General features: G+C 41.5%; 1 protein-coding gene across 1 annotated transcript; it reads right to left on the bottom strand.

Moving 5' to 3' along the window:
* Positions 1–1,517: 1,517 nt before the first annotated feature.
* On the bottom strand, positions 1,518–68,696 carry LOC124711609 (solute carrier family 15 member 4-like). Its single transcript, XM_047241773.1, has 8 exons — positions 67,775–68,696; positions 67,357–67,658; positions 66,701–66,878; positions 42,162–42,233; positions 37,905–38,031; positions 14,007–14,088; positions 13,800–13,918; positions 1,518–4,478 (listed from the first exon to the last, which is right to left on the bottom strand). The coding sequence occupies exons 1-8, from the start codon at positions 68,252–68,254 to the stop codon at positions 4,183–4,185; spliced, it is 1,656 nt and encodes a 551-aa protein (XP_047097729.1). The 5' UTR covers positions 68,255–68,696; the 3' UTR covers positions 1,518–4,182.
* Positions 68,697–113,661: the final 44,965 nt, after the last annotated feature.

Here is a 113,661-nt window from a genome sequence, read left to right as displayed (position 1 = left end):
TTTCTGTGTGTTGGAGTTCAACAAAAACAAGTGTGCTACAGCTTTTCAATGAATGTTTAGAACCAAGTATGGTATGAAGCCACCAACAAGAAAGGCCATTTACCATTGACACAACAAATTCGTTATGACTGGTTGCTTGTGCCCAGCAGAGAGAAGCAGATGTCCCAGTGTGACTGGGTTGCTTGAGTCCAGCAAAGAGAAGCAGATGTCCAAGTGTGAGTGAAGTGAATGTTGAGCACGTACAAGAGACATTTGTGGCCTCCCCTATCACCACATCTCACTCTGTGTGACTTTTTTCTATGAGGACACATTAAAGATCTGGTGTATGTACCGCCTCTACCAAGTGATGTAGCAGAGCTCTGGGAGAGAATACAGGAAGTGACTGCCACAGTCAATGACGTCATGCTGGGACGGGTATGGCATGAATTCAGTTACCATATTGACATCTGGTGGGTCACTCATGGTTCATATATCGAATGTTTGTAAAAAAAACTTACAGAGTTTCTCTTCCAAATGCAATATGTATGACATCTGTACAATGTTTAGTTCTTGTGCAATAAATAATTGAAAGTGTTCCTGGACTTAACGTACACCCTGTATATAAATTGTCACAGATATTGGCCAGTATCTGCGAGCTGTACTGTTACAATGATGTTATAAACTTCTTGGCTTAATATTTTGTAAGTAACATTTTCAATTCTGAAGAATATACAAATAAGTGTTAATTTCAGAATGACTAAACTACTTTATATGAACACAAATACCTTTGATCGTACTCTGGTCCTAACACCCGAATCGTCCACGATAATTTGGGTAGGGAGCTTAGAAATTAACTAACGGGACACCATAAATGGAAAACTATGAGCACAGACTACCACTTATCTAAAGGACAAAATACTATGTGGTGATATGTACACATAAATTATGAGGCAGAATTGATGACCATCACTTATATTCAGGTGGCAAGATACTGCACACTGCCAACACATACACATAAAAATACAAGTAATGACACAAAACTATAGTTTTGAAAGCTAGGTGTGTTTAACTTCCCCTTTTATTTGTCTCTAGCAACACTACTCATTCATCTCCTGAAATTTAAGTACTGGTCAACAATATAAGAAAATTTTGGATTGCTACCCACTGTAAAGGTGACACATACCAGTCCGAGCTGTCAGGGATGGTGGTCATGTACGCTTACTTGTATGAGAGTGAGTGAGTGTGTGAGTGAGAGAGTGTGTTTCCTTTTCTGAAAAACGCGTTGACCAAAAGCTAAATATGTAACAATCTTTTCGTTGTGTGTTTCTGCAAATGAATGTGTCATCTTTAGGCTGACTATCAATCTATATACTTCCCTATATTGTTGACATTCCAACCAGGAGTTTCCATTATTTAAGTACTGGGTATTACTTGTGTCTCATTATTTAAATATTCAATCATAATGTTAAAAAGACAGGCATAACATTCAATGAAATTACACAAATTTTAACAAGCAAGGAGCTTTCTCAAAATTTATTTGATGCCACTGTCAATACAGGCAGAAAAACAATATCTGTTTTATGTAACTTACATGATAATGAAAATAAAGTAAAAAAAGTTACAAAGGTGCATTTCAATACAGAACAGTGGAGGTTTCTCATTATAAAACATACAATATTCAGTAAGTTCAATCACAAAAAGAACTCATTTCATTGTACAGTATAGAAGCCTTATTTTATCATGGCACAATAACGACTAGTTTTATCACAGTCATGAGCTACTCTACACTAGCTCTATTTTAACAGAAGCTCAAGATGAGTTGCATGAAAGTTCAGTCCATAACCTTCAAGAAAATTTAAGCATAAATTGATGTATGGATTAACAATTAGGTCTCTCAGGTTAAAATTCCATATCACCAACAATAAAAGAAAGATTCAAAGGAAATAATAAAGCCTGTGAAAACATTTTGTAATTCCTATAAAGACACATACTTTAAATATCAATACCAACTGTGAAACAAAATAACAATGGCTAAGATTTGTCTCTTAACACATAGCAAAAGTAACAGTAGTCACGAGAAACATTTTCCTCCGTTTAAAGGGGATAAATGAGCCTCACAATGTATAATATCCGCTCAGTCAGATCAAGGGTCAACATGCAGTAACAAACAAGGATTGGCAGCACAACAGGAGTAATTGATTGAGTATTACGGTTTCAGCATTTGTTCTTTATTTACCTAATAAATGCTCAACTACCACTTTTTATAGGAAAAATAAACTTTCCCTGGTTTGTTAACACTTCATTTTCTTTTACTACTATTTTTTTGCAATAACCGAATGCACTAAAACAGGATATTATTTCCCCATACACCCATCTGAATAGCAAACAGCCAAAGTCACAGGATATAAGAAATGAGCAGTCAACATATAAGAGATAGCATTAGAAGACAGAAAGTCTTATGAATAATGCATTTCACAAGTTATTACAACAGCAAAAGTTCGTAAAAATGTGAGAACCTAAACTTTATTCAACAGCAGTGCACCACATACACCAAGATAAATTAGATAATTATTTGATTTTAGGGCAAATCAGTTAATAAGAATAACTTAGTTTTAGATTGCACAACCAGGAGCTGTTAAGTAAGACTTAGAACTTAATCTACACATGTTAGAAATAAGTGTGCTTCATTCGCTGAAAGCTGTTATCATCTCTCCTATTGTTTGCAGTATGTTACATAATTAAATTTCAGTGTTTCATCATATTTAGCCAAATAAATTTAAAAGCAATATTACTCTGCAATAAGATCAAATTGCCAATCAAATACTTGTTACATCTGCAAGACTTCACTCGGGATACTGAATAATTACTACTCACAAAATAGGCTAAGCAGCTTTACGTAACTTATCTATCTGTAGAACACATTATGAACTTTTAAATTTATGCAACCTACTGCTTTGTGGGGATTTCTTCTCATTACCTACTCTTTTCTAAGAATCTCTACGATTCACATCTTAAATGGCACCTGGTTTACTTACTGACCTTTCAACTCAGTCAAAAATCACCCAAATCTTTTCCACACAGTTAATTGGATAAATTTCAATTTTCGAATGTTATCATGCATATATCTGTGATTTATATACGTTGACTTTTGAGAGTTTGATGTTTGAAGAGGAATGTAGTACACACAATGTCACTTATGGTTTGACAATTTGAATTACATTCTGTCTGCCCATTACTGGATACTTTTCTGCATGTATTAAAAAATGTGGTGTGGAATTTCAAGACTTAAATTTACTGTTGGCTCAAGCAACTGGGATGTCAACAATCAAAACTGTTTCTAATGCATTACAAAAATCTTTGACGAGCACCAAATAAGACCAGGTGTATGTCAAAGTAAAATATTGGTCCTAAAACACTGACACGCATATATCAGTCTTAATTATTCACAAATATACAAGAATGTCTATAAAATTAAACAAATTATTACAGAAAATGTGGTAAGATATTTCTATAGCAGCAGCAGAAGCCTACATCATAGAAGGGGAGCAAAATCTTGCTTCTAAATTCTTTTTAAAATCAAGTTTCAAAGAGAGATAACATACATAATTAAGGGACAAGGAATGTGCATTACAACAAAACATTCATTATTGGAGAAATAAAACTGTCCAGCATAAAGAATAATTTTCTTAGGTACATTTCAATACAAACACTTCATTTTTATCTTTAACAATTTATACATTGCAATAAATTAACCATCAAAGAGCCCATAAAAACATGAAATTTTGATTAATAAACAAAAGTTTATGGTAAAATTATTGCATAGCCCTTCTCAAGGAAAGTTTGTCATTCTCTGTCAGACTGAGAGATCATTCTGAGACCGGACAAAAGCTTTTTATTATTTTTGTGGCTTAAGTATTGTAAAATATGGTTTTTAGACTTTATGTGACTATGTTGCAGATAACAGCTTATTGCTATTAACAGTCTTTATGCCCATGTATTCCTTGAGATTTGTGCAAGATTATCTGATTTTTTAGCAATTAAATGCTCCAATAAAAGCTTCATATTCTGACGAATGGCTTCAAAGCAGCATGAATGTGGTCCACAGCAGGATTGTTCAACTTTTTATTACTCCATAGGAGTACATTAGAAATGCAGCAAGTGTACTGTACTCTATACTCTGAACAAGTCTTCCGTTCACGACACTTAAGGTGGTGGACTGTAAATTGAGCTTCCGCTGGCAGATTCAGAACTGTGTCTGGACCTAACTATAAGCCACACCACATATGCAGTTAATGCCACACCCTGGATACCAGCCAACAGGAAGAAGTAATAATCGAGGTGGCCTTGGAAATGTTGTGCATCCTGGCGGATCCAGACTGGAGAGAGAGCTGAGATGAGAGCTGTTCCCAGGAGAGAATTCACTCCTTCCGTTGCAGAGAACAAGCCCATGGCAACACCTTGCAGTGGCCGTGGAGCTGCTGAATAGGCGAACTCGAGACCTATTGAATCATTATAATATCAGCTACTTTTATTTTATGATAAAATGGAGAAACTTGCAAAGCATTAACTACATATTATGGGGCTATGAGGCAGGTGAAATGAACATATTTTATTTGAAACAAAGGGCAATTCAAAATGAGTATAGTGATTACAAACAGCTATAACTATTTAATGCATAGTGGTACATCAACGAGTTGCAGAGAATGTAAAAGAAAATTCACACTTTTGACCACTGTGCAATTGCTAAGTGCTGTGATTCTGAAGTTGAAGCAGAAGCATGTATAGCGTAAGTGAAAAAGTGTGAATTCCTTCATATTAAGGTTTTTTTTTTTGGGGGGGGGGGGGCGGGGAAGAGGGGTCATCAGCCTTCTGACTGGTTTGATGCGGCCCCCGAATTCCTCTCCTGTGCCAACCTCTTCATCTCAGAGTACCACTTGCAACCTACATCTTCAATTGAAAGATAGGAGATGAGGTACCGGCAGAACTGTAGCTGTGAGGACAGGTCCTGAGTCATGGTTGGGTAGCTCAGATGGTAGAGCACTTGCCTGTGTAAGACAAAGGTCCTGAGTTCGAGTCTCGGTCCTGTCCACAGTTTTAATCTGCCAAGAAGTTTCATATCAGTGCACACTCTGCTGAAGAGTGAAAATCTCATTCTACGTCCTCAATTATTTGTTGGATGTAGTCCAATCCCTGTCATCCTCTATAGTGTCTGCTCTCCACAGCTCCCTCTAGTATCATGGAAGTCATTCCCTGATGCCTTAACAGATGTCCTATCATCCTGTCCCTCTCCTTTTCACCGTTTTCCACATACTCCTTTCCTCCATGATTCTGCACAGAACCTCCTCATTCCTTACCTGATCAGCCCACCTAATTTTCAAATTTCATCTGTAGCACCATATCTCAAATGCTTTGATTCTCCTCTGTTTCAGTTTTCCTACAGTCAACTACCATACAATGCTGTGCTCCAAACGTATATTCTCAGATATTTATTCCGCAAAGTAAGGCCTATGTTTGATACCAGAAGACTCCTCTTGCCCTTTTTGCCTGTGCTAGTCTGCTTTTGATGTCCACCTTGCTTCACCCGTCATTGGTTATTTTGCTGCCTAGATAGTAGAATTTCTCAACTTCGTCTACTTCATAACCACCAATCCTGATGTTAAGTTTCTTGCTGTTACCATGTCTGCTGCTTCTCATTACTTCCATTTTTCTTCAATTTACTCTCAATCCATATTCTGTACTCATTAGATTGTTCATTCCATTCAGCAGATCATGTAATTCTTCTTCACTTTCTCTCAGGGCAGCAATGTCATCAGCAAATCACATCACTGATATCCTTTCACCCTGAATTTTAATCCCACTCCTTAACCTTTATTTTATTTCCATTACTGCTTCTTCAATGTTCATATTGAACAGTTGGGGCAAAAGACTACATACCCGTCTTACACACTTTTTAATCTCAGCTCTTAGTTCTTGGTCGTCCACTCTTATTATCCATCTTGGCTCTTGTAGATGTTGTATATTAACCACCTCTCCCTGTAGCTTAGACCTATTTTTCTCAAAATTTCGAACATCTTGCACCATTTTACCTTGTCAAACGCTTTTTTCAGGTCGACAAATCCTATGAACATGTCTTGAGTTTTCTTTAGTCTTGCTTCCATTATCAACTGCAATGTCAGAATTGCTTCTCTGTTGCCTTTACCTTTCCTAAACCCAAACTGATTGTTATCTAACACATCCTCAATTTTGTTTTCCATTCTACTGTATATTATTCTTGTCAGCAACTTGGATGCACGAGCTGTTAAGCTGATTGTGCAATAATTATCACACTTCTCAGCTCCTGCAGACTTCGGAACTGTGTGGATGATATTTTTCCTAAAGTCAGATGGTATGCCACCAGGCTCATATGCTCTACACACCAATGTGGATAGTCATTTTGTTGGCACTTCCCTCAATGATATTAGAAATTATAATGGAATGTTGTCTATCCCTTCTGCCTTATTTGATCTTAAGTCCTCCACAGCTCTCTTAAATTCTGATTCTAATACTGGATCCCCTATCTCTTTTAAATTGACTTCCGTTTCTTCTTCTATCACAGGAGACACATTTTTCCCTTCATAGGGACCTTCAATGTACTCTTTCCACCTATCCACTCTCTCCTCTGCATTTAATAGAGGAATTCCCATTGCACCCTAGCTTTTAATTTCACCAAAAGTTGTTTTGACCTATCTATATGCTGAGTCAGTCCTTCTGACAATCATTTCTTTTTTGATTTCTTCACATTTTTCATGCAGTCATTTTGACTTGGTTTCCCTGCACTTCCAATATATTTCATTCCTTAGCAACTTGCACTTCTGTATTCCTGAATTTCCCCTGAACATTTTTGTGCTTCCTCCCTTCATCTATCAACTGAAGTATTACTTCTGTTACCTTTCTTCTACCTATGTTTTTCTTTCCAACTTCTGTGATTGCCCTATTTAGAGATGTCCATTTCTCTTCAACTGTACTGCCTACTGAGCTATTCCCTATTGCTGTTTCTATAGCCTAAGAAAACTTCATGTGTATCTCATCATTCCTTAGTACTTCTGTATGCCACTTCTTTGCATATTGATTCTTCCTGACTAATCTCTTAAACTTCAGCCTTCTCTTCATCACTACTACATTGTGAGTTGAGCCAATATCTGCTCCTGGGTATGCCTTACAATCCAGTACCTGATTTCAAAATCTGTCTGATCTTGATGCAATCTAACTGAAATCTTCCCATGTATCACCTCCTCTTGTGATTCTTGAACAGCGTCTTTGCTATTACTAGCTGAAATTTATTACAGAACTCTCTCATTCTCTGTCCCAAGTCCATATTTTCCTGTAACCATTTCTTCCACTCCTCCTCCTACAACTGCATTCCAGTTCCCAATTGCTCTTAGAATTTCATATACACTCGCATACACACACATATCCATCCGCACATACACAGACACAAGCAGACATCAAAAGGGGGGAGGGGGGGGAGGGGGGGGGAGGGGAGGGAAGCAGCAATGTATGGTTCAGAAATATGGAGCATGACTAAGCGAGAAAGGGAAAAACTATTAATATTTGAAAGAAGAGTAATGAGGAAAATATGGGATCCAGTTTCAGATAACGGAGAATGGAGGAGGAGGAAAAACGAGGAAATCTACCTTCCGATGCAACAACCACCTATCCTACAGAAGATAAAGAGCAAAAGAATCCAATGGGTGGGCCATGTAGCCTGTATGCCAGATGGAAGACAGGCGAAGATGGCACTAGCGGGGAAACCAAACGCCCCACTGGACGACCAAGGCAGTGCTGGATGGACGACATAGCGAAGGACCTAGCAGCCCTGGGAATTGAAGACACCTGGAGGAACCTGGCCCAAAACAGGAAGGAATGGAGGCAGTTTGTGGAAGCAGCACCTGGTCTGCAGAACCTGTGATTGCTGAATATCTATCTGTCAACAATAGAATTTAAGTTACAAAACAATTACTGATTTCACTCTATAACAAAAGATACTAACTAGGAATAGTCGAAATAAATTAGAAAACCAATTGCATACATAAAACTAAGCACGAAATTAGATCTGGTGGTATATTCTTTAAAAATGTGGGTCACCCTTTCTCTTTTATGAAAATGCAGATTATACTCATGTATGTTAATGGTAATTAGTCACACATGAAAAAAAGAATCTTAAGGAGGCAGATGGCAGAACAAGAGGGGAAGTAAAAATATCCCAGTTAGCTTTGTCACAACACATTATGTGTCTTTAATCCAGAGGTTTCCATTGCCTTCTGCATCCACATGCCATTGACCATTAATGATTCTTCTGCCTTTAGGGCAGTTCCCCCCTCCCCCTCAACAAGAGAGGACAGTGCCCTGAACCTCAGTTTCTCCTCCACTGTTGGCAAAATGAGGGTGACTTCTTATGCCAGAAGTTTTCGGCTGCCAATGCTGATTATTAATCAAAATTTGAGTGTTGATGAGTTTCAAACCTGTGACTGAGAACGTTTTTATTACTAATCAAGACGTTACCCTTAGACTAAGGATGCAATGCATACTGCTTGTTTAAATCTAACAGCTATTGTTCTGTATCACAGAGCAAAGATGATTTCATCAGTGATACAGTCACTGTCTTCCAAATGCTAACATTATTCCCAAATGTGTCTTGCCACACAACATTGAAAGGATTTGCCTTTTGTTTGGACACAGTCCAGGGAAACCTTTGCATGAATGCAGTACCTCTATCTATCAATAAAACGTGATATGCCCACACTGTGTAAGGAATTTTTTAAATTGACATTTTCCCAACCATTGTGTCAGTCATACTGGATATGGTGAAGCTGTGTTCAGATTTTGGTCCTCTAGATCTCCAGATCTGACATCCACGGATTTCTTTTTATGGGGTTGTGTTAAAGAACCTTTGTATGAGCTTCCTTTACCAAAAACAATTCTAGAACTCGAAGAACGCATCTGTAATTCGTTTGCATTCCTAACTTGACATACACTTCAGAATCTATGGTGTAAAATGGACTATCACTTAGTTGTCCATGATTGACAGGAGTCTTATAAAATATCTATAAAGCACATAAAAAGTATATATTTCTTTTACATTACTGGTAATTCTTACTGATACATTTGTAATGGCTATATTCATTTTGAACTGCCCTATGCATTGCAATGCAATATACTATTTGAATGTAAGTGGAGAACCTTTTATCTATAAATGTAATTGCACCAAAGGTAGAGTAACTTGCGAAATCCTGCATGTTGTTTACCAGCTGACATGTCCTCATTGCACAGCAACCTACACAGGAATGACCACCACTAAACTGGCTCACTGCATAAATGGACACAGCAGGAGTAGCTTCAATGGGGCTCTCAGTACTCAGTTGCTGAGAATAATCTACAGCACCTATTCTGAAACTAACTGAACATAATACTTCTGTAACAATTTGACACAGTTATGCTAGTGTTTGCTGTCTCAGACAGGAAATGGAGAAAGAATAACAAGAGCTTGATATCTATGTCGTCACAAAGTCCATAAATTATGCCATTCCACTGAAGAGATCCTATATATCCCAATTTCTGCCACTGACAACTACTACTGTCAGAGACATCTACTCTCCAAAAGGTCCATGTTCTCAAACATTTGTCTCACTGAAGGTGCATTTAAATAAACATAACATTCTTGAAAATCCCACAGTTGAATGCTGGTGTTTGTTCTGGCATGCACTCACTTGCAAGTTGAGAACAGGGATCTCTTTCAGGGTAACTCTCATGGCAGCCTACATGTTCCTAACTCTCATTATAAACATCATTTGAAGCTGGATTTTACATCTTGTGTGGTAGAGGGAATGTAAGGCCGACATTCTACAACCCTTAATTAATCAAATAGTGTTCACTGACCACCATCAACACATCAAACTTCACGCACAATGGATTTCACAATATATTCTCTTGATCCATTTATAATTTATAATGAACTCGCACTTTAGACCCCTCCCCCCCCCCCCCCCTCCCCCAGCCCTTCTCTCTCTCTCTCTCTCTCTCTCTCTCTCTCTCTCTCTCTCTCTCTCTCTCGACAGTTACACATTGTAACAGTACAGTTTTGATAGACAGACTGTGCTAGCACCTTGAAACAGCATAAATCCTGCGTGAGGATGGCTTAACCTTCGCAATAAAGTAGGGGTACTATGCTAATGACATATCAGACTTCTATGACAAAATGGGAATATGTCATATGAGAACAATCTGCCCATGTTCATCTTCAATTAATTGAAAAAACAATGGCCAGCAACATGTCTAGACTGCTGGAAAACTCACTTTTTCTGGAAAAAGGAATGAAGCTCTGTAATATTTCAAAACTTCATACACACTAAACTCACACTTTGGCTGAACCATAGACAAATTTATCTAAAATGTAACTGCTGATTTATGTCTTTGTCTCATCTGTGAAAAAACATAGCTCACATTTGGTCATAATTTGTCTTCATTACCATAAAAACAGCAAATTGCCGATCTCTCTGATTTCAAGCAATGGACTAAGCGAAGATGAACATTCTGTGTTTCATGGAGGCATTAGTCAATCAATAAGCCCATAAACAAGAACCTCGGACTGTAAATCTGCTTTCAAGCTTGAATTCTTTCACAAATGTGGAGGCATGCCCCCAAAAAACACACACACTTTTTCATATGGCACTATATCAGTTACAACCTCAATAATATAACACCAGAGACAGTTGATTTCCTCTTTACTGGTTCAAGGTATTCCAGTTAACTGTTTTCAGTATTACCAACTACCTTAAAATTAAAAAGCAAAGCATTTATCATCTTGTACATTAATTTTACTGTATTACAAGATGTGTAAATTGACTAAATAATATGGTCTTTTCTTGCAGATTCCCTCTAATCAACTTTCTGCTGTGAGTGCAGATCAAGCTATTTGTTATGTCAACAGATGATGTTATTCCATTTTTGAAAAGCACTGTATTTTTAATACATCAGTTAAAAATACAAGGTTATTGTGACTCCTGGAGTCCTCAGATTGTAACATCCACAATATTACAACAGACTAAACAAGTGTGAGCATACACTTTTTTGGCTACTGTCATCCTCAGTAGAACTTTCCAGGGTATGTGACTGTGTTGTCATGTTTCAGCCACTGTTGCAAGTAGCCTTCATAGAGGTAGTACATCTGCTACTGGGCCAATGCCATATTAAGATGTCCCTACACGAACCTCTGATAGTCTGGTTCCAGCTGCGGTGCACTGTTCAACTGAACAATGGCGAACAATCAAATTTTGATTGACGAGTGGAAGTCCAACCGAATGCTTGTCTGTGATGAACTTATGGAATTGTGTAGAAATTATGTTACTTTCTTGGACAATGTTGTAACGGGGGACAAGTCATGGGTTTTCAAATGTAACACTGAGATGAAGAGACAGAGCTCTGAGTGCCACACCTCCCACTCTTCACTTCCAAAGATGGCATGCATGAGCAGATCCACATTAAAGACAATGCTCACTATCTTTTCATGGTAATGATATCATTCACTACGAGTTTATACCTACCAACAGACTGTCGATGCTGTCTTATGTCCACATCAGATCACTCTCGGCCAGTTCCTGGAAACTCTATCAATGCTTTCACACCCAGCCACACAGCCTTCTAGATACAGGATTATCAGTGCAAAAACTATATGGCAATGCTGCCCCACACTGTCCACAGTCCTGACCTCACTCTGGCAGACTTTTTTTCTTTCATTTCCTCAAATTGCAACATCCTTGACAGGACGTCAGTTTGAGACTATCGACAATGTAAAAGCTGCTGTTATGCGTGTCCTAAATGCCATTTTAACCCAAGCTTCCAGGATGCCTATAATGCTTGGAAATCTCACTGGAAAAATTTATTGATGCATTGTAGCCTTCTGACCAGTAAATTACTTTTTATGGACTTAGTGACATTACTTTCCAGACAAACCTTTACTTGAAGAAAATGGTAGTTTTGAACTTTTATCCCTATTATTCTTGTTATAACAAGTTTTTTGTTATAATTTTGAATAATTATGAAAACTCTTGTGCATGCATATTTTTCACCAGAAGTATCCTAATAATGTTTGGAGGACATAGTTTATACTGTGTGTCTCATGTGTACATATTTTCTATGTAATTCTGAGAAAAACTGGAGTAAGCTAGAAGGAAAGATGGATAATATATATGAACTAAGAGGGAACAACAAGAATGCAAGACCAAGAACATAGTGCTCTGATTAAAAAGGGTGTATGACAGATAAAAAGTCTTTCACCCCTATAGTTCAATTTATACATCAAAGAAATAAAAGCAAGATTTGAGATTAGCATTAAAATTCGGGGTGAAAGGATATAATGATGATAATATTCACTGACATTGCTATTGTCAGTGAAAGCAAAGAAGTAATAAAGGACACATTGTATGGAATAAACAGTCTAATGAGTAAAGAATATGGATTGAAACTAAACCAGAAAAAGACAAATGTAATGAGAAGTAGCAGAAATGACAATACCAAGAAACATAACATCAGACTTGGTGATCACAAAGTAGGTGAAGACTTTTGCTGTCTTGTAAGCAAAATAACCCATGATGGAGCAAGCAAGGATGACATACAATGCAGACTAACACAGGCAAAGAAGGCACTCCTGGCAAAGGGAAGCCTACTTGTATCAAATATTGGCCTTAATCTGAAGAAGAAATTTCTGAGTATGTATGTGTGGAGCATCACAGGCTATGGAAAAACTTGCAAAGAAGGGAATCTAAGCATCTGGGATGTGGTGCTATGGAAGCGTGTTGAATATTAGGTGGACTGATAAGATTAGGAAGGTGTAGAATATGGAGACGAAAGTGACAAACGGAAAACACTGACAAGAATAAGGGACAAAGACATCAGGAAATAATTTCCCTGGTACTAGAGGAGCTTCAGAGGGTAAAAACTGCAGGGGAAGACAGAGATTGAAATACAACTAACAAATAATTGAGGATGAAGGGTGAAAGTGTTACTCTGAGATGAAGAAGTTGGCATTCCCGGCACTCTCCCTGTATTATTTATATAAATCACAGAAAACCCAAATCAGTATTATGAGAAGGAAAGTTGCTACTCACCATATAGTGTAGATGCTGAGTCACAGATAGGCACAACAAAGAGACTCAAAGTTACAGCTTTAGGCCGTTAAGGTCTTCGTCAACAATAGACAATCTGTCTACTGTTGACAAAGGCCTAATGGCCAAAAGCTACAATTGTGAGAGTCTTTTGTTGTGTCTATCTATGACTCAGCATCTCCATTATATGGTGAGTGGCAATTCTCCTACTCATAATATTGTTACATTCCATCCTGGATTTTCCATTGTTTGAAAACTCAAATCAGCATGGCCGAATGTAGATTTGAGCAGTTATCTTGAATATACAAGTCCAGTGTCTTATCCCTATGCCATCTTGCTCATTAATTAGACAAACAGAAGCACATTTTAGTAGAAACAACACAAGAAAATAAAACATGAATATCCCAATTAGTATTTTTAAAACAAGTTACAAATAATGTAAGAGTAAAAAGTATACTCAAATGAAAGAGTTCATTTGTAACATACACAGAAAACTGCCAACCAATCTAAAGATTAATGATGAAAAATACAAACACAGACCCAAAACGTTTTTAAATATTCCCGAAAATTTATCTGCTAACTATTTTAACTGCAATTTTCTCCACACCAGTTTTTTGTGTCTTCTAAATGCCTCTTATATTAAAAAGCAAATATAAATATGTAAGTGAAAGGTACTCATACCTGCAACACCTGCAAAGACTTCAGCACTGCCAACTAGGCAGTACTGTGGGATCTGCCACAACAAAGATATGTCACTTGCGTTGTACGTAGTGTTGTGTATAACTTGTTGAATGGCATGCCTGCAAATAAGGAAATTTGTGTATTTTTTCAGACATTTTGCATGAATGACATATCAAATATAGCAACATATTTTTTGAATGTATTTACCCCTGTTGCCAGCGTTTTAGCGAAAAATATTCCAGGACACCTGCTGCTACGGCTGCAGAAAAACTGAACCCCATTCCTAGACCTGGTTAAATAACACAGAGAGAGATTTCATTTCTTAATTATATGCTATGTAAAAATTTTAATGTCGTTCAAACTCAAAGACGAACATTACATTAGTATTTCTTTAAGCAATGACAGCCCAGTAACTGTTAAAACAGACCACAGTAATACAAGCAACAGAAAAATCATATAGAAATAAAGTATTTCAGGTTTCCAGTGACAATAGCTTGTTTTTAATAATAAAAGATGGTAATGAAAAGTCCTGGTGGAATGTAAATAATTTAAGGTATGAAGGTAACAAATGAACATAGTTGAGGTGCTGAGTAATTGAAAGGCACATAAGAATGATGACTTACATCACCATATAGGTTGTGTGCGTTGGGGGAGAGGAGGAGGGTGAGGGGGAAGGGGACAGGAAGCCTTCACTCTTTAAATTATTTAATGATAAAACACTTATTTGTCACACAATATATCATATTATATAAACACCTATCTGTGAGAGGTAGTCAGAAAGTACTGCCTCTTATTTCACATCATGTAAAATATTGTAGTAATATAACAAATTTGACTTTCATGTGTCTATTCCAACGTCATCAAAAGCATTTGATTGTGTAGTTTATAGTATTCTCCTAGAAAAGCTAATATTACAATTTCAAGGCTCTTGCTGGTAAATGTTTTTCATCCTGCTTAACTAAAAGATGCAGAGTGCCACATTAAGAAATCAGACAATGTAAATAATAAAAAAGAATCCTTAAAGTGGGGAATAATCACAAGTTGTACTGCAGGGATTGATACTGGGGCAGCTATTGTTGTTGTCATCAACTATCACTGAATGTAAATAAAACACAATATGTGCCATTGATTATAACAAAGGATGTGACAACACTGCAAAAAATACTTCACGAGGGAAAGCGTCATTAGATCCAACAGAAATTCCAAGTTCTTAAATGTTGATAAGACCCCAAAGCAGAAAACATGTTACAATCATCTTATGATTCTAAGCTCTGCTATTTTCCTTTATGGACAATAGTAGATCTCAGCTGATTTACTTTTTCCTTGTATAGGGACTAATGTCTTGTGGCATCACGTTTTGGGCTACTCTTAATTGGCAAAAAAAATGTTCATTTACACAGAAGTATGTAATCAGAACAATATGTGGTGTCCAATCAAGAACCTCTTGCATGCTCTTTAAACTGTTGGACACATGTCACAACTGTGTTAAGTACATTTACCCAATTATGCAATTTTGTGTATACCTCAGTTCAAAAACAACAATAACATTGAAGAATATAATACTAAAAGGAGAAATATCTTACACTGTCCGGCACTCAGCTTTATTGTGCACAGAAATGAGTGATGAAGATACAAGATTTGCATGGAACATGCAAATAACCTACTTTCCTTGGAAAGATGAATGTATTCCATCAACAGCTGGCAGCACTGTAATGTTTGTGAAAATGGCTTACATTGACATGAATACCAAACAACAGACAGTGATAATGTCTGAATGGTGAAGGTAAAACCTCAATGCCTGTTCACAAAACGTTGAAGAGTTTTATAGGATGCTACAAGATGTATCAGCTTAGTAAGAAGGTGAGTTTATCATTGTATGGAAAACACAGGATGAATGTCACAGCCAACAAAAGCTGAGTATACAATGGGGCACCAAACACCCGATCATATGCCATTGTCAACTGTGTGATACATAAAGACATTGATATTTTGTAACACCAGGCATAAACTGAGTAAGCTTTATGTCTGTGTGTAATGCAACACTCCAATGCTTTGGTTGGCAATATAAGGGCGCTGCTGAAGTAATACAACTTTGGGACAGTATGGTCCATTCAGTCTTCTTCTGTTTAGCCTACTAAAAGAAACTAGTTCTGGCACACATATATATGATGCAGCATTAATACCTTGTTTTTAAGCAGGATAAAAACCGATGAAAAGGGTGAAATTATACTGAAAGGTGAACAGTTTGTCTGAAGATCATAATTTTGTTCTGTGTAATTTTTTTCCTATATTAAAATAGAAATACAAAGCCATTAGTTTCTAAGCAATCCTCAGCCTCTTATTACTAACCTTTCAGGTAAGTTAGTTATAATTTCTATGGTATTCTTATCACTTTCACCATAACTCTCATCTGCTCGGGACAATATGTCTAAAAGGCAATATCCATAATTTACCCCTGAAGGCTCTTATTGCCACACAAAAATATTCTCTCTCGGTGAGTCTCTGAATGTACTCCTAATTTCATATAAGATCAAAAGTAAACGAAATGAGAAAGATACATTGGCCTTCAGAAACGGAGTTCTGTGAATCCAGTAAAAGGGGGAAATATGTCAACAGAACCAGGATAGTGAGAGATTGAGTAGAAAGTTACCTAAAACGGGAAAGTTACCTAAAACCTCTGGTCAAGGGAAACACATATTTCTTCACTGAAAACAGCAAGAGCCATATAATCTCTTTTTCCCTGCTCCAGAGTGCACACAGGGCTGTAGGTGATACCTGAATTTGCTTGTGTTGTGCATAAAAATTCATAGCTGCCATTGTGCTTAATGCGCTCTATCCAGAAATATCTAGACTAAAGAAGGAAAGACGTCAACATTTTGTTATCATCTTGTTACTGGATTCTGACTATCTTTAGTTCAAAACCATATGTTGAATCTGCTGTCTTCTGTTGAATCTCATGTTACTTTCAGTGGCTACCTTAGTTCTTTTGGTCCACAGCTCATGCGCTGCTACAATTCTGAGATGATGAAATTCGATGTTTACAGTATCCTGGAGTAAGTAATCAATGATTCTACTCCAGAAGGAGAAATGGACTATTCCAACATTGAACCAGATTTGCATACAGTTGAATTCTATGATAAAGAAAAGGAGTAATGTAGTGAAATGTTTGCAATAAAGTATCAACTGAAGGAGCATTTGTAAAATTATTTGGGTACTGAAACATGTCATAATGCAGTGCAGTCTTTTGAGTCACAGTGACTGCCTAAGACACCAAGACAACAGATGTAAATCTGGAGGATGTGTGGCTGATTACATTCCTCCCCAGCACCCATTCCACAGAATTTCTAGTATACACCCATTCCACAGAATTTCTAGGATGAAAGCACCACATGATCCAACTTCCAACTGCAAAAGATTGTGCATGCAAGAATTCAACAATGGAAAATCCAGGATGGAATGTAAAATATAATGAAAAGAAAAGTTGCTACTCACCATACAGCAGAGATGCCGAGTCGCAGATAGGCTCAACAAAAAGAATCTCACAATTATAGCTTTAGGCCATTAAGGTCTTTGTCAACAACAGATGACAGACACACATACACACACGCACTCACACACGACTGCAGTGTCAGGCAACTGAAACCACACTGCGAGCAATAGCACCAGGGCATGATGGAAGTCGCGACTGGGTGGGGATAAGGAGGAGGCTGGGGTGAGGAGAGGGAAGGATAGTATAGTGGGGATGGCAGACAGTGAAGTGCTGCAGGTTAGACAGAGGGCAGGGGAGAGGTTGGGGAGGGGGTGGAGGGGGGAGTAGTGGAAAAGGAGAGAAATAAAAAGACTGGGTGTGATGGTGGAATGATGGCTTTATAGTGCTGGAATGGGAACAGGGAAGGGGATGGATGGGTGAGGACAGTGATTAATGAAGTTTGTGGCCAGGAGGGTTATGGGAACGTAAGTTGTATTGCAGGGAAAGTTCCCACCTGCACAATTCAGAAAAGTTGGTGTTGTGCGAAGTATCAATATAGGACAGGCTGTGAAATAGTCATTGAAATGAAGGATATCATGTTTGGCAGCTTGTTCAGCAACAGGGTGGTCCACTTGTTTCTTGGCCACAGTTTGTCGGTGGCCATCCATGTAGACAGACAGCTTGTTGGTTGTCATGCCTACATAGAATGCAGAACAGTGGTTGTATTTTCGCTTGTACATCACATGACTGGTTTCACAGGTAGCCCTGCATTTGATGGGGTAGGTGATGTTAGTGACTGGATTGGAGTAGGTGGTGGTGGGAGGATTTATGGGACAGGTCTTGCATTTAGGTTTATTACTGGGGTATGAGCCATGACGCAAGGGATTGGGAGCAGGGGTTGTGTAAGGATGGACGAGTATAATGTGTAGGTTCGGTGGATGGCGCAATACCACTGTGGGAGGTGTGGGTAGGACGGTGGGCAGGACATTTCTCATTTCAAGGCATGACGAGAGGTAATCAAAACCCTGGCGAAGAATATAATTCAGTTTCTCCACTCCAGAAGAGTACTGAGTTACGAGGGGAATGCTCCTCTGTGGCTGGAAGGTGGGACTTTGGAGGTGGTGGGAGACTGGAGCAATAAGGTACGGGAGATTTTATTTTTGTACAAGGTTGGGAGGATAATTATATCTAATTATTTAATTATCCTCCTAACCTTGTACAAAAACAAATCTCCAATGCCTTATCTTTCCAGTCTCTCACAACCTCCCAAAGTCCCACCATCCAGCCACAGAGGATCATTCCCTTGTAACTCAGTACCCCCAGGACTGGAGAAACTGAATTACATTCGCTGCCAGGATTTCGACTACCTCTCGCCATGTCCTGAAATGAGAAATGTCTTGCCCACTACTCTTCCCACCCCTCCCACAGTGGTATTCCCCCATCCACTGAACCCACAAAATATACTCCTCCATCCTTACACAAACCCTGCTCCCAATCCCTTACCTCATGTCTCATACCCCTGTAACAGACCTAAATGCAAGACCTGTCCCATACATCCTCCCACCACCACCTACTCCAGTCCAGTCACTAACATCACCTAACCCATCAAAGGCAGGGCTATCTGTGCAACCAGTCATGTGATCTACAAGCTAAGCTGCAACCACTGTGCTGCATTCTATGTAGGCATGACAACCAACAAGCTGTCTATCTACATGAGTGGCCACCGACAAACTGTGGCCAAGAAACAGGTGGACCAACCAGCTGCTGAACACGCTGCCAAACATGATATCCTTCATTTCAATGACTGTTTCACAGCCTGTCCCATATGGTTCCTTCCCATCAACACCAGATTTTCTGAACTGCATAGGTGGGAACTTTCCTTGCAATACATCCTACATACCCGTTAGCCTGCTGGCCTCAACTTCCATTAGTCACTGTCCTCTCCCATCCAGCCCCTCCCCTGTTCGCATTCCAGCACTACACAGCCATCATTCTACCATCTCATCCAGTTTTTTTACTTCTCTCCATTTCCACTACTCCCCTCCCCCCCCCCCCCCCCTCCCTGACCAACATCTAAACTACGGAACTTCACTGTACACCACCCCCACCATACCATCCCTCCCCCACCCTGCCCCAGCCTTACCCCCACCCAGTTGCCACTCCCATCATGCACTGGTGCTGCTGTTCGCAGTGTGGTTTGAATTGCCTGGGACTGCAGTCATGTGTGTGAGTTGTGTATGAGTGTCTGTTTTCTATTGCTGATGAAGGCCTTAATGTCCAAAAGCTTTAATTGTGAGAGTCTTTTTGTTGTGCCTATCTGTGACTCAGTATCTCTACTATATGGAGAGTAGCAATTTTCCTTTTCATAATACTGTGTGCAAGAATTATAATATATTTCCTTTTACGAATTAACTACTTAGACAATACCAATTTCGATTTCAAAATGGTTTATTCACAGAATATGCTGTTTTAAATTCTGTATAATATGATTTGTGAACTGAAAATGACAAATATCATCAGATTGCATTTTCTGTGACTTGACAAAAGTATGTGATTGTGCACTTCACAGTACTCTCCTAAAGAAGCTCAAATATTATGGCACCAGAGGTCTTGCTGGTAAATGTTTTTCATTCTATCCCACTACAAGGTTGCACTACAGCTATACCACAGGCATTGGTTTTGTGTCTGCTCTTGTTTTTGTTATATATAAATGATCTATCATCATCATCATCATCAATGTAAAGATGCAGAAATTGTTATCTTTGGTAAAGATGCAAGTAGTATATTCAAGGCTATTCTCAATGTTATTTTAATGTTCTGCCACTAATCGTCATTTGCCTTCTTGCTTCCCTACACAGTGTTGTTAAGTCCAAATTACAAGCATTTAATTTTGTACACTCTTTTAAATGCTCTTTGTTCAATATCGAACTAATCTTGTGACATAGAAGACATTCAGGATATGGCAGGATGGAGATCTTATGCAGATGGGCAGTAGGACAGGGGAAGAGGTGTGGGAGAGGGAGTGGGAGTGGTACAGGGATAGAGGGAGAAGGAGATACTGAACAGAGTTATGTATGGAACACTGTATGCATCAAAAAATTAAGAAATTATGTAAATGGTACGCATGCTGATATATTTCTCATGAACAGATATCCTATACTTGTAAAAGTGACTTTTTTTATATCATGGGGTTACTCTTATGATTCACAGTCCATACAAATAACTGACTCTTACTGTTTATGCAAATGTACATAATAAGATCAACACTAACCAAGATAAATGATATGCTGGATCACTAATAATCACACAAAAGTGTCAAAATGCATTAAGAGCCCACAGTGACTGGAGGAAGTGGCTTATGGAAAAAAACTGAAGATATTTACTCATTTTTTGGTAGTAATAATTAATACGGGCCTTGCAAGGAAACCAAAATTCAGAGAGTATTGGCCAAAAGAAGTTGCATAAATATTCAGTCAGATCTTGATAATATTTCAAAGGGGTGCAAATATTGGCAACTTGCTTTAAATGTTCAGGAATGTACAACTGTGCACTTCACAAAAAGAAAAATGGTTCAACTACGACTATAGTACCAATGAGTCACATTCAGAATCAGCAAACTCATACAAATATCTGGGTGTAAGGCTCTGTAGGGATATGAAATGGAGTGATCATGTAGACTCTGCTGTGGGTAAAGCAGATGGTAGACTTCAGTTTAGGAAACTGCTTACAAATAACTCATGTGACCCATTCTCGAATATTGCTCAACTGTGGGGAACCCATACCAAATAGGACTAACAAAGAATATTGAAGATATACAGAGGAGAGCAGCACGAATGGCCACAGGTTTGTTTGACCCATGGCAGAGTGCCACAGAGATGCTGAAGAAACTGAACTGAAGCTCTTGAAGATAGATGTAAACTATCCTGAGAGTGTTTGTTGACAAAGTTTCAAGAACCACCTTTCAATGATGACTCTAGGAATATACCACAACTCCCTACATATCACCCACATAGGGATCAAGAGGACAAGATTACAGTAATTACACCACACATATAGGCAATCAAACAATCATTCTTCCAGCAATCCATCCATGAATGTGACGGGAAGAAATCCTAATAAATGGTACAGTGGGACATACCCATTGCCATGCATTTCACAGTGGCTTGCAGAGTATAGATGTAGATGAATCAATATTTCTTAATTCCTTTCCTGTAACCACTGCAAGCCATGATAGGTCCAAAGCAGTTTCACCGAACTTGCACCTCAACAACAATGAGATGTGTCTTCCTTGTAGCCAACCTAATCATGATTCATTTCCGACATTCGCCATTTTTAGTTCATTTTAATTCTGTGCTGAAAAGAAACACCTTGACTCTGTTCAAATCATGATGCTGCTCTTTGAATACCAATGTGTATCAAAACACAATACTCCACAGCAAATTGTGTGTAAAAATTGTTTGTACAAGACCCAGTAAACTATGTTGTGAATAATCTCTCATGAACAAGTAGACCACAGTTTTTGAACTACGGTTATACGAAAGCTGATTTTTTTTTTCTTTCATGGGCATATTGAGCTGTGTCATGGGCACAGTGTAAGTTTGCCTCTACTCTTGTTCAGTATCCGATTTCATACAGATCTGGCAACAAGATTTATGTCTGTAAAAATGTGTGTATTATATATTGTGTATGTTTGTTGTAACAATGTTTTAAAGACTTGGTTTGTTGGAGCCCAAAAGGAGATTAATGCATGAAGTAGCAGTGAGGCAGCCTTGGTCTTCACAGAAAGCAGAGATGTAACAACACTGCAGAGTAGCTGGCCACCACGCAAGCTCCCCGAAGGCTAAGAATGACAATGAAATCTTTCTCAAAAGTCAAGGTGGCATTACTTGTTTGTTCACAATGATGGTTCCAAATGACTTTTACTTGAGAAGAATAAGCAGTCCACATACAAGCTTCATAGGAGTCAGTTCAGCAAAAGACAACAGGTCATTGCCCATGGTGGGGTCAGACTTTCTGATAAGCAGACTTACAGGTTCGGTAAGTATAATTTTTTAAATACTACCATGAACTGGTGTGGCTGCAAGATTTTTTTCTGCTAAGACAGATATATGACCAACTTTGAGTAGATTCAGCTGATAATGTTTGCTCCTACGAATTGTTTAGTTCTGCCAAGGAAGATTTTTATTGATTAATAGTATTTTCTGTGCAGAAATAATAATGAATGGTTTACGTGGAAGGAACTGTAGTAGCCAAGTCTTCATTCTGTGGTAGTCATTGATGTAATTGATTGTACCACAAATTATCCTAATTTCATCCAAGTTGTTCTGATAGCTATCTGAAAGTGCTCACAGAGGTAATTAGATTGTTGCTCTTATTTTGTGGAGCGTTGGGTGCTTTTGTGGTGCCTTGAGTGAGGAATTGACTCGTGTGCGTATTATTGGATGTCTGGGCACTAGCAGATTATGACTGGAATTACTTGGCTTAGCATGTGTAACAGACTGCCAACCAGTTGCAATAAATGGTGGCTTTCAATTAACCTTTAGCACGGGTTCAACAGATTTAAATTTGTCTTTCTCAGGACAAGAAACCTGCATACACTGCAATAACACAACTTGCAATCAAAACACCATGGACCAATATTACGTGTAAAACAGAAACTACTATCTACAGCAAGTGCAAGCATGTCACAAACAACATGATATATACCAACATAGGACAAGTAGTACTCATACACTTCACATTAGGAATCAGTCAGTAAAGTTATTTCAACATGAATTGTGTCAGAAATAGTCTGTACATCCATATGTAAAAATTAAGGCCTCTAAAATCTAGAGCCTGTCACATCAGTAAAACCAACCTAATAAAATACTAGACCATTTTAAGAGCTACATGCTGACTCGTGGAGAGTGACACCAGGAAAACAAATCTTGTGGCGCACGCACTGATAAACATGTATACTTTGTGGCATAAACAACCAATAAGCATAAGCACATAGAAATTACTAACAGAAATACATCATGCAAATCAATGAGTATAGAATAAGATGTTTAAAAAGACAAATATATAAAATATGCTAGCATATATTAAGACCCTTATAGGACTATCTGTAATTATCATACAAAAATAGTGATGTCTGTGCATAAGTACGTCATTACAAGCATGACAGCAACGATATAAATATAAATTCCAGTATATCATCATGTGAAAAGTAATAGTGCCAGTGCACAAGCATGCTATTAAAATTAAAGACAGTAAAGAGCAAAAATTCATAGTCTCTGGATAGTGGTAAACATAACAAAAGTGGGTGGCATCAATATGTTAGTACAACATAAACTGACAAACGAAACTGTATGCACAAAAATTATATAATAGAAATTTGAGGAACTGAAGCACTCACAAAGGCTACCGGCAGTTGTATGAAGATTTTTTTGCGAACAGTATGGTTTTGAAACCACTGAAAAATTGGCTACAGTGAGCTGCAGCAGGTCTTTAGTAAAGTCTCATCTTTGCATTCAAAATGTTTATAGATCTCTAATTCTTCTCAAAGGTCCATCCTACACCCTTTGATTTTGCTGTGAAGAATAATCATGTCTTCCAAATTTTTCACAGTATGGTTGGCAATCAGTAGATGTTCAGCAAACGGAGTTGTGCATGTTAGCTCCTTTCTTTCCTAACAGATGCTCTTTGTATCTTGTCCTCACAGCTCTGCCTGTTTGACAAATGTAATAGCATAGGCAATTGTTGCACATTAATTTATAGACATCTGGAATGGAAAATGAGTCGCCAGTACTTTCCACTGTATGCAAAAGTTGTCTCTGCAAACTATTGTATGAAGAGAAAATTACATTACAATTATATTTATTAACTAGAAGACATTTAATTCTATACAAAATGTTTCCCAAAACGGGACTGCATACAAATTTGTTACTGTGGGAGGAAAGGTCATTCCACAACATCTAACATTCTTGAGGTTTTCTTTCTGAAGATCTACCATGCCCTGGTCCACGATGTTTTCGTTGTAAGTTATGTTATAGCATTGTATGCAGGTTTCTTGTTCTTATATGGAAGATGGGTTTAAATCTGTTGAAACCATGATAAAGGTTAATTGAAAACCGTCATTTATTGCAACTGGTTGGCTGTCCAGTACATCTACTGTTCTGTAGCCATTGCTGTAGTGCAGCTCTGTTCAAAATATTACTTGGCTTGTCATATTGACTTTGTCCACAAGCAGCTAAGTTGATCATCCCCTTGACCATTGTTTAAAGTGAAACCCAGTATGGAAGAACCATCAAACAAACAGCACATAGCAAAACTGTGAATATGTTGACTATTTAAGACAAGTGGGCAAATTTCATTTAAGGAACTATAGTGGATCGGGATTTGCCAACACATGAAGAGGCAGAGGTTTGCTGAATTGTCTAATTTTCAGGAACCAAAGGGACTGTGGCACGAAGGACTTTTTCCTTTGTTTTTTGTGTTTCATTGCTGTTCATGAGGAGAATTAATAGTTTCGTTGCTGTCACTTACACACAAGCTACATTCATCTGTACTGGAATACCTAACATTCTTAACAAAGAAAGCTAAATGCATTGCTGAAGAGTACACTAAAATAAAGAACTTGTGTTGACTGTTCATTGCAGTAGAAAGTAATACTTCTCTGGCTGAAATATTTTGATACTACATCCTAGGCAATGTAATTCTACTGAGAGAAAAATATGCTTACAAATTTCACATTCGCCTAGGAAAGCAAAAGTCACCATTATTGATGAGTTAATTTGACCAAAGGTGGAGAAAACCTACAAGGAAAGTAACTAATAGGAATTAGATAATGAAAAGAAAAGAATATTCATATGTTAGGCTGATCAAAAGTACAGTGGTCATATAATTGGCTATCAACATAGTTACAGCAAGGAAGAAAAGATAATTACACAATTACTAACTGAATAAAAAAAAACTAGTTAACAGAAAGGAATTGAAATCACCCTCAATTGGGAATTGAGTTTAGTATAGAAAGGTAACTTTTGTTTATGCAATTCCTTTCCATAGTTACTGAGTATATTCGCGGATAATCAGAGGTTGCATTATCACAGCGTTACATTATGACCAGCTAAGAAATTCACAGATATTTTGAATTAAGGAGAGAGTTTCATAATAAACAAATAAATTTTAATTACATCATATTGTAAAGAAACAGAAATTAATTTTTCTCATACCATAGTTAAGAGAAAAATAATCCGCATCAAATTAAATCGCCAATATTATGTAGCAGATGAGGATTACCTCAGATAAATGCTTGATGATATAATTTATGAGCCACAACTGAGTTTATCGCCACTGACAAAAAGCAATTTTCACATATTTTGTTAGGAAGAGTTTTTTCAAAGTTTTTTCTCACAAGTAAATTTTTGCCTATGAAGGTGTTGCCTCTTGATATTAGTCTGAGCTGAGCCTATTTGTTAACTGTTCATTAGTCTCATTCGTTTCGGGTAAGATGTGGTAACTAAGTTTCTGACATAAGTCTTAAGTCTGCATTGCATATTGTAAAGTACAGTATGTTTTCTTATTTTTTATTTATTTATTTCTGAAAGTATTTGTATGGAGTGTAGCCATGTATGGAAGTGAAACATGGACGATAAATAGTTTGGACAAGAAGAGAATAGAAGCTTTCGAAATGTGGTGCTACAGAAGAATGCTGAAGATTAGATGGGTAGATCACATAACTAATGAGGAGGTATTGAACAGATCTGGGAAGAAGAGAAATTTGTGGCACAACTTGACTAGAAGAAGGGATCGGTTGGTAGGGCATATTCTGAGGCATCAAGAGATCACCAATTTAGTAATGGAGGGCAGCGTGGAGGGCAAAAATCGTAGAGGGAGACCAAGAAATGAATACACTAAGCAGATTCAGAAGGATGTAGGCTGCAGTAGATACTAGGAGATGAAGAAGCTTGCACAGGATAGAGAAGCATGGAGAGCTGCATCAAACCAGTCTCAGGACTGAAGACTACAACAACAACATTTATTTTTGAGGGCCTTAGTTTCCCTTCCTTACAAGAAACAATATATATAGTCATTAAAAGAGTAGGATTGTGTATTCAACTTTCGTTAAGAAACTGTAAGGACTTTCAGCAATCCTGGAATCTAATTTGGAAAGTCAGGTATGGCAATTTATGAAATCTCCTATTATAATCACTGTATAAATTTCTGGTGTGCTGGATGGCAGATGTACCTGAGTAGTAGCGCAACAGGAAGCTAGTTAAACACAGTGTGGTGGCTTGTGCAGTGGCTCACTCTTTTGTAACTTTTAAATGTAATTAGAACTCTAGTCTACATGCCAGCACAGTACAATATACACCGATGAGCCTAGGCCTAAACATTATGATGAGTGCCACCTGTTGGCGCTATGGGCATGACACAGTATGCAAGGCATGCAGGTGGAGGAGCAACAAATGGGGAATCATTCAAGCAACAATACAGGCCAAAAACAGAGGAGCTCACCGACACAGGTGTCTTCAACAAAGGGAAGACTGTTATGACCTGGCAACAGGGACTGAGCATCTCAGAAAGGGCGAAGCTTACCGGCTGAATGCTACTGTTGTGAGCATCCATGGAAAGTTACTGATGGACAGTTAAACTGCGGGTAGGTAACAAGGTGTTGGCTATCCACACCTCATCACAGATTGTGTAGGTCAAAGGCTTGTCCCCTCTGTAAAGCCCAATCTCATAACTTGTCCAAAACATCATACAATAGGAACAATGACATTATAAAGTAAACTTATACTTTACAGAACTAAAACGAACTTAGTTAACAAAACTGAATCAAGACATTAAAGCATATTAAATAATGTTGTAATATATTGTGTGGTAATGAAAATGGTGTCCATGAAGGGTTTAATATGTTCAAATTCCAAAACAAGTCCAGGAAATAGCAGCCTGAATACCTTTGTTATTTTCTGCAAGCAAATTGTCTAAGGTACACAGTTCATCCAACTTTATGTAGATTAGCAAGTGGAGTGGATCCTGAAATTCACCATGTCCACAGCTTCATCAGTACTTATGTAGTGCCATTTCTCCGAATTTTCTTTTCACTGGAATGAGCCAGTTCTTAGATGATTCAGGACTTTCAGTCATACAAGGGAGTTCAAAACCCCCAGAAAATTCCTCCTTCAGGATGTTCCATGGCCCTATTGCGGACAAGTTCTGTGAGAGTTATACTTAATTTTTATTAGGTGATAAAGAAACTGCTTTGGTCAATTTTAAGAAGCTCTTTCTTTATTTCAGTCTCATTGGCTGAGGAATATGTCCAGATATTGTGCATCTGGGGTTTGTTTCTTGCATTTGTTTTCCAAGAGTACCATGATGGTGTAGGCACAAGTGTTTTGGAGCACATAGCTCAGCACACACTGTTGAACGTGGAGCTCTGCAGCATTCCTGTGTGTTTCCACGTTAACCAAACGACATCGTCAGTTACATTTGCAGTGGGACTGGGATCACTGAGATTGGACCATGGGTCCATGGAAATGTGTTGCCAATTAGATTAATCCCATTTCTTCTTAAACCAGGTCAATGGACTTGTCCGGATATGCTGTGAACCAGGCAAATAGCTGCTTGAAATCTGCACAGCGTGACGGATGTGGGCCAGTGGAGGACAATATTATGGTACGGCCAACATTCACCTGAGCTTATATGGGACCTGTGATACCAACCAAAAAGACCACAAAAGATATGGGCTAATGAAGATTATTACAGGCCAACTGTATCCCTTCACAGTTGATGTATTTGCTGATAGTGATGGCAGGATAACTGTTCCTGTTACAAGGCCAGAATTGTGCTACAGTGGTCTGAGAAGCATGATAATGAATTCAAATTGATGTCTTTGCAAACAGAACTCTCCTGATCTTAACCTGATGGAACACATCTGTGGCACTGTTGGGTTCCAGCTCTACATGCACAAATCACTGGTCTGTAATTTACAGGAATTGTGTGACCTGTGTGTTGATATCTCGTGCCACATACTTCTAGAAACCTACTAAGGACTTGTCGAATCTGCGCCGCACAGAATCACTGCTGTATTGTGATCCAAAGGTGAACCAACACTATTAAGTAATTATATATTTTGACTTTTAAGTAAGAGCTTGACGTGCAACTGGGGTTGGCAGGAGGTGAGTTGGTGGGGCTGGGATTTTCAGGCTTATTATTATAATTAAATTAGCTGATACTACCTGTATACACATACTAATATTCATGATAGTGCTTGATACAGGTTACTGTAATTTGTGACAGACCTGATCACATCTACATGAGTCATGTTTATATTAAAATGTGATGTTCACATCTAGTGAACTGGTCAAAACATTTATTTGCCTTCAATAAGGATTTATTTGTGTCTTTTGTGAGACATTTGCAGGCAGTGAGTTTTGTAATTATTAAAAGTATTTTTACTGGGTGACTGTAGTGTCCATCAAGAATGATTTGTAAATCTTAGAGAAGGTTTGTCATGACATTACCAAACTGAAAATTAAATATGTAGTTAAGGCAAGGTGGAATACCTCCACATGCTATACCTTCATTTCTTGCATAAGAACTATTTTCTATGTTACTTGCATAATACACATATGCTTATATAAATTATCAAACTTCTTATTCCAGCTGTATTTTTCTAAAATTTGTCATCAGGTACATAGTTAACAACCTGCTGATAACACTGCAATTAGTTGATATTGAAACATTTAAAAATACTAAAAAATTCCAATTCATTGTAATGATTTGCACCTCAAAGTATGACCCACTATAGTTGGAGTGACAAATGATGGTGGTCTAATTTAGGCTTGTTCTGTATACCCACGTCACACACTCTCCGACAGCCAGTGAGTGATCAGTAAAACTCCGAGTGGTCTGCTGTGAATGTTGTACCCAATAGAAGCATTAAATTGAATCACATAAATATGTTAGAAAAAAAAAAAAACAGCTACTCTGAATAAAGCCAATGGATCCAACTCCGCCTAAATTATTAAGCTGCTGCTATTATACAAATCTTCAGACAAAACATTTACGTAAATTTTCACATACCCCTCTCAGCTGTCTATATAGTGTCCAAGTAAGGATCAATCTGATAGAAATACAGGGGTTGGACAAAAATATGGAAACAACATCAGAAATGGATGCTTGAACATAAATGCAGATGCCAGCCAAGCCTGAAAGTTGTGCTGCTGTATTTGACCATGGGCACCTGAGCAACATCCTCAGTATGTTGCAAATGTCAGTCATGGTCAGAACAATGTCCTGTGTAGTTGTGACTGCATTATGTCGGAGCTAAGTGAATTTGAACATAGGTAAATTGATGGTGCTCGTATGATGGGTGCTTCTGTAACAAGGTAGCTGAAGTATTTGGTGCTTCACAAAACACTGTATTGAAGATTTATACGACATAAAGGGAAAGTGGAAAATCAACATCCACTCAGTCACAAAACGGATGAAAGTGTGTGTTAAGTGATCATGACAGACAGTTACTGAAGCGGATTGTGATGAAAAATAAAAGGCTGACAGCTTCAAAAGTCACTGCAGAACTGAATGCAGCAGTCATAGGTGGTGCGAAAGACATAAAACCTGAACTATGGCACAAGGGAAGGCAGTCATTTTGTCAGATGAGTCTTGTTGCATGCTGTTTCCAACTGCTGAGCAAGTTTACATCCCAAGAGTGAATCACGGTCAGAGGGGAGGGGGGGATACAGGGTGTGGGAGGTGGAGAGGGGGGCGACAGGTCTGGTGATGATTTGAGGAGCCATACTGTGGTATTCCTGCCAAGGGTTTTGCGACCATTTTGGCTGATCAGGTCCATCCCATGCTACAATGTTTGTTCCCCAATGGTGATACCAAGTTCTAAGACAACAGGCTCCTGTTCACACTGTCTGCATTGTCCAAGATAAGGTTTCGTGAGCACGAGGATGAATTTTCGCATCTCCCCTAGCCATCACATTCACCATATCTCAATACATTTTACCCTCTGTGGTCTACTTTGGAGAGAAGGGTGCATGATCGCTACCCATCTCCATAATCATTACCTGAACTTGCCACTTTTGATGGAATAATGGTATAAGAGTCCTTTGAAAATCATACAGGACCTGTATTTATCCTTTCTGAGGAGAAAAAAATGTTCAAATGTGTGTGAAATCTTATGGGACTCAACTGCTAAGGTCATCAGTCCCTAAGCTTACACACTACTTAACCTAAATTATCCTAAGGACAAACACACACACCCATGCCCGAGGGAGGACTCGAACCTCCGCCGGGACCAACCGCACAGGCCATGACTGCAGCGTCTTAGACCACTCGGCTTCTGAGGAGAGTGGAAGCTATTATGAATGCCAACAAGCATAATGATGTGTTGTGTTTTTGGTGTTTCCATATTTTTGTCCACCTCCTGTATTAGACATCTGCAGAATTCTGATAAATTGTAGACGGAGTGGCTAATGAGATATGGAGTATTCGTATTGGCATGTAGGTTATCTACTTTATACAGTAGTCTTAATGTACATTTCTGTACCTGCACCTATGCTGCAATGTCCCAGAAGATAATGCCATACGATGGAACTGAATGAATATGGAAAGTATAAGACCTACCCTGTCTGCAAGTCAACCGAGTGAAAACATACATTGCGGACAGTTTTTTCCTGCACTGTCCTTATTCTGACAGCCACAGCCTCAAGAGGAGTTTGAAGGAGCACAGGTTCACTACACACCGAATTCAGGACATAGGTGCATACTCCACCTGACACACTATTATATTTGCTATAGTTTTTGTAATATCCCCTATAGCTGCAAACGGCAGGGATCCGCACTGTCAGGAATCAGGTTTCCTGGAGCATAAAGAAGAAAGCAAGTGTAAAGCTTAACAGTTGTCGTAGTTCAGCCAAGTGGTGAAAACAAGTGTCGCAGATCCACTGGAGGATGACGTTGGCTGGAGGCTGGAAAGGCATGGAGGGATCAAGGAGCCAGTTTACACCTCAAAGTCCCCTGCTGCCACTGAGTACCTGTGCGATATTCATAGGGTCTGAGGGTCTGGCGAGATCTCAGTCGTCAGGAGACACCAGAATTCCACCTCGTCCTCGGATGCAGAGCTTATCAGTAACAGTGGTGTGGGGGGCCCTGCAATTTCTTATATCTTGGGGACCTTTTTATTTTTGGATGTCTCTCACTGCTCCTGGGACTTCTCTGGCTGGTCGGACTTCACCGATTCAGTCTCAGCGACTGAGGAGGATCTTGAAGCACTATGACTAGCTGCCTGTGAATTCTTCAGCCACTGGCTGGTGTCCTCTTTCCCACTGGTAGGAACCTGGGAAGGGAGTGATCCAAGGGACCCCTTCCTAATGAGAGGAGCCGAAGAAGACTGATGTTTCTCCTGCTGAGAAGTGGGGACTTATGTCCCCAATGTTTGTGGGGTGGGGGTGGGGCAGGGCATTGCTCACGAAGTAGGTGTTGCGAGAGCAACAGGCATAGGAGTGCCCCCTCACCAACCAGGGGGCAGATGTAGTCTTGAGACCCTGTGGACCAACTATAAATGGCGGAACCAATGAGGCTGGAACTGTTGTTGTAGCTGCAGCGTAAGATGATGTCATGCTCACAGGGTTTAGCCTTTCAAATTTCCTCTTAGACTTTGTGTAGGTCAGCTGGTCCAGGGTCTTGTATTCCATGATTTTTCTGAGAATCCTGCAGTCCAGCGAGCAAGGGGAATGGTGCTCGCTGCAGTTGACACAGACGTGAGGTGGGGCACATGGAGCATTGGGATGTGATGGACATCTACAATATTGGGATGTGATGCTGGAAGTACAGTGAGAAGACATATGCCCAAACTTCCAGCACTTAAAGCACCACATCGGGTGAGGGATATATGGCTTTAGATCACAGTGGTATACCATCACATTGACCTTATGGCATAATGTGCGACCCTCAAAGGTCTAGATGAAGGCACTGGTGGCAACCTGATTATCCTTCAGACCCCTATGGAAGTGCTTGATGAAATGGAAACCTCATTGCTCTAAGTAGACACACAACTCATTATCAGACTGCAAAAGAAGGTCCCTGTGGAATGTAATACCCTGGACCATATTTAAGCTCTTATGGGGTATGATGGAAACAGAAACAGCCCCCCCCCCCCCCCCCCCCCCCCCCCGGCTTGTCACAGTCAAGTAATGCCCATGCCTAGGCAGAGGACTCTGTTTTTATCAGGACTGACCCAGATCACATTTTGGACAATCCCTCTATGTCCCCAAACGTCTCCTCTAAATACTCCACAAAAAACTGAGGCTTCATCAACAGGAAAGATTCCCCACCAGCTCTTGTACATTCTAGGTACTGGGCAAATAAGGTTCTCTTCTATCTTTAGCCTGCCATTCCTCCCATGGTGTCGCCAGGGAGGGAAATGATTTGAGGTCATACTGCCTTGCATGGAACTGAGACCTTGAAAGCTTAGAGATTGCTGGTGTTTGACCACCTGCAAGAGATGACATAGTCTGCTTCATGGTGGGTCATCTGCCCTGATGCCATCCACTTCAACCAGGCACCCTCCCCATGGGTGCCATCCAGCCCCAGCAAAGGCCACCCGGCAAGATGACCATTGCCGGGGTCCTGATACCCCGGGTAGATGGGCATCTACTCCTTGGCATACATGGGGAGTTAATGGCGCAGAGCAATTGCTGTACAGTCAGGAGGCTACAACCAAGAGGTGACCCCCATCACAACAGACTGGCCACCATGCTGGATATCAGGTGCAAACAAATCCATTATCATCGTCAGTGTAGAAAAAGACACTGCACGGTGGTTGGAGGAAACACGAGTGGGAAGCTGTCCTTTCCCAATGGCTGGAGAATGAGTGGAATTGCAGATCCACGATGATAAAGGTGGCCACCTCTTCGCAATAATTTTGAGGTTAAATCCTATAGGAGACCATTACAGAAAGGCCAAAACATTTGAGACTCTGTTTAGTCACCTATTACGAAAGGCAGGAATACTTCGGGCCTATTCTAGCCCCGGAACCCGCAGGGGGAGAGGAAGTCTGTCCTGGTGACACTGAATGACAGACGGACGTAAACAGTACAAAGGGAAGAGGTGAAGTGAGGGAGGAAAATTCAGATTGCAGCTGCTTGGAGCTGGGTGCTCAGGAAGATGGTTTGACTGTGAATCACATCCTAGATGAGCAACACAACTAAACCATAAGATGGAATGCCATCCTCGGAAAGGGGGGGGGGGGGGGAGGGAGCCTGTCGATTGTGTAGCAGGTGACATCACCATGTTGTGGCTAGAGGGATGGAGCAAGCTTTTGCAGGAGTACTCCTTCTGATCTTTCCAGCCTGCCAGTTGTGTAGCAGGTGATTTTGTTACATGATGGCCTGTACATGGTGGCCTGTAACACTGCTGGAGTAGGAGGAGACGGGGATGTTACCATAACACTGGGGGATTTTACAACTGCGGTGCTAAATTTGAGATCACATGTCTCCTTGGCCATGTCCTTCATGGAGAGAGATGTAGAAAGAGCAGTACTGTAACTGCCAGATGGTAAAACGCAGGTTTCCAGCAAGTCAACATCTAGTGAGTGACAGGGTAAGGCACTTTTTCCTTCATCCTGATCTCATCGAGACACATGGGACAGTCTCAGGAGGAGGCTGCATAATCGCCATCGCAATTCATACAGTGGGAAGAAGGAGGTGCACGAACACACTCGTGAGCATCCCTGTCACAGGTTACACATTTGCTGGGTGTCGACAGCACATTCGAGTGTGGTTGTAATGATGACAATGGTAGCAGCGCATTGAGTTCGCAATGTACAGTCGGACTATAACAACTTCATATCCTGCTTGATAGAAAAACAGGAAAAAAAAAAGAGTGCATGTGGGCACTGGGATGTATCTACCTTTTTCATCATCCGATGCACTGCAATAATGCCCTTATCAGAAGTAGGTTTGGATTTCTGTCTCGTTCAGACCATCAAACAGCCTAGAGTAAATAAATTCAGCATTCGATGGGCCTCGACACAAACAGGACACCATGAAGGAGCGAAGTTGTAAGCAGTTGTTGTGCTTGGGAATCACTAGTAGTCTCCAAAAGCCATTGCGTAAACGAGAGCAGGATTTCACAGGACTGGAAATTGCATCAACACCTTTCTGAATAATAAATGGATTATCTGTAGAAAACGACCACCTGTCTTCAGTACATGATACCACAAAGAACAGAGGTGCAGCTGGCAGGATCTTTGAATTGTTAGCCTCATCCATTTATGTTTAGCAGATGTAGACAGAGATGATGATGTTGGGTTCATTGAGAGAAAATTCTCCATGACAGCTAGCACCTCTGATAGCATGCTCCTTCAGGTCACACCCCATAAACACCTGACAATGGGACCAACTGACAATTTGGGAAGGTTATAGACCATGCAATCACTCCTTCCTGGACCTGGCCTGTACTAGGGCATATGTGCGAACCCTATCTGTCGACCCACAGCTGGAAGTTGTGTTACCCAGTCACCTGTTACACGTAAGATACATGGTCCCACCTTCAGGCGCCCACAGGGAGGAAGAATTAAAAGAGGAACCTTGAATGCCAAAGGGGAGGAACAAAGACAGAAAAAAGAACAAAAAAGCAGTGGAGAGACTGTTCTGATGTCAGGCTACTGAAAATGCACAACACATTCCCAAATATACCCAGACATGTTCTCCAAGGGAGGGGAAAAAGAATAGCAAGAGGAGAGACATGCAGCATGGAAGGGAAAAGATGCTGCAAAGGCTAGGGCCCCATGGTTGCCAAGCAAGAACTTGCCAAAGTGTGGTGAGGCCCCTGGGGAGATTCGGTCTTGCGGTCAATATGGATGGTTTACCTGGGTCTCCCGATGATTTTTTGCACTAGGGATTCTCAAAATAAATCCACTTTTCATCCCCTGTAACTACATGATGTAAGAATGACTTTTGTACCGAGAGAGCAAAATGTCACATGTGTTTTTGCTCTTTTCCATTTGCCTGTCATTCAATTCATGTGATACCCACCTATGGGTCTTCTGAATCTTTCCCACTTGTTGAGTAATGCCCAATTGCTCAGGAAGTTGTTTTTGTGTTTACAAATCATTTTAGTTCAACAATGCTTCCAGTTCCATATCTTCCTTTTTTTGGCGATTTTCCACATTCCTTGTCTGCAACATCAAACTCACCATTTCTGAAATGCCGAAACCATCATTCACACATATCTTGCAATGAAACATGTCCGCCATAAGCTTCCTCAAGTAATCGATATGATTCTGCAGCAGTTTTAGTCAAATGAAAACAAAAAATTAATGCTTCCACAAACGCCCTTTGTTCGGCATGAATTTTGACATATTGAACACAACACTATACACACACTTCTCTAATTTATCACTCATGCACATGCTGATGACACAACAAAATGTTGCAATGTCAAATCTTTATAGCACAAACTACATTGGTACGACATCTGTTGTCTGAAATCTCCATATCATACTTGTACACCTGGTAATGAGATGGTTGCATACCTGAAAATTTGTCATCTTATTCCAGTCAAGAATCTGAAATTGGGACAGTGTTATCTAGGGTGCCCTTCCTCTGTGGAAAAGCATCAGTTTTGTGTAGTAAACATAAGGACACATTTAGGTAACCAACAAGAGATGAAAAAGCAGGTGATATATTTTGAGTACCCTTGATATCCAAAACCACACCTTATAAATTTGCCAGGTGCTGCTCCTAAGCATCTCTGGTGTTTCAACAGATATTTGCAACTTTGTTTTTGGAATGTGTAAAGGAATTCATTGTGTGCAAGGTCCAATGTAATGTGTAATGAAATGTATCAGTTTGTTTCTCATCACAAACTAAATGAATTTACAACTGAAATTTTACGTTCCCATTCTACAATATAGTTCCAAATTGTTTTAGTGCAATATTTGTTCTAATGATGTGTGTTAACAGGCGTAGCTAAACACTTAGAATAATGGGAGACAGGCAAAAGTTGGTATGAAAAAACAATAATAACTGGTATACATCCGACTACTTCATCTTTTTTACCTGAATTTCCCCTTCTCGTCTCATGCACTGTCCTGCACCACTGTCTATGTGCTAGGTGTCACATGAATAAGTGATGAGTGGTATGTTTCAGTTGACTCCATCTACATATTGCTAAAATGAAATTGCAAAAATCTTCCAAAACACCATGGAATATCCACATGATGAATCTCAGGGTACAGACTCAGTATATATGTTACTAATCATTTGGAACAATGGTTGTGGTGACAAACTGATCTGTAGTGTAGCCCAAAGTCTAGGTTGGATTAGAAGGTCATAATCTAGTTGCAAGTTGGTAAAGTCAACAAATGTGATGTGAGAAGAATTTCAGCTACAGTTACTAAACAATAGTGATTGAGAAGGATGTTGAGTGATCAGGTGTTACACAACAAGCAATAAAATTTTTATTCTTGTGGTGAATATCACCTAAACTGTACGTGTGACAACTGTTGGTTTTTGTTAATAAATTGTGCATTTTGTGAAACTATTCACTTCACCATTTGACACAATTACTTTACGCTGAAGCTGCTATGAAACACCTTGTCTGCTGCTTTCTCATTGAGCTCTTATTAGTGATAAGAAATGGACAGAGTATGTGTCTAATGTCGAGGGTTGCATACCTCAGAAATCAAGTGCTGCATGTCAGAAGGGAACTGTTCAAGCTGGTGGAGGCTCTGTAATTGTGTGGGGCATGTGTAGTTGGAGTGATATGGGACATCTCATACATCTAGATACAACTCTGACAGGTGACACCTACATCAGCACCTATCTGATCACCTGCATCCATTCATGTCCATTATGCATTCCGACGGACTTGGGCAATTCCAGCAGGATAATGTGACACCCCACACATCCAGAATTGCTACAGAGTGGCTCCAGGAACACTCTTCTGAATCTAAACACTTCTGTTGGCCACCAAACTTCACAGATGTGAACATTATTAGGCATATCTGGGATGCCTTGCAATGTGCTGTTCAGAAGAGATCTCCACCACCTCGTACTCACAGATTTATGGACAGCCCTGCAGAATTCATGGTGTCAGTTCCCTCCAGGACTACTTCAGACATTAGTTGAGTCCATGCCATGTCGTGTTGCCAGGTGTGCCAGTTTCTTTGACTCTTCAATGTACAATATTCACTGTTAACAAGTCATTGTCTTGGTATATAATAATTGTCATGACCAATAGTTGGTAATATAAAGACAAAGCAGTGAGTCCTTTGTTCTACTTGCAAACTCATGTTATCATTCTCCTTTCCATGTTGGTACAGTTCACCATTACTTGACATGACTGAAGCAGCAAGTTTATGGGTATAACTGGGCAGTGGCCGAGACTCGCGAATCGAGATGGCAAGCTCAGAGATGCCATCATTGCACCTGCTGGCAAGTTTAAAGTAGGTACGGAACTTATTTCTGATCTCCAATACTCATGAGCCTACTTGCTTTCCCGTCACTCATTCCAGCAAGCACAGCCAACATTGTTGTGTGAAATGCTTTAGTTACGGAATTGCACCTGTTCTACATCTGAACTGTTAAACCATCTAAAGAAATTGCAAAAATAAAAAGTGCACTAATGCTACTAACCAATTCGCTTCAGAAGAGTTACTCTGAGGCCCATACGATCTAAAGCAGGGTATATGACACTATTCATCATTGGAATAAGAGCCAGGATGAACACCTGATCGAAGAGGCTCAACCATGCTGTTGGCATCTAAATAGAGAAGATATCAAATTACACCAGTGAACAACATTTACACAAGAATACACAGTATAATTAATTTTTAAATTTACTTACAAATAAAACTTAATTTTTGAAGTCAAGTAACAAAATACGTTAACACAATAATAGGTAAGTTACTTTTAATCAAACAACAATATGTTTCAGCAAAAAGTGTTGAAAGATTTTATAAACATCAAGCAGATGTCAGATTAAATAAATCATGCAAAAATAAAATCTTAAAGCTTGTAAATCAGCAACAACTGCAAAGTTCCCATGGTTCCTGTCACTGAATCCACATACATTATTGACCCTGAAAGTACACCCACTACAATGCTTCAGAGGCTCATACTAAGAATGCTTCAGTCAAGAGACCAGAAACAATAGTTTAAATCAAATCAAACTGTAATTTAATAAGTTCTGCTATCATCAATATGGGCAAAACTTCCAGGTACAAATAACATAGAGCTGTTACCTAGTCTATATCATGTTTTGATTTTATGGTCTGTTCTTCTACACTAGCTCATGGATAATATGGGTCAAATTTAAAGTCCAGTCAACATCTATGTCATCAGAGATGGAACAGTAACTTTATACAACATGGAAGGGGGATGAAATCAGTCATGGGCAAGCAGAAATAGAAGAAGAAGAAGAAGAAGAAGAAGAAGAAGTTATAGTAGTAGTCAGGAAAAAAAACAAAAACTGGAAACTTACATTAGGATTGCTAAAGTTCCTAAGGCCTACTCCTTTCATAACACCAGTCCTGCATCTGCAAAGTGTATCACCTTGCTCAGTCAAATAGTTAGAAATAATTTTTAATGCACTGAATCAGGATCTGATGCATTATCTCAATTATAACATTTCCTAATACAGAACTGCAGACTGTGAAGCATTTAATTTGAATGTGACACTGAAGAAAGATAATAGCCTGTATTCAGCATCTGGGTTCTCTGCAGACCCAATTCTGCTTGTTCTACAGTTAACACATGCATCACAGTTTGAAAATGAAATGGTGCAGCAACTGAAAACATACTCCAAAGTTGAAGTATTCAGGACACTACCATTCTTGTGGGAAAAATGTCTAAACTGCACACAGTTTCACCATGAAATTCTAGCAATATGTGGACCATACATAACGTCACATCCTGCCACAGCGAAATGGGTTCATACATTTGAACAAAGCAACATGGACGTGGGAGACGCTGAATAGGGAGGGAGGCCATCGACATCAGCCACAGACGACCATGTTCAAACAATCAGGGAACTAATTAACAGCAATCAAAGATTGAGAATTACAGGGAAAGATAGGAAACCAAACAAATAAAACAGGGAAGAAACTAGAGTGGAAGATGTAAATAAAACTGCAATGAACAGAAATTTGAGATGGGCAGGAAACGTAGCAAGGGAAATTGATGGAAGATGGACGAAGGAAGTTCTTTGCTGGATTTTGAGATATAAGAAAGGGACAAGAGCTAATGGTGGATAGATGAAATCAAAGAACATGCAGGGGCCAAGGGGTTGTGTATGGCTGAAAGCCATAAAGCATGGAAAATTCTGAAAAATATCCTTTATCCAGAAGTGAATGTCACTGGGCTCATTATGTATTGATAAACAGAAACTAAATATAAAACATTTTTAAACTCATCAACAGAGTCCTGAAATTACATGCTATTATGGATTTCTCCTTCTTGCTAGTCCTGCAGGATACAGAAAGTTAATAAGAGCACTAACTAGAAAGACATTATATTTTCCTCACAACATTTAGAGATGTTATCCTGATACGAGAGTCTTGTTTGCTCCAGCTACACTGTTACCAACTATGATTATAATTTGATATTTCTACCACTTTAGCGTCCCAGCCATATGTATAGTAATCGGATAATCGCACAAGAAAACAAATATTAATGAATATAGTGTCTGCCACCCCTACCTGCAAAATTAATTATTTATGTTATTTAGAGGTTCTTTTGTGTTTATTGCTGTATCACTGTCATCTGAAAGTGAGATTAGTACCCTGCAATGTCCGGTATCAACACTTCCGGCAGCCATTAAGAGGTGCCAGGGGGCTGTTACATGTGCCTGGCTGCAGACATCGAGCTGGACATAACACCCAGCTGCCCGGTAGCTGCAAGACACTTTGAATTGTGGTCTCCCACTTCACTGCCATACCCCAAGCTGACTCTACAAATTGGCAGACCCACATCCCCAGGTTCAGCAAAGTCAGAGGGGCCCCCATGGAACAGAACCCTTCCATCTCCAGCACCACTGGCTTCCAGCGCAGATCTGGAGACCAGAACAGGCTCCAGTTGGTTCCAGCAGCAGTATGCCACCTTCCCCACTGCAAGTGGTGGACACAGCAACACCAGGCAGTGAAGTGGACAGCAAACACTTAACTGGCCACACACCTTCACCCTACCATGCAGAAAGGGACACTTCTGGTTGCACAAACAGATTAAAGAGGGGAAGGATGCTGTATCCCTGTGGGGCCACAGATAAATCATAGCTGCCAGGCAGCTGCAGGACACTTCAACCTTTGCTGGGCTTAAATCTGTACCTCGCTTACAAGGCACTTTAGTAGGCTGGCTGTTTACTGGATTTCAACTGGACTGTATTTTGGATTACCGTTCTACAATTTACTTGTGGTTTTGCTTGATGCTGGACTATTCTGTCATGACTTCACATTTTTCAATGACCCAAGGCAGTCTGGAATTGCAAATTATCAGTAGATTACGCCATATCTATATTTTCTGTAGTAAAGAGTGTGTTTCACATTAGCAGGTATAATACAGGGCTATTACAAATGATTGAAGCGATTTCATAAATTCACTGTAGCTCCATTCATTGACATATGGTCACGACACACTACAGATACGTAGAAAAACTCATAAAATTTTGTTCGGCTGAAGCCGCACTTCAGGTTTCTGCCGCCAGAGCGCTCGAGAGCACAGTGAGACAAAATGGCGACAGGAGCCGAGAAAGCGTATGTCGTGCTTGAAATGCACTCACATCAGTCAGTCATAACAGTGCAACGACACTTCAGGACGAAGTTCAACAAAGATCCACCAACTGCTAACTCCATTCGGCAATGGTATGCGCAGTTTAAAGCTTCTGGATGCCTCTGTAAGGGGAAACCAACGGGTCGGCCTGCAGCGAGTGAAGAAACGGTTGAATGCGTGCGGGCAAGTTTCATGCGTAGCCCGCGGAAGTCGCCGAATAAAGCTAGCAGGGAGCTAAACGTACCATAGCCGACGGTTTGGAAAATCTTACTGACACCCGATGACAAAGTCAAACGCTTTGAATTTTCGGCGCGGTTGCAACAGCTCATGGAAGAGGATGAGTTCAGTGCGAAACTTGTTTTCAGTGATGAAGCAACATTTTTTCTTAATGGTGAAGTGAACAGACACAATGTGCGAATCTGGGCGGTAGAGAATCCTCACGCATTCGTGCAGCAAATTCGCAATTCACCAAAAGTTAATGTGTTTTGTGCAATCTCACGGTTTAAAGTTTAAGGCCCCTTTTTCTTCTGCGAAGAAAACGTTACAGGACACGTGTATCTGGACATGCTGGAAAATTGGCTCATGCCACAACTGGAGACCGACAGCGCCGACTTCATCTATCAACAGGATGGTGCTCCACCGCACTTCCATCATGATGTTCGGCATTTCTTAAACAGGAGATTGGAAAACCGATGGATCGGTTGTGGTGGAGATCATGATCAGCAATTCATGTCATGGCCTCCACGCTCTCCCGACTTAAGCCCATGCGATTTCTTTCTGTGGGGTTATGTGAAAGATTCAGTGTTTAAACCTTCTCTACCAAGAAACGTGCCAGAACTGCGAGCTCGCATCAACGATGCTTTCGAACTCATTGATGCGGACATGCTGCGCCGAGTGTGGGAGGAACTTGATTATCGGCTTGATGTCTGCCGAATCACTAAAGGGGCACATATCGAACATTTGTGAATGCCTAAAAAAACGTTTTGAGTTTTTGTATGTGTGTGCAAAGCATTGTGAAAATATCTCAAATAATAAAGTTGTTGTAAAGCTGTGAAATCGCTTCAATCATTTGTAATAACCCTGTACTTATCATTTGCACTTCATTTGCAATACAAAATAAATACTTACATTGAAAACATGTGAATTCTCACCAAATCCAATCTTTAAGTGTACCCCCTGTTCCTGGAAGCCCGTTTCAATCTGTGAAAGAATTGAAAACATACCAAAATTATTGATAGCATAACAGCAAATGACCACAGTAGCTTATTGATTACATTCAAGACAATGTGACCTTTTGAGTAAATAATGCCCCAGATGTATCAGAAAGATTTTTTGTAGTATGTAGAGGAACATATGAAGGGCTTATTTCAATAGCGGTACAAGTCCATTACCTCCACTTTTCTTCCTATAATGCTTCTAAATTAATGATCCAAACAGAAAGAAAGGTTCATCTCTAGCAAGAAGCCATATGCTTTAATATTTCTGGTATCTCAACTGCAGATTTTTCAGCACTCATTTAACTTTAGGACTCTGTATCTCACAATGAACAAAAATGGACTTGTACCACTATTGAAATAAGCCCTTCATATATCACTTCTACAGAAGACGATACATCACTTATTCTGCAAATTGCGCCCCCATGGAGGAATAGATGCAAGTTGTGGAAATCATGTGATAGAATATGAGACAAATTATTACAATTTCAAAGTGACTGCACTTGTACACGATTAGGCACGCCCCTTGAAAGTGTCATTATGTAATGTAAATCTGTAGCTATAGACCATTCTGCTGTAGTGTTTGTCCTACCACACCACATTCTATAATGGCAACCACTATTACTTTATTCACCAGTCTATTTTATTTTATGCTAATACACCACAAACTGTTGCAACTGTCAGTTGCTTTCAGGGTGTGACCATGTGTACAATTTATTTTTCTGCATTGTGAGCATTTTTGTACTGCAATTCTCTATAGTTTTTCCGAGGCAGAGCTACGTAACAAACCGAGAAACAAGTAAGTAAAATTCCCCAAAAAATTAGACTCAGTGGCCACTTTACCTTCCGGTTCTCAGATCAGTTTGTATCTGGACTTCTATCTTGCAAGCCAGCAGGCAGGGCATTATGTTATCTGTACAAGATCACACAAGATGGCCTCACTAATATCAAAAAGTGAAACAGTGAACCGATTGTTACAAATGTGCTTTATCAAACCATCAAATTGAAGCCAGTATGCAGGGTAATGCAACTGCAGCAGAAAGTTTATAGAACATTGGCCTGCATTGAATCAAACACGTTGAGCATGGAACATCTACATTTACATAATTACTCTACAATTCACCACTAAGTGCCTGGCAAAGGGTTCATCGAACCACCTTTAAGCTACTTCTCTACTGTTCCACTATCAAACAGCACACAGGAAAAATGAACTCTTAAATTTTTCCATGTAAGTTCTCATTTCTCTTATTTTATTTTGATGATAATTTCTCCCCACACACGTGGGCACCGACAAAATATTTTCACACTCTGAGGAAACAATAGATGATTGAAATTTCATGAGCAGGTGCTGATGCAGTGAAAAATGCCTATGTCTTGATGAGTGCCACCCCAATTTGTTTATCATATCCGTGGTACTTTCTCCTCTATTTTGTGATAATACAAAATGAGATGCCTTCTTTGAACTTTCTCAATGTACTCCCTCAACCCTCTCTGACACGGGTCCCACACGGCACAGCGATACTCCAGAGGAGATTGGACAGGCATAGTGTAATCAGTTCTTTCGTAGACCTGTTACATTTTCTAAGTGTTCTGCCAATAAATCACAGTCTTTGGTTTGCTCTGCCCACAACATTATCTATGTGATCATTCCAATTCAAGTTATTCTTAATTGTTATCCCTAAGTATTCAGTTGAGTTAACAGCCTTTAGATTTGTGCGATTTATCATGTAACTGAAATTTAGTGGATTCTTTCTAGCGTTGATGTGGATGATTTCACACTTTTCATGGTTTAGAGTCAATTGTAATTTTTTGTACCATGCAGACAACTTGTCTAAATAATTCTGGAACTCGTTTGTGTCATCTGATGACTTTACATGTTGGTAAATGATAGCATCATCTGCAAACAATCTAAGAAGACTGCTCAGAATGTCTCCTAAATCATTTATGTAGATCAGGAACAGCAGAGGGCCTATGACATTTCCTTGGGGAACACCAGATATTACTTCTGTTTCAATTGATTTTCTGTCACTTATTATGAACTGTGACCTTTCTGGCAGGAAATCACTAATCCAGTCATACAACTGAGATGATGCTCCATATGTACGCAATTTAATTAGATGTCGATGTGAGGAACAGTGTCAAAAGCCTTCTGTAAATTTAAAAATATGGAATCAATTTGACAACCCCTGTCAATATAACTCGTTACTTCATGAGAATAAAGAGTTAATTGTTTCACAAGAATGAAATTTTCTGAATCCACATTGACTATTTGTCAGTAAATTGTTTTCTTCGAGGTGATTGATAATATTCAAGTACAGTATAAGTTCCAAAACACTACTGCAAATTGATGTTAGTGATATGGGTCTGTAATTCAGTGGATTACTGCTATTTCCTTTCTTGGGTATTGGTGTGACTTGTGCAACTTTTCAGTCTTTGGGTACAGATCTTTCTATGGGCGGGCAATTGTATACAATTGCTAAGTACAGAGCTAGTCTATCAGCATACCCTAAAAGGAACCCGACTGGTGTACAATCTAGACCAGAAGCCTTGTCTTCCTTACATGTTTTAAGCTGCTGTACTACACCAAGAATATGTATTTCTAAGTTATTCATGTTAGCAGTTATTCTTGATTCAAATTCTGAAGTATTTACTTTGTCTTCTTTTGTGAAGGGATCTCAGAGAGCCACACTTTTAGTAACTCAGTTTTACTGATGCTGCCGTCAATAACATTGCCATTGTTAACACACAGTGAAGGTTTTGATTGCTTCTTTCCACTGGTGTACTTTATATACAACAAGTTTGCCATCCACACACAAAGGCAAACATCTCACTACAGGTTAACCACATGCGCTGCATATTTCCCTTTTGAGTATTGCCTCAATAATGAAACCCTTGTCTGTCAATGCCTTCAATACCATATTACGAGGCATGTTTAATAAATAAGTGTACTTGATCATAATGTGATTTTTTTTGGTGGGTTGGCAACACCGTAGAGGGGTACCCATGTCAAAACTGTGGAACACAAAGACAAAGAGAGGAGTTAAACATGACTACATATCAATCCCAACGCATGTCATTCGCTAAAATGGCCAATAACTCAGATGGCAAACACAAACGAGAACAAAAGCAGTTAAAAAAAAAGGGGGGGGGGGGGCGGGGGGGGCATTCCATCAGGAAATGGCGGCCCATCGAAAGTTGAGTGCAATGTGCACCACTTAACAAATGGCAATGGCTAAAAAGACAGTGCCCAATATGCAACCTAATTAAAATGATCTCTTCACGGCAAGAGGGCCAAGAGGAGGTCATCCAAGTCACTGGAAGATGCTTCACAACCCAGCACTTGTTGCCATGAAGGGAGGACTAGCGGTGATGCTAAAGTAACACCACCTGCCGACAGACAGCAACACAGAGATCATTGGAGGGCACATAAGAACTAGTGGACTGAGGTAAAAGGACTGCAGCCTAGGCAGCAGCGTCAGCAGCCTAGTTTCCTACCAGGCTAATGTGACCAGGAACCCACAAAACACAACAGAGGCTCCATCAAGAGTGAGCAAGTGACAGCTTTCCTCGAGCCGTTGCACTAAGGGATGGACAGTGTACAGCACAGCGAAACTTTTAAGGGCACTAAGAGAGGGAGCAGATGATGCAATTGAAAAGTCTGTGTTGCCAGATTTACCACATGTCCTGATACAGGGCGAAGTGATCTGCTGTAAATACTGAGCAGTCTTCTGGAAGCTGATACCGAAAAATGTCAGTGCCAATGACGAAGGCACACCCAACACCACAATCAGTCCGATAGCCATCAGTGTACTCAAAGGAACTATCATAAAGTTCCATGTGAAGGTCGTGAAACTGAAGGCGATAGTGGAAGATCAAAGCAAGTTAGTGAGGCGTAACACAAAGGATTATAAACATAACTGATTTGAAGAGGTAAAGGAGAAGATGACAAAGACTCTAGACAGCATGGTTTGTGAGACAGTCACTAAATGCACTACACTATGATGAGTGACCTGTCTAAATGGGCAGTGACGATTTTGCCCCTTGCAGAAGTTTGGCAATGGCAGCTGTTTTGTGATCTTGTGCACAAAGAAACATTTTCCAGTGGTTGAAGCAAAGTTGATATACATGATATATCTATTGACATAGATGGACATGCCTTCAGACAACAGAATGTGCCACTCCTAGCAGTGGGATTGGTTATGTTGACAATGTGTGTGGAATAGGTCTTGTGTCCAATGGTTGGGAAGATAAATGGCATAATGGTAAAATAGGATTATTTTTTCCACCCTGGTATTGTTTAACTCTGTACTTGTTATTCAATATGCAACTGTTGAAACAGACTGGCCACGACAATGAAATAAAGCTTTTTAAAAGTATTTCCGACAGGTTGCTGTCTCGCTCAACAACCTTTAAATAAATTAGGATACTCAAATGGGCTCACAAGGAGGTGGAACTGCTACTTGGGAGGGATAAGGATGACTACTTCAAATCTGAACATGGCTAATAATAGACAAAGTTACACTGTAGGACATAAAATTTTGATGAGCACTGCAGTAGCCACCAGGAAGATCGCGGGAGGCGCACATCAGCACGGCGTGTCACGGACAGTAGTTGCCACAAGTAAAGTCCTGTCCACCAGAGGGCACGCGAGAATTTTGCCGTGCCCTCTGCCGGCGGAACAACAACAACTCAGGCAGCACAGGCCGTGCCCAGTCAGTTTTACATCAAGCATGCCTAGCAGACAGTTCCTGGTCTACACGATGTGAAGTGTGACGGACAAGATGAATCATGTTAATACACAATTGGTGATGAGTAGGGTCGTTCTTTCGCGTGTTGTGTCGTCGTTCCGGTTTCGCAGCTTATCCACGGCATGGAGGATTTAGTGCGGGTTTTGGTTGAGCAGCGGAGCTCATGGCAACCGTGAAACAAGCACTTCAGGCGTTGCTCTCCACACAGTCTGCTCCAGCGCCATTCCCTCCTCCCTTTCCGCTGTATGACGAGATGGTGGAGGATTGGGACGCATATGAACATCGCCTTCGGCAGCATTTCCAGGCATTTCATGTTGCCGATGCGGAGGTATGTCGTGCTCTTTTCTTGTCTTGGAAATCTCCCTTGCTGTATCAAGTTTTGTGGCAGCTAGCGCCATTGCAGGAACCCTCGTCCTTGTCTTTCGACGCATTGTGTTCATTGCTGTCTTCATATTATCGCCGTCGCACGCATGTTGTGGCGGCTAGGGTAAGTTCTATCAATGCAAGAAACAGCCCCATCAGTGTTACTGGGCGTGGGCCACTACCCTGCACGGTCTTAGTCGCAAGTGTTATTTTGTCACAGAGCAGTCGCGAGAGTCGTATGCCCACATTATGGTGTGAGACGTCATTGTTCGTTCAGCCCCTGATAGGGAGGTCCGGCAATGGGCCCTGCAGTTTGAAGACCCTTCCCTTGAGGAAGTCCTGTCCATTGCTCAATCGTATGAAGTCTCTCACGCCGCAGGTCAACAGTTGCAAGCGTGGTGCGACATTGCAGCGGTTCAGGATGGCGCGGCCGTGTCCACTGTGTCCGGGGTGGATGACGTGCGAGCGGTACAATCCGGCCGTTACGGCCGCTCCCGCACAGCGTGTAAGCAGAGTTCCGGCCGCCGACCCCTGTTACCGTCCTGTGCGTCGTGCTATATACATCATGATCGGTCAGAGTGCCCCCAGCGTTGGGCCATTTGTCGCAAATGTAATAAAAAAGGACACATTGGTAAAGTTTGCCACTCAGCCTCAAAAGAATTGAAGGAAGCAGGTACAGAGGACACGGATGTTGACATTCAGGAAGTTTCATCGGGCCAGGCTCCCGATGCATCGGCACACACTCTCTTTATCGAGGTGTTGGTTCGGTCGCGCCGATTACAACTGCAAGTAGATACGGGCACGAGAGTTTTCTTGTTGAATGCACAAACTTACTCCAACCTTGGGTCGCCCCCATTGGCGCCAGTTTACCGGTGCCTCCACGGTTATGGTGAACAGTTCATTCCCCTACTGGGTCAATTCACTACCGACGTTACTTACAAATCAGTCACTCGGCCTCTTACTTTCATTGTTGTCAGTGATGCGAGCTCCGCTAATCTTTTTGGATTGGATGCATTTCAAGCTTTCGGTTTTTCTATCGCAGACACCATACAGTTGGTCTCCGAAGACGTTTCCTATCAGTCATTGGAATCTTTGACCTCTGACTTTAAGGATATTTTGAGGAGGGCCTGGGGCGTGTTTCAGACTTTGAAGCTCACTTAACGTTGAAGGCATCAGCTCGCCCACATTTTCTATGCACGAGGCAGATCCCCTTGGCTCTCCACCCTCAGGTAAAAGCAGAGCTAGACCGGCTGACAGCCCTCGAGGTCGTTCTTCCCATTTCTTCTAGTGAGTGGGCTTCGCCCCTCGTTATTGTCAGGAAACCCTCGGGGAAATTACGTCTTTGTGGCGATTTCAAGGCCACCATTAATTCCCAATTGGTGGTGGACACCTACTCCTTGCCTCGTTCTGATGAATTGTTCTCCGACATAATTGTCACAGGCCACAGCATGAAGGAACACTTGCACAACCTTCGAACCCTCTTTCTCAAATTCAGGTCCGTGGGCCTGCGTTGCAACCTATGTAAGTTGAACTTCTTCCAACCGTCCATTGAGTATGTGGGCTACACCATCTCTCGCCACGGCGTCCAGCCACCTAGTGGTCCAAGGTATCGTCGACCTTCCGCGGCCCGCTTCGCTGAAGGAGTTACAAGCTTTTTTAGGCAAGATTGCCTATTACCACCGGTTCATTCCCAGGGCTTCCACCATAGCCCGCCCCCTGTACTGCCCTCTGCGCAAGGGTGTTCCTTTTGATTGGTCACCTGCATGCGAGCGAGCGTTCACCTCGTTGAAGGGCCTCCTCACGTCAGCACCTTGTTTGGCTACTTTTGACTCCAATAAGCTGTTGGTCCTGGCTACAGATGCTTCGCAGTATGGGGTGGGGGCGGTCCTGGCCCATCGCAACTGGCATGGCTCCGAGCAGCCACTGGCGTTTGCACCTAAAACTCTTAGTCCTGCGCAGGCCCATTACTCCTAGGTGGAAAAAAGAGGCTTTGGCCATTGTCTACACTGTTACCAAGTTTCACCCTTTCTTGTATGGCATGAAGTTTCAGTTAATCACTGACCATAAGCCATTAATATCGTTATTTGGCCCCGCCTCTCAGTTTCCGGATAGGGCGGCCCTCAGACTGCAGCGCTGGGCCTTGTTCCTCTCTAAGTACCATTATGACATTCATTTTCGCCCTACCGGACAGCATGCCAACGCCAACGCTCTTTCTCATCTTCCGGTGGGCCCAGATCCTAAGTTCGATCGGGAGGAGATTATTTGTTTTCATTTGGATGTGGCGTCCCGCCAAGCGGTTGATGGCTTCCCGATCACTAGTTCTAGAGTCGCCAGGGAAACGGCAGCTGATCCAGCTCTCTGGCAAGTAGTTTGCCTCGTTCAGCAGGGGTGGTCGTCCTGACCTCCAGGCCGGGCCTCGGACCCTCTTTGTAATTATTTTGTTCTACGAGACCACCTCCCAGTCTTGGAAGGAGTTCGCCTTCTGGCTACCGATGATACAGTTCCTCGCATGGTTGTTCCAGCAAGTTTGCGAATGGAGGTCCTCACGTTAGACATGAGGGGCACTGGGGTGTTTCCCGTACTAAAACCTTGGCTCGCAGACATGTGTACTGGCCGGGTATTGACAGAGAAATTGAGCACTTGGTGGCCGCCTGTTCCCAGTGTGCGAGCCAACAGGCATCTCCCAGGTCAGTGTTGTCTTCATGGCCGCCTGCAACCCAGGCATGGGAACGTGTTCACATAGATTTTGCGGGCCCGTTTCTCATTGGCTTTTGGCTCATTGTCATTGATGCTTATTCCCGATTCCCATATATGGTTCGTTGCCCCTCAACCACTTCAGAAGTTGCAATCCAAGCACTCGCAAAAATCTTTTCTGTGGAAGATCTGCCAGTCACCCTGGTATCGGACAATGGACCTCAGTTTATTTCGCAGACCTTCCACGAGTTTTGTAGGCGCTTCGGTATTCGGCACCTTTGCTCTCTCCCCTTTCATCCACAATCGAATGGGGAAGCCGAGCGCACGGTGCGGTCATTTAAGACGCAGATGAGGCGTTGACGTTTTTCTTGACGGCATACTGGACCACACCAATGGGAGAACGTAGCCCCGCAGAGCTCCTCCACGGGCGCCAACCAAGGACTCTGCTGCACCTCCTCTGGCCTGGTCCTCGCCAGTCTTCACAAAACGGGTTACCCAGCTTTCCACCGAGTATGTCGGTCTGGGCATGTTGGTTTGGTCGCAATCCACGTTGGATACCGGCGGTGGTCCTGTGCCGCAATGGCCACCGGCTCTATACCTTGCAGGCGGGGAACTGGAAGGTACGTCATCACCAAAATCAGCTACGTCCACATTTGGGCAGCCACCCTCCCACCCCTCAGGTGCCGGCTTCCCCACTGCCGGTACCCGTGTTGTTTTCTCAGGGGACGCTACCGCCCCTCCCACCTGTGACTCTGCCACACTGCGATGGTTCTCAGCCTTGGCGGCCTCCAGGAGCTCCAGCACCGGCATCGCTGTCGTTAGGGATGCCCCGACAAAAGCTGGCCCCCCTCGCAGACCCGGTTTCTCAGGAGGCTGGTTCACCTGTGGTCGTGCCTTCCCCATCGTCCCTGTCACTGGGTCTTGCCCCTCCCAAGGTGGAACGGGATCAGGAGTTTGACAGCTTGTCGCCCGTTATGTCCCGGACTCCGTTGGTGGGACGTCGCGGGCCTCTTCGTGTGGGTCACTTCCAACTGTATTCGAAGGTTCCGGCTCGAGGGTTGGCAGATCCCCCCGACTCCAGCATTCAAATAGACGTGGAGGTCATCGCTACTGCATGACGTTCCACCTTCCGACGCAGTGGATCACAGTGGCTTCACCCCCCGAAGGAGGAGGAGTGCAGTAGCCACCAGAAAGATCGCGGGAGGCGCACATCAGCACAGCATGTCACGGACGGTAGTTGCTGCAATTAAAGTCCTGTCCACCAGAGGGCACGTGAGAATTCGTCCGCGCCCTCTGCCAGCAAACAACAACTCAGGCAGCACGGGCCGTGCCCAGTCAGTTTTACATCGGGCATGCCTAGCAGACAGTTCCCGGTCTACACTATGTGAAGTGCGACGGACAACGTGAATCGTGTTAATACAAGCACACCTTCTCCCAGGCCAACATCATTTCTCTGAGCTGTACAACTGATCATTGTCACTCCAAAAGTATATTTGAGTTCCATCACCATCCCAGTTTCAATTCCTACCAGTCCTAGTATTTAATTTCTCTCTGTCCACTTTCTAGTCATATGTCTCTGATTTCAGTCCCATTTCTTGCTCCCCCCCCCCCTCCCCCCCCTATCGCCATCATCAAGATCAATATTTTCCTCTGTTCCTCAAACTGCTTATATCCGCACTTATGAGCAACTGAATTAGTGATCACCATTATGTTGGAGAAATAGTATTCATGTTGCCATACAGAATAATTTGGCCTATCACATGACTGGGTTACCACCAGACCCTGTAACGGACAATTCGGTGCTTTTTGGATGTGGTTGGGTTGTAGGTCCCCCTCCCATGAACCAGGGATCTTGCTGTTGGTGGGGAGGCTTGCGTGCCTCAGCGATACAGATATCCGTACCGTAGGTGCAACCACAATGGCGGGATATCTGTTGAGAGGCCAGACAAACGTGTGGTTCCTGAAGAGGGGCAGCAGCCTTTTCAGTAGTTGCAGGGGCAACAGTCTGGATGATTGACTGATCTTGCCCTGTAACACTAACCAAAATGGCCTTACTGTTCTGGTACTGCAAACGGCTGAAAGCAAGGGGAAACTACAGCCGTAATTTTTCCTGAGGGCATGCAGCTCTACTGTATGGTTAAATGATGATGGCGTCCTCTTGGGTAAAGTATTCCAGAGGTAAAATAGTCCCCCATTCAGATCTCCGTGTGGGGACTACTCAAGAGGACGTCATTATCAGGAGAAAGAAAACTGGCGTTCTACGGATCAGAGTGTGGAATGTCAGATCCCTTAATCGGGCAGGTAGGTTAGAAAATTTAAAAAGGGAAATGGATAGGTTAAAGTTAGATATAGTGGGAATTAGTGAAGTTCAGTGGCAGGAGGAACAAGACTTTTGGTCAGGTGAATACAGGGTTATAAATACAAAATCAAATGGGGGTAATGCAGGAGTAGGTTTAATAATGAATAAATAAATAGGAGTGTGGGTAAGCTACTACAAACAGCTGAGTGAACACATTATTGTGGCCAAGATAGACACGAAGCCCATACCTATTACAGTAGCACAAGTTTATATGCCAACTAGCTCTGCATGATGATGAGATAAAAGAAATTATTCAGGTAGTGAAGGGAGATGAAAATTTAATAGTCATGGTTGACTGGAATTCGAGAGTAGGAAAAGGGAGAGAAGGACACATTGTAGGTGAATATGGATTGGGGATAAGAAATGAAAGAGGAAGCCGTCTGGTAGAATTTTAAACAGAGCATAACTTAATCATAGCTAACACTTGGTTCAAGAATCATAAAAGAAGGTTGTATACATGGAAGAATCCTGGAGATACTAAAAGGTTTCAGATAGATTACATAATGGTGAGACAGAGATTTAGGAACCAGGTTTTAAATTGTAAGACATTTCCAGGGGCATATGTGGACTCTGACCACAATCTATTGGTTATGAACTGTAGATTAAAAGTGAAGAAACTGCAAAAGGTGGGAATTTAAGGAGGTGGGGCCTGGATAAACTGACTAAACCAGAGGTTGTAGAGTGTCTCAGAGAGAGCATAAGGGAACAATTCACAGGAATGGGGGAAATAAATACAGTAGAAGAAGAATGGGTAGCTCTGAGGGATGAAGTAGTGAAGGCAGCAGAAGATCAAGTAGGTAAAAAGATGAGGGCTAGTAGAAATCCTTGGGTAACAGAAGAAATATTGAATTTAATTGATGAAAGGAGAAAATATAAAAATGCAGTAAATGAAACAGGCAAAAACGAATACAAACGTCTCAAAAATGAGATCGACAGGAAGTGCAAAATGGCTAAGCAGGGATGGCTAGAGGACAAATGTAAGGATGTAAAGGCTTATCTCACTAGGGGTAAGATACAGGGTGTTTCAAAAATGACTGGTATATTTGAAACGGCAATAAAAACTAAACGAGCAGCGATAGAAATACACCGTTTGTTGCAATATGCTTGGGACAACAGTACATTTTCAGGCAGACAAACTTTCAAAATTACAGTAGTTACAATTTTCAACAACAGATGGCGCTGCGGTTTGGGAAACTCTATAGTACGATATTTTCCACATATCCACCATGCGTAGCAATAATATGGCATAGTCTCTGAATGAAATTACCCGAAACCTTTGACAACGTGTCTGGCGGAATGGCTTCACATGCAGATGAGATGTACTGCTTCAGCTGTTCAATTGTTTCTGGATTCTGGCGGTACACCTGGTCTTTCAAGTGTCCCCACAGAAAGAAGTCACAGGGGTCCACGTCTGGCAAATAGGGAGGCCAATCCACGCCGCCTCCTGTATGTTTCGGATAGCCCAAAGCAATCACACGATCATCGAAATACACTCCTGGAAATGGAAAAAAGAACACATTGACACCGGTGTGTCAGACCCACCATACTTGCTCCGGACACTGCGAGAGGGCTGTACAAGCAATGATCACACGCACGGCACAGCGGACACACCAGGAAGCGCAGTGTTGGCCGTCGAATGGCGCTAGCTGCGCAGCATTTGTGCACCACTGCCGTCAGTGTCAGCCAGTTTGCCGTGGCATACGGAGCTCCATCGCAGTCTTTAACATTGCTAGCATGCCGCGACAGTGTGGACGTGAACCGTATGTGCAGTTGACGGACTTTGAGCGAGGGCGTATAGTGGGCATGCGGGAGGCCGGGTGGACGTACCGCCGAATTGCTCAACACGTGGGGCGTGAGGTCTCCACAGTACATCGATGTTGTCGCCAGTGGTCGGCGGAAGGTGCACGTGCCCGTCGACCTGGGACCGGACCGCAGTGACGCACGGATGCACGCCAAGACCGTAGGATCCTACGCAGTGCCGTAGGGGACCGCACCGCCACTTCCCAGCAAATTAGGGACACTGTTGCTCCTGGGGTATCGGCGAGGACCATTCGCAACCGTCTCCATGAAGCTGGGCTACGGTCTCGCACACCGTTAGGCCGTCTTCCGCTCATGCCCCAACATCGTGCAGCCCGCCTCCAGTGGTGTCGCGACAGGCGTGAATGGAGGGACGAATGGAGACGTGTCGTCTTCAGCGATGAGAGTCGCTTCTGCCTTGGTGCCAATGATGGTCGTATGCGTGTTTGGCGCCGTGCAGGTGAGCGCCACAATCAGGACTGCATACGACCGAGGCACACAGGGCCAACACCCGGCATCATGGTGTGGGGAGCGATCTCCTACACTGGCCGTACACCACTGGTGATCGTCGAGGGGACACTGAATAGTGCACGGTACATCCAAACCGTCATCGAACCCATCGTTCTACCATTCCTAGACCGGCAAGGGAACTTGCTGTTCCAACAGGACAATGCACGTCCGCATGTATCCCGTGCCACCCAACGTGCTCTAGAAGGTGTAAGTCAACTACCCTGGCCAGCAAGATCTCCGGATCTGTCCCCCATTGGGCATGTTTGGGACTGGATGAAGCGTCGTCTCACGCGGTCTGCACGTCCAGCACGAACGCTGGTCCAACTGAGGCGCCAGGTGGAAATGGCAAGGCAAGCCGTTCCACAGGACTACATCCAGCATCTCTACGATCGTCTCCATGGGAGAATAGCAGCCTGCATTGCTGCGAAAGGTGGATATACACTGTACTAGTGCCGACATTGTGCATGCTCTGTTGCCTGTGTCTATGTGCCTGTGGTTCTGTCAGTGTGATCATGTGATGTATCTGACCCCAGGAATGTGTCAATAAAGTTTCCCCTTCCTGGGACAATGAATTCACGGTGTTCTTATTTCAATTTCCAGGAGTGTATTCATTCAGAAAATTAAAGACGTCGGCCGTGCGATGTGGCCGGGCACCATCCTGCATAAACCACGAGGTGTTCGCAGTGTCGTCTAAGGCAGTTTCTACCACCACAAATTCACGAAGAATGTCCAGATAGCGTGATGCAGTAATCATTTCGGATCTGAAAAATGGGCCAATGCTTCCTTTGGAAGAAATGGCGGCCCAGACCAGTACTTTTTGAGGATGCAGGCACGATGGGACTGCAACATGGGGCTTTTCGGTTCCCCATATGCGCCAGTTCTGTTTATTGACGAAGCCGTCCAGGTAACAATAAGCTTCGTCAGTAAACCAAATGCTGCCCACATGCATATCGCCGTCATCAATCCTGTGCACTATATCGTTAGCGAATGTCTCTCGTGCAGCAATGGTAGCGGCGCTGAGGGGTTGCCGCGTTTGAATTTTGTTATGGATAGAGGTGTAAACTCTGGCGCATGGGACGATACGTGGACATTGGCGTCATTTGGACCACAGCTGCAACATGGCGAATGGAAACCCGAGGCCGCTGTTGGATCACCTGCTGCACTAGCTGCGCGTTGCCCTCTGTGGTTGCCGTACGCGGTTGCCCTACCTTTCCAGCACGTTCATCCGTCACGTTCCCAGTCCGTTGAAATTTTTCAAACAGATCCTTTATTGTATCGCTTTTCGGTCCTTTGGTTACATTAAACCTCTGTTGAAAATTTCGTCTTGTTGCAACAACACTGTGTTCTAGGCGGTGGAATTCCAACACCAGAAAAATCCTCTGTTCTAAGGAATAAACCATGTTGTCTACAGCACACTTGCACGTTGTGAACAGCACATGCTTACAGCAGAAAGACGACGTACAGAATGGCGCACCCACAGACTGCGTTGTCTTCTATATCTTTCACATCACTTGCAGCACCATCTGTTGTTGAAAATTGTAACTACTGTAATTTCGAAAGTTTGTCCGCCTGAAAATGTACTGTTGTCCCAAGCATATTGCAACAAACGGTGTATTTCTATCGCTGCTCGTTTAGTTTTTATTGCCGTTTCAAATATACCGGTCATTTTTTAAACACCCTGTAGATACTGCCTACAGGAAAATTAAAGAGCCCTTTGGAGAAAAAAGAGCCACTTGTATGAATATCAAGAGTTCAGATGGAAACCCAGTTCTAAGCAAAGAAGGGAAAGCAGAAAGGTGGAAGGAGTATACAGAGGGTCTATACAAGGGCAATGTACTTGAGGACAATTTTATGGAAATGGAAGAGGATGTAGATGAAGATGAAATGGGAGATACAATACTGCATGAAGAGTTTGACAGAGCACTGAAAGACCTGAGTCGAAACAAGGCCACGGGAGTAGACAATATTCCATTGGAAATACTGACGGTCTTGGGAGAGCCAGTCCTGACAAAACTCTAGCCTCTGGTGAGCACACTGTATGAGACAGGCGAAATACCCCCAGACTTCAAGAAGAATATAATAATTCCAATCCCAAAGAAAGCAGGTGTTGACAGATGTGAAAATTACCGAACTATCAGTTTAATAAGTCACAGCCGCAAAATACTAGTGTGAATTCTTTACAGACAAATGGAAAAACTGATAAAAGCCGACCTCGGCAAAAATCAGTTTGGATTCCATAGAAATGTTGGAACACGTGAGGCAATACTGACCATACAACTTATCTCAGAAAATAGATTAAGGAAAGGCAAACCTACGTTTGTAGCATTTGTAGACTTAGAGAAAGCTTCTGACAATGTTGACTGGAATACTCTCTTTCAAATTCTAAAGGTGGCAGGGGTAAAATACAGGGAGCGAAAGACTATTTATAATTTGTACAGAAACCAGATGGCAGTTATAAGAGTCCAGGGGAATGAAAGGGAAGCAGCGGTTGGGAAGGGAGTGAGACAGGGTTGTAGCCTCTCCCCGATGTTATTCAATCTGTATATTGAGCAAGCAATAAAGGAAACAAAAGAAAAGTTCGGAGTAGGTATTAAAATCCATGGAGAAGAAACAAAAACTTTGAGGTTCGCCAATGACATTGTAATTCTGTCAGAGACAGCAAAGGACTTGCAAGAGCAGTTGGACGGAATGGACAGTGTCTTGAAAGGAGGATATAAGATGAACATCAACAAAAGCGAAACGAGGATAATGGAATGTAGTCGAATTAAGTCGTGTGATGCTAAGGGTATTAGATTAGGAAATGAGACATTTAAAGTAGTAAAGGAGTTTTGCTATTTGAGGAGCAAAATAACTGAAGATGGTCGAAGTAGAGAGGCAATGGCAAGGAAAGCGTTTCTGAAGAAGAGAAATTTGTTAACATCGAGTATTGATTTAAATGTCAGGAAGTCGTTTCTGAAAGTATTTGTATGGAGTGTAGCCATGTATGGAAGTGAAACATGGACCATAAACAGTTTGGACAAGAAGAGAATAGAAGCTTTCGAAATGTGGTGCTACAGAAGAATGCTGAAGATTAGATGGGTAGATCACATAACTAATGAGGAGGTACTGAATAGAATTGAAGAGGAGTTTGTGGCACAAGTTGACAAGAAAAAGGGACTGGTTGGTAGGACATGTTCTGAGGCATCAATGGACCACAAATTTAGCACTGGAGGGCAGCATGGAGGGTAAAAATCGTAGAGGGAGACCAAGAGATGAATACACTAAGCAGTTTCAGAAGGATGTAGGTTGCAGTAAGTACTGGGAGATGAAGAAGCTTGCACAGGATAGAGTAGCATGGAGAGCTGCATCAAACCAGTCTCAGGACTGAAGACCACAACAATAACAAACGATGTAGGTGTGAGATGCATGGAACATTCCATTTCCAAAATCATCCAGGTACTGGTCTTTTCATGTGCCACCATGTCAAGGGTGTATCTGTAACCGGGGGGAATCACCACCACCAGACTAATATCTCGCGGGTAACACTTGTGCAAATGGCAGTGGTCACTGTCAATTATTGTGGATCGCAACAACATATATACCAGGTCAAGTGCAGTAAATCACTCACCACTTCAACGCTGGCCAACAACAATCAGTGAGCAGGCATGCCATACAGACAACCCCTCCCCCCTGCCAGCACAGCACTTTGTGATACAGAAGCAACTGCTCGATGCACGCACCTCTCTTCACAATGTCACAATGCACAGAGTTCCCCTACAAGAATGGGAAAATTGCCATAAGACACCATAAAAAATGAAAAGGTTGCCTGGACCCAGGAGGTGCAAGACATGTTGGTACATGCCAATGGCAGAATATCGCTGAAAGATCTCTCACAGAAACACAAGAAATTTTGGTCATACCAAAGGCTGGTAATGGCACCAAAGTTCGTGTCCAGAAACTCATGGATGACACCAGAATATAAATTGAGGGTAACAAACCAAAAGGACAAATGCTGAACTCCCTTTTCAAATGTCCCTTTACAAAGGGAAATCAAGGAGTATTACAGGAGGTTAATTCTAACATTGCTGCAAATGTAAGAGAAGCAAACATACATTTACTCCACAGTCTTGTGTCAAGTGATTTTAACTGTGTTACCAACTCACCTTGAATATGGCTGTCTAACTAACAGCTGAAAAGTTGAAACATCAGAAGAGGGCCTTTCCATGTCAAATTTTTTTTATTTCGGAAAAAGTTCTCACCTGCCTTTCACCGATTCTGCTGAAATTTTGTGTGAACATCCACACATGTTCCCAATAAACATTAGTAAACTTTCAATATCACTAATTCAATACTACTGGAGATAAGTCATTTGTTTGGCCATACAGCACAGCTACCACCATTACAGCCATAATCTTTCGGTAACTTCGAGATATAATATCTCCAGAAATATTTTCTTGGAAGAAACAAAACAATGCCACCATGCACGGCTTTTTGCACTCTCGTGAGCAAAACATTAAAAAAAGATTTTCTGAGAAATTTTCATATTGATAAATTGAAGCAAAGTTGACAGAAAAAATAGGTACTTGAAAAAATGTGAAGTTTAGCTTTCTGTATCTCCAGAAGTAATTTCAGAATAAACCTGAAACTTTGCACATAACAACTTACTAATACAAGATCTTAGAATTTAAAATTTCATTCCCTTACTGCTTTACAGTGGTTTGCAAACTGAGGACAAACCTGACGATGTTTATAAAAATGCCCACTTTTATGAAAAAAGAGTCTTCTGCAAACTCTTTTAAACATTTTCATTAGAAAGCCCAAGTTCTAAAGTATCTAAAATCAGGATTTGGTTTTGCAGTGCGAGTGTATCGTAATATAGGTGGAGGTGCATTGAAACTGGGGCCATATACTCAAATTAAATCTGACTCTTTTTATCGTGTACTACAATTGTTGAGTACTGTTTGTGGAAGACAGTATCAAAAGTTCTGATGACTAGAAAATGAGCTTGAGCCAGAAAAACTGCAAATAAGTTGGCAATTTTGTTTTTTAGACATCTCTACACCACTCAGCTGTACAAAATTCCTTTTATAGAAAATGAAAAGGAATAAAGAATCCAATATAAAAAATAGTTCTCTCTTCTTTTGTGGCTCTAATAATCTGAGATAATCATATTTCAAAAATGTAGTTTTTTTAGTTTTGCTTTTCAAAATTTATTTGCAAATAATCCCATCAGTGACATCATCTGGCCAGCAATATATTTGTCCTCATGATATTCTACAGCAAATTAATGAAACCTGTAAAACAATTAAGAGGACTGATGTAAAAGATAAGCTTAAGAACCTTAAAAAGACCTCTTCTAGCTTTGGTCTCTGATACTTATAGATCCTGTGTAAAGAAACTCTTATCAGGCTTGGCAATGTGTGGAAAGAAACCCACCCACAGCTGCTATTGCACAGCTATCGAATGTGGCCGCTAATGTGATGGGAATTCTAGTTTTCTCACTTTAAAATGAACCAGCAGCAGTTAAGCCACCAAGGACTATAGCAACACATTAATACAATTTTTCATCAGTACACTAACGTTGCACACAAACCTCAAACAATGCTAACACTCAATACACCAGACCTTAAACAGCAATTTAACCAGCACATCAATAGCATTACACAGTGAAAATATGTTCTAATAATTCTCTATAACACAAAAGCGTTCCAAAAACTGTCATGAAGACTGGTACGAAATTCATCAAAATTTCCACAATGTGACAATGGTGTAAAACCTGAAGGCTATTTATATGATGTGCTGCAGCTGTTCTGCAACAGTTTTACTACCACGATCTCCACTACCTTGGTAATTCACAGTTAAACTGGGAAGTTTGTAACTAATTTGGTTCTGTAGTTGTAGCAGAAAAACAGCCTGAAATTTGTTATGATAAACTGTGGAAAAGACATGCCTTTTATGAAGAGTTTCAAGTTATTCGGACTTTATCTCACTTCCTAGTCATCAAAGCTTTTGATATTCCCTTTGCCATAAAGTACTAAAAAATTATGGAAATTACTAAAAGATGTCAAATTTAATTTGAGTGCCAGCAGAATATGGACCGAGCGAGGTGGCGCAGTGGTTAGACACTGGACTCCCATTTGGAAGGATGACGGTTCAATCCCGCGTCCGGCCATCCTGATTTAGGTTTTCCGTGATTTCCCTAAATCAATCCAGGCAAATGTCGGGATGGTTCCTCTGAAAGGGCACGGCCGACTTCCTTCCCCATCCTTCCCTAATCCGATGAGACTGATGACCACACTGTCTGATCTCCTTCCCCAAACCAACCAACCAACCAGCAGAATATGGGCCCATTTTCAATACACCTCCACCTCGCCACTGTTTTTTAGGGCATTATATGCTTACATTGCAAAACCAAATCTAGGCTTTAAGTGGTTTGGAACGTAGTCTTGCTAATGAAAATGGTTTAGAAGAGCGTCCAGGAGACTTTCTTGCAAAAGTGGGCCAAAACCAGCAAAAAATGCTTTTCTTTGCCCTCAATTTGTAAACTACTGGAAAGCAGTAGGAGAATGAAATTTTGTATTCTAAGACCCTGTAGTGGTAAATTTACATGTCCAATATATCAGGTTTCTCCCACATTTACTTCCAAATATATATAGAAAGCTAAACTTCATATTTTTTTCTTTAACATATATTTTTCCCTACTGATTTTGTTTCAAATGATCCACACTGAAATTCCTCAGAGTTTTTTTATTATTATTTCACTTATGAGAGTGCAAAACATTGCACAAGATGGCCCAGTTTTGTTTCTTTCAAGAGAATACTGCTGGAGATATATATGTATCAAACTTGCCGAAAACTTATGGGCGCACTGTTGGCAGCTGTGCTACAGGGTCAAACAAATAACTATATCTCCAGAAGTATTGAATTAGTGACTGTGAAACTTTACCAATGTTTACTGGAAACATACGCAACTGTTCACATAAAATTTCAGCAAAATCTGTGATGATCACGCAGGAACCTCTAGACCACCTAGCATGAACCAAAGAAGAAATAATAGCATGTCAGATGCACACTCAAAAGATGATAGAATATTCTATCCACTGAGAAAAATTTCAAGAAATATGTGCCCTCCAATAGCCTTGAAATCCATTTGTCAACAAATTTTAGAACATATTCTCAAATCAAATCTAATTATGTATCTGAAATAGATTGACTTCTTCCATGCAAAACAGTGTGGATTCCAAAAATATCAACCATGTGAAGTTCCACTTGCACTTTTCTCAAATAACGTTCTGAAAGACTTGATGAAGATTGTCACACAGTTGCAGTATTTCTTGACTTCTGGAAATCATTGAACTCATTACCACTGTTGTGACTTGGCAAGACAGCCAAGCCACTAGGAGAGGAAGCCGAAAGGCACACGTTTAAGCTCACGCCGGCTGGCATGAGATCTGGAACAGTTAAAGGAATAGAGACTAACAAAAAAGGTACGTAGCTTCTGCAATACTTAACTTTAATCCATAATTGGCGAACATCGGTCTGACGGTACATGCATCACAAGATAAATAGCAAATGATAATGGCGCCTTGCTAGGTCGTAGCAAATGACGTAGCTGAAGGCTATGCTAACTATCGTCTCGGCAAATGAGAACGTAATTTGTCAGTGAACCATCGCTAGCAAAGTCGGCTGTACAACTGGGGGAGTGCTAGGAAGTCTCTCTAGACCTGCCGTGTGGCGGCGCTCGGTCTGCAATCACTGATAGTGGTGACACGCGGGTCCGTCGTATACTAACGGACCGCGGCCGATTTAAAGGCTACCACCTAGCAAGTGTGGTGTCTGGCGGTGACACCACAACCACACCTACATTTATTATCAAATGTGTGATTGTACGGGGTTGTTGCTGTGGTCTTCAGTCCAGAGACTGGTTTGATGCAGTTCACCATGCTATTCTATGCTGTGCAAGTTTCTTCATCTCCAAGTAACCACTGCAACCTCCATCCTTCTGAATCTGCTTAGCGTATTCATCTCTTGGTCTGCTTCTATGATTTTTACTCTCCACACTGCCATCCAATACTAAACTGGTGATCCTTTGATGCCTGAGAACATGCCCTACCAACCAATCCCTTCTTCTAGTCAAGTTGTGCCACAAATTCCTCTTCTCCCCAATTCTGTTCAGTACCTCCTCATTAGTTATGTGATCTACCCATCTAATCTTCAGCATTCTTATGTAGCACCACATTTCGAAAGCTTTTATTCTCTTCTTGTCTAAACTGTTTATCGTCCATGTTTCACTTCCATACATGGCTACACTCCATACAAATACTTTAAGAAAAGACTTCCTGACACTTAAATCTATACTCAATGTTAACAAATTTCTCTTCTTCAGAAACGCTTTCCTAGCCATTGCCAGTCTACATTTTATATCCTCTCTACTTCGACCATCATCAGTCATTTTGCTTTCCAAATAGCAAAACTCCTTTACTATTTTAACTGTCTCATTTCCTAATCTAATTCACTCAGCATCACCCAATTTAATTCGACTACATTCCATTATCCTCGTTTTGCTTTCATTGATGTTCATCTTATATCCTCCTTCCAAGACACTGTCCATGCCATTTAACTGCTCTTGCAGGTCTTTTGCTGTCTCCAGCAGAATTACAATGTCATTGGCAAACCACAAAGTTTTTATTTCTTCTCCATGGATTTTAATTCCTACACCAATTTTTTCTTTTGTTTCCTTTACCACTTGCTCAATATACAGATTGAATAACATCAGGGATAGGCTACAACCCTGTCTCACTACCTTCCCAACCACTGCTTCTCTTACATGCCCCTGGACTCTTATATCTGGTTTCTGTACAAATTGTAAATAGCCTTTCACTCCCTGTATTTTACCCCTGCAAACCTTTAGAATTTGAAAAAGAGTATTCCAGCCAACACTGTCAGAAGCTTTCTCTAAGTCTAGAAATGCTAGTTTGTTTCCTTAATCTTTCTTCTAAGATAATTCGTATGGTCAGTATTGCTTTACGTGTTCCAACATTTCTTCAGAATACTAACTGATCTTCCCCAAGGTTGGCTTCTACCAGTTTTTCCATTCGTCTGTAAAGAATTAGTGCTAGTATTTTGAATCCGTGACCTATTAAACTGATAGTTTGGTAATTTTCACACCTACTTTCTTTGAGATTGGAATTATTATATTTTTCTTGAAGTCTGAGGGTATCAAATGAAATTTGTGACTAGACTGAAGTTTCATTGGCAGTGACAAGCTGTGTGTTATTTTGGATGGAGAGTCATCAATAGATGTGGAATTAACTTCATGTGTGCCCCAGGGAAATGTGTTGGGATCCTTGCTGTTCATGTCATACATTAATGATCTTGCCGACGATATTAATAGTAACTTCAGATTTTTTTATTTTCAAATAGTGAAGTTATCTATAAGGAGCAGGCAAATGAAAATGCGACTGCTAGAAAGAAGTTAAGTAAATTGTATATTATTTCAAGAGTAATTGTCATAGCCATTAATGCATTTATCCCACAATGGACAAGATGGTCAATAACTTCACGGAAAAATGTTTGTGGAACTGTGCTTATATCCTTAATCCAAAGTATATTGACGGACACGAATTTCTTTCTTCAAGACTCCAATAACATGGAAATCACATGGGGAGTGCTGTATTCTACCTAGTTGTCAAAAATGGGGTATCTAGGAAACCTGCTTCTCGGACCACTAGACAACAATTCAAGCAAATCATATTAAAGAGTTTCATTACAAAAGGAAATGATTACAACACTTAACTTTATGTTAAACAGATGTGTCCATAGTGAAGGGCAATGGACAAAATAATAAATCCCTTCAGGACAGACAATGCTACACAGTAGAAGTGAAATGACTAGTCTCGATGTTATTCTTGAACTTGCTGCTGTAGAACTGGGCGGCCAGTCAGGTGCAGCGCTTATGTTCTCTTCACATAGAGGGCACTGGCATCACATTATCATCCTAGAGAGAGCTCAGTACGCATGCAATTGGCTGGATCTTTCATGGCCCTCTCTGCTCTAATGTTCCCGACTGGTGTGCCAGCATTTGACTTTACGCTGGAACATTAAGAGATTGGGGCTATATGAAGGATGTATAAGCGCTTCCCAGTCTAATCAACCTTGGCAGCGTGTGGGTGGGCATTGTGTTGGCAGGTTGTTAAGACTACGCTGCACGAGTTTTGCTAAGGAGCCCTTACACAACCTCCACACAGTTCCAATCAGCCTCTTGTAGATTTACTTTGGGCAAAGAGGTGCACACCTGGGAGCAATGGTGGCTCTGCAGGCACAAGCAAACATTTTTCCATGACAGCACTGACTAACTTGTCTGTCAGTAGACTAAATGTATTAACAGCAACGGTGATCACTTTCAAAATAATGAACAGTTTACATACTTTTTTTGTCATCTGCCTCATTTTCATTTGATTGCCCCTTATACAATGAACTGCTGACTGAAAACAACTGCACAAATATTCAGTCAGATCTTGATAAAACTTCAAAGTGGTACAAAGACTGCCTTAAACATACATATATGTAAAATTGTGTATACTTCACAAAACAAAACAACAACAAAATTGTAGCACCCTATGACTACAATATCAATGAGCCACAAATGGAATCAGTCAACTCTTAGAAGTACCTGGGTGTAATGGTCTGTACGGATATTAAATTTAACAATCACATGGACTTAGCTGTAGGTAAAGAAGGTGGTAAGACTTGGGTTCATTGGCACAATATTGGGGAAACACTGTCAATCTACAAAGGAAACTGCTTACATATCACTAAACAGGGCTAACAGGGATACTGAACACATACAAAGAAGGGCAGCAGAAGAGGTCAATGGTTTGCTTGACCCATGTGAGGGAGAGATATGCTGAAAAACCCGAACTTAATTACAGCTGTTCATTTCACTATCAGCCAACAGCGCCTTGTCCATTCTATGAACGATTTCTGTGGTTTGTCAGCATCAGCAGAGCAGTAACAGTTTTGCTGTGTTTCAAGCTTATGCTACAATGCATCACTGAGATCAGGGCAAAAAGTCACTGACTGTACATAGAACTCCAATATATTCCCCTTCTACACTTCTATACACTTTCCTTAGTGTCCTCCCCCCCCCCCCCTCCTCCTTCCCAAATCTTGGGTTCTTGTGTGCGACACAGAAACCAACATTAATTTCATTCTGGTAACAATAAATGAACCTATGAGAGAGTTTTCTGTGCTACCCCTCCCCTCTATGAAAACTGTGCACCCCATCACACTGCAGTATTGGCAGTTGGAGAAAAGGGGGAAGACAGACAAGGATATCTGAGAAGGAGCGGGGAGAATGGGGCGGGGGTATACACAGGGTGTGAATCAAAATTGTAATCACATTATGTAACAGGCTGTTATGTAGCTTATGGCAAAATCAATTAAATGCTCTGTTATTTACATCACTGTACATAAATTACATGTGTGTTCCTTAATGATTACCACTATACCTGGATCAGAATAATGAATGATGGACAGCTGAGCATGGAAGGTGGGATGTTGTCAGTTTACTGTTATGCAGTAGCAAAATGTGGCTCCAGTAGTGGCAGCTGTGCAGTTCCATACTGAGTGTGTTTATATGTTATATGTTAAGGCGCTGCAAAGCAATTTGCCAGTTAGCTCCACACATTCTATTAAAGATACATACCAGACAGAGAAACAATAACAAATCATAATTATGTTGCAGACCACGACTGTCATCCACAGCTGACTGCTAAACAGCAACTGAGGGAGGAGAGCAACATAACAACTGTGCAGAGGACAGAAGATGTGACCAAACTCATGATGCAATTGGCTGTTGATATGGTTGCTGTCCCATAAAAAAACTAGCTGTCAATCATTTTGTTATTCTGATCCAGGTATAAAAGCACTATCGGACTACATAAAGAATAAGTAGATTTGCTTACTCATACAACTGAAATAAACAGTGCAGCGAATGCTCACCTGAAAAAATACTAGCCAGTATGGAGAAAGGCAAACAAAAAGTAACAAGATAGCTCCTAGTCTCTTGACATCTTCTACAGCAGAATCATGATGAGTTCCACCATATCGGATTTTGGCATAGTCCAGCCATGAAGGCGAGGGAAGATTACGCTGTGATCGCCTCCCAACAACAGGAGAACTATAAAAATGAAACAGCTTAATCAAAAGAAGGTAATGATACTACAAGTAAGCCTACCAGAGGTCGTAACTTATTGCATTGTAACATTTTTACTATAAAATATATGGCTGAATACTAAGCCTCCACAAACGATTAGTACTACTGTAAATAAAATACTGCTACTTGTCACATTATAATGAATGATGTGCTATGAAATCACTGCAAATAGGGACGATAGCTCCAGCATCTAATGAAGGAAATAATTGGGACTCTATATGCCCACCACATCAAATAACAGTTCATAAAGGCTACTGCAGGAACATGAATCTTTGAAAAAAAATTCACACTTCATATCTTTAATATCATTCATAACAGCAAGAGCCTACTGTCTACAATCTCTTGATTCTTTTACACATTTCAGACTTCTCTACTTAGTTTACCATATTCACTACGTTAATCTGTGATAAGACTTAAGGGATGCAGACATACGGTTGCTCACCTTTGAATACTCGTAGTGCGTAAGTGACAACGTCCAACAATTGCCTCACGCAGTATGCAGAGAATATTCTTGAGCACTGACCCAGCAGGACGATGCACTAAATAATACGGTCTACCGCAAGCAAAGAGCACCAATGCTAGAGCAAGACAGGCAGATGTGCCGATGAAGGCACGAAGAAATCCATGGGTCATATCTAGTGCCACATAAGACAGTGCACCAACTCCCAAAAGGCTACCAATATTGACACACCAGTAATACCAGTTAAAGAACTTCCTCAAAGAATCTGTTCCCCCATACTTGACCTACAACAATACACAAAATTACAGTGAATAAGAAACTTCAAGACACATCCAAGGGTAGTTTGTAATATAGTTCTTTCTGTAGTTCCTCTCCAAAGCAACATCTGATTATCACTTACCTGCTCAGCTCCAAAGGAGGGAAAATTTGCTCGAACTGTCCCGGCTGCAATGCCTATTGCAATTAATATTGCATACATCTCGTACAGGCAGTGTGGTTTAGTTGGATCCCTTACGCACAGCAAACCCGCTGCGGCGGTTGCCAACAAACAAAAACCTAAGGTATACAACGCTAACCCGGTTACTAAGGCCCAGTACCTCCCAATGAGAGCATCCGCCAACCATCCGCCACCAACAGCTGAAAAATGCGCAACACCAACAAGCATCAGCACAGCTGTCATCGCTGCACGCGGTGACCACCCGCCAAGACTTAGGAAAACAAATAAATTTGCTACAAGCGCATAGAATGCCAGCCGTTCAAGAGTCAAAGTTATCAAAACGACAACGCCTGCAATTCGGCTTCTTCTGGGGTCCCATGGTAAAGGTCCACCCTGCTGCGGCCTAAAAAGTAAAGGAGTAGACTCTGTTTCCATATCCGTCATCTTTCAACTGCGGTCATATGACTTGAGCGAGTTAATGTAGGAAACAATCTCCGGACGCATAAAAATACACGAAAATTGACACGACTTTTCTGAAAATTGCATTCTTGCAACATGTCATACTACATAACAACATTACGGCTTTTCCCTAGTTTTATTTACGTAACGATCCGGTTTACGTGCAACCTTACACTCAAAACAGCAACAACACGGCTTGTACGTCAATCGTTGTCGCCAGAGTTAACGCTTAACATCATTGCAGAACAAAGAGGTATATTTTTGTTTACATAGTTCCTGTGGGCCGTCATAGTATGATACGCACGCCTGATGGATTCAACATGGAGGTAAAAATAAAGGATACAAACAAAGAGCTATTTGTTGGTTTCTCTACTGAATCCACATTATATTACTGAAGCCATACTAGTGGAGTAGAGCAAGGCATTTGTTCCTGTAAACCACAGAATATTATTGGAGAAACTGTGGTGTCACGGCATTAGAGACCTGGAATTCTGCACCATGGAGGTAAAAATAAGAGGAGTTGTCATGACGTCACAAACTTGAAGCCGACCCAAGAGAAGGTCCGCCATGTTAGCTACCCCAAAACATTCGCTTCTGGTGGTTTGATTCCGTGTAGTCGTGAAGTGTTTTGATAAAAAATGCCGGGCCTGCGTCGCTCACGGGTGTACTAATCGCTCTGATTGTAGTCTAAAGTTTAAACAAATCACATTTCATTCGTAAGTGGACTTATTTAAGCGCTATTTTCTTATATATACTTGAAATTCTGATGCACTGTAAAGTTTTACAGTATGGTTTTATTTCTGTGATTTAACTTTAGATTTCTATCAATCCAAGGCGAAGAGCTGTCTGGAAGTGAGCATTACACTTGGTTTTCACTGTGTGGTTATTCTGAAGTAACTGAAAAGTCCTGGCAAGAAATATCCTGGAAATGGGGACTAATGTTTTAAAATGCAATAATTTAATATAAAGCTAATGTAACTACATATAGTTAATTAAATCTTCAGTAAAATGTGTGGAACACCTGTTACAGTGGTTAAATTATAAGTACTTAAATGGTTACATATTTGTTAAAGCAAAGTTCCCTATCGAAGTCCAGGCTTAGATCATTACATTAATCACTGTGTTGTCGTATTACCCTGTAAATTTCTGTTCTTTGCCACGCTGAATGTCATTTGGTAGGTACAATTTAAAAAGAAAGCAGATGTGGAAATTGCAATGGGCCTGACAATATTAAATTCAGTTCTGTTCCTTCGTAATTTAACGTATTTTTCACTTTGTTGACATGACAGCTGGCTTGTTTATATCATCCCTGCATACATCTATGGGACACCAAAGGAAATAAGGTAAGTTTCTTGTAAACGTGAACATTTAAAATTTGCATTTGACTTGAAAATGCAACGAATACAAATCGGTGCCTCTAAACTATCAATCATTGTTTTTGGAGTTCTGGCTTTATCAATTATCGACACAAACACAATGAAAGTGAATAGAAATGGATTACAAAAGCACGCTTTTCATAGCACATACGTCTCTTCTCGGTTATTCTAAGTGTATACACAAAAAGGAATTACAGTACTGAGGCAAGAAGCGTAATATTTTTACGTATTACTGTATCGAATACGCATTTAAGACCAGAAAAACGTTTGAAGTTGCGTTCCTTATGCTGTGTTGTTCACTAAAACCGAGTAACATTTACTATATAAAACAAATATCACGTGCACACGACATAAATAACGAACAAGAAGCAATTGTAAACACTCGTCTGCTAATGTTTTGGGGGATCCAAGATGGCGGCAGGCCCCGCCCACTGCCTTCAAAACAACGTACAGCGCAAGTCTGTAGCGCCATCTCCCCTTATTCTACCTCCATGTTCTGCACCATTAAATCTTATCTCAGCATCAGGAAACGAACTCTAAAGGCCCGTCCACACGCAACGATCTGTCTGCACAAATATCTGCGCACATCACATCTGCGCAGACAGATCGTTGCGTGTGGACAGAAGATTTGCACCAACCTGAGGTGTGTGCAAACCTAGAAGTTGGAGTTGGAGGTTTGAGCGAAACCTCTCAAATCTGTGGGTTCAAACCACATCTGCGCAGACAAGTTGGAGCGTGTGGACAGGAGATCGCCGCAAATCTGGCGCGAAACAGCTGTTTGCTCAGTCTAGTGTTTGTATTTGTGCGCACAGGGCATTAAAGTGGCTGATACTCGTCAGTGTTCTCGAGAGTTTGTAAGTGAATTCATTGAAATATATAGAAACCACCCATGTTTGTGGAAGATTAAAAGTAAAGAATATAGTGACCGAGACAAAAAGACAGCACGATACAATGCTCTAATTGAAAAATTGCGGGCAGTTCACGCCTCGGCAAACAGAGAAACAGTAATAAAAATAAAAAATAAAAAAAAAATTCGTTGCGAACTGTTTACCGAAAAGAGTTATCCAAAGTTCAGAAATCTAGAAGACCTGGTGTAGGAGTAGATCAAGTATACCAGCCAACGTAATGGTATTTTGATCTGCTTGGCTTTCTTAAGGTTCGCCCTGCAAATCTAGCAGTAATTTTACGCGAGAAAACTGCTTTCGCTTTAGCAGCCACTGTCTACACCATTTTGACCGCTTTGTCTGTTTCCTGCGGTTGGTCTGAATGTTTTTTGCAAAACAAGTTGCGAACACAGTCTACAACAGAACTTCCTCCATTTCTATATTTCAAAATAAATGAATTAAATTTTTGACGTTTACGGGGAGCGTAGTCGCTTGCCACTGATATTTCTTTTCTACACCGACAGATGGCGGGCGAGTAGTAGATTGGGGTTTGTGTCGTGTAAAGACACCACATTTGCAGTGATCTTTTGCATGTACAGACATCTGCGCCGATGTCTGCGCAGACAGATCGTTGCGTGTGGACCGGGCTTAAGCTACAATGGTCAAAGTCCACAGTTACTGAATATTACTAGAGGTGTTCCCCGAGGATCAGCGCGTGCGCCACTACCGTTTATAATATTCATAAGTAAATATGCCATGAATGTTTCTGATTTATGCTGATGATTAAGCTTTCATAAATTCTGGGAAGGACATAAATAAACTGAAGGAGCAAAGTAAAGTTTTCCTCGGATCATCCAATATGTGATTTGAAGCCAATGAGTGAGCCATTAGCTACGAAAAGACAATAAATATCTCTTTCAATTTATCCAGTGTTCGTGCTGCGTTCGCTTCTACCGATCACTTTGGCATATACCTAAGTACAAAATTAAGTTGGAAGAGTCACATACACTATATATTTCGAAAGCTTTCATGAATTATCTGTCTACTGAAAAAATTATGCACATCTGTTTCTAAGAAAGTACTGATTAATTCCTGTTATGTGTTCTTTCATTGTCATCTAAGCTATGGCATTCTTCTATGGAATAACTCTGGAAGGACCAGGAATATTTTGATTTGATAGAAGAAAGCCATGAGGAGCATCTCTGGGAATACCAGACCTAACAAGACCTTATTCAGAAGGATTACAGATAATGACAGTTCCATTTCTTTTCATAGCCAGCTATCTTTTGTACATAAAATAAAATCTTAACAATTACAACCTTAAAAAAGCAGCTATGAATATGCAGGAATACAGCTTTTCAACACATTACTTGTGCAGGCACAATTTGTCTCTATTAATGTCTTTAAAAAAAGTCTCAAAAATTGCTGAAAGAAAAACCTTTTCACACTCTTAAAGAATTTGAAAATTCTTCAAAACTAGACCTGATTTGCTAAATAACTCACAATATAGTTTTTTTTTGTATTTTCTTTCTAGGTTTTTTTGTTCTCTCTGGAATCTTGTTTTATGTATACAATGAATATACAAGTAACTAAATAATGTTCAGTTCATATTTAACTATCAGCCACATTGGGAAGTTTTCGTGTCTGCCCTCTACTCTTTTTTTATGTGAGACTCAGTAATTTATCAGTATTTAGTTCCATATGTCGCAATCATCTGTGTGAATAAATCTTTATGTATCATCTATGTTGTTTTATCGTATGTGTTCTTTCATTAAGTGTACTTTAATTATGTGTAGAACGATAGTGTATGTAAGTATGCCTCTTAAAACGCCAATCATACTTTATAAAACCTCTTCTACATTACTCATGGCATCATCAATTGCTTCAAATGCTTAAAGATAAATGAATAAATAAATCTATAAACAAAATAAATACTTGGATTCAAAACTTCAGCACTAATTCGCCAGAGTTATTGTTAGCACCTATGTGTATGCAGACTGGAGTTTTAGGCTATTTTCTGGTGTATATTGTGATGTTACAAAATAAAAGTGATGTTGCTATTCAATGGAAAGTTGGAAATTGAGATTTAACTAACTGTTTTATCAATCACAATTGGCGTAAGAATCATGGATTGACCATTGTCATAAAATATTGCATTATGAGATGTGAATAGTTTTTACTTGCGGTTTCGCGTGGCTTGAGGCAGTCACAACTAGCGTGCTACTGATTAAGAAGTTGCGTTATCGTCTTTCTAATTACTTCATGATCGTAGATACGATCATACCCGGTTGTGAAGTTATTGTTATGACAAAAAAATTTCCTAAGGGACCAGAAAGTTCTTAAGGGCGCAAAAACAACTGTAACATCACACAAAAGAGAAATTCAATATTAAAGCTGATGCAAGAAGACGATAAAACAGTTTTCTTTTTATCAAGGTAACACGCACATTGGACTGCTGATCTTGGTGTCTGTAATATTAGCAAAATGCATAATTAAAATGAAAATAATACTGAGGAGATAATAGGAATGAGCACTGCTAAATGATTCAGTATTCCCAGGGTCTTCCTATAGTGCACATTCATTTTCTTTGTCCATCAAGAGACAGGATTATAATTCATTTTAGCAGTGTTCAGGAGTGCCGGTATTAATGGCTTTAAGGTCTGAGTAATCTAACAATCTACTTCTCACTCATCTTAACTTTAACTCAAGAAAATTGCATAATTTACATATGGAAATGTAGTCACACAAGTGTACAAATGTCTTTCCTCCAGTATGTACGATGGAAGTCATGGCGGTTAGCAGTTTAAAGTTTGGATTGTTTCGTCACCCACACGTCAGCCACTCACAGCAGCTGCACAGTGTTGCGTGAGCTCCAACACTCAGTATCCGTTCGCGCTCAGGCTGTAACAGAGCTGGTGGTCGTCGAGTGCTCCTTTTTTTTTGTGAACTTCGTATCACACGAGTGCATCGATACAAACACCTCGCGCGCGTTTTCCATCGGAGGAGCCAGACACTGAAGCTGCCTCCATACTTCTCTGTCAACTGCCTCCCATGAGGCTCACAGGTAAGTGACGACGAATGTTTTAGCTGTCGCTGCACTTAGAACAACACTGAACTTTGCGTTGCACCTGTTGTCGTAGCCTTGACTTCTTTTTACACTTGCAGTACAACACTACCACTAATATACAGTGAACAGTTACTTTTATTATGCACGTCGCACTTTAGTGTGCATCTTCACACAGCATTCGTGCTTAGTTCCTTCGCCGATGGAGTTCATTTACAAAACAATTAATTTTGCAGGTTTCCTCCATTGGTACAGAAAGACTTATATTCTACTATTTACAAAAGATCACTTACGAGCTAATATTTACAATTAATGGTCACTCCTTTTGTTAAGTCCAGTGAACAACTGCTTTATGAATGGACTCTTTATATCTCAAGATTTGCTTTCTCTAGTGAACCTAAAAATATTCTTTCAAACTTTCTTTTAAGGGCTCATCTCCTCATTATGAAAACTACAGGTTTCGCAACACTCGTTGCATTTATTCTTTAGTGCACCCAAGATCATTTTCTACTGCCACGCAGCATATCTACTACTTAACGAGTACACATTTAACGCTGAATCTTTTTTTTCCTTTTGTGCTTTCCTTTGTGCTTGCCAAATTTTTTTATATTTGAGGGTAGACTGGATAACAATAGTTCTCCCTCTTCGCTTCATGTACTCAGCAATCGTTCTCTGTTAAAAAAAAAATAGGGTAACGCGTGTCTACTATTTTTTTTTTTTTTTGCATGAATGGAATTACCGACAGTTCACTGGGTTTACGCAACCGGTCCATAACAAACATTACCAAAGCTAGCGAAGTTCATCACGCTACGTGTCTCATTTCTCATAAGCACTGCTTTGCTTCGAAGCACACGTGCCTTTTACAAGTCGACCCTTGGTCTGGGTTAATGAACCAGGATCAAAAGGAACGGGCAGAAGGAAAATGGATTTCATAAGAGGAGTGTCTTAGGAGACATTTTTGCAATAAAATCTGCATGTAAATAAAATTATCTTAATAAACATAGGCACATATATAAACTTCAACCTCCTTCCTTACAGCATGCTTTGCTACTTCTACGTCTTACTCAGGTTATAGTCAATATTAAGTTTAAATATCACTGCATTGCTTGTTCTTTAGATTAGCCTTCAATTAGGGTATTGAATGGTCGCTAGATTACACTACAAATCTTCTGAAGATCTTTACTTGGACTTATTTATGATACAGGGGGCTTGCTGTGTGGTTATTTAGTAACTTGATTCTACTGAAATCAATTCGTCAGCTAACATTCCTCATATACTCTTTACATTGGGCTCAGATCACAGGGAAATAGTTTACTTTCATAGCAATTAATGGCCTCGTGGAGTACTTACGCTACATTATTGATGCTTCATGGTTTGCCTCCATTTGTACTGTATTTCACCTTACTTAGTTTACTACAGCTTTTTGTCTCCTTGCGTGAACACATGCGGGTTACCACTTGTTTTTTCCATTTAACAGCACGCTTTAACTGAACTTTAAGCTATTTCTTCTACTCCTGTCCACTGTCTGGACTGTTTGACCATGTACCATTTTTTTTTTTTTAAGCAGGTAATTTGGGCTTTTACAACAGAACTTCAAGTACTTACATTACTAAAAATGAATCTATAAATCTTCTTGTACCTTGAGAGAAGTGCTTATTTACGCATCCTTCTCCATTTCTCACCTTTACATATTTATATAGCTCCGGGCAATCGCCTCGCAAGCACTTTTTTTCTTATTACTAACTTAAAATTAAATTGAAATTCTTGGTGCAACCTCAATTCCCTGCTTCAGCTTGTTGAAGAAATATCAGTTCATGTCCATCACTATAAACAATTTTTCCATACATAGCATTTAATACTTAAAGTTTACATATAGTAGCTTTTACCATGTAGTCAGTGCGCTGTTCAACACAATACTTATCATTAACAGTTCACACAAGGAAATTTCCAGTACGCAAGAGGCAGGAAACCAAAACAGATTCTATCTGCAGTTGAGGCTGTGTCTGTAAACTAACTCTTTGTTTCAATGGACCAGTCGCTCGCGATATGGAGCAGCCCTGAATCGGCAATGATAAAACTTTTGAAACAGAAGACACCTGTCTGAAGAGACATGGTGACATGACATTGATGTTTGCTCCTGTATCAACAACGGCTGTGAAAGGAATGTTGGCAATAGAAATCTTAATCGCAGCCTGGACCTGTTCATCATAAATGTCATTAATGTCTTGAGCTTCTAGGTCAGGTGCAAGGTCATCTCGTAAGTCGGTCTCATGGTCGTACCGTATCGCATTAACATACTCAGAATCAGAGTATTCGTTAGTACCCCCACTGGAACCGGCAGCGACCTCTAGGAGGCTGAAAGGTGCTGCCTCTAATTTTCCGCAGGATGTTTAACCTGTTTGTCATTCATGGCCTTAAGTGTTTGTTCCGTTTCATATTGGTGCTGGTTATGTGGTACAAATGCCGGTGTAGAGGGGTAAAATCCACTGGGTGCATTCACTTGTGAATAAAATACTTGAGACGTCTGCTGTCGCCCGATCTTTTGGTTGCCGGCAGAATCATTTCCTTGTGAAGGAAAGTTCCCATTTGGTACCGTTTGAAAATTGTTCCGCGGTCCTCTATTCTGTGAAAAGTTGTTCTGATGTGCTGGGTGGCCCCCGCCTTGCCCATGCCACTTGCTATTTTTCGACCTATAACTTTGATTGTACACGGGTCCATTTGAAAAATTACCACTAGTTTGTGGAGAATTTCCATACTGCTCAGGCGCAGAATTAAAGGGTGGGTTTCCGTACTGATGTTGTTCAAAAATGGTTCAAATGGCTCTGAGCACTATGGGACTCAACTGCTGTGGTCATAAGTCCCCTAGAACTTAGAACTACTTAAACCTAACTAACCTAAGGACAGCACACAACACCCAGCCATCACGAGGCAGAGAAAATCCCTGACCCCGCCGGGAATCGAACCCGGGAACCCGGGCGTGGGAAGACTGATGTTGTACCTGGTGGTTGTAAATTGGGTGGTATCTCTGCTGATTACTGTAATTGGTTTTCTGCTTCCGTTTAAAGTTATTGCCGTTTGCGTTTTGATAACCGCTGGCAGGTTGGTAACAGCGGTCGCAGTAGCTCGCTCTCTCCTTGGGCGCATTGTTGTCCGCGTGCGATGCATTCTGCTGGCTGCCAGGGAAGAATTTGCCCCTGCCAACCTTGGAGCGCACATCCTCGCTAATTAAATCTAAGGAATCCAGCACAGAAAGGAATACATCCGTGTCTTCTTCGGACACATTTACTAATTTCTCTCTAATAGACACAGGGAGTTTGCTTTTGAGAATCATAATTACGTCCTTGGAAGAAATCGGAGAATCCCAGAATTTAATTTTTGCTAGATACTTCTCAAAGTATCGCCGGAGACTTCCATGCTTCTCATTGAAAATTTCCGCACCATACACCTCCTTCCTTAATCTTTGCTGTACCCCATTACTCCAAAATTTTGCCAAGAACATTTTCTCAAACTCTTCATAATTCCTACACGTGTCTACCATTTCCGTTCCCCATAATGCTGCATCACCAGAAATAAAGCCAGTGACGAACTGAATACGCTGTCTGTCTGTCCAGCTCCTGGGAAATATGCCGGAAAAATTCTTTAGGAACACGATGGGGTGTATTTCTCGCTTCTGCGGATGAAAAACAGGAAAAGTGCGATGCTTAATCACACTTTCCTCTTGCATTAAACTCACAATTGTGGGCAGATCATTTAGTTTCCCTACTCGGGACTCAACAGGACTGTTGTTTTGCATGTAATCAGGCGGTGAACAATAAGGAGTTGACTGACATTCGTCACCGTCTAAATAGTTGTTCCCTATAGTTTGCGTATGCGTGTGCGGATTTTCTACCCAGTTTCTCAGCATTCTGACTTCGTCCACTACTTGCTGCTTCCACTCGGGAAGATCCCGTGTAAGTGTCCTCCGAATCTGTCCCAATTCAGAAACCACTGTGTCTCCAGACTTACCAGGAGCAGCTAAGATTTCATAAGTTACATCCTTGACAGTCTCCCTAAGCTCCTCCCTGACCTTCTTTTCGATAAAAATATCTTTACCCTTTATCCATTCACTGTAGTGTTCCGACAATGCCTCCTCGTGTGCTTTCACGGTGCTCTTAACCTGTTCTTCAATATTGATTGAGTCTATCTGCCTCGACAGATCCTCCACTACACCTTCAATGTCAGATACTGCATTTCTAACTGAGTTTATTTCTTTGGTAGCTGCCTGAATTTTTGTGTTTAATGTTCCAGATACTTCAGCTATTTCACTTTTCACCTGTTTCTGCATTTTCTGAATTTGATCACTGATCTTAGTTTGCACCTCACCCAAATGGGTATTTAATTCAGCCGTAATTTCTTTATGCAGATCTGTTTTGATTGTGCCTAGCTGTGTTTTTAATGATTCGCTTACAGCATCTAATCGGGCGTTAACAGTCTCATTTTGTGTTTTTATAGTCTCATTTTGTGTTTTTACTGATTCGCTTACAGCATCTAATCGGGCGTTAACAGTCTCATTTTGTGTTTTTACTGATTCGCTTACAGCATCTAATCGGGCGTTAACAGTCTCATTTTGTGTTTTTATAGTCTCATTTACTGCGTCAAACTGTTGTTTCAGCATTTCCATTAACGCACCGAGGTCATTTGTAGCTGCAGCGGGAAGAATTTGGACTTTAGGGTCACTTTCCCCTGTTACAGACATGGTTAGTTCAGTTTCCACACGGGAACCTACCGTTCGCGATCGTAAAGGGTAAGGAATACTATTAACGTCTTCACTCCCGTCTCCTGTTGTCACCTGTCTCTGTTTACTATCTGCCATTTTCGTTAGTAAATCACGTGCTACGCAAGGCTTTCGTCGTTTGTCAGTGACGTGGTGAGTCCGCTAAGAGCACCGCTCTCGCGTGAGCAACAAATGAAATTCTATCTTGCGAGAAGACAAGATGGAACCTAAACGTTTCAGACAAATGAATGAAGATGCTCTTCACTGCAAATTGCGCACACTATCCACCATGTTGAAAATGCAATACAGCTCTACTAACAATGGGGAGAAATAATTTCTATTATCAGACTACGAAGAATTTTACTTTGAAAGATAAAATAAAGCAGATTTTCTATAGCGGGAAGGAGATAGAAAGGATGTGGATCGACTTGGAAAAGCAACGTTGCTACTGAAGCACTACACTGCGTATGCAAAATTCTGACTTACTTTTTGATGGCTTGGTTACCGCTATGTTGTCTCAGCAAATTCACGTCTCTTTTCTTTTCTTTTCTCTCGGTAATTAAACTGCATTATTGACCGTTATTCTCACAGAGAGACGATGTGTACATGAAACGACAGAACATTTATTAACACAAGCACATAGAAAATTTTCCAAGAATTTGAACTAATTTTTGGTCAAGTCCCTGTTCGGGCGCCAAGTGTGATGTTACAAAATAGAAGTGATGTTGCTATTCAATGGAAAGTTGGAAATTGAGATTTAACTAACTGTTTTATCAATCACAATTGGCGTAAGAATCATGGATTGACCATTGTCATAAAATATTGCATTATGAGATGTGAATAGTTTTTACTTGCGGTTTCGCGTGGCTTGAGGCAGTCACAACTAGCGTGCTATTGATTAAGAAGTTGCGTTATCGTCTTTCTAATTACTTCATGATCGTAGATACGATCATACCCGGTTGTGAAGTTATTGTTATGACAAAAAAATTTCCTAAGGGACCAGAAAGTTCTTAAGGGCGCAAAAACAACTGTAACATCACACAAAAGAGAAATTCAATATTAAAGCTGATGCAAGAAGACGATAAAACAGTTTTCTTTTTATCAAGGTAACACGCACATTGGACTGCTGATCTTGGTGTCTGTAATATTAGCAAAATGCATAATTAAAATGAAAATAATACTGAGGAGATAATAGGAATGAGCACTGCTAAATGATTCAGTATTCCCAGAACAAATATTTATTATAACTAAAACATATATCGTACCTTAAGCTTAATACAACAATGACGGTAGATTTTTATGTCCGTATCATGTCCATTTAGCGCTCTTTTACATAGCCATTGTCTTCTTTGAGTCGCTCGTGCGTCGTCACGGTAAGTTATAACAGTTCTTTACACTTCACTCAACTCAGACATACACGTTTTTATACATTTAGTAAAAATTAGATCAGACTGCCACAAATCTGCGTCCGTCTTACTTCAGAAAAACAGTAAAAGTCTTCTTAGCGCTCAAGGCTTCATTTGTTCTCCAGCGAACAAAATAGTGAAGGATCGCATATCCATCCGTACTTTTCTGTTTATATTGCCGCCCAAAGACGACGAATTACATTATCTAGAAAATTCCACCGTCGCCATGCGACGCCTTATTATATATTAATCATTCTTTATAAACAAGTATTTGCCTTCTGGCTGAATTTGCTGTTTTAATTAAGCCAAAAATAGCGAATATCACAATATGTTTAACACTTGTAGCTGTTGCATCATGGTGGCAAGTGATGATTCAATGGTTATGGTGCAAGTACCATAGTCATACGGCAGCCTTACATCATGGAACTATTTATCTTAACTTCGTTTCCTGTTTGTCCATTTACTAAAAGGTCTTCTTTAATATTTTGTGGACAGTGCTGATAAACCATTGTCAGTGAGGACGAAGTAAATGCAGCAAACGTCCCACGCTAATGTTCTGCCAGTGAAATGACAGAGGCAGGCAACATACGATATGAACTCAGAACCATCATTAATGCAACTTCACGTGAATTTGATGTTCGAAGTATCTACAATTGTGTCCTGAACGTTCGAACGAAAGTTCCGCCTTGCTGTGGCGAGAATGTGCTGTCGTGACATGCTCTATTCCATTGTGTTTGCAAAACTGTGCAAATTCCTTGGAAGAAAAAGGAGGTCCATTGTCAGAACCAATTGTTGTGACAAGCCTTCGAGAAAAAATACAGAAGCGAGCGCCTCGATAGTGCTGGAGGCCTTGGTCGAATGCAATTGAATAACAAAAGGGTATTTGCTGTAGGCATCGACAATAATCAATCAACCTGTTTGCTTAAAAGGTGTCAGCAACATCTATATTGAGGCGTTGCCATGGGGTATTAGAATGTGACCAGTAGAAAAATACCTCGCGCAGAACGCGCTGATTGTCCACTTACGCGTGACATTGCGCCGTCACACATTCTATTCACTTATCTAAACCAAGTCAGGAAACCAAGTCAGGAACAATGTTGGCGCGCCAACTACTTAGTACAAACTGCCCCTCAATTACATCTATCTACAAGACTTAACACCAGCTACTGTAGGGAGGCGGGGATTAACATCTTGTCTGTTCGGTGGGCGTGTGAAGTAGAATCACATCATTCAGAAGAGATAAACTGTTGCAGTGCACAAACTATCTTCACACTATGGGATTGGGGATACATTTATGAGAGCATGGCCAACTTCTGTGAATGAAACATTTTAGCAATCGCAATGATCGGTCATGCTCCATGGCTTGTGCAATCCGCTGTGAATCACTCTGAAAACAATTCAGTGGTTGCGAATCTGAAGAATCAGTACGTAAAGAAGAAGCTTTCGATGCGTCAAATGCTGCGTCTGTGCCGACAGGTAGACGAGACAATGTTTCGGCGTTTGCATCTTGCGCCCTTGGGCGATGCAGAATTTCATACTGGTAATTTTACAATAAGAGCGACCGAGTTGAAGCTTTTCTGCCATGTGTTTGGGAACTTGTTTTGACGGATGAAACAGTGGAGTCAAAGGCTTATGGTTTGTGACCAAGAAAAATTTTCTATCATACAAGTAAAATTGAAGTTTGGTGACACCATATGCTATACCAGGGCTTCCTTCTCCAGCTGACTATAATCAATCTGAGCACTGTTCAAAGTTTTGGAAGAAAATGGGATATGATGTTCTGATTAGCCAATTTTGTGCGATAAAACCACTCGTATGCTGTGTGGTGAGGTACCAACTGCAAGCATATGTGGTTTGAGTGGATAATAGCGCATAAGGCAATGTTAACGAAGCAATGCATCTTTCAGCCTTTGAGTAGCTTGGTCACAGTCTTTTGTCCAATGGAATGGAACATTCTTACCTCTGAGGCGTTCAGAGGCATGGCAATTTGCGTCCCATTAGAAATGAATTTTATATAGTAAGTCAATTTTCCACGAACAGCCTGCAGTTCACGTAAATTTTTAGGGTATGGCAGTTGCTGAATTGCTTGCAAATGTTTCGTTGACGGACGAGCACCATTGGCGTCAGTGATATGCCCTAGGTATTCAATCGTTGTGTTGAAAAAAGAACATTTCTGCTCGTTACACCTGAGGTCAGTCTCAGTTAAAACTTGAAAAGACAGTCCACATTTTGAAGTTGGTGGGCTAGTGTTTGTCCAGAGATAATTATTTTATCAAGATAATTAAAACAAGAAAGCACCTTGATGTACTCGTTCAAGAAATTTTTTAAACAACACAGGTGTAGAAGCACTTCTGAAAGGTAAGTGTTGATATTCAAACAAACTGACATGCATATTTATAACCAATATTTTCTTTGTCTCTGCCTCCAATGGTAATTGGTAATGTCAATTGACTTGCTGCAGTGATTTTTAAGACACCAGTGGATTCCTGTCTGTGAATTTCTGTAGGCACATTGTCACGTAATGCACACTCCACAATTTGGGTTGCACATTAGCTTTCAGCGGATGTGAATGTCGAAATCGTTTGCACATCCTAGGGTACCACCAAACAGACGTTGATACCTGTTACAGAGTTGTTGAATTGTGACACGGGAAACTTTTATGTCAATGGCATGAGCGTCGTCCTGTATGTCTAGTCATAAGGAATCAAACGCATCCAGGCCGAAGATATTTGGACTTTGCGTGAGTGAACTACAGTGAAAGTTACTTCCTTAGTTGTGTTTTTGTATTTGGCAGTTAAATGGCACATTCCAAGCACTGAAATGCTGTCGCTGCTGTAGGTGGTTGCAAAAAAATGGTTCAAATGGTTCTGAGCACTATGCGACTTAACTTCTGAGGTCGTCAGTCGCCTAGAACTTAGAACTAATTAAACCTAACTAACCTAAGGACATCACATACATCCATGCCCGAGGCAAGATTCGAACTTGCGACCGTAGCGGTCGCTCAGTTCCAGACTGTAGCACCTAGAACCGCACGGCCACTCCGGCCGGCAAGGTGGTTGCAGACTTGATATTTGCAAAGGTGGTTCGCCAATTTTCTCATGTGTATCTTAGATGAGCAACGTGACAGAAACTCCACTATCTTGTTCCAAAGGCACTGACTAATTATAAATTTGCACTGTAACCCAGAGTTCTCTGAATACAATAGTATATTCTATGTTGTAAAAAACTGTTCTGTTTCCACCTGCGCACTAGGGCGCTTTTATAATTTTCGAGATAGGGAGAGCCTCTTTGATGTGTGTGATATCTGCATTAAACGGGTGTGTGTGAGTTTTCTGTAACTTCATATTGTGTCTGCCCACTCGTCTAATATAGGGTGCCTAGGAAGCTGTCTTCTCGGATCGCTAGACAACAATTCAAACAAATCGTTTTAATGGAGTTTATTACAGTAAGTTAAATCGGCAATACTTAACTTTGTGTAGTCACAAAGGTGTGTCGCAAGTAAATGGCAACACGCAAATAACCAATGTCCTCCGGTATATACAATTTTATTGCAAGCAAAACGATACCGTTCACAAGTCACTGATATAGCGTTTGTATGGCGACTCATCTTCCACTCCCGTCTTGGTGTCGTCCTACAAAAGGGGTTCGTCAGCGACGTCACCTCACAGGCCCCTCTGCTCTTCCGTTCTTGATCGTCGTGCCGGCGCTTGTCGTTACGCCGGAGCATTCCTGCCCACCACCCCAAAGCGACGGACCGTCGTCGTGTAGGAAGCGCGACAACGGCGGGGGAGGCAGGAGTATGGACGCTTCATTGGACCGGGAAGCTGTGGCTTCAGGGAAAGTCAAGCTTCTGGACGTACCTGCCATCTGGCCTTCGCTCTGGCGGAAAACGACCAGAAGGGTACGCATCAACCTCCTGAGACCAATAACCAGATGTAGAAAGCGTCAGCTGCTGAGGTGTGGGTGGGTCCAGCTCCATCAGTAGGATGAGAGGAGGTGGAGTAGGCGAAGGCTCTGTCTTCATGGGATCGTTCCACTGTGTCATGATGACACCTCCTGGCAGCTGCTGTGACTGTGCTCTCCTCGGGGCCCGTGAACCTGGGGGAAGAGACACAAAAGGATCACCGCGCACATCACAGTGGCGAAGTTGATTGTGATGTCGCCGCTGCATTCCGTCTGGACCTCAAATTAGATACATGCAAGTGGCAAGTCGACGGACGGTCTCTCATCACGCCCACCGCCTGCTGCTGCTAAAAACCCTGTAAAACACAAGATCATGCGGCGTGAAGCGATGCTTGCGGCCTTCCTTCGGCACTGGATGCTGAGATGGATGGAGCAGGTGGAGTAGTGTCCGATGATGGTGGCCATTCTAGTACCTTCCGCCGCGGAAGTCGAACACGCGGCAGAACAAATGGACATGGTCAGCCCATAGAGGGCTCCGCCTTCGCGGCGGATATTCCGCGCAGCGAGGGCGCCACCGCTAAGCCACCTGCATACAGCGGCCAATAGCCGCTCCCTCCGGTTTGGTATATAGGGACCCGCTCTTCCCTAGTCCAGCCAGTCTGGTACTCGCTCTGGATTTCGTTTCTATCTCGACGGTACTGCGTTCTGGTCGTTGGTCGTTGTTGACATTTGCCTGGCTCTGGTTCCGAGTGGATTTACGTTTGGTGTTGTGGTTTCCACAAGCCTCCGTTGTTTATGTCTTCCTTGTTGTGTCGGTCATAGTCGGTCGTCGTCGGTTGTTGTCAGTTGTCGTTGGTCTGTCGTCCGACTCGTCCTGTGTTTACCCAGTGGTGCGTGCTCCACCGCCGGCGGTTTCCCCGCCTGGCAGCTCCGATCCGCAGTCCAAGGCGTTCCCGCTGTTGGTTGTGGTTACTACAGCCATGAAGCATTTCCGCCGGCGATGGTCCATCTCGTGGATGCGAACGATAGGAGGCAGTTGCAATGCTTGATGCATGGCGCGTGCAGAGTGAAGTTTAGCCATCTGCTGCTTGAAGATTCTGACAAAACGTTCCTCTTCGCCGTTTGACTGTGGGTGGAACGGCGCACTAGTTAGATGCTGCATGCCATCGCATCCACAGAATGTTTCAAATTAATTTGACGTGAACACTATGACTTCAGGTAAATCTTTGAGGTAAAAAATAGAGAACAACACCTGAATTGTGCTACGTGATGTCGAGTTCATTGGCACAGCAAATGGATACTTGCTATACGAGTCAACCACAATCAACAAACGAGTGTTCTGAAAAGGTCCTGCAAAGTCTATGTGCACACATTGATATAGTGATTGCGACTTACGCCACGCAGAGAATTTCTGTGGAGGGGCGGACTGAATTTCCGTACATGCATGACACTGTGACTTCATCTGTTCTATTTGGGTGTCCATACCTTGCCAAATACAGTGTCGACGCGCTAACTGTTTCGTACGAACAATCCCTCAGTGTCCCTGGAGAAGTAACGGCAACGTAACGGCAACACTTCTTTTTGCAAAGCTTTAGGGACCAACACACGTGACTGTGTACTGTTAATTTGAACAAAAATCATATCTTTCTGTATAGCGAGGTTACGCTGATGTGCAAAATATCGACGCACTACAGAGTTCTTTATGCTATGCAAGGAACAAAGCAAAGATGTGCGAATGTATTTTAGCAAAATGTTCATCTGAATAATTTTCCGTGGCCTGTGCAATTTTCCTATAGTGCAGCGAAAAAGACTGAAGCAATTCTGAATCCTGAGGATCGATGTGACAACGAGATGCAACAGAAGCGTCAGAGTCTGTATCAGGGCCAATGCGAAGACATGAAAGTGTGTGCACATTACCATGTTGAGCTGTCAGATGATACACAATCTCGTACTGGTATTGAGACAACAAGACAGCCCTTATTTGCAATTTTTAGGCACTTCGTACAGGAATCGGCTTCATCAGATGAAACTAGCACTGCAAAGGCTTGTGATCTTTTACTAAGCAGAATTTTCTGCAACACAGATAGTGATGGAATTTGGTGACACCATACACAACAGCCAAAGCTTCTGTCTCAATTTGTGAATAGTTACACTGGGCTTTGGATAACACTTTCGATCGAAGGCGATAGGCCTGTCTTTATCACCAATTCTGCCCGAAAGCACTGCACTAATTCCGTAAGAGGAAGTGTCAACTTACAATACAACTGGTTTGTCAGGATCAAAGTGAACTAAGCATCGATCACTGATCAATGCATCTTTAAGTTTTTGAAAGGCTACTTGGCACTCATCTGTCCAAACAAAGGGGACATTTTTGCAATGCAAGCGATGCAATGGAACTACGATTTGTGCAGCATTTGGTATGAACTGAATATAATAGTTCATTTTCCCTAGGATGGACTGCAATTCTGTGACATTGCGAGGTACTGGCAGGTTTTGTATGACTAACAAATGCTACTGAAGAGGCTGTACACCTTGACTGTTTATGACATGACCAACATACTGCACTCAGGTTTAAAAAGATAGCACAAGTCCAGTGTACACTTTAGTCCTGCATCAGATAGCACACGAAACACAGCACACAAATTTGCAAAGTGTTCTTCAGCTGTACAACCTGCTATGACAATATCGTACAAATAGTTTGGACAGTTTGGTACTTGAGCAGTCAGCTGTTCCAAAAACCGTTGGAAAATGGCGGGTGTGGAAGCACTGCCAAAAGGCAGATGCAAATATTTAAACAAGCCCAAATGAGTGTTCACAGCACACACAGTTTGAGATCGTGTCATTGAGTGGTTTCTGAAGACAATCATCGCGCAAATCAATTTTTGAAAAGTAGCAACCATCTGTCCATGAGATCCTTTTGGTGTGGCAATGGATAAGTGTCAACGGGTTGACTGTAGACTTAAAAGTCAACACAGAGGTGAATGCGGCCTGAACGTTTGGGGAGTGGAACCAGTGGACTTGCCAATTAACTAGCTTGTATGGGTGCAATAGCTCCGCTATCTTGCAATTCTTTAAGTTTTTGCAGCCATTTTGCCCCATAATGCAATGGGAACAGTTCTGGCCCAGAAAAATTTTCGCTGAGCATTGTCTTCATAGTAATACGTGCAACAAAATTGATAACCTTGCCTAAACCTTCAAAAAAGAGTTCACAGAATTCTTTCAGCAACTGAGCTGGCTACACTGTTGTTGATATTGAATGCAGTCATTGACAACACATTGTCCTGAATTTGAAAGCCAAACAGATCACACGAATCAAGGTCAAATACACTCCTGGAAATTGAAATAAGAACACCGTGAATTCATTGTCCCAGGAAGGGGAAACTTTATTGACACATTCCTGGGGTCAGATACATCACATGATCACACTGACAGAACCACAGGCACATAGACACAGGCAACAGAGCATGCACAATGTCGGCACTAGTACAGTGTATATCCACCTTTCGCAGCAATGCAGGCTGCTATTCTCCCATGGAGACGATCGTAGAGATGCTGGATGTAGTCCTGTGGAACGGCTTGCCATGCCATTTCCACCTGGCGCCTCAGTTGGACCAGCGTTCGTGCTGGACGTGCAGACCGCGTGAGACGACGCTTCATCCAGTCCCAAACAAGCTCAATGGGGGACAGATCCGGAGATCTTGCTGGCCAGGGTAGTTGACTTACACCTTCTAGAGCACGTTGGGTGGCACGGGATACATGCGGACGTGCATTGTCCTGTTGGAACAGCAAGTTCCCTTGCCGGTTTAGGAATGGTAGAACGATGGGTTCGATGACGGTTTGGATGTACCGTGCACTATTCAGTGTCCCCTCGACGATCACCAGTGGTGTACGGCCAGTGTAGGAGATCGCTCCCCACACCATGATGCCGGGTGTTGGCCCTGTGTGCCTCGGTCGTATGCAGTCCTGATTGTGGCGCTCACCTGCACGGCGCCAAACACGCATACGACCATCATTGGCACCAAGGCAGAAGCGACTCTCATCGCTGAAGACGACACGTCTCCATTCGTCCCTCCATTCACGCCTGTCGCGACACCACTGGAGGCGGGCTGCACGATGTTGGGGCGTGAGCGGAAGACGGCCTAACGGTGTGCGGGACCGTAGCCCAGCTTCATGGAGACGGTTGCGAATGGTCCTCGCCGATACCCCAGGAGCAACAGTGTCCCTAATTTGCTGGGAAGTGGCGGTGCGGTCCCCTACGGCACTGCGTAGGATCCTACGGTCTTGGCGTGCATCCGTGCGTCACTGCGGTCCGGTCCCAGGTCGACGGGCACGTGCACCTTCCGCCGACCACTGGCGACAACATCGATGTACTGTGGAGACCTCACGCCCCACGTGTTGAGCAATTCGGCGGTACGTCCACCCGGCCTCCCGCATGCCCACTATACGCCCTCGCTCAAAGTCCGTCAACTGCACATACGGTTCACGTCCACGCTGTCGCGGCATGCTAGCAATGTTAAAGACTGCGATGGAGCTCCGTATGCCACGGCAAACTGGCTGACACTGACGGCGGCGGTGCACAAATGCTGCGCAGCTAGCGCCATTCGACGGCCAACACCGCGGTTCCTGGTGTGTCCGCTGTGCCGTGCGTGTGATCATTGCTTGTACAGCCCTCTCGCAGTGTCCGGAGCAAGTATGGTGGGTCTGACACACCGGTGTCAATGTGTTCTTTTTTCCATTTCCAGGAGTGTACGTTCTCACAATCAAGTGATTGTAGCACAGTGAAAGTGACAGTTTGTGTATGCAATCGATACATGGCAGGCAAAGTGCGTTTTCCGAGAACGGGAATGTCTTGTCCATTATAAGCTGTCGGGTGCGTTCAAGTTTTAGACAGGCACGGGGAGCCTAACATTTTATATGTGTGACGATTCAGCAATGTAGCAGAGGCACCCGTGTCCAACTGAAATTTCACACGTTCTCACAAAATGGCAAATGAACAAAAATTTTGTTGGACTGGCGTAGCACTGAAGAAACTGCTTGCTTGCTTGCTAGTTTTGCTAATGCCTGTAGCAGATTTTGAATATACAGCATTAATGACATGGGCCTTGCGACTAGATGTTTATGACTGGGCCGAATTATTATGTTTGTTCCGTTGCAAACATACGGATTGTACATGTGCTTTCTTGCCACAAGCTTAACACTGCGCTTGTTGGGAGGGGCAGTGTTGGTGTTTGTGCCGTGAATAACACCGAGGGCAAGACTTAATTCTGTTCGCCTGTTTAGTGAGCTGCTTATATGACATGGAGAGTTGTTTATACACTGTTGCGAACGCGAGCTGCCGCTGCCTAATGGACCAGTCGCAAACAAGGGACTCAACCCAACAAATTGCTGGCTGCTCAGATTTAACAGCCGATAGGCCACCTGAATTGTACTGAGCTAGTATTTGCACTACTTGCTGAAATAATGGATTGGACTGTTTCAGAATCTGTTCTCTGAGTTCGACATCTGTGACATTGTATAGGATTGCATCATGCAACATAACATCTGAATATAAAGCACCAAAAGCACATTTGAATTTGCATTTCCTCGTCATACCTTGCAAATCTGTTACCCACTCGCGGTAAGTTTGTTCTGGCCGTTTTTTATGGTGAAAGAATTGATAGCTAGCAGCTACTACATTCACTTGCTGGTCATAATAGTTAGCGAATCTACAGCCTAGTCATAGGAAAGTTCACTCAGAGTGGCGTTAGGAAATAACTTCTGAGCGAGTCTGAACACCGCACTTCCTACTGTGGACAATAAAGAGGGGAGTTTCACAGTATCTGTTAGCCTACATTGTGAGCAATTACGTGGGCTTCAAACTGTTGCAACTACTCGAGCCATTCCTCATTTTGTTCATGAAACTGGCGAAAATGCTGTGTAGCTCTTGGAGCTGCTGTAGGTGTTGCTTCCACTGCATTAGCAGTTTGATTCACAAGAACTACAGTACCGTGTTTAGTAGAGAGGATATTTGCTAGATCTGAAACTGAAGCATCTGCATTAGCTGCATTGCATCTAACGCTGGCAGCTGTGGCGTCTGAGTAGAGGGTAGGATGGATGGGGTGGGCATGTTGGAAGAGAAAAATACAAGAAACAGGTGAGGCAAACAAGAGAAATAAGTAGAAAAGCAAAGAAAATTTCTGAACACCCATCTGAAAATACTTATTAGCAAATACATAAGAGACTGTTAAAGAAAGTAAACGCCCCTGCAAAGAAAAGACAAGAGAGAATTAAGGCGCCAGCAAAACACAAAGGAAAATTCCGTGGCAGCGAAGTGCGGGGTTTCTTTTTTTGGATCGTCAATATTGCGTCTGCCTATCCACTCGTCTAATATAGGGTGCCTAGGAAGCTGTCTTCTCAGATCGCTAGACAATAATTCAAGCAAATCGTGTTAATAGAGTTTATTAGCGTAAGTTAAATTGACAATAAGTTGCGTATTCACAAAGGTATGTCACAAGCAAATGGCGACATGCAAGTAATCAATGTCCTTCAGTATATACAATTTCAATGCAAGCAAAACAATACAGTTCACAAGTCACTGATATAGCGTTTGTATGACGGCTCGCCTTCCACTACCATCTTGGTGTGGTCCTAGAGAGTGATCTGTCAGCATACTATTGGCTGACGTCTTCTCACAGTCTTCTCTGGTCTTCTGTTCTTGATCGTCATGCCGGCGCTTGTCGTTACGCCGGAGCACTTCACTTATCTGACTTTTGAGCAGGAGGAGGCGAAGAATCTGAACATGAAATCACATTGATTTCCATTCGTTCTTGTTTTGTATTATTTCCGCATGAAACAGAGAAGGGTTTACTAGGCTTCCTAGTCTTTCACAGGCAGACCGTTTTGTATGTCCAGTGTGATGACAAAAAATTACATTAAGCTTGTCTGATGAAGCAGTTCTTCCGATAATGGGTAACAGCATATCACACTTGACCTTGCCTTGCACAGAGCTGTAGCATTGAGCCAATGCGGCAAATGCTGTGTGTCCAGCCTTATTTACATGGTGTCGACTTCTGAGTGCCACAGCCAGGGCTGTGGTCGGGGCACGTGTTGCTCGCCTCAAGTGGAGCGATTACTGGTAGACAGAAATCTGGCTTGAACTTCGCATGCACCGATTACTTTAAGCACTTGGGTGAGGCTAGGATTGCGATGCTTTAGAATTTCGCCCTCAGTCTCCGACCTGATATATCCTGGATAACAGCATCATCAAGTATTCCATCCTGACACAGGGTGACGATTATTGAACTACATGAAAATGACTTAAATTAGTTACAAACTATGGTGTTCGCACACTTTATTCAACATGTACATGTCACTACAGATACAATGTGGTGCAGACGAATAGCGAAATTCTGCACGATCTGCTGAAGTATCAAACACTGATGCTGTCGGTGACCACCTGAGTGGCTGTTTTTAGCTCAGAAGTGGTTTTGGGGTTATTGGTCTACACCTTGTCTTTAATGTAGCCCAACAAAAAGGAATAGCATGTGTTCATATCCGGAGGATTTGGCGGCCAGTCGACGCCCATGCCGGTGGCCTCTGGTTACCCCGAGCCAGAATGCGCTTCCCAAATTGCTCCTCCAGGGCATCAAACACTCAAGAAAACCACAGATACCGCAGCGTTACCCGGAAAGGTAGATCACTTCCATGACAGTGACCAGTAAGTACTGGAAGCTTTGTTACAACAGTTTGTGGATTTATTTAACATGAAGATTCCTTTACCAGCAAATCAGTTACCTAGCACCATATACATATAGGTATTGGAAGCCGTGCTGCTTAATGAGGGGTCTTCTACATGTAATGGAGGAATTCATTGATAAGCAGTTAGTGGAAGGTGTTATAGGGTACACTGATAACCCATGGGGCACACATTTTGTCATTTTGCCAAAAACGTCAACAGATAGTGCCAGGAGGCACAAATTCAGTTGTGATTAGAACTACCTAAATGCAAAGGCAATGATGGATACATATCTGATCTCCAGTATTATGGAAACATTAGACCACCAAGGACAGTGCCAGTATTTTACAACAACGGATCTGAGAAGCCGGTACCGCCTGCTGGAGGTTGTCCTGGAGAATAAACCAAAGACCGCTTTCATGGTCTCAGGGGTACATATTATTGGATGCCTTTTCGTCTGAAAAACACGCCAGCGACGTACAAAATGTTACTGGACGGACTTCTGTGTGGATTAAAGCCGAAAACTTGACTGGTATATTTGGACGATATCATTGAACTTTTGAAGGATATGCCAGAGCTTGTGAAACGCTTCGAAGGCGTATTTAGCAGGCTGCAATCTGCACATCTGAAGCTTAGCATAGACAAGTGCCACTTTACACAAGCACAGGTAAATTACCTTGGGCTTGTGATTGGAGGGAAATGTGTTTAAACTGATCCTCATTTAACAGAGACAATCTGGAACTTTGCAGCGCCACAAATAACAAAACAACTAAAGTCGTTCCTGGGTTTATGCAGTTATTATTGCATATTTGTAAAGCATTTTGTGTACATCGATTGTTGAGGGAGGTCATTAAATTTCACTGGCCATTAGAATGTCAAGCAGTGTTTGAGGCACTGAATGCAGCATTAGCGTGTGCTCTGGTATTAGTCTTTCCCGATTTTGAGAAGGAATTTATCCTCTTCTATGATGCCAGAAATGGGCAGTTGGTTGTATCTTGAGCCAGAGAATCGATGACTAGGAACATCCAGTACATATGTGTCAATGCAACTGAACAAAGTGGAGTGTAACTACTCCACTACGAAAAGGAGTTATTGGCAGTGATATACAGTACAGTGTACTTTCGTTGATATCTATACAGGCGGAAGTTTCAGGTTGTCATAGGCCACACTTCATTAAAATGGTTGTTTGGTCAAAAGACCCATCACGTAGGTTAACAACACGAGCACTCAAATTCAGTGAGTTTGATTATGAGGTGGTCCACTAACTGGGGAAGAAGCACACAAATGTAGATACACTAAGAAGCAAAGTTTCAGTGCTACATGCACTAGGCAAAAGTTTAATGGAATGGCAGAGTGTACAAGCAACCAACAAAGACTGTCACACATTCAAGTCACAACCGCAGTTCGTGACACATGAGGGCTTACTTGTAGACTGACGAAATGCAGACCGAGCATAGCGATTCTGGTGACTTTCAAGACCGAGGTGCGACATATAGTGCATGATCATGTGTTGTCACGTCATGTAGGACGCTGTGCAATAGAGATGTAGTGGAGAGATTCCGGTGGCAAGATGGCAAAGAAGGAAATGTGGTGCTGAATAATACATAAAGGACTGCATGACTTGTACACAAAGGGCTAATCTTAGCCATCAGAAAATCCCTTTGCAAAGACTACTAGTGGCTTTTAAAACCTTTTAAATGATAGGACTCGATATTTTAGGACCTTTACTGGGATGTCCATAGGAAATAAATGTATACTGACAATCATCACTTTTGAGGTTCTTAGCAATGGTGGTGATTCCTGATTAACAGTCTAGAACAGCAACACAGGCTATGGTTTACAACTGAATACCTTAGTTATGGATCATGGCACAAATTTTGTGTCAGATTTGATGAAACAATTATATCAAATACTTCACACCCAGAAATTATGAACAAGCCCATTCCATCCACAGACTAATGGCGGAACCGAACAAGTGCATAAGACAAGCTATAAAGTAAGGGCAGAAGCTGAAGCAAAATTTGTGCCCCTGCTGGGACTTGAATCCAGGTCTCCTATTTAGTAGACATATGTGCTAAGCACTACAACATCATAGCACTGTGGATACCATAGCTACATGGACTACCCTAATTCAATGCTCTCCCTAAGGAGGGGAAAATTGGCTTTCCAAATTTTATTATTAAACTGTGGAGGGTCTTTCCCATCCTTAATCCTCTTACTTGGCACATACTTGTTCAGAGCGCGGTTTACAATCTGTTTAAGCTTTGCCAATAAGTCCTCTATGTCTACTACATTGAACTAAATGACGTCGATTCTTTGTCTATGGGTGCTGCTAACGACTGCTTATCTGCTCTTCCTAGCAAAAATACTCTCCTAACCTTCTTGATGGGTTTATTAGCTTTAGTAACCATAGTCACTAAGATGACATCATGATCACTAATCACTTTCTCTGCACTGTCGCTGCCGATAAAGTCAGACCTGTCTGTGGGCTGTCAAACTAACTGCTTAAGATTACTTTCGGAAAACGTGAACAAAAGTGCTCCATAAGAGTTGGTTCTTTGGTGGAAACTTCCTATGGGACAAAACTGCTGATGTCATCGGTCCCTAGGCTTACACACTACTTATTCTAACTTAAGCTAACTTACGCTAAGGACAACACACACACCCATGTCCGAGGGAGGACTCGAGCCTCCAACGGGGAGAGCCACGCGAACCGTGGCAAGGCGCCCAAGGCCTCGTGGCTCCACTTCTTGGCTCCAAAAGACTGCCTCTCCTTACCATCTGTAATGACTCCACAGACGTCTTAGTCTATAAGTGGTAGATTAAAGTCATCTTCAACTAATATTACATGATCTGTGTGTTATTATGTGTGTTATCATTCTTTGAATGATTTTAAACTGTCAAGGCAGAATCAGGTGACTAGTAAAAACACCTGATAACCTAGATCTGTTACATGTGTCCAGATAACTTCACAGGCAGTCTGAATTTTGGCCTCGAGAGACACAATATTTTTTTCGTCTTAAGCAAATACTCCCCCTTCTATGTCATCTAACCTGTGCTTTCGATATACATTCCATGCCTCGCTAAATATTTCATAGCTTTTCTATTTAGGATTTCAGCCATTTCTTGCTTTCTAGAACAATTTGAGCGCAGTAACTTTCCTGGAAGGCAATAAGCTCAGGTATTTGGATACGAACACTTTGACAATTTGACTGTTAAAATTTCGACAGTTGAAGTGTATTTACTTTGTACGTAGCCTGTTTTCACCCTCTGATATCAACCTGCAAGTATTCATCAGATGATCTCAAAACTACCACATAGCCTAAAAAACTTGTGCATCAAAAGTATTCTGCTGCCTGAGTAGTTGTCTCGACTGTCCAGTGGACCCCAGACATATCAAGGAGGGTGTTGGAAACCTATATGGCAAACACGCTTAGTCAAACGGAGCGCAGTGCAAGTGCCTACACAGCCAGTATAGACATGTCGCCTCGCAACCTGGCCAGATGGCAACAGCTCAGTCTGAACCTGGCACGCCGGCCGGAGTGGCCAGGCGGTTCTAGGCTCTACAGTCTGAAACTGCGTGACCGCTACAGTCGCAGGTTCGAATCCTGCCTATAGACATGTCGCCTCGCAACATGGCCAGATGGCAACAGCTCAGTCTGAACCTGGCACGCCGGCCGGAGTGGCCAGGCGGTTCTAGGCACTACAGTCTGAAACTGCGTGACCGCTACAGTCGCAGGTTCGAATCCTGCCTCAGGCATGGATGTGTGTAATGTCCTTAGGTTGGTTAGGTTTAAGTAGTTCTATGTTCTAGGGGACTGATGACCCAAGAAGTTAAATCCCATAGTGCTCAGAGCCATTTGAACCATCTTTTTTTAACCTGGCGTGCCAGGTCCTCAGCCTCACTTATGTTTTCTTGCTTATTTCCGCTCGCCTATGAGGTTGTTTTTGGATATGTTCTATAGTTATGAGACTTTGCACTGTTCTATACTTCATTCAGTGTCAGATGATCTCTTCATGTGGAAGCAGAATGAAACTCTGTGGTGTCACTTCTGATATTGTGTCTGTACAACATTACAACATCCTTGGTGATGAGTGCACTATTCTGCACCATGTGTTCCTTTTTTCGGTTCGATATACAGCCAACACATCAGTGTTGAACAACAGTGAGCTCTCATCGACCAGCAGCAGGCTCTCTCCATGGCACTAAACAATTTGGCAACACTAGGTTCCAATGCTGTTGAAGTAAGCTTGACCACTTCCTCTGTGTGATGATTCTATGGAAGATTGGAACACACATGAAAAACCCCTACAGCAACATTTTCAAGCTTTTGGAGTCGCCGATCCGAGTCTGCCTAGGCTTCATTTTTGTTAAAGATTTCTACTCGTGTTTATCAACTTTTGTGTCAGCTAGCTTCTCTTCAGTAACCAGCCAGTCTTTCCTTTGATGACATGTGTCAGGTGCTCTCTAAATATCATCACAAATATACTCATGTTATGGCTGCTCATGCTGAGTTCTACCACTGTCAAAAGTAGCCGCCAGAGTAGCACAGAGCTCGGGCAGAGGAACTTCAGGGACTTAGCTCTGATTGCCAGATTGTTACTGAGTCCCACCAGGACTCATATTATGAGAATTCGATGGTTCATAACATGCCTGGCCCCAAAAATAGAAGTTCATGAACGTGCTTTACAATGTGAAAATCCCTCTCTCACAGATGTTCTGAACATTGCTCAGACTTTTGAAGTATCTAGGGCAGCAGGAAATCAGAAGCATGGAGTGAAACAGCTGCTGTTGCTTCCTCTTCTCCTCAGCCACCATCAGTTAGCTCTCGAGCAGGAAATGACATCGTAGCCTTGCAACTGTGGCCTCCACACTGCATGGGGCAGTGCCGTGCTAAGCAGCAGCACCATTATCCGTAGGGCAAAAAGAGAATCAGGACAATTTGTTAGTGCAGGTTGCCTACATTCAAGAGCAAGTATATATTCAGGTGCAAACCTATTGGTCTCGTTTGATTGACAGGTCTTTTGCCTATTGTTCTGCTAATAGCATTATGACCCCTGGGAATAATTCATCCTTTCGATTGCCAGGTGGTTAACCTACTGTTCCCCACCCATCCCCTTCCCCTCCTTCTCCTCCTCCTCACCCATCATTCTGGGAACTCCACTCATCGAAAGAAGTATAATTCTGACATCAATTTGATTGGCTAATTAAATTGAGCAATCAATATAATCCCCCCTCTGGGAAACCCCCAGCCCTCCCCCACCCTTCCCCACCTGAAAAGTGGCAAGAAAGAGTTCATCGGCTATTTGGAGGGAAATTGATTGCAGTGCATGGAATATTGTTTAAACAGACAATCTAGTTTTTTTATGTATTTAAAGATTTTGGTGGGAAGTCGATTGCAGTGTTTGAAATATTGTTTCAACAATTTAGACAACGTCGCTAATATTGTTTATTTAAACAATTTATGGAATATGAGACCATGTATGGAACATTGCCAAACCTGTTTTATTGGACATCACGATTGGAAATGGTGATGTATGAAATGACAGTTGGAAATTCAAATTTCGATGTGAATTTATACCATCACGGTTATAGGGTTCCTGACTACTACAGGTCTACTAAGTGTATTTTCTTCTTGAAAGAGCTATTGAATTCCTAAGCACTAAACATTCAGAAGCACAAAACATGAGACACACTTAAACCACAACCCTGTCTGAAGTGGTACTTGCCACAATTATATGTCAGAAATCACCGAAACACTCACACATCCCGTGCACTTACCTACAAGAAGTCCAAAAACAGCATGCCCATACCCTCATACATCGCCAGCCCTGACGTTCAGAGGTCGGTGAAAACTACCACCATGGCCATAGCCGCAGTTTTGGACACACGTGTATGCCAGAGTGCACCACACCTGGCCATGGAGGGCATCCGAGGATGATTGGAGTGTTAAGAATCCGGATGTTATCAACTTGTTCAGTGCAAACGTCCATCATTTTGAATCTTCTCTGATGCAGCCCTCACTGCCATTGGTAAGATCAGACAGGTCAACTCATTCTTTGTACTCAGCCCATGCTGAGCTAATTCTGCTATTTCCAGTTATTGACTCCTCGTGACCACAGCTACAACCAGCTGTGGTATACTGCAAAACAACCAGCTGCAGCATGGATGCATACAGTAGTTCTAAACAATTCCACACCAACATAGACCCACCACTTTAAAAATCCAGTTTACCAAATCAGAGGTGGTGATTTTGTTGACCATACACTTCGAATTTCTCATGTGAGATGTAGATTCCTCTCGTTCATACGAGTTATTTTCGAAGGTAGAAGAAATCAGACAATGCATGCACTTTCACATTGCTTAACTATCATTAATTGTTGTGCAAATCCTGTACAGGACTATGGCATAGGCTGTATTCCCTCTGAGTATTCTTTCATCAGGTAGAAAAATTCTTTGCTGATATGTCAAGTCTTGCATCACAGGACTAGAACATTAAAACCATTTTTGGCTCATGATGGAGTGCTAAGAGCTGCCACTGTCACAGGATGCCTCCACACTTTTGGACTCTCTCTTAAGGTAACAGCAAAGAGAAGCTGTAAATATAAGGTTTATACTATGTATCACTTTATAGATTTGGTAATATACCTGGTTTTATTATGATGATCGTCTCTCCCTGTGTAGATGAGAGATGTTAATATCGTTAAAAGACATCGCCACAACGAAGAAAACGCCAAGTCACGTAAATATCCATGGTGCCCTAGCCATCACCTCCACCCCTCTTACTGATATCAAATTGGTAGGCTAAGTAATTAAATTGATGATGAGAGTCACTTTACATTGTGAATAATTTCCCTTTTCAAGTAGTTAGATTTTACTCACCAGATCGTTCCAATTCGAATCCCTTGAGTGGAGAAGATGCTCTTTTCAAGGAACAGTATTGAGAACCGACATTTGGAGGTGACCACTGAAGGACTCTACCACTAGCAACATGCATTTGCATAAGGACCGCACTATTTAAACACAAACATAGTGACTCTGTTACCATCACCCTGCATAAAATAGGGTCTTGGTTCTACAGGCACACAAGAGTCACTGATAGTGTTACGCTTTTTGGTAGAAATGGTGTCTGTGATTTGGTATCAAGTCTATCCAGTGAACCACATACTTGCGTTGGATCCTATGGAGACGTCTTTGAACGATTACAGCCACTGGTGAATCATATTCATACCACTCTCATATCTCGAATAGAGTCACCCTTTTCGAACCTACCTGCTATGGCAAAGCTCCAACGTGGCTTTAGACAATCCCTCTGCATCTTATAACTATTCCTCAGTCTCTGCCCCGCCTCCCTGCAGCTTTGTCCATGTGATCATACCAATTTAAGTCGTAACTGAACAGAAGTCAGAGAGCGCTATATCTACCAGTTTCTGCACCCCATGGAGAAACAGGTTGAGCTGAGTTAATGCGACAGGACCGTCTTTTTTGAATATTCAGTGGAAATACGGACATTTTGTCATAGCTCCACCATTGGTGTATAATGTGTAAGGCCAGCACCAAAATGAAGCTTTCTCTGGCAACACAAGTTAGTATAAAAGACAGTAAAGGCACTGAAAGAAGGACGAGGATTTCTACTGCATTGCTGTGCATCCCCAAACTATATATGGGTGCTACAGTCTGAAGGAGATATGGCTCCCCCAGCATGCATTCACGTCTGTCACCCAAACATTCTCTCTCTTATCGTTATTTTGTGCCATCCAACAGAAAAAAGCTACAAACTATAAAAGCTCAGCTAAGTTCATCCAACAGAGAACTCGATAATATTTTACCGCATCTCTCTCTTCCAACATATCGAAAACAAATATCGTGTGAGTGTTGGCTCGAGTAAATGTGGCGATCCTATAAAAAACACAGGTATTGATCCACTGGGGCAGGTGACCACTGATCGCAGTTGCTTGCACAGACGAGTGTAAAGTTTCATCATCTGTACTGTAGGAGGGCCATATCCCATAGACTATCAGACGCAAGAGGAGGTCCCTGTTTTGTTGCCTGATAAATTGTGTTTTCTGCTGTAATGCATCCAAGCAGTGTAATATTGCAGCTTTGTACACTACCATACATTTTGTTTTTTCCACCACGACTTCGAGAACTGTGTCACATTCTAATCTGACATTAACATGTTTCAGTCCATTGGCTCTCACAGAAAACACCGAGCGAGGTGGCGCAGTGGTTAGCACACTGGACTCGCATTCGGGAGGACGACGGTTCAATCCCGTCTCCAGCCATCCTGATTTAGGTTTTCCGTGATTTCCCTAAATCGTTTCAGGCAAACGCCAGGATGGTTCCTTTGAAAGGGCACGGCCGATTTCCTTCCCAATCCTTCCGTAACCCGAGCTTGCGCTCCGTCTATAATGACCTCGTTGTCGACGGGACGTTAAACACTAACCACCACCACCACCATCACAGAAAACTGGGCATCGCACAGTGTAAATCATGTTGCTGCTGCTCCCACAACAGACATACACTGGATGATTGAAATAAAAGACAGTCACAAGATAAGGAAACTGGAAGAGTTTTGCACCATTGTGGAGCATTTCCAAACAGGTGTTCGAATTTGATTGATGACCTTTACATTTAAACTCATTTTTCACAAAACGCGGGAGCAGATGGCTTGGTGTTCCATTTCGATTGATTCCTCATATTGCAATCTCGTACACAATCACTTTTTGGTATTGGCCATCCTTGGAATGTGTTGTTACCACCAAGAGTCTCTCTACATCTCAAACAAGTGATGTCAATCAGTCAGTATGTGGTAACCAACAGCGTACCTGTGGACGGATGGGATGGAAAATACATCATCGATATACTGTAATAAGCACCACAATTGATAGTGCGATCAATTTTAGGAGTTTTACCAACTTTTTTCTATAATTTCAACGCCGACCAGTGACACAGGAACGTGCTACCCAGTTTCTGTATCATCGCTAAACTGCCTCTCCACTACTTTGCAAGTACCACTGCTAATGTAGATAGATGACTGTGCATTATGTCCATTCATTGTTAATTCTCGAACATATACACCAATGTATACCAGACAGCGACCAACATATTTCTAGCACTTAAAACATAGGGCATAATTTACAATTACGATTGCCCATCTTTCCCTACATGGATGGCAGTCAAGGAGCATTCTCGCATTCTTAGAGTAGAGTTAGAGATTGAAAGATCTGCTCGCATTGTCTTTGGCCAACGCTCCCAGCAGCACTGTCGCCGATTTACTTTGCAGCTGACCAGAAGCAGACAGCTACATTCTCCATCTTGTGAAGGAACAGAGTGAACCAAGTATATAACTGCTGTTCAGTGAACACTGTTCCACACTAATCATACTCACAGCACCCATCCAACTGCACAAGTGCTCTTCAGATACGTGCATGTCGAGGAGGTTAGCACCCCCTATCGGTGTGTAGTAGCTGTCAGAGTGCTGTGGTGATATAACAGATGGTGGAGGCTTTCCCAGCATATGTGTTGTTTCCAGCGCTCTTGGGTGTCCAGCCGGATGCGATCGTTGAAGTCCCACGATATTTCGGCGAATAATCTTTCCATCATCATCAGGTGGTTCTGATGGAACTCTGTAGCTATTCTGGACGTGGAAGGTGTCGCGTTGTCCTGCTGGAATTGTCCAAGTCCGTCGGAACGCACAATGGACATGAATGGAAGCAGCTGATCGGGCAGGATGCTTACCTATGTGTCACTTATCAGAGTCATATATAGTTGTATAAGGTTTGCCATGTCACTCCAACTGCACACGGCCCACACCATCTTGAACAGTCCCCTGCTTACATGCAGGGTCCAAGGATTCGTGAGGATGCCTCCATATCTGTACACGTTCCTCCGCTCGATAGATTCTGAAACGAGACTTGTCTGAGAAGGCAACATGTTTCCAGTCATCAACAGTACAATGTCAGTGTTGACGGGCCCAGGCGAGGCGTAAAGCTGTGTGTTGTGCAGTCATCTAGGGTACACGAGCGGGCCTTTGGCTCTGAAAGCCCATATCAATGATGATTCATTGAATGGTTTGCACGCTGACACTTGCTGATGGCCCAACATTGATATCTGCAGAAATTTGCAGGAGGGTTGCACTTCTGTCACGTTGGACGATTCTCTTCAGTCGTCGTTGGTCCTTTCTGCAGGATCTTTTTCCGGCCACAGCGATGTCGGAGATTTGATGTTTTACGGGATTCCCGATATTTTCGGTACACTAGTGAAATGGTCATATGGGAAAATCCCCACTTTATTTCTACCTCGGAGATACTGTGTCCCATCGCTCTTGCGCCGACTATAACACCACATTCGAACTCACTTAAGGGGCTCCGGAACGCCCTATACTTGCAATGTTAAAATAACGCTTATAAATTACATCTTTCCTCACAAAGTATTTGAGGTAGGAAGTTGAACTTTTTACAGATTATTTATTGGAATATGGGCTACAACTTAACACAGGGATTTTAAAAAATTTTAGTTCAGTTATTAAAGATGATTTTTTTCAATTGTAATGAAAATTCACAACATTTTTTCGCAATTTTTTATTTATATATTCAAAAATATACAGTTTTTTGGAAAAAGGCTGTGTTAAATTATGCAGAAGGTACTGTGTAACATTTACTGAAAGTTTGAAACAAATATGTTTGGAAGATCCTTAGAAAACATGTAATTAGTATGACAAAATAAAAGTTTTGGGAATCGAGCGACAAAGATTGGATTAACTTTTTAGTGCATTCCAGGTCCATAGGATGGATTATCTTCATCCTCTGCAAACTCCTCCTCCAGCTTCCTCTTGTTCCTCCTCCTGTTTACTCTTGCTTGTATTTCTAGACTCTTTACAGCCCTGTCTGCAGCCCGAAGGCGTTCCTTGTCTAAAGCAAGCATCGCTCATTGTTGTGTTCGTAGATTTTGCTACCATTTTCTTCAGCTGCAGTTACTGCAACACTGTTCCAAAAGGTGGTCATGTATGAACACTTATCACATTTCAGTTGTATTTCACTAGCAAGTCCTATGTGCTTTATTATGGAGAGTTCCAGACCAACTTCACTACAATGAATACATCTTACACAGTTTGAAAAAATTCGTTTGAGAACCGACATATCAAATATTTCATTCACATCCGATTCGCACATAAAACATTCATAGTTTTCACTCATTGAACCAAGCTTCTTCTGTGAAGTATTTTCTTTCCCACTTTGACTGCTATGGGCAGGTGTACTTGAGAGGTTAGGTTCACTCACTTGGTTATCGTCTTTATTGTTTACAGTAATAACACATACCTTTGGCTTTCCAACATTTCTCCTTTTCTTAAAAGCCTTCAGAGGATTTCTAATAACTTTACTTTTACTCATTATTATACTTCAACGAAACAGAGACTCAAGAGACAGAATTAATTACGAATATTTTCGAGATAACGACAGAGTAAATAAACATGAAACAATCGACAATCACACCAGCGATATATATTGAACCATCACAGGTTAGCCACAACACATACTTTATCTCACATCACTAAAATGTACCTGATGAACACGGACGTTAATAATAACACCATTTGACAGTAGTTTAACAGCGCCACAGTGGGTCACGCCCATGTAGAACACATTTCAAAAAAAATTTAAAAATAGTTGTAGTCTTCGGAATTGAATAAATTATATATCTATTAAAAGGTAATAGTCTGCAGATTCAGAAAACGCAAAAAAAGTAAAAATTGAACTTTTCATGATTTTGAGCCTTTCCGGAGCCCCTTAAAAAACTTCATAACCTGCCATTGTCGCAGCAATAACCGATCTAACAACTGTAACAGACACTTGTTGTCTTATATAGGCGTTGCCGATGCAGCGCCGTATTCTGCCTATTTACATATCTCTATATTTGAATACGAATATCTATACCAGTTCCATTAGTGCTTCAGTGTATAAATTTGTTTCTCTACATTTGATGGTCATCCACGTTAAGCCTTCTATTCCAACCGCCTTATCGTTGTCGACGAAAAATGACTGTTTCCCTGGTTGTCAGTGCGTCGATGTCAATGTTTACTCGTATTGCTCTTCCTTTTGCATACTTGTTCCCATGTTCAAGAGTAGTCCTGTACCAATCAGAAAATACTCAAGTTCTCCCTCAATATCCCGCATTTCGTTATATTATCCCCAAATTTATACGAATTTTCCGTCATGTTTCGTCATTTTATCGATTTTATGTTAGTTTTAGCTATGCGACCATGACATCATTTCTTGTTCTGTATTCTAAAATTTCTTGTAAGTGTAGTATTGTTGCGCTATGGTCGCGGGTTCGAATCCTGCCTTGGGCATGACTGTGTGTGATGTCCCTAGGTTAGTTAGGCTTAAGTAGTTCTAAGTTCTAGGGGACTGATGACCTCAGAAGTTAAGTCCCATAGTGCTCAGAGCCATTTGAATCATTTTGTAGTATAATTGCCAACACCTTGCGCAAATGCACTACTTTTCTGGTCCGACTGCATTCTGTACTCGAATGCATCCAGTCACCTCCAACCACGTATTATACAGCTGCAGTTTTCTGTATATCTGTGTCTGTACATGTGTCATGTACGGCTCCCATGACCTGGTCTTCCCACCGGTGGATATGACTTCGAATATAGAACACATCTTCGGATGTAACGCGCGGTTGGTCCACCATTGAGCCCTATCCCAGACGTGATGTGTTGTGGATTCGTCTCTGAACATTACTTTAGATATAACGCACGGCAGATCTATCTTCAAACCCTATCCCAAATGTGGTATATCTCAACACTGTTCCAGATATTATGCATGGGGAATCCACCTTCAAATCCTATCCTGGACAATGGATATTGTGGATCTCCGCCCCAACATTGCTCCAGGTATAACATGTGACGGATCCACACTCAAACACTAACTCAGGTCTACTCTGTGGTCTCTGACAATCACAATCTTGTCAAGTCAGCTAAAAAACAATTGCTGTATGACAACATTCTGCTGTATTTCTATTGAGGTAATAGTGACACACACATGATGACTGCTGTCTTTGATGCTTTCCTGGAAAAAAGAGCCATCTGCCTCTATGTTCGCAGGCATCTGCATTAAAGGAGGATAGGAAGTCAGTGGAGTGATCAGATGAGAGAGAGGGAGAGGTTGCTGCAGGTGATTTATCATGCGTCTAACGATTTTTTTCTCGTTCTAACATCAAACCGTGACTTCCGTGTGCAAGAAGGAGGTTATCAGGAGTGGTGGTAAACTGCCGTAAGACTGTTACATCTCTTCTGGCTGCTGATCGCAGTGTTTATTTCCTCGTAAGATGTCATTTTTTCTTGGTATGCATTTTCGGCTGTCGACGATCATTTTATAGGGTTGTTGTGAACATATCTTAATTTCCGAACCGTAAACACAAGGTGTCATACACCTTTGGAAACCTATTAGTGTTTATGTTACAAAAAAATTAATGTTTTCTTCAGTGTGCAAGATAGTAGTTTTATCACTTTACAGTTTGTCACCATAGTTTACCGTAGAGAAACGTGCATGGAGAATGTATGCTATGCACTGGGAATGTGTTTGCTTACATTGGAATATTAAGAGCGTTGCATTCTGAATGACTAATAGGTCGGATACCACATCGCTCTGGTGTTGTATATTGTTTTAAGTGCAGAACCGTATAGCCTTAAGAAATGCATGTGTTTATGTTATACAATCATTTGTCTCTTACCATTGCCTTATTGGTACTGACTTCAAAGACTAGAACAATACTTCTGAATTGATAGCACGGTTGATTTACGTAAGATGCTTGAAAGTACGTCTGTCTGGAGCTCCACTTTGAATAAACCATACGATTCTTCTTCATAGCCGTCTGTTATATCACCACAACACTCTCATATCTGCTGTACACCGATAAGGGGTGTTAATCTCCTCGACATGGGCGCATCTGAAGAGTTCTTGTGCAGCTGGATGGGTGCCGTGAGTAAGACTGGTGTGGAACACTGTTTGCTGAACTGCAGTTATGGACTCGACTCACTCTCTTCCTTCACGAGATGTGGAATATAGCAGTCTACTTCTGGTCAACTGCAAATTAAATCGGCGACAGTGTTGCAGGGAGCGTTGGCCAAATGCAATGCGAGCAGCTATTTCAATCTCTAACTCTATTCTAAGAATGCGAGAATGCTCTGTGACTGCCATCCGTGTAGGGAAAGATGGGCAATCGTAAATTACGCCTTATGATCGAAGTGTTAGAAATATGTAGATCGCTGTCTGGTATACTTTAGTGTATAAGTTCGAGAGTTAACAATGAATGGACGTACTGCATAGTCATCTATCTACATTCACATTGGTACTCGAAAATTAGTGGAGGGGCGATTTAGCGATGATACAGGAAGTGGGAAGAATATTGCCATGTCATTGGTCGGCAATGAAATTACAGGAAAGACTGGAAAAAGCCCTAAAATTGATCGCACTCTCAACTGTGGTGTATATTACAGCACAACGTCGGTGTCTTTTCCATCCCATCTGTCGACTGGTATGCTATTGATTACCACATAATGACTGATTGACATCACTTATTTGAGATGGAGAGAGAGTCTTAGTGGAAACAACACCTTCCGGGCATGGCCAGCACCAAAACAGTGATCGCGTACATGACTGCAATATGAGGAATCAACGAAACAGAACACTGAGCCACCTATTACCCTGTCTCTGTGAAAGATGAGTTTAAATGTAAAGGTCATCAACCCCCTTCTCACAGCTGTTTGGAAACTCTCCACATTGCCGCAAAGCTCTTCCAGATTACAAAGAATGCACTGACCTGTCTGATCTGGTCCACAGCAGCAAGGGCTTCCAAAGTGACCAGTGTGCTGGGTGAGCTTGACAGAGGTGAATGTGTGTGTGTGTGTGTGTTGTGTCAGAGAAGATACAAAATGATGGCTGTTTGCACCAGACATATTGATAAAATCCGAATTCCTATCACTCCAAGCATCCCTGGATGTTCTTCATGGTCAGGGCTGGTGCAGTCTGGCATACACACATGTCCATGACTGTGACTGCAGCCACGTCGGTAGTTTTCACGGACCTTTGAACGGTGGCACTCGCAGTGGACGAGGGGATGTGCGCGCTGTTTGTGGACGTCTGGTAGATGAGTGCGCGGGATTTGGGAGTGTTTCAGCGATCTCTGACATCTACCCATGGCAACTACTGCTACGGACTGGACTGTGGTTTAAGTTTGTCATGTTTAGTGCTTCTAAATACATCCAGTGGATTCTGTCTTGCAATGGTATTTGCTGTTGTCTCTATCCTATCACACAGAAGAGCTTTCCTTCTTCCGAATGTAGCAGAGAGAACCAGTTTAGGAATTATACAGTGCTTTAAAACCTTGTTCACGACGTCGTACTCAAGATTGATAGCAATTTCTGACATCTAGCCATAACAGCTTATTACTGCGGATTAGATTGCTGTTTGAGTGTGTCTCGTGTTTGGTGCTTCTGAATACGTCACAGTGGACTTGTCTTGGATAGGTATTTGCTGTTGTTGCTACTATCCCTCGCGTGGTAGACCCTTGCCTCCCTCCTTTTTGTCCTGGTGTAGCGGTGAGAACAAGTCAACTTAGGAATTCTATAGCTCTTTAAAAAAGAAAATACCCTTAGCAGATCTGTAGTGGTCGGGAACTCATAACCTAGACAGCATAAATTCATGTCGGTAACATAGTCAATTTGTGTGTGTGAAATAGCTACTGTGTCTGCCTTATCTCACCTACATCACAATCATGTGACTGAGAATTAATTGTTTGTTAACTACAGCAGTATTTCTGAATTGAGTCCCAGTCAGGCATTTGCTTTGGAAGGAAAGTGTCTCTCACATGTGCCAGTATTCGGCAGGTTGGTTCATGCATACAGATAAACTTGAGATGGCGGTGGATGCCGACAGGAAGTGTGTTTTTGTTCGTGGAGGGCTTAGCTCACTGTTACTTGTAGCAGCCAGCATGGACACTGATGGTTCTGAGGCTCTGGCACATAAGCCTGAGCGCGCCGCTTTTCCTCAGGCTCTGGCCATTGTGGCACAGCTCGACAGCCAACTTGGGCCCTGGGGTGCACAGCCGAGGCGCCTGCATGAGCGGCGTAATGCGAGAAGTTTTTTAGGTATATTTAAGCGATCTGTAACAGTATAATTATATGTTTCCTTACGGGATGGGAATGAAAAAAACGCCGCAATTGTTTAAATATCCCGCAGACTGCAATCGATGTCCTGACAAATTCTTTAAATACATAATGTTCCATACATGGCCTCATATCCCATAACTTGTTTAAATAAGCAATATTACACACATTGTCTAAATTGTTTTCAACATTATTCCATTAAGTGCATTCCATTTCCTCCCAAATGGCCGATCGTCTAGTCCTTTTCCGCCAATTTTTGGGTGGGGGAAGGAAGGATGAGGGCTGCGGGTTTCCCAGATGGGGGATTTAATTAACTGATCGACTTAGTTCCCAGAAAAATAGGGGTTGCGGAGAGGGAGGAGGAGAGGGAGCATGGGAGTCAGGAGGAGGGGGAGGAGGATGGGTGGGGTAACAATAGGTTGAGGACCTGTCAATCAAAAGGATAGATTATCCCCAGGGGTTCATAATCCTGTTAGTAGAGCAGTAGGTTTAGCACCTGTCAATGAAAAGAGGGCAACAGATTTGCCCATGAATGTATACTTCCCCTGAATGTAGGCAACCTGCAGTAACGAATTGTCCTGATTCTCTCTTTGCCTTAGTACTAGCATTAGCCATCACAACAGCAGTCACATACTCCTCACCAAAAATGCCCTTATTGTTCAACATGAGCAGGCTGTAAGTCCAAAGCACTGTGCAACATGGCAACCATCATAAAAGAAAGGGACGTATTGCTTCTTTGTGGAACTCTCAATCTCCTGTACAAAACATGAACATGATGGATGTGAACAGCGCTTTGCAAGTGATGGTATGCACAAAAAAACTCTACACTGAAATACATGTGATGGAGCAGATGTTAAAACTACAAATGGACACTGATGCAGCAGTGACTTTGTTAAGTTCTGAAACCTATGTGGATTTTGGATGACTGGCGTTCTCCCCTGTATCTCGTTGGTTGGTAAGTTATGACAAACAACGAACACCCATATTGAGACAGTTTTCTTCTTCTGTAGTGTACAAAGCAGCTGTTTGACCTTTGACCTTTCTAGTAGTGGGTGATGACAATTCCGAAAACTTATTTGGGTAGACGCCTTCAGAATTTTTCACTTCTCTATTTCTGATGAAGTGCATCTGGCATCTGTAACTTTACACATATCCAGTTGAGCTAATCAGTCGCCTAAATTTGCTATGAGGTAAGGTGAATTTGAAGGTAGTGGGCCCAGGGCTTAGAGAGCGCTGTGGCCAGGCCAGGTAGTTGAAAGTTTCTGCCCAGTGAGGTGTAGAGACAATGAGTGCATTGGCAGAAATGGGTAAATCCCAGCACTGGGAATTTCTACAGCATTGTCTTTGTACAGAAAATGCTCCAGGAAATAGTGGAGTCTCAAACACAAGATGGCAAAGTTACAGCTCTTTGAGATTCGAAATAACTCACATCAAATATTAATGGAAATCTAAATACATTTGCGATTTCATGGAAATGAGATGCATCCAATGACACAAAAATACCTCAATATTTTTAGAGCTGCAGAAGTTAGTTCTCACAGCGAATAAACAATTCCAAAATAACCCTCTGAATTAACAGCTTTTATTGGCCTCATGCAGTTTTCAAGGAACGTTATTTCAATTGGTAGCAGTGCATTATAGTTATCATTCCTGGAAGCTATGTATCTGCATCTATTTTATTTATGGATTTACGATGTCTTATAAATCTTTTTCATTATGTAAATGTTTGTCAGAACATCGTATTGTCCACATTTACACAACAGATGAATGCAGCATGAATACCTCATATTTTGTCATACTTGTGCCTTTCTTCTTCTTCTGCTTTTACGGCCTCATTGGACCACTTCAGTCAATCATTTCTGGTCCTCTTCTTTGGTATTTTACCCTTCCGAGTGGCCCAGTATCTCTTCATTCGTTCCGATGCTTTTCGTCGTTCCTTATCTGTAAATACCCTTTTCATTGTATGTCTTTTGTCAATTTTTGGTTTAAATCTTATTTCTGTGTCCCTAAACTTCTTTAAATTTGGCGTTTTGTTCTGCAAATCATCCAGAGTTATTTCCAGTTCTTCCATATCCTCTCTTATTTCCTTAAGCCATCCTCCTTGTTGTTTCAAATTCCAGAGTTTCTCAATAATTTTCCTTGATAATCTGGTTTCTGGTGTCCTCAGAATGTGACCACAAAAAGAGATCCTTTTCTTTCGTATAGTATCAGTGATAGGCTCCAGTTCTCTGTATACCACTTCATTTGGAACTATCCGCCATTGCCCAGCTTTTTGATATTTCTTATTTATGCATGTTCTAGCAATTCTTCTCTCTACTTTTAAAATTTTGTCAATTCTGTTTTTCTGGGTGACTTTAAAAAGAGTTTCACTTCCGTATGTAACCTCTGGTTGAACCACCGTCTTGTAATGTTTTAATTTTGTTTTAATTGATAGACATTTTTTATTGTACGTAGACCATGTTAGTTTCTGAGCTTTTATCATTTTATTAGTTCTTGCTCGCCATGCAGGTTTCTCGTCCAATTTATGTGTTATAATTTCACCCAGGTATTTAAATTGTTTCACTATTTTAATTTCCCTATTGTTCACTGTGATGTGATCTATTACAAGTGGATCCATTACCATTATTTCAGTCTTTTCAAATGATATCTGGAGTCCTAATTTTTGTGCTATATTTTGTAAGCTTGTTATTTGTTTCGTGGCTTCCTGAATATTATTAGCTAGTAATGCTAGGTCATCAGCAAATCCCAAGCAATTTAGGTTTATTTTATCTTTCTTAGTTCTAATTTTAATATTCATAGGATTTTCCTTGTACCATTCTCTCATTACATATTCAAGAGCACAATTGAATAGCAATGGTGATAAACAATCTCCCTGTCTCAACCCTGTTTTAATTGTAAATGGTTCAGATATTTCTCCTCTAAATTTTACTTTGGATTTGGTGTTTGTTAAGGTTAACTGTATCATTTTTATTAATTTAGGATGAAGTCCAAAATTCCTTAATATTTTCATCATTGAAGATCTATGGATGCAATCATATGCCTTTTTGAAATCTACAAAGGTTATGACTAGTTGTTTTTGCCTTCTTTTGTAGACATCCATAACTAACTTCAAGGTGATTATCTGTTCTGGGCAGCTTCTCCAGGATCTAAATCCTCCTTGATATTCTCCCAGTTCCAGTTCTAGTTGATCTTTACAGCGGTTGTATAGTATTCTTGACATGATCTTATACGTGCAGTCCAAAAGGGAAATTCCTCTATAGTTGTCTGGATTTGATTTTTCTCCTTTCTTATGTAATGGATGTATTATAGCAGTAGTCCAATTTTCTGGTAATTTCTCTTCATTCCAGATTTTTACTATGCATTGGTGTAATGCTATCTTTACTGGTTCTGCTGCATATTTCCAAAGTTCAGCAAACGTTTGATCTTCTCCACTTGCTTTGTAGTTTTTGAGTTCTTTCAAAGCTCTGTAGACCTCATTAATTGTAGGTGGATTTATATTTTCTGCTGGTGTTTTAATTGGGGTTTCTGTGTTTATCTGAAGAAGTTCTGGGGGATCTTCACAATTTAGTAACTTGTTAAATGTTTCTGCTAGAATTTCTGTATTTTTACTATTGCTATGGGCTAGGTTATTATCTTTATCTTTTAACATTAATGTTGGAGGATCATATCTTTGTAATTGTCTGCCAAATATTTTGTAATAGTCTCTTGAGTTTGTTTTTTCACTATTTGTTTCTATCATTAGAAGTATATCTTTTTGGTACTGACGTTTAACTCTCCTTATTATTTTTTGTGTTGTCTTCCTTTGTTTTGTGAGTTCCAAATATGATTTTTCTGTTTTTTCATTTTGATGCCTTTATTTAATGACTAGTTCGATATTTTGCCATTAGCTTTATTTAAATGTTGATTGCAAATGCTATTAAAAAACTGTACTCATTTAAAAGTAATCAGACACCATCTTTGTAAAAGAATGCCAAAAGACACTTCTGACAAGTAGTCCTAGAAAATTGTTTAAATTATATTTAAAGACAATTCGTTGTCATTCAACATGGATGCAACTGCAAAAAAATGTTGGCTTATTTATATGTGAAAAACAATTATTTATATTTATTATAAATGCTCTGAACGTAACCAAATTTTTATAACATTTCTTTTATTAAAATATTGTTATAACATATTAGTTTAGGGCAGGAAAGCGGCCAAGTGAGTCACGTCATGTCTGTAGATCTTGAGAACAACGTATGTATGGTGGGGATGACATTTAGCCTATGAGAGTTGGACAGAGGTAGAACGCTGCTGGAGCAAGTGGAGACTCTGATTTTCTGAATGAAGTGCTCAAGCAAGCGATTCTAGACACTTTATGTTGAGTTCTTGAAGAAGGCAGACCTGCTTCGTCAAATCATCAGGCTGATAGATTCTGGGTGGTGAATGGCTGCTACCACACTTTAGTTTCTCAAAGGGCTTTATATTTCTACAGGTCTGAAAATGCTCCAGAGTAGGGCTCTATTTCTGCTTGATTTAATGAACTGAGAATAGACAGAGTGTGAGCTACTATTCTTTGTATCATGTGTGTGATATGACGCGAGCCGCTATCCTGTGGTCTTGTTTAGAGCGTGCACTATAATCGATTATAGTTCGCTGTTCTGGTGTGGGTGGCGCTCCGGTGGTGATTTGATATTATGTCGCTGGCATGTGTTTGCAGTGTCCGGCAGAAAGCAAGATGGTAGTCGGTTTCCGGGTATTGCACGGACTGTGAAATTGGCTCTGCCTGACCTGCTGGTGACTAGCGCTAAGGTTGTTGTGCCTCGCAATAAGAGCAGAGTGCTGTGGCGGAGGCGACTCGCTGCTGTGCTGGCCATGCAGTGGTGATTAATTGGAGTCGGCGTACTTGTTCTGCCTGCCTGTCTGATGTGGAGGTCCGGTGGGGTCCTGTGATACTCTGGCCCAGAGGCAACTAGTTGCTGAATTTTGGAGTTGTCTGCCAGGTTAAGGTGTGGGCTCGGTTGGCTTGTCAGATTTTCCGCTGGAAGCTCCAGCAGCGGTTTCTGAACTTCATTCTAAGGTGGGGTGGTGTTGTTGGAAGTTTTTGCTGTGTGTGTGTGTGTGTGTGTGTGTGTGTGTGTGTGTGTGTGTGTGTGTGGCACATTACGATATTTGTTGGTACTAATTTATTTGCTCAACTGGAGGATCTTTTGGTAATCCCACTGAATGGGTCGTTGCCCACCCAGTCTGCTCAGCATTACCTTTGGTGGTGCTGTTTGTTTCTTTTTGAAGGAATTCACGTAGGTGGTTCCTGTTACCTGCCCAGAGTTGCGTTCATGTATGGTATATTTGGCATTTGATGTGTTAGGTAAAGTCTGCCTAAGAAAGGTGGTTTTGGACAGTATATGCATAGTGAATTACTGCTGCCCGGTATATGTGGTCTTCTGGGACCTGAACAACACGATCTCGTCAATTTGGTTTGTGTAACAGCATTTAGTGGTATGTTCTGTATTTTTATCTCACTGTGTTATTATTAACTTGGTGGAATAGTCGCATTTGGAGTCTTTAAGGCACTTCTAAGAGTGTGGTTTGACTATTCATGTGCACTTGACTTTTATTGTTTTGTTTTAAGAAGCGAGAATTGTTTATTAAGATTTGGGTGTGTTGGCTTCCGGCACTTGTTAAGAGCGCCCGAGTTAACGGCGCCGTGGTTATCATGTGCTGTCGGGATGTTATATTATTATTTGATTTTTGAATTTTATCTTGTGTTGATATTATCTGTTGTGTGTTACAGAACATACCCAAGGTGCGTAAGTGGTGGGCAGTTGAGGGAGGCATGTCAAGGAGCTCTCAGTGGTTTATTTTGGGGACCGTTTCTAGTGGGAAGACTCCGAAGTGTTGAGAGCTTGCTCGTCTGTGATTGTGTTGGGAGTTGCCCTTGCCCTTTGGTTGTATCAAATTATTATGTTGTTATCACATTTATTGGTTGTGTATTGCACTTCTTTGATTTTATGGTGCCAAGTGGCATTATCTTTCTCAAGGTTTTTTAGATAAATGATTTTAAATTGTAATGCCAAGTTAACTTATTATTGGATCTTGGTCTGTGGAGTAAAATCTTTTAAAGCACCATTGTAATTTGTT

The sequence above is a fragment of the Schistocerca piceifrons genome, chromosome 8 (genome assembly GCF_021461385.2).
Source record: "Schistocerca piceifrons isolate TAMUIC-IGC-003096 chromosome 8, iqSchPice1.1, whole genome shotgun sequence".
Lineage (NCBI taxonomy): Eukaryota > Metazoa > Arthropoda > Insecta > Orthoptera > Acrididae > Schistocerca > Schistocerca piceifrons.
Note: the sequence above shows the minus strand (reverse complement) of the source record. Positions and strands in the feature narration are given on the sequence as shown.

Bases quoted from the DNA above. Each gene is read 5' to 3' on its own strand.
- LOC124711609 (XM_047241773.1), bottom strand. From the start codon at position 68,254: ATGACGGATATGGAAACAGAGTCTACTCCTTTACTTTTTAGGCCGCAG. The intron at 67,659-67,774 runs GTAAGTGATAAT...GTATTGTTGTAG, and splicing joins CCTCCTTTGGAGCTGAGCAG to GTCAAGTATGGGGGAACAGA. The intron at 14,089-37,904 runs GTTAGTAGCATT...TTATTTAACCAG, and splicing joins AACTCTTCTGAAGCGAATTG to GTCTAGGAATGGGGTTCAGT.